At 53.6% G+C, this 103,783-nt stretch overlaps 29 protein-coding genes across 29 annotated transcripts; 15 read left to right on the top strand and 14 right to left on the bottom strand.

The window, feature by feature from the left end:
* Nucleotides 1-2,789: 2,789 nt before the first annotated feature.
* Nucleotides 2,790-5,399, top strand: PG997_003169 (uncharacterized protein; the record flags this gene model as incomplete). The annotated part of the gene is made up of 1 exon (XM_066807484.1): nt 2,790-5,399. One exon carries the CDS (start codon nt 2,790-2,792, stop codon nt 5,397-5,399), a length of 2,610 nt encoding a protein of 869 aa, XP_066671102.1.
* Nucleotides 5,400-7,030: 1,631 nt separating this feature from the next.
* Nucleotides 7,031-9,381, bottom strand: PG997_003168 (uncharacterized protein; the record flags this gene model as incomplete). Its single annotated transcript, XM_066807483.1, has 6 exons — nt 7,031-8,024; nt 8,098-8,119; nt 8,180-8,704; nt 8,763-8,784; nt 8,845-9,198; nt 9,280-9,381. 6 exons carry the CDS (start codon nt 9,379-9,381, stop codon nt 7,031-7,033), a joined length of 2,019 nt encoding a protein of 672 aa, XP_066671101.1.
* Nucleotides 9,382-12,654: 3,273 nt separating this feature from the next.
* Nucleotides 12,655-14,052, top strand: PG997_003167 (uncharacterized protein; the record flags this gene model as incomplete). Its single annotated transcript, XM_066807482.1, has 4 exons — nt 12,655-12,872; nt 12,952-13,100; nt 13,154-13,783; nt 13,841-14,052. The coding sequence occupies 4 exons, from the start codon at nt 12,655-12,657 to the stop codon at nt 14,050-14,052; spliced, it is 1,209 nt and encodes a 402-aa protein (XP_066671100.1).
* Nucleotides 14,053-14,867: 815 nt separating this feature from the next.
* On the top strand, nt 14,868-16,204 carry PG997_003166 (acetate kinase; the record flags this gene model as incomplete). Its single annotated transcript, XM_066807481.1, has 2 exons — nt 14,868-15,637; nt 15,718-16,204. 2 exons carry the CDS (start codon nt 14,868-14,870, stop codon nt 16,202-16,204), a joined length of 1,257 nt encoding a protein of 418 aa, XP_066671099.1.
* Nucleotides 16,205-18,947: 2,743 nt separating this feature from the next.
* PG997_003165 (uncharacterized protein) lies at nt 18,948-19,797 on the bottom strand (the record flags this gene model as incomplete). Its single annotated transcript, XM_066807480.1, has 2 exons — nt 18,948-19,429; nt 19,482-19,797. The coding sequence occupies 2 exons, from the start codon at nt 19,795-19,797 to the stop codon at nt 18,948-18,950; spliced, it is 798 nt and encodes a 265-aa protein (XP_066671098.1).
* Nucleotides 19,798-28,528: 8,731 nt separating this feature from the next.
* Nucleotides 28,529-30,550, bottom strand: PG997_003164 (pre-mRNA splicing factor; the record flags this gene model as incomplete). The annotated part of the gene is made up of 1 exon (XM_066807479.1): nt 28,529-30,550. The coding sequence occupies one exon, from the start codon at nt 30,548-30,550 to the stop codon at nt 28,529-28,531; it is 2,022 nt and encodes a 673-aa protein (XP_066671097.1).
* A 385-nt stretch (nt 30,551-30,935) lies between these two features.
* Nucleotides 30,936-33,242, top strand: PG997_003163 (uncharacterized protein; the record flags this gene model as incomplete). Its single annotated transcript, XM_066807478.1, has 2 exons — nt 30,936-30,977; nt 31,179-33,242. 2 exons carry the CDS (start codon nt 30,936-30,938, stop codon nt 33,240-33,242), a joined length of 2,106 nt encoding a protein of 701 aa, XP_066671096.1.
* An 897-nt stretch (nt 33,243-34,139) lies between these two features.
* PG997_003162 (uncharacterized protein) lies at nt 34,140-34,616 on the bottom strand (the record flags this gene model as incomplete). The annotated part of the gene is made up of 3 exons (XM_066807477.1): nt 34,140-34,348; nt 34,384-34,451; nt 34,579-34,616. 3 exons carry the CDS (start codon nt 34,614-34,616, stop codon nt 34,140-34,142), a joined length of 315 nt encoding a protein of 104 aa, XP_066671095.1.
* Nucleotides 34,617-35,781: 1,165 nt separating this feature from the next.
* PG997_003161 (Acyl-CoA N-acyltransferase) lies at nt 35,782-37,878 on the bottom strand (the record flags this gene model as incomplete). The annotated part of the gene is made up of 3 exons (XM_066807476.1): nt 35,782-36,698; nt 36,749-36,869; nt 36,949-37,878. The coding sequence occupies 3 exons, from the start codon at nt 37,876-37,878 to the stop codon at nt 35,782-35,784; spliced, it is 1,968 nt and encodes a 655-aa protein (XP_066671094.1).
* A 1,644-nt stretch (nt 37,879-39,522) lies between these two features.
* PG997_003160 (ARF/SAR protein) lies at nt 39,523-40,308 on the top strand (the record flags this gene model as incomplete). Its single annotated transcript, XM_066807475.1, has 5 exons — nt 39,523-39,581; nt 39,632-39,742; nt 39,798-39,814; nt 39,874-40,019; nt 40,096-40,308. 5 exons carry the CDS (start codon nt 39,523-39,525, stop codon nt 40,306-40,308), a joined length of 546 nt encoding a protein of 181 aa, XP_066671093.1.
* Nucleotides 40,309-41,663: 1,355 nt separating this feature from the next.
* PG997_003159 (gelsolin) lies at nt 41,664-46,763 on the top strand (the record flags this gene model as incomplete). Its single annotated transcript, XM_066807474.1, has 7 exons — nt 41,664-41,802; nt 42,069-42,709; nt 42,765-43,553; nt 43,595-44,397; nt 44,510-45,140; nt 45,284-46,246; nt 46,395-46,763. The coding sequence occupies 7 exons, from the start codon at nt 41,664-41,666 to the stop codon at nt 46,761-46,763; spliced, it is 4,335 nt and encodes a 1,444-aa protein (XP_066671092.1).
* Nucleotides 46,764-48,883: 2,120 nt separating this feature from the next.
* PG997_003158 (repetitive proline-rich cell wall protein) lies at nt 48,884-50,084 on the bottom strand (the record flags this gene model as incomplete). Its single annotated transcript, XM_066807473.1, has 3 exons — nt 48,884-49,593; nt 49,652-49,741; nt 49,811-50,084. 3 exons carry the CDS (start codon nt 50,082-50,084, stop codon nt 48,884-48,886), a joined length of 1,074 nt encoding a protein of 357 aa, XP_066671091.1.
* Nucleotides 50,085-52,549: 2,465 nt separating this feature from the next.
* On the bottom strand, nt 52,550-55,871 carry PG997_003157 (decorin binding protein domain-containing protein; the record flags this gene model as incomplete). The annotated part of the gene is made up of 5 exons (XM_066807472.1): nt 52,550-52,688; nt 52,736-54,182; nt 54,245-54,453; nt 54,644-55,572; nt 55,653-55,871. The coding sequence occupies 5 exons, from the start codon at nt 55,869-55,871 to the stop codon at nt 52,550-52,552; spliced, it is 2,943 nt and encodes a 980-aa protein (XP_066671090.1).
* Nucleotides 55,872-57,778: 1,907 nt separating this feature from the next.
* Nucleotides 57,779-59,094, top strand: PG997_003156 (uncharacterized protein; the record flags this gene model as incomplete). The annotated part of the gene is made up of 4 exons (XM_066807471.1): nt 57,779-57,934; nt 57,990-58,088; nt 58,154-58,347; nt 58,389-59,094. 4 exons carry the CDS (start codon nt 57,779-57,781, stop codon nt 59,092-59,094), a joined length of 1,155 nt encoding a protein of 384 aa, XP_066671089.1.
* A 362-nt stretch (nt 59,095-59,456) lies between these two features.
* PG997_003155 (uncharacterized protein) lies at nt 59,457-60,726 on the bottom strand (the record flags this gene model as incomplete). The annotated part of the gene is made up of 3 exons (XM_066807470.1): nt 59,457-59,987; nt 60,098-60,310; nt 60,367-60,726. 3 exons carry the CDS (start codon nt 60,724-60,726, stop codon nt 59,457-59,459), a joined length of 1,104 nt encoding a protein of 367 aa, XP_066671088.1.
* A 473-nt stretch (nt 60,727-61,199) lies between these two features.
* On the bottom strand, nt 61,200-62,514 carry PG997_003154 (mandelate racemase/muconate lactonizing protein-like protein; the record flags this gene model as incomplete). The annotated part of the gene is made up of 4 exons (XM_066807469.1): nt 61,200-61,947; nt 62,003-62,114; nt 62,172-62,281; nt 62,339-62,514. 4 exons carry the CDS (start codon nt 62,512-62,514, stop codon nt 61,200-61,202), a joined length of 1,146 nt encoding a protein of 381 aa, XP_066671087.1.
* Nucleotides 62,515-64,275: 1,761 nt separating this feature from the next.
* On the top strand, nt 64,276-66,473 carry PG997_003153 (acetolactate synthase I/II/III large subunit; the record flags this gene model as incomplete). The annotated part of the gene is made up of 3 exons (XM_066807468.1): nt 64,276-64,436; nt 64,502-64,671; nt 64,726-66,473. The coding sequence occupies 3 exons, from the start codon at nt 64,276-64,278 to the stop codon at nt 66,471-66,473; spliced, it is 2,079 nt and encodes a 692-aa protein (XP_066671086.1).
* Nucleotides 66,474-68,173: 1,700 nt separating this feature from the next.
* Nucleotides 68,174-68,521, top strand: PG997_003152 (uncharacterized protein; the record flags this gene model as incomplete). The annotated part of the gene is made up of 1 exon (XM_066807467.1): nt 68,174-68,521. One exon carries the CDS (start codon nt 68,174-68,176, stop codon nt 68,519-68,521), a length of 348 nt encoding a protein of 115 aa, XP_066671085.1.
* A 1,261-nt stretch (nt 68,522-69,782) lies between these two features.
* PG997_003151 (uncharacterized protein) lies at nt 69,783-72,098 on the top strand (the record flags this gene model as incomplete). The annotated part of the gene is made up of 7 exons (XM_066807466.1): nt 69,783-69,854; nt 70,080-70,231; nt 70,430-70,486; nt 70,543-70,663; nt 70,719-71,197; nt 71,262-71,769; nt 71,835-72,098. The coding sequence occupies 7 exons, from the start codon at nt 69,783-69,785 to the stop codon at nt 72,096-72,098; spliced, it is 1,653 nt and encodes a 550-aa protein (XP_066671084.1).
* A 1,213-nt stretch (nt 72,099-73,311) lies between these two features.
* On the top strand, nt 73,312-74,542 carry PG997_003150 (ATP-dependent (S)-NAD(P)H-hydrate dehydratase; the record flags this gene model as incomplete). Its single annotated transcript, XM_066807465.1, has 4 exons — nt 73,312-73,408; nt 73,466-73,563; nt 73,625-74,344; nt 74,420-74,542. 4 exons carry the CDS (start codon nt 73,312-73,314, stop codon nt 74,540-74,542), a joined length of 1,038 nt encoding a protein of 345 aa, XP_066671083.1.
* A 5,430-nt stretch (nt 74,543-79,972) lies between these two features.
* On the top strand, nt 79,973-81,380 carry PG997_003149 (uncharacterized protein; the record flags this gene model as incomplete). The annotated part of the gene is made up of 2 exons (XM_066807464.1): nt 79,973-81,017; nt 81,106-81,380. Coding segments are annotated over 2 exons (1,320 nt in total), but the record flags the coding sequence as incomplete, so codon positions are not given.
* Nucleotides 81,381-81,405: 25 nt separating this feature from the next.
* Nucleotides 81,406-81,933, top strand: PG997_003148 (uncharacterized protein; the record flags this gene model as incomplete). Its single annotated transcript, XM_066807463.1, has 1 exon — nt 81,406-81,933. One exon carries the CDS (start codon nt 81,406-81,408, stop codon nt 81,931-81,933), a length of 528 nt encoding a protein of 175 aa, XP_066671081.1.
* Nucleotides 81,934-82,357: 424 nt separating this feature from the next.
* PG997_003147 (uncharacterized protein) lies at nt 82,358-83,290 on the bottom strand (the record flags this gene model as incomplete). Its single annotated transcript, XM_066807462.1, has 1 exon — nt 82,358-83,290. One exon carries the CDS (start codon nt 83,288-83,290, stop codon nt 82,358-82,360), a length of 933 nt encoding a protein of 310 aa, XP_066671080.1.
* A 1,113-nt stretch (nt 83,291-84,403) lies between these two features.
* Nucleotides 84,404-87,920, top strand: PG997_003146 (glycerophosphocholine phosphodiesterase Gde1; the record flags this gene model as incomplete). The annotated part of the gene is made up of 7 exons (XM_066807461.1): nt 84,404-84,668; nt 84,744-85,009; nt 85,120-86,284; nt 86,334-86,816; nt 86,869-87,037; nt 87,075-87,780; nt 87,843-87,920. 7 exons carry the CDS (start codon nt 84,404-84,406, stop codon nt 87,918-87,920), a joined length of 3,132 nt encoding a protein of 1,043 aa, XP_066671079.1.
* Nucleotides 87,921-88,928: 1,008 nt separating this feature from the next.
* On the top strand, nt 88,929-89,951 carry PG997_003145 (nucleophile aminohydrolase; the record flags this gene model as incomplete). Its single annotated transcript, XM_066807460.1, has 3 exons — nt 88,929-88,931; nt 89,013-89,237; nt 89,304-89,951. The coding sequence occupies 3 exons, from the start codon at nt 88,929-88,931 to the stop codon at nt 89,949-89,951; spliced, it is 876 nt and encodes a 291-aa protein (XP_066671078.1).
* A 431-nt stretch (nt 89,952-90,382) lies between these two features.
* On the bottom strand, nt 90,383-91,016 carry PG997_003144 (uncharacterized protein; the record flags this gene model as incomplete). The annotated part of the gene is made up of 2 exons (XM_066807459.1): nt 90,383-90,703; nt 90,798-91,016. 2 exons carry the CDS (start codon nt 91,014-91,016, stop codon nt 90,383-90,385), a joined length of 540 nt encoding a protein of 179 aa, XP_066671077.1.
* Nucleotides 91,017-91,059: 43 nt separating this feature from the next.
* Nucleotides 91,060-92,034, bottom strand: PG997_003143 (uncharacterized protein; the record flags this gene model as incomplete). The annotated part of the gene is made up of 2 exons (XM_066807458.1): nt 91,060-91,565; nt 91,632-92,034. 2 exons carry the CDS (start codon nt 92,032-92,034, stop codon nt 91,060-91,062), a joined length of 909 nt encoding a protein of 302 aa, XP_066671076.1.
* Nucleotides 92,035-92,121: 87 nt separating this feature from the next.
* PG997_003142 (uncharacterized protein) lies at nt 92,122-92,697 on the bottom strand (the record flags this gene model as incomplete). The annotated part of the gene is made up of 1 exon (XM_066807457.1): nt 92,122-92,697. The coding sequence occupies one exon, from the start codon at nt 92,695-92,697 to the stop codon at nt 92,122-92,124; it is 576 nt and encodes a 191-aa protein (XP_066671075.1).
* An 853-nt stretch (nt 92,698-93,550) lies between these two features.
* Nucleotides 93,551-96,692, bottom strand: PG997_003141 (DNA polymerase V-like protein; the record flags this gene model as incomplete). The annotated part of the gene is given in 7 exon segments (XM_066807456.1): nt 93,551-93,725; nt 93,740-93,843; nt 93,860-93,976; nt 94,009-95,143; nt 95,196-95,287; nt 95,320-95,594; nt 95,645-96,692. The coding sequence occupies 7 exon segments, from the start codon at nt 96,690-96,692 to the stop codon at nt 93,551-93,553; spliced, it is 2,946 nt and encodes a 981-aa protein (XP_066671074.1).
* Nucleotides 96,693-103,783: the final 7,091 nt, after the last annotated feature.

The raw sequence follows: 103,783 nt of genomic DNA, 5'->3' as shown, positions 1-103,783 counted from the left end.
CAGGGACGAATAGCACTGCCTAGGTAGGTATCTTAGGTAGCGTCTGAAATTTTCCGTAGAGATGGGTGATGGATAGTGTTAGTTAGTAGGTAACAAACATGCCGGTTCCAAGTTGCACATGTCACAGCTAAACCCGGTACTTCTTGAATGCATCGGATGTAGTCGCACAAGGCAAAGTGGTCCCAGGACGAAAGCTTGCAACGCCAAGGTTTGATGCCGTAGCACAGAAATCAGAATTGGAAGTAGGTAGGTAGGTAGCAGAGAACAAAACGAATGAGAGGGTAGGTGAGTATGCCTCAGGAGCCGATATCGATAGCAACCCATCCCATCCCATCCCCATTCCATTCTTTTGCAGGTCTGGTACAAGTAGCACGTATGCCATCGTATTGAGCCGTCGGGACGGAACGACGTGCTGGCCCAAGTGTATGACTAACCCATTTTTCCCTTCCTTTTTCAGGACAAGCACAAGTACCCAATGAGCGCACTGGAGAGATTTAGGCTTTCAGAAGATGGAATATGCTGCCCATTCGAGAAGAGAAGAAATTATTCTGCGTCCAATCTGAGCAGGATGATTACCTGCATGTAGATATCGACGGAAGAAGCAGCATTAGTAGCAGTAGAAGAAGGCATTGGCTCATTTCAACGTGAGGGCTTTGCACCGAGACTCCCACAAACCCTGTTTGGCCTAACCGCACAGCAGGTGGTGACATTCATCACTAATACGGGCGGCGGGAGCAATAAGAGCCACCCCGGACTGTGTAAGTCAAATCTATGTATGTACATGTAGAGATGTACATGGACCTCACCTAGCCCTACATCGAACCCGACCAGACATCATCTCCGGCTTCACTGGAGCGCGTTCAATGCACGTACTCTTTTCGACATACACACATTACGTGTTCCTCCTCACTCCAGGCAGTTAGGCAGACACAACACGACACGACACGACACGACACGATCCGAACAAGACCGCACGCAAGCCGACACTGCGTGAGGTGATTTGGCAACGCGGTTGCACTCGCTCCAGATTTTTAGGTACGTCCAACGAGCCTTGCTGCCGGCTAGGTCATAGGTCAACAAAAGATTCGACTTTTTTTTCTTTCCCCTCGTTTGGCAAGCAACATTGCCTAGGCGACTTTTAAACAACCCAGCCCAACCCACTCATTGCCAATCCACTCACTACCAGGTTACCATCTTGGGGCGGCTTGTTGGACCTTCCGAATTGTGAACGAATGCGCTCAAGTGACCATCCCCCCTCGGTTGTTACCTGCCACTGACTGCACTACTGCTGCTTCTGCTTCTACTACGTACTTACATACACAAGCGGAATTCTGTTACCCTCTAGTGCCCATCTTAGTAGGTGAGAAGCCAGAGCCAGAGAGGGTCCGCCAGGGAAACAGAGCAATCCAAGCAGCAACAGAAAAAAAAAATATTTTTTTCCGGAGCTTGCACACACAACAAAATTCCCTTCACTCCAAACACACAACCCTTCTCTTCCCCAATCGTCTTACCTGTGAGCCCATTCTTCTTCTGGCCAGTAAGGTACTTCGCATTGCTGGACGTAGCTGAGACATTCTCAGCATAGACGAAGGAGAAACCGCAGAGGCGTCAGCGCAATCCGAGTCTTTTTGTGTATGTCTCCCCCTCCCCGTCCTCCTCCCACCCCTCCTTCATATCTACCTACCTACCTACCTATCTGCCTGCCCGCCTACCTTGCCTACCTGACCTATCTACCTGCCTGCCCGCCTGCCCGCGAATTGTCCCTTGGAGTGATTCTACAAGCCACCACCACCGCGGCTTGCGCTTGATTTCGTTGACGCCGATTCTGGACGGTCCGACCCGTGTTGCTTTGCTGCGCCAGGCATTGAAATAACAGGAAACGCTGACAAGTCACCATTTACCAGGCGATTGCTACCCTCTCCAATCTTGTGTCTGTTCTACCTTATTCCGCCCGAGGCCACGTCGTCGTCTTGAGTCTTACAACACACACTCAGTCGCGTGCACCCATCCTCTAAGTGGTTTTTCCTCTACCCGGGGGATCCAGCGTGGAATTTGGCATTTGCTCACCTCCCGGTCTACGCATTGCGCCTGTCAGCGCGACCTTAGTTTCTTACATTTTGGGTTTCCCAAAAGACTGGAAATTATTCGGTTTCTAGAAAACTCGCTACAAGGTTTTCCGCAGCCCAGCAGCCCAGGCACAAATCTTTCTCCGAAGCCCCAAGTGGTCCGAACCCTTCTTACGAAAGGAAAGAACACAGCAGCACCTTCCGTTTCCAAATTGCGACCTCGAGCCAACGGAGTTTTCTGCAGTCTCCCCATCTTCCTGCATTGGGTCTATTTTCCCCCGTGCTTGCACCCCGCACCCCATACTACAAACCAACGTTGGAAGATCATCTTCTCCCCTGCTTCGCCTTCGCTACGATTGGCTTCCCCCACGACCTCTCGAGATTCGTTTAGCCTGGGATCGCAGCAGCGAAACGTCTTCCGACGCCGACACGTTCCGATAGCACGTCTCGACCAGCTTACAAGCCAACATCCTCGCGGACCTTGCGTGACAAGTACATCTCGGATTGCAGGAAGCTCACAAGGCAGGCCGATCTTCTCACCCGGCAACTCTCATCGGTCATCCGGGTTCTGCGGACATTCGCCGCCAGCAGTGCATCCTCGGATCACCGCCATATAGGTATAGTCCTGGTGTGAAACCAGACGTGGGAGGCGAGGTCTCTTCCGTACCAGCCATACGGCATCCTCACCAGCTTAGGGATTCGAGACCAGTTACAGACGACATCATGTCTGCTGCGCAATTCTCCTACGCCCAGGCCGCTCGAGGCCAGCTCTCCACCCCATTAGCAGCACAAATGGCCGAGTCCAATAATGGGTTGGCGGCCGAGTCTGTGACAAGCAGCGCACAGTCTACAACGCCATCCACAGCTTTATCGACAGTCTCGAACGACGTCGACAGCGCTGCTGATCCTACACAGAGCCAGTCCGGCCAGTCTGATTTGGTCAACCAAGTCGCCCAGGAGTCGGATGCCCAGAACAGCAAGGAGGAGGATGCTACCTCTGTTGCTGCGTCGGTACAGCAAGCATCCACACAACCTCTGAACGAGAAGAAGCAAAGCCTGGACAACGTATCCCAAAGCAATGACCGCAAGCCTCGCGGAACGACATCATCCGCCCGCGGCACTGATGTGGCCGACGTAAAGAAGTCAGGAAAAAGGAACAACAAGAAGTCACGAGGCAATGAGAAGGACTCTGAGCCCGAACAGGTCGCAGAGAAAGAGAAGGAAGTCGAAGAATCCAAGGTTGAACTTGCCGACGCGCCACTGCCAGTCGTGAATCCTTGGACACGGCGTGCGGAGGTGCAGGCTAGCAAGGTGAAGACGTCACCTTCGCCCTCTGTTGCACCACAGTCTTCCAACGGCTTAAACAAGCCCTCACAACTCGCTGGTTCCACACCGAGTGCCGGTGATTTGCGGTCGACACGGCCTGCTCCCAGTAATGGCGTTGAAGGCAATGGCCAACAAACGCGCATGACCAACGGAGCCAAGGCTCAGAAGAAGGCATCTGAATCTGCCCGCGATGGCAACAGGCCAGTCCCACGAGGAAACAGAGCCGGCGACAAGAACGGAAAGGACGTTGCGGATCCGCTACCGGCAGTTTCTGATCCATCGTCGTGGCCGACCCCTGAAACAGCCGCTACTGACGTTAAGCCACAAGAGAAGGACGAGGTAAAAGACGATAACAAGTCTGATACCGGAGCCAACCAGAAGACGAAATGGGTGCAGATACCGTTTGTTCCCACCGTGAACTTCGCGACTCAGATCAACCGAGGTACTGGTCGCGGCGGATCCCGTGGTGGATCTCGTGGTGGTCGGGAAGCTGGGGCAAGGGCAAGCAATGCTGCCTCAACTGCCGAGCGTAACAACTCGGGAGCCAAAAGCGCCGGCGACAAGTCTGCGGATGCTGGTTCCAACGGGACATCGAAGCGTGCCTCGGTGGATGGGACCATGGCTTCGCGAGATGTTCGCAAGTCCCTTGGTACATCAGGCGACGCTATCAAGGCCCCGGCTGGAGTTTCTCAGATAAACGGAAAGGCAGAGCCATTCAAGCCCTCTCAGGGAGCTCAGAGCTCCTCAGCATCCGACCAACATCAGGGAACCGAGGCATCAAAGGGTACAGCCAACAAATTTGAGCAAGGACCCCGCATGTCTGAGGGCCAGAAGGACCCTTCTCACCAGGGTAGCAAGAATTTCCAGAACAGCCGCGGAGAAGGTGGTCGTCGCGGTGGAGCTCGTGGCAGAGGGGGGCACTCGAATGCTAACAGCCAAAGCCATCACGGTTATCCCCCCAACGGCCAACACTTTGCTGGTCCCAACATGACTGGTCCTAACATGGCTGGCCGCCAGAATCCTTACTCTGCGAACATGGCCCAGATGGGCTACGGGGCCCCTTACCCTGGAATGAACCCCGCTGCTGGGCACCGCGGACCAAACCGATCACAGTCGGCGACGTCGAACTCCTACAATCAGCGGGGCCCGGCAAACGGCTCCAGAAGCTACAGACCCCCTCCGATCAACAACGCTGCATATGAGCCCATGATGGCACCCAACGGAATGATGCCCATGGCCGCCCCGTACTATCCGTCGGAGCCTGGTTCGCTCCTGGATATAGTCGTGACCCAGCTCGAGTACTACTTCTCCGTTGAAAACTTGTGCAAGGACATTTGGATGAGGAGCCGCATGGACTCACAAGGCTACGTCAAGTTGGACCTCATTCGGGAGTTCAAACGCATCAAGCAATCGACTCAAGACATGAACATGCTCCGTTATGCCTGTGAACAGGCCCCGAGTATCGAATATGTCGTTGGCGATGACCAGCAAGAGCGCATTCGCCGAAGTGTCAAATGGGCGGATTGGGTTCTCCCTGTTAAAGATCGCGATGCTTCTGTAGGTTCCGATCCGGGTCCCCAGACTGTGTATGCACCCAATCGTTACTACAACTCATTTGCACCCCATATGATGCCTACCCACTACCCAATGGAGCACCATCCCGTCTTTCCACCCAGCTATGCGGAGCATCCGTACCCGCCGTACATGAACGGGTTCTCTTATGGTCCTCCAAGGAACCCTGAAGTCGGCGATGCCCCCAATGGCCAAGCTGCTACTGGCGGGTCCCGTTTGTCTGCAAACGTCCCCGAGTTCTCGCCCTCTACGCCCATGGCCCCAGCAGATGCACAATTCCCTGACCAGGGTCAGCCATCTCTCAAGCAGTCGAAACAGACGGGTGAAGTTGCTACCACGAACGGAGAAGTTGCACCGTCGACGAATGGTGCTTCTGAGAACGGAGTTTCCCATACCAACGGCGCTGGAGATTCCGCTGCAGTTGAGAGCCAATGATTTGTCTTCTCAAAGTTCCCCTTTGGCAAGCTTGATCTAATCAAGATCTAATGCCTTGCTTGGTCTGTCGTCACTGCATGCGACTCCAGCGGATAGGGGGAATCTTGCATTCCATCTCGCGCGCACGATTGTGAAACATGTACTGGTATTTATGGGTGCCACATAGGCGCAACAATGACAAGTTTTGATCAAGATCAAAATATTGACAGAATTCAGCTCTTCAGCAATCTTGGTTGGATTGCCCCCGAGCTGTTATTCAGATAAAAATCTGCACCAGGCAGCTTTCTCGGCTGTCTTCCACGAACACACCACAAATCATAACCCTATTGCCCATTCACGTCTCTGCTACAGCCTCAGCCCTGGCGAGATGTACATCCTCTCCCATTACCATTCGCCGACTATACAGTTTGGAACACCGGCCATGGCTGGTAAACTGGAATCATTCCACAGCTTTGGCATGACGGTCAGATTTCCGATGACGCTCAGATGATGACGAGGAAAGCTTGTCTACGCTGACGACAATGCGGAGTGAATCTGGGTTTACTCGTGTTAATCATCTGTTATTGGTCCCTCGTTGACAGTCCTTTGTCAACCAGGACTGGTCTAGTCTCACGAGCCGATGCTCGGTCAAATGCGGACATGAGGATCTTGGGAAACCCAGCAAAGCACATGAACATTACTACATACGAGTCCCAAAGACCTTGGATTCGGTTTTCATTTCGATTTGTCTATTTGGTTTTGCCGTCGCATAGCTCGTCTCAAGTTCGATTTTCCACATACCATACCCATCGATCGATACTTCGAGGCATTAGTGGATTGTCGACAGCCTCGGATATCGAGGGGCTGGAAACCCTTACCAGGTTCTGCAAGCTCACTCATCAGTCGTCCACCTAGATGGTTCAATCGATTGCGTACCCCTGCAATGTTCTTTATCCAGCAGTGCGTGTTTGCCACTGGGATTCTTCTGCCGGCCGAGGACAAGCATGGACACAAACCAGAGCCCCTCGACAGCAAGAGCACAGTCCGTCAGAGTCCCCTATTTCCTTTATTGATACGGACATGCTACAGGCGTAAAATGACGAAATCGCATACGGGTTCATGGAAACGGAATTGCACTAGATTTGATTTTTTTTCTGCAACAAAGGAGGATAAAAAAAGCCGTTGCTGCATCGAGCGTTCTGTACGAATAGTAGAATCACCAACTGATAATTGGCACCCCTCACTCGAATTCATGTTACGGTGACTAGTGATCATTTTCGACGAAAACTATGTCGGCGACTTGGCTGGATATAGGTCACTATCGATACTGCGATACTTGTCGCCCGCCTGTCTCCCAGTGCCTCGGTCATCGTCAGTGACGCGAATGATCTATAAATAATTAGACTACGGCAACACGTGCAACAATCCCGCTGTCACTGATGGTGCAAAACAGCAAGTCCCGAATTTGGGTTGAATGAACTAGGCGTCGAGCTAGGAATAGAGACTACATGTTCTAAATTTGTATGTCGGCGGTATAGTTTTCATTGTATACAATATAACCAACACACTCTGGGTTACAATATATAAATAACAAACCCACTAGATTATACGATTAATATAAGTCTATATACAAGATGGTCTTTGTATTCGAATCAGGATCTTAGCGAAGATATGCCCACAGATGTTGTCCGTGTTCTGTAGGGGCCCAGGCCGTTCGACACGGGCGGGGGCGAGCTGAGCTGCATGCTGGGCGGGTTCATGGCCTGCAGGCGGGGCTCGACGTTGGGGTCCCCGAGTCGCGAGCGGCTCTCCTTGCGCCGCCTGCGAAGCTCGTGGAGCTTGTCCTTGACCGTGATGACCTCGCCCTCGAGGCGGGCCTGCTCGCGCCCGCCGCCCAGCTCCTCGAGCGTCTTGGTCTCCCGCACCTTGTTGCCGTCGTAGTCGTGCACGAGCCGCTGGACGTCGGGCAGGTAGGCCCACGAGTAGATGGCGCCCAGCGCGAGGACGGAGCCGAAGAGGATGAAGATGAGGCCCTGGCGGTTGGGGTCCTTGTAGCCTTGGTTGATGCCGTACACAATCAGGATGGCGACCACGGAGCCGAGCTTCCCCGCGGCGGCGGAGATGCCGTGGCACGTACAGCGGTAGCAGGTCGGGAATATCTCGGCGGGGATGATGAAGGTGAGCGTGTTTGCGCCAAAGTTGAAGGCGAAGTGGCAGACCGATATCATGGTCACCGTCGCGGGATAGTACTCTGTATGGGCCACCCCGTAGTAGACGCCGCCCGTGATGATGAAGAGGATCGCGAGGACGAGGAACGACACCGTCAACCAGTTCTTGCGGGAGAGGCGGTTCGCGAAGAAGATGAAACAGGTGCTGCCCGCGATGGAGCTCAGCGAGACCGTCAAGAGGTATTGTTTGGCTTGCTCGAGAAGCACGTCGTAAAGGGTGTTGCAAGGCTGGGTGTGATCCGTCTGCCATACTGGCATGCCCAGTTCTATCCAGGTGGGCACCGTGGAGTTGCCCCCTGGAATGCTCGAGTTCCAGCAAGAGAGTGAAGAGTTGATGGCCAAGGGGTGCGAAGAAGCCCATAGATCTGAGATTGTGCCTCTGCTATCCAAGGAAAATCCATAAAACCCAACATCCAATCTGAAGTATGGCGGTTAGTATATTAGGTATCGAGACAAGAACGCATACGAGCAGGAAACGGTAAAGCTCTTACATGAACCAGGTTATCGAAGTTCCTGTATTGAAAATTAGTAATAGTCTGAAGACCTAAGGCTGGGGGTAGGGGGTATGCTTACCTAGGAGATAGTGCCAGTTTCCATCCCGGATAAAATAGTTGTAAAGGTCCTGTCGAGAGAACTGCAGAGGCATGGGTTGGGGCGAATTTGTCTGTGTCGCTTGTGGCGAATGTAAAGCGATGCCGTTGCGTGCATCGTTCTGAGAAAGGTAGACCCGACGCGTGTCCCTCAGAGCGAGCCCTGGCTTGTTCTTGACCTCGAGCTGGTATATTCCACTGTCGTATAGGAAAAAACGGAACACGACGGCCAGGACTGCGGGCACGGCGCCGGTGCCGATAACGATCCGCCACAATCCATCCACAATCTTCTTACACTCCATCTCGTTGGCGGTGTTGAGCCCGCACTGCATATCTCGCATGTGGTACTGGTGCTCACGGCCTAGCAAAACCCACAAGCCGACTAGCTGAGCCAGGGCCTGGCCTACTGGTTGCATCAGGAACACAGATCCAAGCATGGTCGCACGAGACTGTGTGCTAGCCCATTCCGAGGTAATTACACCACTGAGGGGGTATTCAGCACCGATGCCTAGCTTATTATCAGTTTCAAATCCGCGGCTAGAGAAGGAAGGGGGAGGCCACCATACCAACTCCCATCACAAAGCGCCACTGTCAGTATGTGTTAGCACAAGCACGCCGAGAAGGGAGTACTCGTAGCAGGCTTCTTACAAAGATGAAGAGTCCGACAAAGGACATGTCACTGTAACCAAAGCTGCTGGTTGCTACGCCTATCGTGGATACGATGACAAGCACCAACTCGATGCCATAGAGTCGTGTCCGCCCATAGTAATCGGACAGGAAGCCCCAGGCTAGTTGGCCAACTATAGAGCCCAGAAGGGTGAAAAGGTTGATGAGAAGCCCCGGGTAGCGGTCATGGGGGAAGTAGACAAATGAGATGGAGGCGGATATCACGTTGGTAGCGAAAAGGTTATAGGAGTCTGTCAAGAACCCTGATGCGGCTACACCCCAGATTCTTAGATTCCAGTCATTGAGATCCAGTTCGTAGCGTAGTTGGCGGCGATCCTATAGTAGCGAGAGAGAGTCGCAGTCAGCACTTGTGCGGGTTTCTTCTTCTTTCATCGCGAGCAGACTTTTGTTGCGAACTGGTTGGAGACGTGCCTGAAGATCCCGGGGCGGGAGCGCGGTACTGTCGAAGCCTAGAAAGCCCCGGTTTTTGCGCACCTCGACGACGCCTTCGTCGCCCATGGTTTTTTCAGCGTAGGCGAAGCGCAGTGTAGCGCGCGCCAGGGGATATACTCTCGCCAATCCTAGGTTGGGTGTGACGGAGTACATGCAACGATTATAGTTGTCTCGGGCCAGAGCGGCCAACGACGTGTGTCCGGATTTGGAGGTTCGACTAGAGGGAGGGAGTAAGATTGGGTGTGGATCCGGCTGCTCGCTCGCAGTGTGGTGTAGCAGTCTGGAGATTTGGAGAGTATGCAGGTTCATGCCATGTCGTATCCCACACCGGCTGCTTAGAGACCCGTCTTCCGGGGGAGAGGAGGATTCTATGTCAATAGAATATGCAATGGACAGGAAGGACAGGACCCTAGACCTTTTTTTTTTTCGCCCTGCACTCTAGCAACTGCGGACCGGTCTCGACTCTTCGGTCTGCACGGCCGACATACAAGCCGGTTGGGGGGCTGTTCAGCTAGAGTAGGATTCGAGTGCGATGAATGGGCCAACGATAAGACGGGAACCCGGGTGCGTGGTATTCCCATGTCCCAAATAGCAGAATCTGATGGTCAGCCAGCCAGGATGATGTCGTCTTTTCCAAGACCAATATCGCCCAGCCTGCCTAGAACTCTGGGTATTTCAGGTAAGGGAAATCGTTCGTTGAGCAAGCAATACTCCCCAAAAGCCCTTTTGCGGCTCCTAGTCTACTTTGGGATAAGGTCGTGCCGTGGGCGCCTTCCCAGGGCTTCGTCCAAAGCTTTGGGATCATTACTTCACTTATAAATAGAATATCCATGGGATTGATGGCCTCTTTGCAGCCTGTAGAATTCCCGTCTATGTAGATGCCAGCTGAAACCGAGTTCCATATCCATCTCCTGGAATCTGCATCAGCCTACCCAGCAGGGAGCTTGATTTACTGCTCTCATGCAGCAGAACTTGGGCAACGATCGATCCTCCGATGGATGTGCTTGTGCTTATCACCCGGCTACATACCTCTACGGTCTATGTGACACCCATTGACCCCCCACCCCCAAGAATCATGTTGTAGCCCGCAGGCGTCATATCTTGGGACGAATCCAGGGTCTCATGCTTAAGCCGATTGCACATGTGCCTAACTAAAGTAGTCGAAGCGAGCGGCTGGAAGTCATATGGCGTCAAGAAAATTAATGGTTCCTCACAATGGTTCCTCACCCCGGTAAATCAATAGACCTGCAGCAGAAAGGCACCTTAGATCTATCTGGCGATTCGATGCTCTTCCCTTGCCAGTGGAGAGACTGTGGCCTTGATGGGATGCAGCCACTTTCTGCCCACCGTCTTGTGGCATTGGCGAGGCGTATGTGAGGCGAGGCAAGGCCTTGCAGTCAGAGAGGGTTATCTGGAGGTGAAGCTATCAATGTGTAGGTAAAGATGGTGCACTGGGCCCCTTCTGTCAGACTGGTTAATGTCTGGTGGTGTGGGCACCGAGCTTGGAGCTTGGAGCTTGGAGCTTGGAGTCGAGAGTGGGTTTAAGGCGATTGGGGGGGTTAGCTTGGGCGAGAGCGGAGCCCTGCCAAGCCACGGCGCAGATACAGTCTCGCAAACATGTGCTCAATGTGAGGCAGCTGATTGGCTGCAATCGATTCGAGATCAATCGAGGTGGCATGCGAGTTGCCCTACTTGTTGCATGTAACAACATAATGTCGGTTCCGACAAGCCGGTCCCAGCTTGCTGTTTGGGCGAATGCATCGATGCATGGAGTCGAATGCACCAACGCCGAAGCCCGAAGCGAAGGGGCCTGCCTGCCTGAAATGGGAGGACCAGACGAGAAGGAGAGGGAGGAGGCTGGAGAGCAACAATATTCTCCGGACCGGCCTCCGTTCAGAGTGGACCGATTTGGGACGTCCGTGCTAAGCCTAGACTGAGCTTTGAATCTGGAGGAGGACGGCAGTCTTTGGGCTAGCTAGTCAAGCGCACCGTGTGTTGGTTGCTCAACGGTCCCTCCCTAAACTTATCTCAACTGCTTTTACCTCCAGGAGCCCGAGGGGACTCTTGAGTGTTGACTCTTGAGGGCCCATTGGGCTTAGTAGTAGTACTGGCAGGCAAGCATATGAATAAAGCCCGAGGTGAGAGATCTCGCCCGGTGGATGTCTCCATCAAAGAAGTGGACAAGACCCAGCTGGGAGGGTGAGATATCTAGGCAGTGTAGAGTACCTCTCCAACACCTTCAAATATCGTTCAGCCGACCTACCTAACACGGCGGAGGACAGGCAAGCAACGGCCGGAGGACAAGACGCCATCTGCCGGAATTATCTACAAGACTAGGGGCCTGCGCAACTTATGCATCTCCAAGCCACCAACCGTCTTTGCCAATTGGTCGGCTAAGCTTCTGCACATGGAAGTATTGTATGGCTTTGGAGGGGCCAGAGCAAAACGAACCCCTCCTTACCACGCAACACCCCTACCACCCAGCTCAGTGGACCCATCGACCTGACTGAGCCTGAACCTGACTGACTGGCTGGTCCTGTCGTTCTGCTGTCCTCGTTCTCGTTTAGGTAGCAGCAGACTGCAAAGGCAGGACAGCTACCTGCCTACCTACATACCTACCTACCTACATACTTCATACCTACCTACCTATCTCCTACTCTCCGGACCTGAGGGAAAGGCCACACACGCCTCGGCTGCTTGCCGCTTGCCGTTTGCCGTTTGCCATTGGGTCGATTGCGATTGTAAGTTGCATGCCTCCAGTCACTAATCGGGGCCAGTAAAAGGCATTGTGGTAGCATTGGGGATAGCGTGTCCGCGCGTGTGCGGGATGAGAGGGAGAGAAAGAGGAGCGCGGGATCCATCTTTGGTGCCGCCGTAATTATTATGCCCGCCAGACATTTTCCCAAAAATTAAATCGTCAATAATCCCGTCCACAGCACCAACCGCGGGGGGACAGGAGGTACTCTTTGTCGCAAGCTGAATAATCATGGTTAGTCACGATCCTCATCAGAAGCACTCATTTCTTTTTGCGCTCTGTTTACTTCCGTCACAGCACGGCAGGCTGGCAGCACGTTGCAGTTGCACTGGCAGTTGCAGGCAAAGCCGTCTGTCGGCGGCGCGGTTGTTGTCTTTGGGCCTGGTTGCTATTACTACTGCCTACTACACTACTTATTGCTCCCTGCGATCGATCGTACCCTAAGCCGTCTCCCCCCACACGGAAGCAGTACCTAGCAGCAGGAGCAGCTCAGCAACGCCGTCGGTTTCCAGACACAGATTTTCTGCCTCTCTCGCTAAAGTGCTTTTATATATTCTCGGCGCGGGTCTGTCATGACCCACGCCATGGCCACATCTTTCTCATCGTCTTCTTCCAGATCCTATGCCTCGTCGTCGTCCTTCAGTGTCCCGCCCGCCTATACGCCAAACTCCAACCTAGCAAGCTCCGTCGGCTCCAACTGGACTCCCAACTCGGCAGTATCTGCCCTGACCGACGAGTTGTCTTCGCCGCCGGGTCAGTTGCGGCCTCTGGACCTGGGTCCGCCTGGGTACCAAGCAACTATGTAATATCTCATTACTCTCACTTTTCGTACGTTGCTCAGGGGTCTGCAATCCGGTACTAATATCTTGGCATCCACCTAGTGTCTTATTCGAGGGTTTGCCCGAGGAAAAGACAGTCTACCTGGGTCCCTGGGAAGTGGTCGGAAGTGAGCATCGCCGAGTCGTATGGCGAGGCAGTTATCAGCTAGAGCTGCTAGAACACTTTTGTATGGCAGCCCGAGCATACACGCGTCTCCCCCTCCCCTTTTCACGAGAAGCCTCTTCTAAATCATCCCAACTCTAGTGCCCTCCCCACACCCTGCCGACACCTTCCCGCACACTCTCCACTCGCGACACAGGCAGTTTTCAGACCCGTGCCTACTTGAACAATACGTCACATTTCGCGAAGTGCATCGAGTGCGATACACGGCCGAGGATGGGGTGGCGATCCTCGACCAGCCCATGGAAGTCAAATACGAATTCACCACAATCGAATCGGCGATACATTTCCAAGGCGATCTCAGGCGAAAGGACCTCATAGACTGTTTTGACATCGATGTGGTCTGGTCCGATACACAGGGCAGGACTGACACGTTTGGCAATGTCCGCGGCATTGGGACGGTGCAGCGGCTGAAGCTGTGGAGTGACCGACAGAACTCGGCCCATTCCATCTCGGTATTCGCGAATCGATCAGATCGAAAGTTCCGAGAGTATCCGGTGGATTTTTTCGAAGGAGAGGTCAGGGGCCGGGACGACCGGCGCCGTATTCTGCGTTTAAATGTACGCGGGCGCCGGGGCAGTACGACTGATTCGAGGCGGAACCCTCTGGCGGCCTTCCGGCGTCATTCCGATCATAACCATTCATCGTCTTCGGTCCCGCGCGGCGGGCCATTGGATATACGCTACCTTGGGATACAATTCTCCCGCCCCGAAGGTAAGTCTGGACAGAGCCAACGTTGGGGTTTCGAAGGTTCCTAACAGAGAAGCCCAGACTATAGACGGTTCCTTGACACGTGGATAGTGGCGCACAGCTCGGACAGTGAATTCCGAGGGATTGCATATCCCCAGGATGCATTTGAATTGCCTTCGCCCGAGATACCGCCTGATACCCCCTACGAATTACCGCCACCGCCTAGTAGGTTTCATCAGACAATGACCCTTCCAACAGTGCTTGAACCCGAAGATGATGACCCAACTCCATGAGATCTGGAACGGAAATGGTGATCTGACGACCCGGCGCAATCACCCGCAACATGGCTGTCGGATGCAAGTGGTTCGGTTTTCTGGCACGATGAAGCCGGTACCCGACATGCGTCGCAGAGCTATAGTAAGATTGGAAGTGATCGCTTCTTGATTCTCCTTCGGGTTGCGCCATGCCAAGTCGCTTGTGTCATAATAATCCCGGTAGCTACAGCTACGACAACAGCGAGCGCCATTTTCTGGCACTACGAAACGCGCGTTACCTCGTTGTCCACATAGAGAGAAGCAGGCGTATAAGGATGCGCTAATGAGGCGACCCGGGCAAAGGAAGAAATGATTTGCCCGGCGGCGCTTTGAGAAGTTGGGAAAACCTTCCACCCAACTGCCCACATGGCATGCATCATGGGTGCATGTGGGCTGGATGCCAGTGTGCTGATTGCTGTGCGACGAATGGCGGTTTGCGGCCAAGCCCGTCGGAACGGGCGTTAGGAACGGAAACGTCATGCAGCAACTGACAGCTCCCTTCCCACATTAGCATTAGCGGGGGAGCTGGGGTTGGGGTCGGGGGTGTTATTAACCCCATGGGCAGCTTTCGTCGTATTCCTGTCGGTCGGGTCAAGCAAGACACACGAGTCGAGTCCAACAGTCAGCCAGTCCGACTTACATTGATAGCTCTTTGCTGCAGCCAACCTGACAGTCCACCCCCTTTTTGGTAAATCTGTGGATGAAAGAAAGGGGGATAGGGGAAACAGCTACGAGGAAGAGAAAGAAAGCAATTGCGGCCAGTTACCCGTGTCTGTTGTCTAACCTCACCCACCATGAAGGTCATTCTGTCCATCAATGCGGGGTCAAGCTCCGTCAAGATCTCGGTCTACACAGCCAAACGAGGCCAGCCCCCTCCTCAGCTGGCGCACGCCGAAGCACAAATCAACGGGCTCACAGCACCGCCGGCTAAGCTCAGGTATACCAGAGGGGGTCAGACTGTGCTCAAGGACGAAACGGTAGACCACAAGGTCGCCAACCAGGATGACGCCTTCAAGCTTCTGCTGAAGACATTTATCGATGACCCGGAACTGCCACAGATTTCGAGTAAGGACGACATCGAGATTGCCTGTCACAGAGTAGTCCATGGAGGTGATTATACGACGTCCAGACTTATCAACTTACACACCTACATCCATCTCGAGGATTTGACCGACCTGGCCCCGCTGCACAACGTCAAGGCACTCCAGATCGTCAAATCCTGCCTGGCAGAACTTCCCGACGCTGCAAACGTAGCCTACTTCGACTCGCAGTTCCATGCAACCATACCCGAGCATATCCATACCTACCCTATCAACCCAGAGATTGCTCGAAACAACCAGCTGAGGAAGTATGGTTTCCATGGCATCAGCTACCAGTTCATCACGAATGCCGTCGCCCATTTCCTGGACAAGAACACCCGGGACCTGAACATAATAGCACTTCATCTGGGTAGTGGTGCGAGTGCCTGCGCCATCAAGGCCGGAGCAAGTTGGGACAACTCGATGGGCTTGACCCCATTGGCTGGACTTCCAGGCGCAACTCGCAGCGGCAGCGTCGACCCAAGGTAAGCCTCCTCGCCATGGAATAATATGATATGCCCTAGGCGGCTCGTGGTGCTTCGTGTCAGCTGACTCGTCATCCAAGTCTCGTGTTCCATTACGCGAGTGATGTGGGCAAGCTCTCGCCGTCGTCGACAAAAGAGCTGCACATTTCGCGAGCCGAAGAGATATTGAATCAAGAAAGCGGCTGGAAGGCTCTGACGGGCACGACCAACTTTGGCATCATCGCAAGCTCGGATGAGCCGCGATGCAAATTGGCCTTTGAGATGATGGTGGACCGCATCAGCGCCTATGTGGGCAGCTACTACGTCTCACTGGGTGGTGCAGTCGATGCCCTGGTCTTTGCGGGGGGCATCGGAGAGAAGAGCGACAAGCTGCGCCGCTGCGTGGTGGAGCAAGTCAACTGTCTCGGCTTCGAGATCGACGAGGAGCGCAACGCCAAACCCATCCTGGAAACGGTCCAGGACGTGGGCAAAGAGAGCGCGAAGCATCGGACACTGGTCTGTCTTACTGACGAGCAGTGGGAGATGGCGCGCGGGTGCGCCGAGAACCCCGACTTGTGGAGATCATAGAGTCACTGGTCATAATAGGCAAATGTATTGTTGTTTGGTGGGTGGGATATGGCATGCAGGAGCAGACGTATTTTGCAGTTATTGAGTAACAAGACGATGGAAGCACCTCTGGCCCAGCAAAGCACCGTGGACAGGGATCTGGGGAAGCAGAGATCGCTGAGAATCGGTAGATATCTGATCATGTGTGTATACGTGCACACGTCGGTTAACTGAGCCGAGGCTTCATTCTACCAACACCTGCATACGCCCTATATGCCAGGGGAGCAAACCCTCCGAAGGTACACGATACAATGCGATGCAATACTGTACATCACCCCTCATCTCGAAGCCACACAAGAAGCATGCATCATCCCACAAGCAAGCCACATGATGGGGTGCTTGATGATAACGGAAAACCATTCACGAGCCCGGTCACGGTGGTGTTGGTGGTGGAAGCAGACGTGCCCTCCACCTCCCCACCGATGACTATCGAAGCTTAAAGATGCCTAATGGGTTCTTTCGGGCGCTACGACGGCGGAGAGTGTTCGGTAGGGTGGCAGGTTCTTGGTGGAGCGGGAGGAGGGCGCGGACGGGGCCAGCTAAGACGTGCATAACAGCGGCAGGCGCCGGGCGTGTGACCAGACGGGGGGCACGACGCCAGCGCCGCAAAACGCGATGGGGATGGGGAGAGCGACAGCGCTTCAGCGACAGCGACAGCGGCAGGCAAGGAAACATCAACAGTACCTACCTAAGCAGATGGGCAGATATGGAGCCTAGAACCCAAATGTCGGCAGGTTGTGTGGGACGTCTAGGATTTTTCTGGCTGGAACTTCTTGGACTATGCGAAGCTAGTCCAAGTGGATATCTCCGCGGCCTCCCTCGGCTGACCAGGCCGAAAGAACGTTAGTGCCCATGGCTGTCAAATGCAAAATGACGTCGAAGTGCGTCGATTTCTCTCTCTTTGGACTTCTCTCCCAGTCTCCCTTCCCTCTTTCTTCGAACTTATCCCCAGGGGCTCAAGAAAGAGGGGCCCCCTACCTTCCCCCATCTGCTGGCTGCATATTTCCCCATCCGACTATCAGGGGTAGGTAATGAATGGTTCTTGGTTTTTGGCACCCTCCTCATTCCAAGGAAGTTAAGAGAACCACGCGATAGGGGACCTCTTTGCGTGTGGGGAAGGAGAAGGAGACGGAATCAAAGCAAGACGAGGGTTGGCTGGTCGCTTGGTCGGTCGCTTGGTTCTGTCACATCACCATGTGGGACAACAAATTTGGAACTAACGGACGACACCGACACCGACACCACCTTGATGATATGATTTACCGACTGTGTGGTATTGTCCGTCTCGTTCCGTCCGGCCTGTCTGTTTCCTCCTTCCGGGGAGCCCCTTGCCTCCCCCATTTTTGGTATCTCCCCGTCGTACCCAAAAAATACAGCGACAGCTTGGAAAGGAAACCTGGAAGCGTGCAAAGTTTAGTCGTAACCGTATGGAACGAACGAAACGTCGATCAGGGACGCACTCGCTTGCTGGCACCGACCTCCCTCTGCAGATCGACGATCTGCCTTCTCCCCTCGAGCCTCAGCCCCCCTCGTCCCCTTCTCGATAGAGATCTCGCTATCTGCCCTCCCCATCAGCCTCGCATCGTGAGAACTCTCTGCAGTTTTCCCCATAGCAGTAGATGTCGGGACACTGCATACCTGCTTTCCTTCTGCAGCAGCAGCATCAGCTTCTTCTTTTCCATCTACTAGTAGCCCGGGCCGAATTAAATCCAACCCACTGATGTTGCCTGGTGAAAACAGAAAAGAACAGACATTCGTACGAGTGGACTAACGTAAAATACGGACTGTTCGGGTTGGTGTTTTTCTATATACATCTCGACTCTATTCCCAGGTTTCCCTAAATAGCTTCTCCCATGAAGATAGAAGAAGTCTAGGCAATTCTTCCACTTGCTAGTGTGTGTCGATCATTCTGGCGCGAACCGGTGGAAACGCGGCGCTATCTGCTGTAGATCTGATGGACGCCCCGTTGACGTAGATGCACGTATGTAGATCAACAGCAACCAGCGACTCGTGGTGGTTGGACCAGACGAAGCTGTCATCTACGGTGGTCAAGGAGCTGGGGCAATGTAGCAATTATCAGATTGATGCCCCGAAAGTATCTTGGAACGTCTCATCAATCATCATCGTAGGATCATGGGTCGTCACAGTCACATAAAAGGTGGCATGAATGGTAGAAAATGTTGTAGTAGTTAAATCATCGCTTTGATTTTCGTGTGCCATCCGCCCCGAGAACCATCAGGGCGGACGAGTGGTATCTAGTAAACCAAAATAAAATAAAAAGGGCATATCCAATATGGACACCATGCTCGTGATACCATCGTCTGGGATAGTATCGTCGATATACAGAGATGCTTTTCCCAAGCTCCAACGTTCTCAGTGAGGCGTGCGGTGCCACTGCAAGAGCAAGTCCCATGCTGCTCGGCCCGCTCGAACCTCCCCAGATTGCTCATTGTCACGTTCCCATGATCTTTTATCGCAAATGCCATTCAAAAAAGCAAAAAACTCCAGTGCGCCGTCCGTATGCTTGGCCTCTGGGTATATATGGTTGAAAACGTAAAACGAAACCACAACGCCTTTACTAATGATCGCAGTAACCCAAAACCGTGAGTGCTCTCTTCTCCAAGGGAGATAGAGAGGCTGTCATTAGATCTGCCTCGAGGGCCAGTAGTAAGAAGGCTCTTCCCGAGCTTCTAGATCACCGCGTTCAAGCGCTGCCTTCTTGGCACGCTATGGCTGCTAGTGCGTCGAGGCCGCTGCTTGTCCTGGCGGCACCAGGGCGACCCATCAAAGGCAGGTTCAAGCCCCTCATGTCCCAAGAAGCGCTGGGCGATGGGAGTTGAGACATGTCGGTCACCATCCCGTACTGATCGACATCCCACATGTGAGCGTCGCCGCACACCGGCGACCGGCTGCTTTGTGAGGTCGTGGATCGAGAGGAGATGGAGCCGCGTTTGGATGAGGAGCTTAGGGAGCTTTTGGAGGCGGACTTGGCCGAGGTCGACGATCTCGACTTGTCCTTGAAGTGTGTCTCCAGATGCTGCTTCATGTTATCGGCGCGGGTGAACTTCTTGTGGCAGCCGGGGTAAGTGCAATGCACCGCCTTCTCGGCAGTGTGGATTTTGGAGTGCCGAGAAGCATGGCCGGAGGTAGTGAAGGTCTTTTTCGCAGCCATGGCTGTCGCGGTACCTGCACGGGTAGCGCTTTGCAGGTCGGTCTTGCACGGCCGAGCCAGCGGAACTGTCATCTTCCACATAGGAGTTGGACCGGCTGGTATCAAGGTAGGCTGGGCGCTTGGCGGGAGGCATCTCCGAGACGTAGTCATCATAGGGACCACGGGCTGAGAAGTCGTAGATGGCTGGCGTCATGGGAGAGACAGGGTCATAGCTGTTGTTGGAGTCATACGAATTGGATCGCAGAAGCTCTGGAGTAGGGGACAGTGGTGAAGCGTCTCTTGTGGACTGGTAGGAGCTGGCAGTGTGGTACAACGACGGGCGAGAGTAGGACTCGTCATTCAGAAGAGAGACCTTGCGGCCTGTTGCGTCTCTAGCCTGCATTGTGAAGTGGGTGCGACTCGGCGAGGGAGACGGGAGCAGAGAGTATTATAGATTAGGAGGAATGTGGTGGGTAATTAAAGGCTCCCACGTTATCCCTGCAGATAGATAGCTAGGTACGATGGCCTCAGATCGAGGAGCTGGTAACTAGGTCGCAAATCGCTTGGGCTGTCCTTGCAAAGAAACCAATCCCAGAAACAATTGATGGGACCGGCAATCCTATTGGCATTCAAGATGCACAGAGCGTTGTGGCGGAAGCAGAGCAACAGCGACGTCGACGTTTCCTGGCGCGGTGGACTGGTGTGGTTGATGAGGTGAAGAGGTTGGTGCGTGGGTGTGATACGACAAGGTCAGATCAGTGCACAATGCAATTGTATGGCTGATCAGATAATGAAGGTGGTCTTCAGGACGAACGGCACGGTGGAGGGGTGGTAAAGAGGATATATAATCTTGGAAGTAGGAGGGAAGAGGCAGGGCCGAGGAAGCTGGAGTCGGGTAAACAACGAGATGAACTTGTGAGGTGTAGGAAGAATGTGCGAATGGGTGTGCTTAAAAAGAAACATGGGAAACGCATGAATCCCATCAAGTTTTCGCTTACCTACCTGTTGGAGCCTTTTGGAGCCTTTGGGAGCCCTTGGCACTTGGAGGGGGAGTGTACCGTCCGTAGGTAGGTAGGTACCTTGTAATTGCGCTACCGACCGTACGCTACTGGGCCTGGGAGTCTGGGACTTCTACTTGCAGTAGGCACAGGCACTGGGCAGCAGCAGGTTGCAGGGCAGGGCGGGCAGCAGGTACCTACCTACCTTTTGCTTGAATGCCAACTTAAACCTGCAAGGCCTCAAGGGCTGCTCCGTCTTGTCTCGCGCCCTCTCCACATCCTTGTTCCTCCGTCGACTGTGTGGCCGATCCACCCTCATGGCATGGTCCCAGCCCAGGGACAGACGAAAGAAGTAGAAAAAAAAATGTGTGGACAAGGGTCTGTGTCTGTGGGAGCAGGGGTCGCGCTGTGGGAGGAGGGAGGTACAGTCCGGCCTGGAGGTACTCGAGGTACTGCAAGTACACAGCGGGGCATCGACCATGTACTGAGCCAAGTACCGCCCAAGTACCCGACCCAGCTGGCCTGGCTAGGCTGGCCCGGGATCCTCTTGGATGATGGCCCTCTTCTCGAAAGACAAGGTCAGGGACGAGGACCCTTCCAATCCTCAGCTGTGTCGTGTCGTGTCGTGTCGTGTTTTTTTTTAAGGTTGGCTTTCATCAGTCCATTGGCGCATTCCCACCGGCATGGTTTCGTTTCGAAAGGAGGACGACGAGCACGCACACACACGGAAGAGCTTCATGGATGTACCAGTAGCAGTAGGTAATTAGGGAGAAGGCGATCCGTCGTGTAAACCTGCTTGCGCTCGGCTTCTCGGGGTCGTCTTCGCTCTATGGCACCAGGCCATCCACTTGGTACATACATGCGGCGTCAAAGAGCCCGCAGCCGCAGCTCTGTTCCTCTCAACGCTTTCAGAGTCATGCGTATCACAAACATCGGAATAATAATTCGAAAATTACAGGGTCCGTATATTTCGGACCCCTCTCCGAACTGGAAGGGACCCTTCATGAGTCTCAGACCCTAATAATGATGTGCATATAATCATTATACATACCCAGCTGTAGCTCATCTACCATGATACAGATCTCATCGATGACACAAAACCAAATATGGATATTCAGGGTTGGGCATGTGCTCTGTTCTGCAGCCGTCCCTTCCCTTCTTCAGCCCAGCCCAATGCAACCGAGATAGGTAGGACAGGGCGCTCGATCGGTTGGTCCCCAGCCGATGCCTCCCTCCCATCTGCCAGCGCTACCTACATGGATGTAGACCTATGCGTAGAAGAAGGCCCTTCATCAATGTCGCTTGTCGCTTACGCTGGAACGATAGCGAAAGCAAAGGCCACATCGACTTGACAACCATGCTTCCCATTATGCTACCTGCTACCTGCTACGAGTCCGACTATCCCTACTCGTGCCACGCGCTGCTGTCAGCGGTCGCCTTGTTAGCAGTCGCAGCATCGAGAGTAGCGCATAGCGGCCGCGCATCATTTCCCGATTGCGTCATGGCTTGCAGGAACAAATGTTCCGACCCCTACATACTGATCGATGCCGGGTTACCAACTTACCACGAGTTCCATGTGGTGCCACATACTATCCGTGAACCCCCAAATACCTATCTTCAGATTCCTGTGTTTCCCAGGTGCGTGTGCGTGCTCATACCGGTCCAGGCTCCAGGCTCCAGGCTCCAGGCTTCAGGCTCCAGGCTCTCGTTCCCACCGGGGTCAAACGAGCAACAGCTGGCACGGAGATTACACTGGTATGCTATATTTGCCAGTCCAGAATGACGTAGGTGGCAGCCAGGGGACGCCCCATGTTCGGCTCTGAAGAAAATCACCAAGACCCAGATACCGGCAGGACATTTGTAGCACTTGGTCGCAATAGTCGTAACTCCAGCCCCGCTCAGAAAGGTACTATAGTAGGTAGGCTCCGTTATATTTTCCCTCCCGTTCTAAATTTGCAAGAGACAGTGCAGCCAATCATCTTACATGTCACCGTATCCTCCAAGACCTTTTTGTGACTGCTAGACTTGATGCCGGGTCCGACGAGGGTTTCAAGTCCTCTCTCGTCCGCGGCCCCCATCTCCCTCGAGCCTGATTTTATGCTTCTCGGCAGCCCTTTACAATACGAGAAAGCGCGTATCCCCGAGCTTCACCAGATCAACAGAGGCCCAATGCTCCAACCGACCAATCATGCCTGCGCACGTCGGGCAAGCCATGGACGGGAGCTCCAGGGCTCGGAGAAGGACTGGCCATCCTGGACAAATCAAAAGCTGCGCCGTTGCGGTGTACCATCCAGACGGTACAGTAAATAATGCTGGGACAAAGTCACGACGAGGCGCTGGCTTGGCTTTGTAGACAGATAGCCAGCCTAGCCCAATGCGTGCTGAGAGGAGAGCGAGAGAGATTGATCGGGGAGCAGGAGGTACATGGTCTGGACTTGGGCGCAAGAGTGCCTACCGGCTGCTAGTCCGTCCTGCAAGAGACTGGCCATGGCATTCTTGAAATTCGATCACACCATCTGGTGCACCCTTCATCGAGATAGGCCGACAATCGCTGCCCAGCGTGGCATGGTGGCCTACCCTGATTTGCGGCGCCTTGGGACGTATCGCGACAGCTCATTCGCCTGTGTCTGCTTTCGCGGTATTCTATATCTACGCATGCTGCGAAGATCCTGGAGTAGGTTGCCCAGATGAGCTCTAACCGGGATATCTGGTGAAGGGTACGTCTGCACTACTCCTTTCTTGGTTGACGACTTCCCATCCAGGCCTTGCCGTGGTGGGTGCGCGGGGGATGTTCTCCTTTGATATCCACGCTCTACTAGTGCTGCGTGCATGGCTTCCTCATCCCGGGCTTGTGCCTGAGCTACACGAGGTGCGGCGTCAATGGTGACGACGGACCCTTCGGTACTGCCACATAGTACAGTACGTGGGCCAGGTCGGAAGCGCGAGGTACTGGCACTACATAGCTACTCGGCTGGGGGATGATGTCATAGTCTTCATGTTGCCATCTTGGGCGGATCGTCTGCTGGGTGGGCGGTTGCAAGAAAGTGGCAGCTGGTGGGCTGCAACTGGCGTGCTACTGTACAAGTAGCTGTACTTAGGGGGTGGGTACGGCAAAGGCTCTGAAAAAGGGAAGTCGACGTGAGTGGGAGGAGCCAGAGGAGCCAAGCACCAAGGAGCGCGGTCGCGCGGGTGCTGCGGCGGTTTCGGTCAGCACCCTGCCCTGGGGATCGAGAAGCGCGCCCTACATCGACGTTTACAACGTCGACCGGGCCCCCGCGCAGGGTTCTACTGCAGACAACGGCTAGACATCCTTGGCGCTGTGGCACCTTTTCCCTGGCCTTGTGGCGCACTGAGCGGCGACAGCACCGGGATTGGTTGACTAGAAGGTAGGTACAGAAAGACAGCGAAGGTACGAGACAGAGCACGAGCCATATACATCGCTGCCGTCCTGCTTGTCGGCCTGTCGGCTTGTCTGACTGTCTCTTCTGCGTCTTCAACCTGGCCGACCTGACCCCCCACCTGCAAAAAAAAAAGAACAGCCCTTGATGACTGGCGGCCCCATCGACCAAGAAGAAACTCTCTGCACATTACGAGACCATTCCCCAGCTGCTGCAGGGTTTTTGTTCCTCCCTTGTGGGCGCCTGCGAGGACTAGTTGGTATGAAGAAGCTCGGAGCTCTCGACGCGACACAGCGGAAGATGATTGGCTCTATCCGATGGGGCCCGGATGCCAGTGCTGATTACACATCATCAAGACTACTGTATCCATCTGCTCAAAGGGTTCAAACACACGACAACTTCAGGGTCCTGCTCGTCTAGCTCTCTAGCAGTGTTCGTCTCGACTAGCCGTGCCCTACGGTATGTACATTCGCATTCGTACAAGCTCGCCCGAGAGTGTGGCAGGATCGAATCGCGATGTCGCTCCACGCTTACGGCCAGTTGTATTTAATGAAACCTATCACCGCTACTAACATTCCCCCCTCATCTGCCCTCTCCTCTCGGTTATGCGCCTGGGTCGCTTTGGGCCGACGATAACAAAGCCATGATCGGAGTAGGCGAAGGGTCTGTGGCGATCATCAGAGAATAAGGAGAGCTGGGCCAGTGCAGTCAGAAAATGCTCCGCCGTGAGTGAACAATAACAGGTTTTTGCTCATCTCATCCCGAACAACTAGCAAATTTCTGTTTGGTGCGCTGGTGAAGAATCGTCGATTCCTTTGCAATCGACGATGCGATCAGACCGATCATTCAGGGTTCACCCACTACTCTATTCCATTGGCGCTGGGTACTGGACAGGGGACCTCCGCCAAGCCGAGAGCCCCTAATCGTGACCCGTCATCCCTGCATTGACATCAGGTACCTCGACTGTTACTATAAAAGTACCTGGCCTAGAGCCCGAGAGGGTAGCTGCTGTTTCGACGCCCCTGCTCCACCCTCCTACGACTCGGGACCACTTCCCGGTGCATCTGTCTTATGAAAACTCACGAGGGAAGACGATGCTAGCCGTGACCGAGCCAAAGTGTAATTGATTGCCGTCCTCTCTCACCACCACGCAGCTGAGAGGCTGCTCGAGGCGGTCACGATAAGACTATCATCAACAACATCGGCTAGGGAGCCGACCGAGGAACAAGCACAAAAATTGACTTCCGACCTCAGGGCCCTTTCGGCCTAGCAAAGCCAATTGCTTTTCCATAATCAAACCCCGCCACTGCGATGGGATGTCATTTGCAAAGAAAAGCCTCCATTACGGCCTGGGCAATGGCAGCATGAACGGCGCACATTTCCGAACAACAATTGCAAGTACAAGGCCCGCCGACAGCACACATGTTTTATGAAGAGGATCGTATCGGCTGACGTCACCGGCGAGACTCTGGCCTCTGACGGTGGGATGTGCTGTGCTGTTTCCATTGATCGCGATCTGACGATGGATGGACCACGACTGACAACGCGGCCCGGATAGTCGGTTCAAACGGAGCAGCAGAACGGAACATGCGCTGTTTGAGCTGCGACGGTATTTCCACAGCAAATATCTCTGGGCGGAGCTGGTGCCGAACTACACCCAAAAAAATTGACACAAGGAGTACGCGGCCCTCGCCCATTACCCCACAAACTACACCTTTTCCCAGCAACTGTGGGAAAGCATCGAGATCTAAGCTCGGTACGTACGACCATGTACCTCACGTTGTTGCTGACTGCGCCTCTCCGTCACTAGCGACCAGTCAGTCAGTCACTCCTCACGTACTGAGTAGGTCACTCACTGTCCAGTGGCCATGCTCTATGCTCTGTGGGCAAGTCTGTGACCCGGCAGAAGGTAGACTTTTGACTTCCCAAGACCTGCACCAGTAATTGGCAATTGCGGATAACCTTTTTCGTTGTCGCTATCGTGACGTCTGGATCGATGAAAACCTCGCTCCTTTCTGCTTGTTACTCATGCGAACCCTCCCAGACGAACGCGAGAGCACCACAGTTTTGCATCCGCGCTTGGGTCCCTGTCGCCCCTTGAGCATGCAAATTCGACCAAATGCGATAACACTTTCTTGTCCTTTCCCCCTATTTGAAAACCCCGGCTACCTATGCTTTTGGGACAAGGAAAAACAAACCCCAGGATAACGACAGAATGACCCTGCTACTACCTATGACTACTCACCACTACAGTGGCGATCAAGGGTCACGATTGGGTATCCTCCTTCACCACGGATACAATCATGAGGCTCACCAGAACCGTTTTGTTTAGACAGCGGAACTACTCGTTGACACCCGCAGGCCGCACTCCGGAACCGCTCCGAGTAGAACTTTAGAAGCCCGTCCAAACCCAATTGTCCCCGGCGCAGACTTGACTAAATAGTCTGCCAACTCGGGTAGCAAACAAGGCAGATGCTGGCTAGGTTTGTATCACATTGCACCCGGCTACTCTTCCCTCCTTCTACATGCTAGAAGGCGCCAATCATTGCATGTTCGCGACGCGACATCGTTATTATCTCATGATCAATCAATCGAGGCAAGAATGGCCAACTCGAACCGAGGTATGAGGGGTCGGTTTCTTGTTTCTGGTTTCTAGTTTCTTGGGGGCCAATGGCCCCTCTTGAACCTCTTCTGGTCATCCCGACGGCAGAAAGGTTTTGAGCTTGCAACTCTCGGTTCAGGCAATCGCAAGTACTTGGTCGAGGCAAAGCAAAATATGTTTTCCTGAGCGCTCCATGTACTCCAAGTATGGCCCAAGTACCTGCTTTCGTTCCGAGGCTCTCCTCGATTACTGGGACTCTCCCGTGGCCATGAGGAATATGGTTTCTCCAGCTGCGGATGCGGAGGCCCCGCGCACGGAGAGTTCAAAGCAGCACCAGCCCCATGTCAGAGACGGCCTTTTCTTACGAAATCGTGTCGGGGATGGTGACAAAACCCTTGATGCGCCCGGTGCCTTCTCCATGGGACCATGGGCCGATAGTGAGGGGAATGGTTCGACACAATCGCCCGTCAACATGATGTGTGTGGGCGTTGGCCACTCACTGTGCCGCTTGTTGCCTGCCTGTCGCTCGGGTTGGCAGTGTTGCATGTGCATGCCCGCTAGCGCGCGATTTGTGTAGCATCCCCCGGCAGATGGGATTCTCAGCACTTCGCCATCTTCCCAGAGTGTCCCTTTCTGAGAGATCACCATCACGTTGGAGTGACACGAGACGCGCCAAACTGGATGGGCAACGACAATACCGTATGATTGTTGCACAAAAGCTCACCCGTTAACGTTCGTCGATCAGCAATTCATTCGCATGGATCGCCAGAGCTTCATCCTTGGCATAACTCGGCTCGTATGCTTGCTTGTAGAGAGATAGCCGAACTGCCACGGCACGTCGCATTTTCATGTGGCGTTATATCTCGGCCTATTCACGCATCTAGGCCCTGGTGATGGGTACATAGAGAATGCAATCTGCGGCTGATGCTCCGGGTCATCCGCGATATTCCCACGTAGTGAGTGATCTAAGGCAAGTCTAGCAGTCTACTCCAACCAGAAGACCCTGGAATTTTTTATCGGGGTCCTTCCAGTTGCGGGAGCCAATGAAAGATCGAAGCCCTGCAGGAATCCCGGGCTGTGTGTGGCATTGCTGTGGGTATCGTTGAGTTCGCGGGCCTGAGGTAAGGCAATTCATGTCGGGTCAGGGTCATCTTTCGTACACGAACGGGCAGAAAAAAGGAACGAAAAGACTACATATCGCTCCTCCGTGCGGTACTTGCCGATTACGCCATTTGAATCTCGTGTTTTACTCGCACGTTGTGAGGGACATTTCAGCAGACATTTGACGCAAAGCATGGTCGGGTAGGGTGTAGGGGATGTACCTGCATGCGCATCCCTCTGTCTTATTCTGACATGAGGGTTTGTCCTGGACGAGGACTTTGACTTGTATTGCCCCCAAGGACGCTGCAGAGAGAAAGCTTGGGTCAGCCTCTGAAATACGAAACCTTCAAGTGTTATGTAGAGAAGGCAGATAAGGCAAAACAAAATGAAGATCATCACTATTGAACAGAAACACTCACTTGTCCACGCACATTATATCTCATTCCTGCAGGTCCCCTACAGCTACCCACCCATCCACACATACACATACATACATGCACACACAACCATACCTTAATGGCCTGAGTAGATAGGCAACTCTATGTGAGCACCACAACATAATCGTTTGCCTTCAATGTAGCTCTCGCTCTCTAGTGGTAGTAGGACCCCCGATTGCGATTGGGACATCAGATTTAAAACCATGGCCCGAGAGGTGGCGGACGCAGAAGAAAAAAAACCCATCCAATCGCTTCAGATCTTATCTCTGGTAAAAATGACTCCTAAGTTTAGGGGAAGGACCCTTTCGACAACATGCAACGCGGAGGTGGAGGTGTTCCGCGCTGGGCGATCCTACTTTCGTCCTTCTCATCACTGTCAGTGCACTGTGTCTCTCTCAACAAAACTTCAGTTTGGTAGCAGGTACCATCGTCCGTCGAGACCTATCATCTTAAAAAGTTAATGTGGTAGATAGTGGAGGCCTATTGGGTCAAATATACTGATATTGTTGCCGGTCTGGGGATAGTTATGTCTGGTCATGTCCGCCCTCCTCCCCCTTCTCATTGCCACCATCGTACATACAGAATAATACTGTAGAAACTAATCCACCTTTTCTCCCACTCGCAACATTAGACCTATGGCATGTTTGGATCTGATATAAGCAGGAAGCTTGCTAGCGCCAACCTCAACCTGCAGGGTGGTGCGGTCAGGCCATGCAGGCGCGACCCAAGTTGCACACACGAGAAACCCTGAAAATGCGACCTTACTTTGAAGGTACCGGCGGGGGCGCCATAGATTTCGCAGACCCCGTGTCAACCTTTTGCTGGGAGGCTGGCCTGGAACCTTGAACGTCCCACTGCCGTTATTGTTGTTGTTGCCGGAGCCGCTGACCTGCGTAAAGGTACCGCCCTTAAAGTAACGATCCTCATCAGCCTGTCTCTTGCGCTTGAGCTCTGCTTGAACCTTGGGGTCCACGAGCTCGAGACCCTGAACGGGTGTGAAGGCAAGGGAGGACGCAGTCCCTGCAGAACCCCCTCCTCCAATGGTCGAGCCCACGCCTGATGTCCGAATGCCCTTGCCACGCAGATCGATAGTTGAGCCGCCCTGGCCGAAACCGCGCAGAGACGAGGCCGCACCACCAACGGGAGTCGCCTCTCCCCAGCCCTTGTGCTTCTGTGTGAGCTTGGCGCGCGTCCGATTATCAATCTGGATGCCGCGTATCCGTCCGTCGTTGGACGCACCAATCATGCCCATGCCAGCTGTAGATTCGCCCGTGCCATAGCCAACTTCCTTCTCTTCCTTGCCAAAGACCATCCGGTTTTGCGCTTTCCGCAGATCGGTCATGGCCGTGGCCTCCTTGGCCTTTCTTGCTCGTCGGCCACCTCGCTTCCGCGACGGCTTGTCGTCGGGAGCTGGCAGCGCTCGTTGACCCTTGTTCGGGGGCGGCGCAGTCAACTTGTCTAACCGAGACAATACTTGGTTGTGTAGTTCATCACCGTAGTCGCCATGAGGGTACGTATGGCCAGTATCGGCGCGAGCCGCCAGGACAAGCTTAGCCGTCACGGCCTTCATTGCCTTTGTCTTTAAATCGTTCGGTACACCCCGGATGATAGGCGACTGGTATACGAAACCCTGCTGTCGAACACCAATGTTCGTGGCAAAGGCAGAGTTTGATTGCTTCTTAGAGCCCCACGCGGCAATATTACAGGCTGGAGTCCTGGCCAGGTTCGTCAGCCCACCGGCTGTGTTGATTAGTTGGGCTGCCGTCAATGAAGACCCAAGCAGCCTCGTCAGGTTGGGAGCGAATACGTTCATCCGAGATTGGACATATTCGGTGAGTGTCTTCTTCGCCTTGTCCATGGAGACGACCATAAGACATGCGCGACTGATACGGTCGAGCTCTTCCTGGCTGACCTCCTGGCCCTTTGTCGTAGTAGCCTCCACGGTGACAATCATCAACGTCGGGCCGTCCAGGACGGACTTGAGTGACTCGCCCAAGACGTTGTTTGTCGACTCCTGCAAACGTTTGATGCTGTCCGAGTCCATGGGCCCATTGCCGAGGATCGCGACAGCCTTTGCGTAATCGACGGGGTTTTGGACGAGCGTCTCGAGTTCTTGGAAACGCGCCGAGTAGTGATCCCGGATGAACTTGTGAACCTTCATGATCTCCCCGTCGAGTTGCGTGGACAGCGTGTTCGACTCGGTCAGGACCTTGTACTCGGGGTTGTCCTCGATGTTGCCGATGTTGATGGCATGAGATTCGAGAGGTTGCGACTGGAAGCGCGCGATGTCCCTAAGAAGAGGTTCTAAACGGTCCATAACCGTCGAGACCTTGCGCACATCCTTGACATTGCCGAGCTGCATCTTTTCGACCTTGGCCTTGGCCTCGTCCTCATCTTCCAGGGGATCGATGCCGCCCATTTCTTCGTCTTGGTCGTCGGGAGCCTCCTCATCGCCATCCAGCACCATGTCGCCATCGTCGGCGTCGTCTTGGTTGTTGTCGTCATCGCCGCCCTTGACAGTTGGAGCGTCGCCTTCCAGGCCTAGATCATTCTGCTCGTCGCCATTCTCGGAGCCCGACTCCTCGAAGTCTTGGAGGAGCTCGTCTGCTAAGGTTGACATTGTGCACTGACGGATGAGATTTGCGTTGATCAAGCAGTGATGATCTCGGGCAACTCACTTTTGTGCCCTTTGTCTCTCGGGTTCCCGAGGTGGAATTTGGTCGACGGCAATCTGGAAGCGCGTGGGGTTGTAGCTGGCAGGCGCAAGTTCTTGGGAACTATTTGGCTTCGTCTGTTCGTATATGATGTTGCGTTTCGGTCCCGCAAGCGCGTCACTGGGCGGTGGGAAATGAAAAAGGAGTGGTGATTAGAAGTAAAACAACAGTTGCGATGCTGCGATAGTGAACAAAGTAACATTTGATTGATAGCGGCTGCTTGTCTCCATAGCAGTTTAGCAGTTCCGTTGCGAGCAGGCATTCAAGCGTCTGTCTCCACTATTGCGTCTTATGTCATCCAATCTGAGAGCGCTGATTGGCCAAGCCAGCTCTGTCAACAACCTTTATTTTTTGGATGGCAATAGCGCGAGACAAGCCAGACTTAGACTTACTGACAGCTTCCATACCCATCCACCTCCAACACCTATCTCGCTTTGCAGCAGCATCACCACCAGACCTCCGTGGCCCTGCTGGGACCGAGTTATCGCCCCAACTTGCGGCTAACCTCCGACTCGTCATCAACTACCACTACAGCTCTCGCGTTGCACCCAAGAGCTCGCCCAGCATGGAGTCTTCACGCGGCCCCCGAGGGTCAAGAACAAGGGCGCCGCGCCCATCCAGATCTCGGCCGAGCAATTGCTTCGCGAAGCTCAAGATCGCCAGGATACGCAGGTGAAGGCGCCCACCCAGCGCTTCGAGGATCTGGAGGAGCTGCACGAGTTCCAGGGCCGGAAGCGCAAGGAGTTCGAAGACTATGTCCGCCGCAACAGAATAAACATGAACAACTGGATGCGGTATGCGCAATGGGAACTCGAACAGAAGGAATACCGACGAGCCCGATCCATCTTCGAGCGAGCCCTCGATGTCGATTCCACCTCGGTCGTGCTATGGATTCGCTACATCGAGTCCGAGATGAAGAGCCGCAACATCAACCATGCCCGTAATCTGCTCGACCGCTCCGTTTCTATCCTGCCTCGGGTCGATAAGCTCTGGTATAAATATGTCTATATGGAGGAGATGCTTGGGAACATTCCCGGCACCCGGCAGGTTTTCGAGCGATGGATGGAATGGCGCCCGGATGAGGCTGCTTGGAGCGCCTATATCAAGTTGGAGAAGCGCTATGGCGAGTTTCAGCGAGCGCGCGACATTTTTACACGCTTCACCTTCATCCACCCGGAGCCGCGTAACTGGATCAAGTGGGCAAAGTTTGAAGAGGAGGTTGGAACAAGTGATCTGGTCAGGCAGGTATACAGCGATGCCATTGAGGCGCTGGGAGATGAGTTCATGGACGAGAAGATTTTCATCTCCTGGGCGCGGTTCGAGGCCAAGCTCAAGGAGTACGAGCGCGCGCGAGCCATCTACAAGCATGCCCTCGACCGCCTACCGCGGTCCAAATCCATGCTCCTACACAAGGCTTACACGACGTTCGAGAAGCAATACGGCGACCAAGAAGGCGTCGAAGATGTTGTTCTTTCGAAACGGCGAAGACACTACGAAGATCAGATCAACCAGAACTCCAAGAACTACGACATATGGTTCGATTATGCTCGCTTGGAGGAGGCAGGCGGGGATGCGAATCGGGTGAGAGATGTTTACGAGCGGGCGGTGGCCCAGATCCCCCCGACACAAGAGAAGCGCCATTGGCGGCGGTATATCTATTTATGGATTTTCTACGCGCTATGGGAGGAGATGGAAGCCAAGGATATTGGACGGGCGCGGCAGATCTACGATCTCTGCCTAGACCTCATACCGCATAAGAAGTTCACATTTGCCAAGATCTGGCTCATGAAGGCACACTTCGAAATTCGCCAAGGCGAACTCACGGTTGCACGTAAGACGCTCGGGCGGTCCATCGGCATGTGCCCAAAGGACAAGTTGTTTAAGGGCTATGTGGAGTTAGAGATGAAGCTCTACGAGTTTGTTCGGTGCCGTACACTATACGAGAAGCACATTGAGTGGAACCCTTCCAACTCTCAAGCTTGGATCAACTTTGCCAAGCTTGAGCAGAGTCTGGACGACTTGGAGCGGGCAAGAGCCATCTACGAACTTGCCACAAGCCAAGAGACACTCGACATGCCCGAGTTGGTGTGGAAGGCCTACATTGACTTTGAGGAGGGAGAGTGCGAGTTTGAACGGACGCGCGACCTGTACGAGAGGCTACTCGAGAAGACGGAGCACGTCAAGGTATGGATCAGTTACGCACACTTCGAACTCAACGTCCCCGACGCCAACGACAACGCGGCGAACGGCAACGCGGAGGCGGACGAGGAGGAGCCCAAGACCGAGGCCGCCAAGGCGCGGGCCCGCAGCGTGTTTGAGCGCGCCCACAAGAGCATGAAGGAGAAGGATCTCAAGGAGGAGCGGGTGTCGCTGCTCAACTCGTGGCTTGCGTTTGAGCGCGTGCACGGCGCAGACGAAGAGATCGAGAAGGTGCACAAGCAGATGCCGCGTCGGGTCAAGAAGATGCACCGACTCGAGGACGACACGTACGAGGAGCGCATTGACTACGTGTTCCCGGCCGACGACGAAGACAAGCAGGATCTGTCCAACATGTTGGCCATGGCGGCGGCCTGGAAGCAGGGTGGAGGTAATATGTAGTTATAGTAGGGGAAATGAGAACGTATCGTCGTGCCGCGGAGTTGCTTCGATTAGAGAGGCTCTGCGTGTATCTATTAAGAAGCCAAATTGTAGGGTGCCTTGGAAGTGCATATATGACTAGCTAGCCCCTTGCCGTACGTGGCTGACTTCTTCTCCCTTTGCCCATCAGTACAGTGCTTCAGCCCGGAAGTCGCAGTCAATCGCGAGACGTGCTCTACACTTCGGCTTGAAGATGAATATCGAGGATACATACACGCCTACATACATGTATCTATGTGCGACTGCAGTCCTGCGTAAGAGAACTATCAACCAACAGTGGTTACACAACGAGCAGCACCCAAGGTGGCAGTGTCGTTTAGCTGGGAGGCTGGAAGTACGGGACCCACCGGAGAAGACGGAAAAGTCTCCCACCCTCATTCAGGCGGGGTACATGGTACTGCATAAGCTGCGTCACTTCCATCCAAGAAGGAAACATCAGGCCTGGTGGCGAAATGGTATCGCGTCAGATTTCGGTCCACCGATCTCCTTCACTCTGAAGATTGCGGGTTCGAATCCCGTCTGGGTCGATTTTTTTGCGTCCTTGACAGACTCTATCTAGACGGCCATTCTGAGTGAGTGCTGATATGCGTTTGTTATTTTTTGGCTGTAAGTGTCTTCTTGGCCGTGTAGGTATGTATTATTTGTTGCCTTGGTGCGAATTGGCGGGGAGACGAGGGGGTAAGAGGAGGTTGCAAAGCTGTGCTGGTTTAGATTGAAACGAGACCATCTAGCCTGAGCTGTGCCAAACGGAACAAATAGCACGAGTAGCAATCATATGGGGGTTCTTGTTTAGATCGTTTGATCGTCATTTGGGCTGAATTGTGTTCTGCTAACTCCGAGTACTTGTTCTTGTTGGGGTCAGGTGCTTGTGCGGTCCGCAAGGTTTATGTAAATAGTCGTCTCGACCCAGTCTTTGGCCATATCCGAAGCCTTGATACTTCTGGTAACGTATGCCTTCTTTCCAGCGGTTCCCAAGAAGCTAAGGTATGCGTTGTAAACATCCTCAAAGAAGTTGCCCTCCATGGCCTGCCTGCTCGACCGTTTCGTTCTCGACCGCGGCCTCGGCTCTGGTCTTCGACAAGCGAACTTGGGAACTACCTACCGCTGGTGCTCCCTTCTGCGCTGCTCGATGCCTGCGATTTTACGCTCAGGCGCTGCTTTCCCACAAGGCTAAAGGGAAAAGAAACGAAAAACTTGAATTAGCGGTTAGAACGATATAATATGCTCAGGATGGCCTAAGGAAATAGGGGGAGGGAGTAGTAGGTTTGGCGCCGGTCCAGCAGCTTTACTTACTTACCTGTTCATCGGCGCGAGAATCCTGGCGTTGGTCTCCATGATATTTCGTTTCTGCGTTGCGGGGGCTCTCTGGCTATTCAGGATGGCTAATCTTGAGGCACGCACACACCAGGCGATGTACATGATGAGACGGAGATGATTCCCAATTATTTACATGCCAGCTTGCCAGCTTGCCAACTCGTACTTGAATTTGCGCCGACGTATTATTCGGGTTCTTGTTCAGTGTCGCTGCTATGGAACTTGTTTTTGCGTGAACACAAACCTGGTTGGCTCAGACGCAAGACTTGAACCTCACCTTGGCCGAGGACTGTACTGTTCTCCTTCTTGTGCATCGTTCTCCGTTCACGTTGGCAACACATCCGAGACTCGGCATCTTCAACCTTGCCGTTTACCAGTATCAAAACACCAGCTCGTGAGCCAGCTATCCCATCAGGCCTGGATAGATAGAATTACCGCACTGATGGCATCAAGGACACCGTTGGCGACCAGGCTTAGACTCTGCTCTGAAAATAAATGATTATGGCATGTACTGGAAAGTAGCAGCCGAGTCTCCCATGTATTGGCGAAATATTATAACCAGGCTCGGGATTGAACGGGATTTTCTACCCTGAACTCTCCCTACTCCAGTTCTTCTGTAGACAATTCACAGGCGCCTGTCGCAGCCCCTTCTGTTGGAATATAGATGTCATGAGTCAAACCGAACCAATCATGATAACTCACTCACAAATCGCTGTTACAGGAGTTTCCACACGCACCGGAGGATTGAATACAGACGTATTGGCTGCTTAGAACCCTCAATATGGGGTGAGACAAGAAACTACTCACCTCAAGGGGGCACGTATGCTGCAAAGTAGCCATAATGAGATTCTATATTCTCTATGTTCATCAACCTTTAGTAAATTTACATCAGTGTATTTGAAAACAGCTACTGGGCCACCTGTGGTGCAATATCACCGTGCAGAACCAATGGCTACTTTTATAGAGGCTTTCTTGTCGTGTCTATGCGTGATTCATTCCTTTCCTGTACCAAGCGAGCGAGTCTCCCTTGCATGGGAAACTAGCAGTCTAACTCTAAAGCATCTCATCTTTACAGGACATTATACATTACATACATTCGGGTTCCATCTCTTCTGCCATGTTGGCAGATAATCTGCGGAATAAGGCGAACGCGTTGTCTTCCATACCAAGGCTCAATGCGTTTCCATCAGACCAAAATCTCTGCAGGGCAGCAGCGGTGCTCGAATACCAATCGATCGAGAAGAGGTGAGGTAGGAAGACGGTCAGCTCGACCAAACATTGGCGAGTGTGAAATGAGATTCATGCCGAGATCCATCTCGAGCCAGTTCCAGATGGCCTGGTACTCCTCACCCATCGTGGTCTTCTCTTTGGTTCCATGATTCTGTACGTAGACCTCCATCAGGATCGAGCGCCACTGGCGTTGCTCAGAATGAGAGTTGTACCGGCATTCGTGATAGGTCGAATTATCCTGGGGGTTCTCCCACTGGTACGAGTTCTCTTTGGGGCCGTACTGAGGTGAAACGGCTCGTAAGACTGCATCTAGCAGAGCTGTGCCGATCCGCGCACGTCGGTGTTGAGGGTCAACCATGACGTAGACTCTACCCGAGCACTTCGCGTTCGTAGTAACTGAGCCCATAATGCCACGGCTCGCCACTTCAAGAAATGCGAACCCGATCACTCTGTGACCAGCTTTACCGATGGGCATACGAGGGTCGCGATAGCCGCTAAGGGCTACAACAAAGGGCAGATTTTGCTCTTGGCAATTACCCAGGATACGTTCCCATGATGGCGGCTGTACGACATCTTGGTCCAATGCCCGCCAGCCGGTTTCCACTTCTTGCTTGTAGAGTCCGGCGACAGCCGCCATATCTCCGAGCTCTGCAGGGCGGATGTGGCATTGGGCTCTGCATTCAAATGGGTTGGCGCGCGTCATGGCCGGCTCTGTCTCCTCGGTGATTTCTGCAGGCGCAAGGCGTGCCTTTTCAATACGCTCTCGCTGTACGCGCATGAACTCGGCCTGTTCTTTTTTCTTCCGCTCTTGAACAATGAGGGTCTCAGAAGTAGAGTGAAGTCGCTTCTTTAGCATAACCGTCTCGTTGTGATCTGGGCAATGTCAGAGTACTGTTCATTGTCGGTCCTCAGGGTCAACTTACTTATCATCGTACGAGGGTACTCAACCGGGGCAAGGAGGCCACCAGTCTCGCAATCTACGTCGCACTCCTCATAGACTTTCGGGCGATTTTGGAAGACAGCAGCTTCCGCCGCATCAGGTGTCTTTTTTTACCCATGTTACGATCCACTCGGTCAAGCGAGTTGCAGGTGCCCAGTTGTATGCGCTCGTAGCGCCACTGACCTCACTGTCGCGCGCAATCGACTCGCTGTCGAAGGACTTCTTCTTCTTTGGGCGGCGCGTCATGCCCCAATCCTGTTCTGTCCAGGTCTGGATTGGTGTTACGCCACGAGGATCGCGGTCGGGGTCAGCCTCTGGAGGGTCGGTTCCAAAAATAGCAAGTGATGCTTCCAGCCTTGAGTTAAGGGTAGATACCTCGTCCTTTTGCTCTGTAGATTCAGGGGATTTGAGGACGGCCAATGTCCCAGCAGCGTCTTGGTCTGTACGGCCGGAAACGTGTACAAGGGCAGACGTCATGGGTAATTCGTTCCGTGGTTCGTTTTTAACCACATGTTGAGTGCTTCTTGCCGGTGCTACATGAAGTTGCTGCTGGGGCTCAGGTGCTTTCTGTTTGCCCTGGGCTGGTTTTGGACGGAGATGCGGGGGCACGTAAACATCGCCCTTAGGATTCTCCGGTATGGTGGTAGGGGCTTCATTAGTAAGACTTTGGTCGTTTGCCTTGACAAACTCCTTCACGGGGCCTCGCCAGATTCCCGATCCTTTCACCATGGTGGCTGGGGCCCAGCGACTCTTAGCAAGCTGGCCTCCAATTGCTCTGCGTGCAACGGGAGTCTCCTTTGCATGTTGACCATTGCCCGAGGTATCAGTATAACCAGGGCCACGAGTCTCGTTACCTCTGGCTGCAGTGGTGAAGTACTGATCTTGTCCGGCTTGAGCATTGTTTGATCCCTCGCCACCAGCAAGAGACAGAGCAGTCTCTTTCATTGCACAGAGGTCACCCGGAGCTGGGGTGAATCCTCTATAGCGAGGTACTGAGCTGTTCTCCATGTCCTGCTCAGGGTTCGCATGGGTTGAATCTTCAAGCAGCTCATCCCCGTCTTGATGGACTGTCCAGTGATCAACCCAGACGGCCCGTCGGTCTCGTGAAGCCATGATCTACTGATGATGATGTTAATGCAATGCAAAAACTGGCAGATTAGAGAAGAAATAAATTGGGAAATGACAGGAAACGGATGAGGGGCGAGGATAGATTAGTCGCTTGGCTTGACGTCGGCAAAATGTAAAGCGAGTATTGGTATTCAATGTAAACGGGAAAGTTCAACAAATGCTGCCTACCAAGACCGGAAACTGGAATCGGCAAATGGCCTGCCAAACTGGAGTGAGAATATTCACCTACCTCGTTGCTTCAAGAATGCTTGTTGGCTAGACTTGAAAACTTGTCGAGGATCCGTGTTTGCTTAATGCCCGGGCGATTGGAGGCTCGGGGCTGCCTGTTTCCGGTCAGTAATCTTCTAGAACTCAAAGTCGACCTTTCCTGTCAAAGGAATGAGAAAGTAGGATATTTGCCATCAAATGAGTGCTAGAATAAAGAGAACAAATGCTGCAATGCTTACCGGGGTAGGTGTGCTGGTTGCACTCTGGTGCTGCAGGGAGTTGGGAAAATGGATCAGACCGGTCAGGAAAATAGAAAGAAAGCCCCAACACGCAGACGTGAGACTGGCCTGAAAGTAGGTAGGTAGGTAGGCTTCCGTGGCCAGAAAAGAGTAAGTAGGTCAGTTTGATGGGAGTGGGAATCGGATTGGCCAAAAAACCAAGAGCACTCGCATGGGGAGCTACAGTGGCAGCTCTCGAGGAAGGCAAGGTAACTCCTGCGGAAGTGAAACTACCGTGAGAGGAAGATGGATGCACTGGACAGGCTTCAACCGATTTTGCCTGGGATCCAAGGTATGTTGTGTTGTGTGTTCAGGGAAAGGAATGGCAGCCCAATAATTCGGCATCGAAAAAACATGAAAAAGGGACGACGACGGGCAGTGGACTGCATTTATGTACCTTCCTGTAATAAATTTCAAGAAACTCGTAGATGTGCAGCTTCCTTCTCTTGGACTGGACCGGGTTACTGTCGATAGCGTTCGTTTATTTGGAAGCTGTAAGTTCAATTATCGGATTGGTTGCCAACACCTTTATGATGCTTCCCCTGGAGGTTTCGAGGAGCGCATCCTGAAATATAACCTCATCATTTGGGCTCTGTGCTACCTTTGCTGCCTACCTACATGTACATGTAGATATATATTCCATTGCCATGAGACGCTAGCGTAATGTGAAAACTTGTCCAACTTGAGAATATATGATTGCAGCTTGCAAACACACGGTAGTGTCACTGTCTAATAATGCCTTTGGTATCTGTTGGAAGAACCAACAAAACGATGCAGGTCATACAGAACTGCCTGGCAGTCGGGTTTTTCTGGCATCATTGCGAAAACAAACAATTGTTAGCATATTAACTAAAAATTATAGTCGTATATTATATATAATCAAATACCACAATATTTCTAGGAGTTCTGTGGTGTTCTTAAGCGTGTAGTCAATGTTATCACGTGCATCGTTATCAGAGAAGGCTCACCATTTGCTAGTAAATACATGTGTTGATGGAGCAAAGAAGCGGAGGTTTTGCAGGCAGTAGCCCGCTTTCAGTCTGTCTCCCAACCAAAATCGCAGACATAATGAGCACCAACGACATATCTTGACAGCTTCAAGCCTCATCACAGTTTCTAAACATTACTCCAAACCACCGGCAACATGCTGTCAATTCTCCGAAAGGCCCGGCTTAAGGATAAGGAAATGAGAATCCTGATGCTGTACTGTGACCCAGTTACACGGCCTCCGACCAAAGGGCTAACGGAAGCAGGGGCCTGGACAACGCCGGAAAGACGACAATCGTGAAGAGGATCATGAACGAGGATGTCAACACCGTTAGCCCGACATTGGGCTTCATTATCAAGACCATTGAGTATGAAGGGTATGCAATACGGGGTCCGGGTCATTAGGTAACCAAGATGCTGACGCAAATGCAGGTACAAACTCAACATCTGTAAGTCAAGAGGACCCTTACTGTGTGCGCAGCCCAGGGTCTTGCTTACACCGGTGAAGGGGATGTCGGCGGTCAGAAGACGCTGCGGTCATACTGGAGAAACTATTTCGAGAAAACGGACGCTTTGATATGGGTCGTGGATGCTACGGACCGGCTTCGCATCCAGGACTGCCGAGAAGAGCTCCATGGTCTACTCCAAGAAGAGGTAAGCTCACCCCTTGCACCCCATTTACTCCTTTTCTGGAAAGGAGCAGGCATGCATTGGACTGACAAGGCTGCAGCGGCTCTCCGGAGCAAGCCTTTTAATCTTTGTCAACAAGACCGATGTTCAGGGGTGCATGGACGACAATGAGATCCTCGAGGGGCTGCAATTGAGGGCCATTCGGACGCACCAGTGGCAGATTCTGCGGTGCAGCGCCATGACGGGGGTCAATCTGAACGAGGGTTTGGCCTGGGTCGTGAAGGACGCCAAGGCGAGGCTGTTTCTATATTGAAGGAAGCGATCACGACATACAGTCACAGTGCTTTGCCTCTCCGTCATTCGTGCCGCCACCGACCTTTGCGACAACGGCAACAAGATGACAGACACGTCAAGTAATGAAGCCTGACTCCGCACCGACCCGAAAAATGGGCCATAATGCCTGCCGAGTGCCACTAATATCCCCGATCATCTACATGGTAGCGAATTCGCCTACGGTGTGCAAGTGGATGGGAAACGGAAAGGCTCCTTCGTTGGGCGTTAAGGGTGACAGAGTATTGATTGAACTTACGTCGTCGGCCGAAAGACAATAGTACGGCACCAGCTGTCACCTACCACACCAAGGCGAAATACGGAAGCATGGCAGATAAAGGTAGCGATTCAAGAGGTGCAAAGTAGACTGGGTGGCCCAAGCGATTAGATCTCATCGAGCACACACCATTTGGAAATCAAAACAAACGGCCAAAACAAAGCAACCGACAGGGATGCCAGGCTTTTCTCCTAGTAACGAACGCTTCCTGAATGTTCGTCCAGGTAGCTAGTAGTAGAGCCTCGCTCTACTTATTGACAAATATAAGTGCTCACGCTATAAAACGAATGATAATGACAAAGTGGCATTGGCCCGAACGAAACTTGGAAGTTGCCAATGTGGAAAGGGCCCAACAGGGGTGAATGGGGGGCACCATGCCTAACTCTTTATGCCGCATGCCGTCAACTTGAGCCTTCGAGGGGCGTATCAACTGCATGTACATGTAGCCAGCCAGTAGGTTGGGTTCCCAAATACATCCAATACAACCAAAACACAGCCAGCAGCTGTACATTGCCGAAGAAACATTGGCCCGACGACACTGGTCAACCGGATGGGCTGAGATCCATTTGCGGTTGCATACGAAGATAGAGAGGGGGAAAGGGAACCCACTCTCCACAAATCCCGGCCTGATTCGATATAAGCATCAATGGCGGTACAAAGACAGTGCAAGTGCAACCCACTCAAACCTTAGCGAAAACAACACCAAACAACACAACACGACACCATATATAACAACAATTGCCGTTGACTCACGCTCCCAAAAGAGAGTTGGACGAGGCAGCACCATAGCAGGAAGCCTCAAGCCTCTCTTTTGCCAAATTAGCTCTGCGCCGGGCAGCCCGCCAAAGCGCGACCCATCTGCTTGTTACCGCTGCTAGTCACAATCTTGTAGCAACCATTTCCTTGTCTGCTATTCCCTCCCAGGTGGGCAGACTGTGGCCCCCCCACGAACTAACCGCTTAAGTTGTTTTGGTCAAAGTCCATAGCAAGTTGTTTTGCCGAGCTCGAGTTCCATCAGATGCCCGTGACGACCTTGCTGCTGTTCTTGTTTTCTTAGAGCCATGTCGGAAGACGTATCGAAGTTTCTATCCCAAGTTCGCGAGCTGGGAGACAGGCATGCCGAGGAGGACGAAGCCCGCTCCCGTGAATTGGAAGAAAAGATACTGCAAGATCGCAAGGAAAGGCAAGCACGCCGTGCAGGTATGTCATCTTCCCGCTCCTACGTACGATACCGTATGAATCAGAAGAGCCTCCTTTGCCTTTGCCCGGTCACTGTTGCTGGAGCTCCCCAGTGCCTAATTTCCGCTTCGGCTCCCGATTGAGACATTATCTCCAACGCGAGTGGTGCTTTCTTCGGGGGGCAATCGGAGCTCGATCCCGCCCAGAGTGTCGTCGAGTGCCCACGTTTCAAAGGTCCTGAGTCTGTTGGTGCTAACAAGTCCTTTGTTTTCTCCCTCTCTCTCTAGAACGTGCCAGATCCATCTCACCTCAAAAATCGTCGCCTGTCAACACCCCGCCGCCGTCGGTACAGCGCACCACGACACAGGGTTCTGAACGCCTCAATCTCGAGTCTTCCCCGATCCTAGAGCCACCTGGGAGCCCTCAAACGCCAAGGGATCTGCCTCCGTTAGACTCGATGTTTGCGCGGGGTTCCTTTTCTACGTCTCCCTCCAAGGAGAACGAGTCCCCGTTCGACGGTGACAACAAGCAGCCAGCGGGCAACGGGTCCCCAACACGGAACTCTACTGTAAGAGGCTTGAGTTGGCAACAACGTCGGCCCCAGTCACAACACTCAAACAGGCCTCAAAGCCGGCCTCTCTCCGTGGTTGCAGCCGAGAATGCAGCCAGATCGGGTACTAGCCTAAACGATGCGCTACAAGATCCGGAGGCCATGTCCCGAGATCAGATAGCCCAGTCATTGTCATCTAAGGATCCCGCGTGGTTTCGCCAGACAGCCGACCGTGGTGATAACTCGGAGGCATATCGAAAAACCCAGGTGGAAGACGACGAGCGAACGGATATGACTTCGCCACGCACCCAGCTGCCTGGCATGTCTCGGGGCATATCCAATGAAGGCATCTCAGATGAAAGGAGCCCCCCGCCCAGAGTCACTCGACTTGCGTCGTGGCAGCGACTCACCACTTCCGCTGTCAGCCCCGCAGAAACTGGCTCCACCCGAAAGTGAAGAAGTGGCAGAAACTGGAGCAAACCAGGAGGGCGAAGCGCTTATGTCTTCCCAGTTGGGACGAAGCTCGCCCACGCGATCGGACAAGCCAGCCTCACCAACCAAGGGAATGGGCGGGTTCGTGCAGAGCGCAATGATGAAGCGCAACGATAGCATAAGTAAGAGATGGAGCGTGCAGTCACCGACAGGACTGCAGCGTGCTGATTCAGTCCTCTCGAACCGAACTGGGACCGACCTGCCCACCCCCAGGGCACGACCGAAGAGCATGTATATGCGGGAGACATCGACGGAGTCGTCCCCGCGGCCTACTTCCCGCTCGACCTCGCGGCCTACTTCAAGCCACGGTCGAGACACTTCCAGCTATGGCAGAGACGAGACTGCGGATGATGAACCTATCTCGTCAAAGGTTACGAATTCGCTGAAGCTCAACACTAAACCCTCGCCTGAGCCTTCCGAATCAAACACAGAGAGGCCGGACACACCGTCCAAAACAATGGACCCAAGGAGATGGAGTCCTACGAAATCTAGCTGGCTCGAGTCTGCCTTGAACAAACCAGACTCGCCCAAGCCAAAACTGACATCTACGCCGTCCAATCAACCAGCATGGATGGCGGAGATTGCGAAGGCGAAGGCCCAGAAAGCAACAAACCCGCAATCAGACGTTGCGAAGACACCTACTGTATCCCACAAACATGAAGTCAGTATTGGCGGACTTACGAGGCACTTTGCCCCAGGCACGGCATCCAAGCCTCCGACCCCCATTGTTGTCAGTCATCGTACTGGTGGAGCAACGCCTATGCTCGTAAGTCAACGAACTGGGGGAACGGCGGTACTCGCCACACCCCGAGCGACTCCACCACAACGGCTGAGGTGGGAAACACCGAGGCCGAACCTTCCGGTGCGCGCGATCCTAAAAGTCCGCCGCTACCGGCCACCAAGCCACGGTCCGGTACAATGCCTACGAGGGACTTCAGGGGAAGTCTCAAGTCAAGACAAACACCAGGTGGTTCTTTTGATGCTTCTGGAAATCCCGAATTCAAAAACGTATTCGGACATTTGCGCAAGGCAACCACACAAAACTATGTGGCCCCGGATGAACTCAAAGACAACATTGCGCGTGGGAAAGCTGCATTGAATGTGACAGGCGGTCCCAAGAAGACGGAACGCGTGGATGAGTTTAAGGAGGCGATACTGGCAAAGAGGAAGGAGTTTCAGGAAGTGCAGTCTACGGGACGAGGAATATCCCGCCACACCAGCAACGCCAGTGAGAACCCCATACCAGAAGGTTTGGCAAAGAGCTTGGAGCTTGCACGTGCCAAGTCTGTCAAGTCGTCCGCTCCCGGAACTTCTACTCCTGCGGAAAAGCCCAATCCAATCCCAGAACTCCTAGCCAGAAGGATGAGCCGAATTGGCCATGACAGGTCCGGCTCAGTGTCAGACTCCCTGGCTCAGAAGCCGAGCCAAGCAGGTCTTGAGACAAATCAAGAGTCCCCAAAGCCAGAACCCTCGACCCGAACGGTGGACGACACACCTGCTGCGCCTACGCTTCAAAAGGAAACCAGTGCCCCCGGCCGACTCCCAGGCAAGATCGGAGGAGGCTTGGCCAATCGGTTCAATCCAGCATTGGCAGGCCTACTCGCCCGTGGACCTCCTCCCATGGCATCTGGGAACTCGAATAATGGGGGGCACAGCTTCACAGGGCAGCACTCCCTCAATCGATAGTGGCGAGGGCAGTTCAGGGCCGAAACTTACGCATATGACGAAGGGTCGTGCTCGCGGGCCAAAGAGAAATGCACCGACAAAGGTTCCAGCACCCATCGTTGCCCCGCAGATGGCGCCAGAAGCAACAGAGCCCCAAACGCCCTCTTCGCCTGCACTCGGAAGCACCTCGCCCAAAGAGTCCGGAAAGCCAATGTCGCCCGTCGCTGATCCCAAGCCTGACGTCCAGTCGCCCGTAGATAAGCCAGCCATTTCACCCGGCTACATGCCTCGACGCAAATCGATCAAGATTCAAGAGCAACTTGCTCTGTTTGGAGGCCATAGAAGTCCTTCTCCGACCAAGCGACCTGATGAAAGCGAGAGCTCGTCTCAGCCTGCTTCCCCGCGAAAACTGAATGCTAAGCGCATGTCTCGTTTCCTCGACGAGTCAAACCAAGATGGAAACAAGTCACCTCAGCGGGAAGCTCTCAAATCGCCACAGAGCGAAGACACCCCCAAGCCGTTGTTCAGCAAACCTTCGAGCCCAGAGATCAAGTCCCCACCGCTGGCAAGCCCCAGTAGACCACTTCCCGAGCCCATACTATCCCCGAGAAGAGGACAAGAAGCTGGCCCGGAACCCAAGTCCCCACCGCTGGTGAGCCCCAGTAGACCACTCCCCGACCCCATACTGTCCCCCAGAAGAGGACAAGCAGACGGCCCGGAAAAGATTTCAGAGCCTGAGCCGCCGCGTAGACCCATGTTTGGTGCCCGGCCTTTGCCAAGCTTCCCCCAGCACAGGATACAAGAGCTGCCAAACCCGCACCCGAGCCCCTTGATCTCGATCTCGAGTCTCGAGGTTCATCAAGACCACTCCCCAACCCTCAAGTAACATCACCGGTCTCGGCATCTCCAGCGAGGTCGCCTACAAAACTAGCCATGGAGAGCTCGAGTGCTCTGACCGGTTTCTTTGGGACGCAACGACCAAAGCGAGACTACCGTGCCGACGCTGCGGAACTGCTCATGAACAGACCTAGCACATCGGCGCCGCAGATTAGAACGCTGGATACACAACTGTTCCAGCTTTCGCCTGACGGCAAGAAGGTGCCTGTGCGAGCCGGTCACGAAAGGCATTTGTTCGAGGGTGAGATGTATCTTTGTTCACACACCTTCAACAACGAAAGCGGAAAGAAGATATGCGAAGCATACTTCTGGGCGGGCTGCGAGGTTCCTGGCCCTGTTATGGAAGACGCCTCGATCTTCGTTTCGCAAGAAGCGAGAAGCCTGGGTGGCCATCTTATCAAGTTCAGGCAAGGCAAGGAGACCCCCGAATTTTTAGCTGCTCTAGGGGGTATCGTGATCACACAACGGGGTTCGAGCATAAAGTACGACTCGCTTGCTCCTCGTATACTCTGTGGTAGACGATACATGGGCCAAATCGTCTTTGACGAGGTTGACTTCTTGCCGGTGTCTTTATGCTCCGGGTTCCCCTACCTTATCACCACCTCCGGTCGTTGCTACTTGTGGAAGGGCAAGGGCAGTGGTGTGGATGAGCTCAGCTGCGCGCGTCTTGTAGGCATGGATTATGCTCTTATGGGGGAGCTGGAAGAGGTCGAAGACGGCCGCGAGCCTGACAACTTCTGGGCCTTGTTCGAGGCAGGCACCGCCGCCAAGGCCGGATCCGCAGACCATTGGCGTCTCAAGCCGAACTACGAGAAGTACTGCAGTAGACTCTTCATGAGCGAGGAAGCTTCCAAGCAACAGGTAAGTTACACCACTTAGCATACGGGCCGCATTCGTGCAACCATGGGCTGCCTGTTTGCACGTGATTCCGTTCGCTTTGCCTTGTCGCCACGCGGCTGCTTATGCGCAGGACGAAGATCTTTAGCATTTACTAACGTCGTGCTCCCAGATTGTCGAAGTCTGCCCCTTCTCGCAGTCCGACCTGCAGCCTACGGGCATCTACGTACTGGATGCGTTCTTCGAGCTTTACATCATCGTGGGCAAGCGTGCACAGTCGCAGTACGCGTCGTTCCACAACGCCCTTGATTTTGCGCAGGAGTACGCCATCCTCGCCGCTGGAATGGAGGACCGTCCGTTTGTGCCCATCTCCACAGTGGTTCTTGAAGGCATTCCACGCGACATGAAGAGCGTCTTCCGCAAATGGCAGGATACCGATAGCCCAACACTCATGCCCCCTCCGACACGACCTGGATTGAAGAGAGGCCGCAGTCTGAGGGTGATGCCCCTGAACCAAGCCCTCCAAGCCATGAGCGAGTAGGAGTCGCACGGGCAAAGCGGGTCTGGTCGCCGCAGGCTTTGGTAGAGCGGCTTTGCGGCTTCAGCAGTGGGCGTTGATCCGATGGGCTTAGGACGGCCCAATAGGCGATGCGGTAGGTATTTCTTAACAGCTTGGCTTGGTAGATTTGGAGGACAGGAGTCTTTTTGTGGTATACCCCAGGGTCATGAGTGAAGAGACAAGATTCGACTTGAGCTTTCACGCAACATGTACGATTGCATGTGGAGTTCATTTTTTGGAGGTTATTTGTTTGCCGTCCACACATAGACCAGGCGTGATACGGAAAGGGGTCGGATAGACGTGCAACATCACGAGAACCATACTGCATATATCGGAGTCACGGGGGACGCACTTTTTCCATCATGTCCCGCAAGGAACGGACTGTTTCCATGTATTTATCAACGTATACGCGTAGTGAGTGAGTGAACACTTAGCTTGTGTATGAACGTGGACACCGAAGAGAGAAATCAAAGATGCATATACCTACCTACATACATTGCTTTCCTTGACTTGTTGTCCTGGCCACGTGCCTAGGTAAGTTCCGGCAGGTAACCGCACTCGAGATCAAGTGGCATGAATACGCGGCCGGGCAAGCCAGTAAGTATGCAAAGCGAGAAAAGGAAAAGTGCAATCGGGATACTGGATGGAGAGTTACTGGATCGCGAAGGCTAGGCGCATTGTACGGGCGGGGCGGATCCTTACAGGCACTTTATCTTGGGATCCCGTGAGAAGGGGTCAGTTGCCTCGCCTCAGCCGTGATACTCGGGCATGCCCCTCTGCAGACCTCATTATTGCTTGACTCGGGGGATTCTGAGCGCAGGTGTTCGTCCGGCGTTACACATGCAAGATGCACAGAGGACACAGTCACCGATTCTTGCATTGCAGTAACATACACTATACGCATACACCACACAGGTGTGATGTCCAGCTTTCCCTTTTGCTACGACGTACATACATGCGGTAGGCGGTTTTGGGATACGTCTTTCCAATGCCGTTCATTGCCGGAGCTTGGTTTTGCACTAGCTTTGAGTTGTAGATGAGTTCAGATTGTGAGCTGGACCAGCGGCAGCAAACACGCCTTGCGTACCTATGGAATGGGGGCCAGATCGACATGCTCCCTGGCGGGGAGGCGGGGAGACGGGGAGACGTGGTGTGCAGGAAAAGCCTTGTTTCGCCGGAAGAGAGGGACGAGGGACTGGAATCGGCCTGGCAACCTGAGGAGGCGAACTTTGCAAACGCGACTGTGCATATGCAAAGCTGACCGCAGTGAGTAACAGTGATAGGCAGACAAGCATACCTGGGTGGCTGGACTCCTTTCATCTAACGGGCCTCGGTGATAGGCTCGCCCAGATTGTCGACTTGCATGATGGCCTGAGATTTGAATCATACCATGCATGCAGTCCGTCAGCCAGGAGATTTCCTGCTTGTTAGGAGAGGGGGGAAGGAGTAGGTAAGACCTGACGACGAAATGCTTGTTATGGGGGCAGTTCTGTGTTACCTAGCTGACTAGGTTACGAGCTGCGTTACGTCAGACGGGAGGGATATGAGGGACTGAGATAACGCCCACTCGACTTGATTCATCTATGCGGTCAAAACAAGAACCAATAGCAAGAAACGACGGCGTAAGAAAATGCGAACAGGGACTGGCCAGATATTCTCCAGAAGTGTAAAAGTTGGTATTGGTTTTGCAGTAACCCCTTCCCCTTTTCAGGCTCAAGGCGCTAAATCTATATACAAGAATTGATGTAAGGATCTAAGGACTATGACTATAGCATTAGTTTTTGAAAATGATACCACCCAGCTCCTTCATTATAGTCTCCAACCAAGGTGAAGAGATTGAACTGTTGTTTCTCGGTTGCCGCCCAACCTCCCAAAATGCTTTGACCCGCCATCGAATGCCGACGATGTGAGCGAAATGCAATATGTGAAAAATAGGTATCTAAAAGGAGCGTGTCTGTCCATGTCCGTAGCGCCTCATGTATATCGCAGCCGTTATTCATGGTCATAGACTCATTAGAAATCTCCCACCAAAATTGAAACCTCGATCCCCAGAGAATGCTGCAAAGTTGCAATTGTATTCTTCGAATTCTGCTCCAGAGCATCTAGAGCATGGCGAAGAAGCCAGCCACACCGACGAGCACAGCACCGGCGGCGTGAGTGGCATGAGGAGCCAGAGCAGCCGGGACGGTGGTGGGCGCGCTCTCGCTGGTGGAGGCGGGCGGCGGCGGCGGCGGGGACGCGGTGTAGACGGACGTGGTGCCGACCGACTTGGTGACGGGGGCGCTGACGGTGGTGGGGTAGGGCTTGAGGGAGGTGACGATGGTGGTGTCGCTGTGGGTGATGTAGACGGTCGGGTAGACGGTCTCGACGCGCGGGGTCGACACCTCGGTCACCTTGGTCACGTCGACCTCCTTGGTGGCCGTCACGGGGATGGTCTCGGTCACGACGTACTCCTTGGTCGACGTGACGGTCTCGGTGCCCGTCTCGGTCACGTAGATGGTGTGGCCCGACGAGACGGTCGTGTAGGTCGTCTCGGGGCAGATCTCGGTGACGAAGACCTCGGTCGTCTTGTGCGCCGTCACCGTGTACGACTCGTAGGCCGTCGCCGTGACGGGCACGACCGTCTGGATGGTCGACGTCGAGGTCCAGACCACGACCTGGGTCTCGCCCTCGATGGTCTTGGTCTCGGTCACGGGGCAGAGCGACGTCAGGGTCGTGTAGACCTCGGTCGCGGCTGTCTTGGTCACGGCGGGACCGGTGACAGTTGCGTAGATGATTGTCTCCACGTTTGTGACGGCGACGCTAGTCGTGGCTAAGTCGTCTGTTAGTATCAATCTGGAGGAGAACATGACAAGTCAATGGCTACTTACTATAAACGGTAGTGTAAGTGTGACCGGGGGCCGTGACGGTCTCCGTAACAGGGCATGTTGTCGTGTAAGTGACTTCCACCGCAGTTGTTGCTACGATGTCGAAGTTAGCCAACCACCAAGTAGATGTAACCTGTAAAGGCTATATGCAGATAAACTTACTACCAACGGTGGTATCGGGCAGTGTCTTTGTAACAGCAGCTCCTCCACAGTCTCCGCCAGCGCATGAGGTGACGGTGATGGTTGATGTTGTGTGCGTGGTAACCTCGTAGGTAGAGCCAGACTGGGTGTAGGTCTCCGTGATAGGACAGACCGTCGTGGTCTCGTACTCGGTTGAGGTTACGTAGCTGGGAGGGCCTTGCGGGTAGCCACCTCCGTGCTCCTTTCCTGCCAGTACACTGGCGGTTAGGGCCAACAAAGTGATAACAGCCTTCATCTTGACTTATGTTAAACTTGGGATGAACTGTATGTAAAACAAAGTAGTAGCGAAAGTTGATCGGAACTGTTTCTTGTGGGTAGATAGACCCTCAAGCTGTGGGAGGAAACGACGGTTTAAGTAACCTTAACGAACGAGTCACTCAACAACGACCAAAGGCCGTGATAATCAGTTGGCTGGGAGATATATCTATCGACTTGAGTGATCGAGTTTTGATGGTGGTCACGGAAAAAGAAAGCAAAAAGGGGATGGCAGGGACCTTATATCTCCATCCCCAGACGCATCATGCAGTGAACACCGACGGGAAGTCGTACAAGACAAGGCTTGATGACATCTCGTCATCGCCCGGCCTTCTTCCTGTGTGCTTTTTCCCTTGACAACCCGGCTGACCGGCATGGCCAGCTTTGAGCTCATCGAGCATTAGCCGATATCCCGCGAACGGAGGGGGTATAGGTCAGTACAATACGAGAACCGGAGTGACTACAAGGGTGGACCACGACCACAACCACGAGACGAGTGCAGGGAGAGCAATATTATGACTATCACCGACCAGGGTGCCCGTCCTCATCAGGAAGTCTGTCTGTCTGTCTTGTGAGTGAGGAGAAGCAATGTCGTCCTGGGATGGGTCTGCGAGCACTCTTCTTGGGCGGCCTGGCGTTTGTGGGCTCTGGCCAGTTGGTGGCATGTTTACCAAACAACGTGTCGGGAAACTGGAAGTGGTTGGGGAGAGCTGCTGGCGTCTATACTGTATACCATGTATACCCTTGGCTACTGCCTTGGCCTATCGGTTATGCAGGCCAAGACCAGCTGAGGTGCTGGTCACCAAAAAGCGACAACCGCAGACCAGGGATCCTCTCCCCAGCTCACACCATCGAATCATGACGTTGTCTACCTGTACAGGGCTGATGGATCTCGAAGCGGTTGAAAATAGTGCGACTGGGCTTGGTCGCAATGGAGAAAACTAACACGGCCGTACTACGATGCTTCGGGCTGTAATGGGACCTGACTTGTCTATTTCCGTCCATGGCGGAACCAAAGGGTGTACAGAACAGGACTCTCTGCTGGCAGGTGCGTGAGAGGCCGTTGTTGCAGCGACAGCAGCAGCCCAGCAGCAGCAGCCATTGAACGTATGTCGTTGCCTACAGCCTTGATGCCGTTCAAGCCGCAATTGATGTTTTGTGGTCTGATATCATACCAACCCCCCGGTCGGGACTCGAGAGGATCCAGGATCTCGATTTCCGAGATGCGCAAAGTCGTGCCCGGGAAAGACACAGAAAGAGCAAAAGGCGGCCGGGGAAGAAAACTGTGTATGTGTAAAAGAAACAAGGCCCCATGCACACCCTCCAACTCGTGTCCGGGCAACTAGGCCGGGGGAGGATCTGCATGACGTGCGGGGCAGAGAAAGAAGAAAGGCAGACTGGTAGACATGCGATGCTTCAATGGCTTGCGGATGGTGGGTGTGGAACAAGTTGGGTGGAATTGGGTGAGTTGCATACCAACTGCTGCTACGCCTTACCAGCCAGGCCTTCCCTACATGTACCTTGGGTCGCACATGAAGGCGCCCTTTCAGACCACCCTAGACCACCACCGACCACCACCCCAAGACCTGCATGCAAGGATGTGATATATCAGCTAAAACCTGCTTTGTGGCTTCCAATGCAGGTGACAACTGCCCACCGTCTTTTTCGCTTGGGGTCAGCCAGCTAGTCAGGTACTGCCCGCATCAGAGACAGACAGAGAGAGAGAGAGAGAGAGAGAGAGAGAAAAGTAGTTGGGCTTACTTACTTGCTTGCTTACATCCAGAAGAGAAGGCTTCAATAGGCAGACAGACCCAAGAAATCAACATCGGTGGGTCGCATCCAAACAGGAACATGTGGCATGCGAGGTGTAGGAAGCTCGTAAAATTCATCTATCCCTTGAGGTGTTAATGTATCTGCAAATGGTGGGAAGTCGGGTGGTTGGCTGCATGGGGTTCTCATCGACACTTACACTGCAGCTGAATCATCCTGTACCATAGGTCAGCTCAGCTCTATCCCTGTGCAGTTTCAAAAACAGGGCTGGTAGCTGGTCCAGATGCGAGCGTCGGATAGACGTCCAAGTCCATGGCCTCGTAGGGCCTGCCTGCACTTCATCGACCTCCTAGTAGTAAGTTTCTGCGCATGGTTACAATGGTAGTATATGTGAAGTTTGTATTTGGTATTTGACATTGATACTCATGTCTGAAGCTGCATTTAACACTTGCTTATCAACTATGCCGCCAACGCCTTGCCGAACGAACTATCCTCTCCTGTAAGCAATTGCAACTGTGTGGTATCCTGAGCCATGCCAAGGTCGGATGCTTTTCATCCACCAACGCTGAATGATGATGAAAGAGGGTGGTACTGCGAACCCCCTTAATGATGATGCTGCTGCGAGTGCCTCTGAACGTCGCACCACGTCTTTGCACAATTATGTACGAAAAGACACTACAGTCTTTCGTCTTCGCTGAACGTCATTTCGTAATCCCAGTCGTCCCCGGTCTCGCGCGCACGCTCTCGCGCCTCGAAGGCTGCCTTCCAGCTCCGTATCTTCTCTCGGTACTCGGGGGTTCGACCCATTTCTTGACTAGGCCTTTCTTCCTCAGTCTCCTCCAGTGCCGTTTCCTTTCCCACGCGTCCATGTACATGGTATCTCTCTTCGTAAAGTCGTCACCCGAAATCCAATCAGTTACTTCCGCCGCCAAATCGCCAACTTCTTCGCCGACACGCCAGGCTAGTTCACGGCCCTTTCCGCCAGTCGTCCACTCGTCCAACATGAACGGCATGGAATAGGGAAAGTATGGCTCGTGTGGTGACCAGTCGCAGGGATAGCTTGGCAGACACTCGTAGTCTGACACATACAAGTAGCAGAAAGCAGACTCCAGCGTATACCAAGTAAGTAATACGAAGCTCAATAAGCCGAAAGGTGTGAAGGCGAAGCGAGGTTTTCTGCGATAGAGACGAGGGATCGAGAAGTGCATCGCACTATCGCCATGTTGCGTTAGAACACTTGGGAACTTCCAGCTGCCGGGCTTTCCCAGGTCGGCAGCCAGGTCTGGTGGTATCTGATGCTCGGATTGTGCCACCTTGCCTTCGAGACGCTCAATGCCCTGTTTCGCAGAACGGATGCTGAGAAGACCGGTCTTGAGCGATTTACTCATGCGGTCTATCCTTTGTCTTTCCAGCTCCTCTTCTCGCTCTGCCGAGTGGGCGGCACCTGAAGCTTCATCCACGGCTTGGATGGTTTCACTAACAACCCTCTCGAGTGCATTGTGATCCAAGTTGGACCCGGCTAGTAGCCGGTCGAACTCTGCATCATCCAGGGTTGAATCATCGATTTGATTGTGGCGAAGAATAGCTCGGAGGTCTTCTGACGGTGTAGGGATTTTGGCGGTATTGATTAAAGGTCGGCGCCGCCGAGAGGCTGAGCGCGAGCCCCCGCGTTGTGAGGAGGGTTTCGAGCTGGTTCTCCCGGTTCTGCCCGATCCATCGCTCTCCTCCTGCTTGATCTCGGATTCCTGCTTGATCTCGGATTCCTGCTTGATCTCGGGCTCCTTAGACTCCGATTCACTCTTGCTGAACGTTCGGGATCGGGAGCCAAAGAGCAGCCTGGAAGCCAGAGAGCCTCTAGCTTCTGGGACCTTCTCAGGTACACCGCCATCTTCGTTCTTAACCCTGACGGTCGCTGGTGTGTCAACGTATGCCCCAGTGACCCGCGGAGTTGGTTGGCTCAAAGGATCAATGGCGCGGTCCTGACGGGGCGTTTCCTCATCATCTGTTGTATCTGACATTGCAGGTGAAGGAGCACGAACGGAACCTTTTTCCGAGTAATTGTCCTGCGGAGCGAAGAGGTTCATTTCGGCTTGAATGCGGTCAACCGGGTCAGGCTCCGACGTCGTCTTAAGACGTCGTTTCTCTGGCTGGGAGTCGCTAGATAGACTCTTACGCAGTCCAGCGAAACCAACAGAAAGTCGTTCCCTAAAGCCCTTAGCTTCAGGATTCCTCGTACGTCTGTCATCGCGCAAGAAGCGCGGCCTGGTAGTCTCCTTCTCTGCAGCAGGCTCTTGCTTGATAATCGGTTCTTGCCAGAGTAACTCCTGTGTGTTTTTCGTGTTGGCGGGAGGTGGGGGGAAGGACTTGCACTTGTTGCGCGAGCAAGTTGACGCAGCAGATCGTAGGAATCGTTTCTAGACAGTCCCTCAGATATCCCAGTCTTTCCTATAGCACCGTTGTCGGAGGCTCTGCTGGGGTATCTCTCGTTCAGGTTCCTTGACATTGGGAAGGGACCATCCCTGATCGCTTCTCCACCAACACCATTTGTTCTGGCAGTGTCCAAACCACTAAATGACGCTCTATGGGGATGGTCTTGATATGTATTTTTCGCCAGTTCTGGTGATTGAGACTCCGACCGAGCTTCTGAGTTTTTAATGCGAATTTCGTCTAGCCTACTTGTTGCGACGGCTCTTCTGGATCTGGCTTCCATCTCCCTTGCTCTGATCTCATCCAACCGCCGATTGGTTTTCCTGGGAAAGCTTTCGTCACTCTCCGGGGAACTCGATTCCGGCGGCCTCAATCTCCCGCTGTCGGATTTGCTCCAGCCTGGCATCACTGCGGCGGCCACTGGGACTATCCGAGGCTTGAGAGCTTGCACTGGGGGAAGCACGATTCGTTTCGCGGTCGTCGGTCTTTGCAGCCTTAATGCGCGGACTATCGGAGATCTGCAAATCGCCAGCAGTGAAATCGGCGTCGAGCTGCCAGTTATAGCTTTTCTCGGGGGAAAAGTTCGGTCGGTTTTTGCTAGGAGAGTTGTAGCTTCTCCGGGGAGAAAAGTGCGGTCGGTTTCTGCTAGGAGACCGGTCCATATCGACCCGACTGGGCTCGATAGAAGGCAGAGGCGAGAACCTGTGATAGTCCTCCTCGCTAAGGAGGCTTTCCGATGACTGTTTTCTCGAATGGGCTTCCAGACTTGCGCCGTATGGCCCTTCAGCATCTTGCAAGCCGCCTTCGCTAGACTTGGCAGCAAGGGCATTCGCAGTTTCCGTCACCTTGGGCCCGATACTATTCCTCCTCGTGAAAAGCCCTCTTAGGGGGCCACTGCCGTTTGCGAGCTGGTGATTGCGATCGAACTTCTTCAACTGCTGGCCAAGATCTCGTCCAGCATTGCGAATGGACCCTAGCTCTTGTGAATCTTTGCTGCTTACTCGTTGAGGCCGAGGGGCCGGACTGGGCGACCCCAGCCTGACCCCATCTGCCTCAGCCTTCGCCATATCGAATGCATTCTTAAGATCGAATGTCTCGTCACCCTGGTTATTATTATTATTATCGTCGTCGGTTGCCTTCGCGAGGTTCCAGGCTTGCGCCAGCCCCAACGGCCGGCGTTCGCGCGGGGTCGAGCCACTCGGCATTGGTGATTTCTGCTGGCCCGAAGAGCGGCGGCGCAATAATGATTGCGATACGATGGATGCTGTGGACTTCGGTCGTGGGATTTGAGGCGAGTCCGTGCCGCCGGGGCCCCTGCTACGTGAGCGTATAATCAAGTTGGATCGCGTACGCGTGCGCAGTGGTGTAGGAGTTCCGTGGTTCGCCGAAGAGCACGTGTGGTGCGCGTGCGCCTCCCCGCCTGTTTGCTGCTGTTGTCTCGGGACTCGGATTGCAGCAATGCCTTTTCTCGCTCGTGGGCGCGACTTGCGAGGGTTGGGCCGATGCTGCGACTGGTGGCGGATCCCGCTAGAACCTCTGCTGAGGCTTTGCGACACTGCTCGACGTTCATTACGTCCTCGTTGATTGGTGGTGAGCGACTGACGGCAGGCGCTGCTGCGTGCCGTTTGCGGATTGGGTGGTCAAAAGGGAAGCTGCATGCCGTGTGCGACAGGGCGAGGCAAGTACATCTGCATGGTCCTGTAATCCGTACGGGCGTTGAAATTGCGATTCACTGCCAGATTGTCGCTGCATAAAACAATACATACAATACAAAATACAAATCGACTATTAAACAATATGAACACGTTATGATTGGAATATATGTAAAGGCGGAGGCCCAGTCGCGCTTAGCCGTTGAAAAGGGCGGTGGTAACCCTCAGTCGGCTCAGTTTGGTAGAGATGGGTCGCCTATTGTTGATACGGGGGGGACTTTTTAGTGGAGTTTTGCAGCACGAAACCGCGTCACGGTCGGGTTCGTTTTTTTCCAATCTGCCAATCCAGCCTAAGCACGAACAAGCAAGATGCACAGGCACAAGGCACAAACGGGTCCCTCCGTCAATTGAATGACTTGCTTCGATTGATGGCAGTAAAGATGGAATCCAGCGGGCTGCAACGATCAATTAGACCCAACGGTTAGTCTGGGAAGATACATACTACACCGTACTATCCATACTAAGCAGATTCCATCATGATCATAGGGTTCGTCATGATCGAGCAATTGACTTTGATCGTGCCACCGTGCCATCTGTGGTGCCTGGGATGCATAGTTCCCAGTAGTCATGGAAACAGGAAAAGAAAGAAGAGAAGAAGAAAATAACAAGTCTCTGTTGTGAGCAGACAGTGAGGTAGTCGTCCGCTATATCTGAGGAGAAACCGTCGAATTTGTTGGAAGACCAATACGACTCTACCTGATAATGGATGTGATTATGTCAATCTACCTAGAAACTGCGTGGACGGCGTTCTGGTGAAGTCGGGCTTTAGGAACGGTATGTAACGGTATGTTGGAAAGGGCTTTCACATGTGTCGGTCGCATGATTTGACAATTACGGGCAGAGCCTCGATCCTCGTCCGGGATGTAACGAGATCGCTGGACCATTATGGGGCAAACCGCCATGCAACTGCCAGACTACCTGGTTCTGATCAGAAGCGTCGATGAGCCTCCTCGGCACATTGGACAACGGCCGGACTTGGCCGCTGTCATCTGAGAGTTGAGCTGAGGATGCGACATTGTGACATTGTGGCATTCCCGCCCTGGCAGTGATAGTCAGGCCTTGCTATTGCAGCACTTCCTTACCTACCCCTCGGGCTACTCTACTAGATTCTAGAGCGAGATAGAGCTGGCCAGAACCGGTAGGCGGTCACGTATCTCCCTGGAGCTTATCTGATATTTGCGTCATGCAAAGACCGCGATTGGCCCATCGATTTCGTGCTCAGTGAACGAACACGGCCACTACTGGAAGGACCAGGTGCCGGGGGTGGGAACCAAGTGTGCTAACGTGGTAGCTGAATCCATGTTTCTCTTGGGGAAGGGCAGAGAGGGACAGAAGGGAGGAGAATGAATGGCAAGTGCCATCCTCTCTCTCCCAGGTGCCTAGGCAGTAAAAAGCCCTCCTCGGCCGAGGAGTTGATTGGCAAGGGTTCGCATCCACATTCACCAAGACCAGGACCAGACTGGAGAAAGAACTTCATCGCTCTGCACGTAGCTGTACGACCGTACTGGAGCACCTGCCTGGACATCTGAGCACCTGAGCCCCCGGCCTTGTTTTTATAAAGGAGAGGCTGTCCTGCTTCCAGCTCGAAACCAGCCCGAAATCTGTATTGATGCGTATCTTGATTCGCTATCCGGCCCCTGTAGCAACTGCTCGCTCATCCCACCTTTTCCGCACCGTATCTGCCCACCTTCGGACACTTCACGGCTCTTCCCCACCATACCAAAGCCGCCTTATATCTCCCTCTCGGCGCTCCTTTTCCGTCAAAATGTCCCCTGGCTTCCTCTCAACCCAGGCCCAGGCCCATGAGAAGCGGCACAAGGTGACCGTCATTGGGTCTGGCAACTGGGGTTCGACCATCTCCAAGATCGTTGCTGAGAACACCAAGGAGCACCCCGAGATCTTCGGAGCCCGAAGTGCACATGTGGGTGTACGAGGAGGATGTCGTGATTCCCAAGGATTCCCCTTACTACGACGAGTCTGTCGGCGATGAGCCCCAGAAGCTCACACACATTATCAACAAGTACCATGAGAACGTCAAGTACCTCCCCGGCATCAAGCTCCCCAGCAACCTCATTGCCAACCCTCAGTGGTAGATGCCGTCAAGGACTCTTCCATTCTGATCTTTAACCTTCCCCATCAGTTCATCGACCGCGTGTCGGCCCAAATCAAGGGCAAGATTGTGCCATTCGCCCGAGGAATCTCTTGCATCAAGGGTGTACACGTCACAGATGAGGGCATCTCGCTGTTCTCCGAATGGATCGGCGATGGCCTCGGTATCTACTGTGGCGCCCTGAGCGGTGCCAACATCGCTTCCGAAATCGCCGCCGAGAAGTGGTGCGGCACGACTATCGCCTACGACCCCCGCCCATGGACAGCTCGCGTAACCCGTCCCCCCGCGCCACGACACCGATTCGTGGCTCGGCGAAAACCTCGGACCCCAACCTGAGCATCACTCCCCTCACGCCGCTCGCCGACATGCAGCACAAGGACGCCCGAGGACGCACCAGCAAGACCAAGCTCGTGCCTGTGCCTTCCGAATACCCCCCTCTCGATCACGAGACTTTCCAGACCCTGTTCGAGCGCCCCTACTTCCTAGTCAGCATGGTGTCTGACGTGGCCGGTGTCTCGCTGGGCGGTGCCCTCAAGAACATTGTCGCGCTGGGCGCCGGCTTCGTTGTAGGCCTGGGGCTTGGAGACAACGCGAAGTCGGAGATCGTGCGACGAGGTCTACTCGAGATGATCAAGTTTGGCAAGGAGTTTTTCAAAGAGACGGTACAACCGGAGACCTTCACCATCGAGAGTGCGGGCGTGGCCGATCTGATCACCAGTTGCAGCAGTGGACGAAACTTCCGCTGCGCAAGCCATGCCGTAGAGCAGGGTGTCAGCGTGGCTGAGATTGAGGCGAAGGAGCTGAACGGCCAGAAGCTACAAGGTACTACCACGGCGATGGAAGTTCACAGCTTCCTGAAGGTTCACAACATGGAGAAGGACTACCCCCTCTTCACTGCAGTCAACGATATTATCGAGGGCAAGAACACCTACCAGGATCTGTTGCAGTTGATCAACAAGGGCAGGAACTAATCAGGTATTACGAAAATGGAATGGACTGGGACTATATATACAGGACAGGAGTTTTAAAGGGTGGTTAGGATGGGACGATGTGATCTCCCATGGATCGAAAGGCGAGCATTGATACCCTCAGCAAACACTGGTCGCGGTAACTGCACTTATAGGCTGGAAAGGCTTAGAAACTTTACATTAACAAGTTCAAATTCATCTTGATGAACTTCGAGTGTAATCAACAACTGTAATACAGGGTGCTCTGTAATCCCAAGGAAAACAATGACTGTTCGATTTGCACATGCTTCAGAAGCCAACTTAGAATCCACATGCCTACTGACTACGAATACATACCTTCATACTGAAATCTGATCCTTGCCAGCTTACCAGTCGCTTAACAGCCGGTTCTTCTCATTAAGCGTGTCATCTTCCATTTGCAGCCAACGGTACTTCCTATTCCTCGCGGCGACCCTCTCGCCATCGTCGCCGTCATCCTCATCCTCCATCGTCCGCTCGCCATCGCCAAACAAATTGACAAATACAGCATCATAGCTCATCCACATCAGGTTCAGCAGGACGGCCATGACGACGGCCAGCCAGCGCGGCATGTTGCCGTCCTTGTCCGAGACCATGCGGCTGAAGGTCATGACCGCGAGAAGCAGGGGCAGCCACAGCAGCGAGAAGAGCCACTTGCCGATCTCCTGGCGCCGTCGCGTGATCGTGTACGCCTGCAGCCGGTGCAGGTAGGCCTGGTAGTCGTCGGGCAGGGCGTGCTCTGCCGCGCCGTCGGTGATGAGCTTCAGGTAGCGCGCGCTGGCTTGGGCGTAGTCGGGCTCGGGGCGGCGGACGGGGGTCACGAACTTGTACCACCACTTCTTTTCAGGCTTTTTGGGGCCGTCGCCGTCGTCGTTGTTCTCGTGGTGGCCGTCATCGTTGTCGGGTGGCGCATCGGGCAGTCGCGGTTGGTAGAGGGTGTGCGCGAGGAAGGGCGCGGCAGCTCGGGGATCGGCGGCTTCTCCGGCACGGTGATGGGGGCCGGCAGCGCGACCACGGGCGTCTGCACGTCGAGGTAGCCCGCGCCGCCGCCCTCGGTCCGGATGATGGTCGCGTAGTCCTCGGGCGTCACCTCGTACACGACGCCGATGAGGCCCTTGGACCAGGTCGGCGCGCGCGGCGGCAGCGAGGGGAACAGCCCCGCGGCCTTTTCGACGTCGTCGTCACGAGGGGGAGGAGGGAACTGCGGCGGTCGCTGGGGGGCTTGGGAGGGTCGGGGAGGTGCTTGCGCGGCGCGACGTTCGCGAAGCACGGCTCGCGGTACGGGATGCCGGGCAGGTCGAAGGTGAGGTCGAAGGCCGGGGCCGAGACGTTGACTTTGGAGAGCGGCCGGATGCCGCGGACGCCGAGGAAGGTCTCGGCGGATAGGTTCGAGCCGTAGGCGAGGTAGAGGTAGGTGCGGGCGCTTTTGGGCGATGATGGGTCGTGATCGTCGGTGTCCGGGGAGGCTTGCGCAAGTCGCTCCGGAGAAGTTCTGGGGATGCTAGAGATGGGCGGATAAGCTGGGGCCGCGTCCTTGCGAGTAGACAGCGATCGCAGGTCTTGGATGCAGCGGACGGCTTTGCAGGCCTGCTGGGCTCCAGCAGACTTGCAGTCCATTTTCGGAGACGATGGCATTTAGGATAAGGCAGATCTTGAATGACCGATTTGCGGTCTTGTTGAAATGGGAATCAAAAGACGAGCGGAAATGGATGATTACATCAATGATGGATCTGGGCGATTAGATAGCAGCGACCCGATCGAAGAAGCTTTGATTAATCAGCGGCCGGTTGCTTCGGCCTTTAATGTGCACAGGCAACCAACAAATCACTAATGAATTGGAATCTCACCGACATTTTTCACTAAGCATTCATACAAGATTACATAGCATACATAAAAATACACCGATGTGTTATTCCGATTATCCATCATTATCCAAGGTAGTTCATAGGGATTTGTGGTGCGCTACTTTGAGTGACAGTCTTGATGTCTCCATTATGCTACCCACGACAAATTGCAGTACAGCTAGACATTCTTCAAGATACCTACTTAGGAGAGACCAGATATTCCGCGACCTGACACACGGTTTTGCATCACCACTCTCTTAGTTCCTTGCCAGGGCCCGAGAATGTCGGGCTAACCCACGCCTTGGCTTCTTTGGACAAGCTATGGACTTGATCCTCGTCAACTTCTATACCTAGCCCCGGTCCTATCGGCAACTTGATATACCCCTTATCAACGTCCCAGATCTCGGGATTCTTGGTATAGCTTTTCAGGTCCTGCCCTCCGACGTTGTAGTGAATCCCTAAACTCATCTCCTGGATCGCAAAGTTTGCGGATACCGCATCGACCTGGACGCAAGCCGCAAGTGCGATGGGTCCCAGGGGGCAATGGGGTGCCAAGGCCACATCGTAGGTCTCGCACATCGATGCGATCCGACGCATCTCCGATATGCCCCCTACATGGGACACATCAGGCTGGAGGATATCCACACAGCCAACCTCCATAAAGGGTCTAACGTCCCATCTGCTATGCAGCCGCTCGCCAAGGGCAATTGGCACACTGCTCAAAGCTGCAAGGTCCTTGATGCCTCCGATATTCTCGGACAACAACGGCTCTTCCACGAAAAGAGGCTCATGGGGAGCAAGCTTGGTCACCAGCTGCTTTGCCATGGGCTTGTGCACCCGGCCATGGAAATCGACACCGGCATCGAGCCCCAGGGCCTTGACGGCTTTCACTCTCGCCACGCACTCGTCCAGCTTTCTGGGTGAGTCGAGCCAGCCCAGGTCTTCTGTTCCGTTCATCTTGACAGCATCAAAGCCTTGTGCAATGCGCGCTTTGCTGCAGATCGAGTTAGCTGGTCTGTCGCTAAGACGGGCTCTGAGATACAACCCACGCTTGTTCCTCAACGTCACTAGGCCTGTCACCCCCTATCCATCCGTAGACTCTCAACGTGTCACGGACCTTGCCCCCAAGCAGTTGATAGATAGGCACATTCAACTTTCTCGCTAGAAACTCATCAGCGGACCAGTCCAGAATTTGACACAGCGTACGAGTCTACCAACCCTTCAAGTCCCATAGCGCGATATCAATTCCAGACAGAGCGCTCATCAGAACCGGGCCACCTCTGTAGAACCCTCCCCTGTACGAGAGCTGCCAGATATGCTCAATGTCACTATCGTCTCGTTAATGCATCGAGTCAAATATATCCACCACTAGTTTCATCGCTTACTCTGCTTCAAGTCCAATGTAGCGAGTGGCCCAAGACTCAAGACAACCTTCCACTGCCTGTGTGTGACCTTCGAGCGAGGCCTCGCCCCACCCGGCCACGCCAGCATCGTCCGTGATCTTCACAAACAGCCATCGAGGCGGCACGCGGAAGTATTCGATCTTCGCAATCTTACCCATGTTTCGAATTTGTTTGTTTAGTTGACATTTTCATCGATGGGACTCTGGGAGTCGAACACATTTCACCTCGTATATAAGACGATGCCATGCGGGGCTTTTTGCGCTGGTGGTTCGATGGGGAACTTCGGTTCGGGGAACGACAAACCGCGGGGTCGAGTGCGTGGAGAGGGTGGATCTCAAGATGCCTTTTCCGGATTGGGATCTGACAGATTGACGTGATTGGCCAGGCACACCCGACGTGCAGCAATACGGTTGCAAAGAGTTCCAACTCGTGTGGCATTCCGGCACTCATCAACTCGCATTATCACTTGTAGCCGATTGTTGTGGCATCGTATCCCCAACTGGTATTTGTGTACAAGGCCTTGGCCAGTGGTGGCAGATATAATGACGAGCAATTGAGGATTGAAGGGGCCGAAAACCTCAGTCATAGTAACCCTGTCGCTGCAACTTGGGCAGGTGACTGGGCAGAAATCAAGGACAGGGAGCACCAAAGTGATAGCATGGAGTGCTGTCAACTCCATGCGCAGACCTGGAGTCCTATCGGGTCACTTATTGAGTAAAAATGGGGGTACAAAAAGAGGATCTCGGCGGCACGTTGCGTTGCTCTTATTCATACGGTTTGAAGTAGTATCGATCGGCGAAGGGCTCGCGCGACTCTACGCGAACACCATTGATGGATATGAGTGTATGAATACTGTCCTCTGCAGATGGAACATGCTGCATTTGTATGAGTTCGACTTGATGACTCGGCAGGCCAAGCAGGGAATAGCATAGGACCGGGAATATCCAGTGTGCGTTCTGGTCAGAGCAGCCCCATCCATCTCATTCCGCGATGGTTAAGAGAAAGAGAAGGTGGCGCAAAGCCAGCTAGAAGGCAGAAAAACGATAGCGCAAAGTTAGAGGCGATCAAAGTTTTAGGGCGACATCTAGATTTCAGGCATGGCCCTGCAGATTTTGATTCAGTTTAACAGACAGGACCCCCAGAGTCTGCCTCTCTGCCAATCGCCGGGCAGAAGGCCTGAGGCGATATTTGGCTGCATTGAAAATTGAAAAGATTCCAGCCATCCATGGATCCCATCACGGCTACCAACCTAGGTACATAGTCAATGTCGTCAGCGACGCAGAGAATCATGTAGTCCAGATGCGCGCTCAATTGGACTTGCTGCTCATGAAGTGAAGTTCGGGGATGCTACAAGTTGAGCAAATGCCAGTCAGCTTGACCAATGGCCGGGAGTTTACTCCTTGCCTCGAAGGTTTACCAGTAGTAGATGTTCGTATTTGAATCAATCAATCAATTGAGTTTTGGGATGCAATTCATCTACGGCTGGAGCAAGTCACAGTCGAAAAGCCGATATCGCCACAGCAGGCTGGAGCTCGTGCATGCATCAACGTGCACAATCCCCTGGAGGAGCCTTACCCCACACCGGCCCTGACGAATCAGCAGCGGGCAATTCTTTTTCAACCTCCGTTGCCGCGGGTTTGGTATTTTGCAGTCTCCCGCACTCGCACACCCTCTTTCACTACGGCCGCCGTAGTCCTGGTAGTCGTGGTTCGGTTTGTTCGACTCATACCTTGGCCTGGGTCCCCTAGTCCTTACTTTTTCCCATCCGCCACAGCTATTTATTTCTCTTCCGTCACCCCGGGTTCAAGAGACTCACGACTGGAAAGCTAAAGTTGTGTTGCATCTCGCAAAATTTTTGCCCTTTTTCTCTTCTTGCTGCTGGTTCAATTGCGTCTACTACGCACAGCCCAACCACCACCATGATGCGAACTAGGCAAGCCTCCAGGGCCGTCAGGCCCTTGGCCCAGGTTTCGCGCACTCAGTGCCAACAGCGCCTCTTCACCTCGTCGGCGGCCGTGTCGGCCGTCAATTCCAAGAAGGGACCGACTGGCGTGAGGACGCAAACCACTGCTGCTGCGGTGTATGTTGCCCAACCATGTCGCTATCGTGTGGAAACTTATACTGACGTCAAATTACATAATGCAGTCCCCGTGAGGTACCCGCACCCGCTTTCAACACTGCCGAGACGAAAGACAGCAACCATGTGCAACCCCTCGTGAACCCTCGGGTTCCCGAGATGGACGAGTCGTTCATTGGCAAGAGTGGTGGAGAAATCTTCCACGAGATGATGCTCCGACAGGGCGTCAAGCATGTCTGTATGTGAACCATGCACGCCTCGACCCCATACAAACAAATCTAACAAGTTATAGTCGGATACCCTGGCGGCGCCATTCTTCCTGTGTTCGATGCCATCTACAACTCCAAACACTTCGACTTCATCCTCCCGAAACATGAACAAGGTGCTGGGCATATGGCTGAAGGGTATGCCCGCGCCTCGGGCAAGCCTGGTGTCGTTCTGGTAACCTCGGGACCCGGCGCCACGAATGTTATTACCCCCATGCAAGACGCCCTCTCTGACGGCACGCCCCTGGTTGTTTTCTGCGGTCAGGTTGTGACCACCGCTATCGGCAGCGATGCGTTCCAGGAGGCCGACGTTATTGGTATCTCGCGTGCCTGCACCAAGTGGAACGTGATGGTGAAAAACGTGGCTGAGCTCCCCAGGCGCATTAACGAGGCCTTCGAGATTGCCACCAGCGGACGTCCCGGACCCGTTTTGGTCGATTTGCCCAAGGATGTCACTGCCAGCATCCTCAGGAAGGCCATTCCTACCGAGACCGCCCTCCCCGCTCTTCCCAGCGCGGCATCGCGGGCTGCTATGGACATGACCCAAAAGCAATTGGCCGTATCTCTGCGCCGCGTTGCTGAACTCGTGAACAAGGCCAAGAAGCCTGTTATCTACGCTGGTCAGGGCATGATTGCGGGCAATGGCCCAGCGCTTCTGAAGGAGTTCTCTGAGAAGTCGTCTATTCCTGTAACGACGACCCTTCACGGTCTTGGTTCCTTCGACGAGCTCGACGAGAAGTCCCTCTACATGCTTGGTATGCACGGATCCGCCTTCGCCAACATGGCTATGCAGGAGGCCGATCTCATCATTGCATTGGGCGCCCGGTTTGACGACCGCGTGACGCTCAACATTGGCAAGTTCGCCCCTGCGGCTAAGGCTGCTGCTGCTGAAGGCCGTGGCGGAATCGTGCACTTCGACATTCTCCCCAAGAACATCAACAAGGTTGTGCAAGCCACAGAAGCCGTCGAGGGTGATGTTGCCGAGAACTTGGCGCAGCTGATGCCGCATCTGGAGATGAGAAGCATGACCGACCGCCAGGGCTGGTTCGACCAGATCAGGGGCTGGAAGGCAAAGTGGCCGATGAACTCTTTCAACCGTACCGAGCGCGCCGGCATGATCAAGCCCCAGGCCTTGATCGAAAAGCTCAGCGATTTGACGAACGATCGCAAAGACGAGGTCGTCATTGCTACCGGTGTTGGCCAACATCAGATGTGGACTGCTCAGCACTTCAGGTGGCGTCACCCGCGAACCATGATTAGCTCCGGCGGTTTGGGCACTATGGGATTCGGCCTACCGGCTGCCATTGGCGCCAAGGTCGCTCGTCCTGACGCTCTTGTCATCGACATTGATGGAGATGCGTCCTTCAACATGACTCTCACCGAGCTCTCAACGGCTGCCCAGTTCAACATTGGCGTGAAGGTTATTGTTCTCAACAACGAGGAGCAGGGTATGGTCACACAGTGGCAGAACCTCTTCTACGAAGACCGATACGCGCATACCCACCAGCAGAATCCTGACTTCATGAAGTTGGCAGATGCTATGGGCGTGCAACATCGTCGCCTCATCAAGCCCGAGGAGGTAGAAGATGCTCTGAAGTGGCTCATCAACTCGGACGGCCCGGCCCTCTTGGAGGTGATGACTGACAAGAAGGTGCCCGTCTTGCCCATGGTCCCTGCTGGCTGTGGATTACACGAGTTCCTTGTGTGGGATCCGGAGGCCGATAAGAAGCGCAGAGAAGTGATGAAGAACCGAACGAAGGGCTTACATAGCTAAGTCGGTTCCGTGTTGTACTTCTAGGCGGGTTTATTCTCTTTTACGTTGTTTTCATGTGGCATAACGTCATAGCGTTCTGGGTTTTAAAAAGTGCTTTTGGCGAATTATCGGGGAGTCCATCTGGCAGTTAACTGTATATATCCTGAGCGAGAGGTCTGCCAAAATTCATGATCTGGCGGGGCTCCTACGAGCATACCGAGATAATCATATTATTGACAAGGAAAATAATGGTCTATTGGTGATATTGAATGTGTATGTGTTTGTCCGTGGACCCAACGTCAAGTCTAAAGAGCTAATTCATCGCAAATATACGCGGTCCTGGAGGGACAGTCGTCTCCATCCAGTACTAGCGGTTTGCTTTCATGTTCCTGCAAGGAAAAGTGTCTCTATCCTGTGCCAGAGGTTGCTTCCGTATTCCATTCCGTCTTGTGAGAGGCCCAATATAACCATGTTGCCTGACCATTTATCGGTCACCTATTACGATACGTCTTTCCACACGTTCCACGCTTGCTCTCCATACCCTTCCATAGGTTAGCACACTCCAGACTCAGACCTCGTCACCCTCAACGCTCTTCTTGACGTCCCCATCCTCGTCCTCATCTTTAGATAGGCCACGGCTCTATCTGCCTGCAGTACTGCGTATTGTTGGTTGCTTGCCTTGATAGTCGTGCTGAGAAGTAGAAGACTTTCGGAGCTTCGCTGAGGTGGTCTTCTTCCAAAAAGCCTTTGTCCGGAAGATGGTCAATTCTTCTTCTTCATTGCCGGAGTATCAGCATTGGCTTCGTCTATAACTTCCCCGGCGGGACGTCCCTGCTTCCGCTTGGTTCCTTGTGAACCCCTGCCACCCGCGAATGCCTTGTTTTTCTTGGTGGTCTTCGACAGGGCTTTAACGTTGGAATAGTTGCCGGAACTACCAGGAGGATGGCATATATTTGTGGCACTGATATCGGGCTCCTCGAAGAAAAATATGTGTATTATTCCCCTGTTTTTTACGAGTTCGTTCCGTATTCGTTACGCGTTTTCTTCTAATATTCGATATATTAAATCTAATTTACTGGCGTTTTTATTTGATATTTACGAAATTCAATCAGTTTCGTTCGAAGAGCGCGAAGTTTAGTCGTGAAGGGATCCAATGCTGGCATAGTTTGGATGCCCAGGTTTTTGAGCAAGTTCTGCCTTTAGTACCTGGCGGGCCTTGGACTTTCTGTTATCGAGAATATTAATTATACAACCATTCCTGAAGAAATTTATTACTGTGAGCTATCTCCTTTGGCAGTAGAGCCACCCTTATTCTACAAAGTACGCAGTGCATTTTGCGTCTACCAAACTCGATATGATACAGCCCGAACTATGTTCATAATGGGATACCCCCAGCAGGTGATACGGCCTCGCCGCTCTCCGCCTTGCACTGTCTTGTCCTTGTCATCATCGGAAGACGACACGATGCGCTCGAGATCACCTGCGAGTCTCCAAAGGCTCCGGAGACTCAAGGGGAAAGCTGTCGCACATTACCTGCCGAGGCCATGCAAGAACGACGGCTACGACGATCAAAACAACAGCAACGATAACGCCAAGCCGCGAGGCAAACGCAAACGACAAGAGATCTATCAGTTGCCCGCGCTGCCGGCCAAATGTGGCACGTGTGACCACTGCGGCACCCCGGCAGGTCCTTCAGAGCCTCGGATGGCCCCCTGGCCAAGATGACCTCCCTCTCCGAGATATCCTCCTCGTCCGACATGACATCCCTTTCCGACATGACATCTGTTTACACAAAGACCCCCCTTTCCGAGCGTTCGGTCTGGTGTCTGGAGGAGGTCGACCCCGACGAGCTGGAGAACGCCGTGTGGGTCCTGTACGAAGAGCTGAAGCTGAAGGATATCGTCGCTCTGGCCACGGTCAAGCTCAAGTATGAGAAACGGCGGCAGCGGATCCCGAAGTGGCTGGGCCCGCTCTCGCGGGCGATGCTCGACCCCTCGAGAAGCGCGAATATGAGATCATGGAGAGCGAGCTCGAGCGCCAGCGCGGCCGCGAGATACTGGAGTTCGTGAGAAGGACGTATAAGAGGTATTATGAGATGAGGCGGCACTCTGATCCGCAAGGGACTACAGCACAGAATCCCCAGGGCCACCGGCGACCGGGAGATGTGGCATTTCGCAATTCAATATGATGATGACAGAGGCATTTCGTACGGAGACAAGGGAGGAAGGGCTATTTTCTTGGAAGTGGTTGAATATGCGGTGCTGCTATGCAGACAGTTATAGAGTCAAAGTCGTTCCATATACTTACTTAATCGACATAATATATAATACTGCACAACCATTCCGTGATTCTCCCTGTTATAGAGTAGGTAGTAACCAATTCGATCGAACGTGAGATGTGAAATAATAGCATGTGTACGCATGATTACTTGACTTGATGCAGAAACTGGTTACTCAACATGACTACACATTCCATGAGGTTATTCCGTTTGGTTAATTGAGACACCGGGTTTAACCAGAATATGAGTCAAGGATTATTGATATGTTACTCCGGTCATCCAAAAAGTGGCTGTCATTTGATTGACTTGAGACAACATGGAGGTTAGCGACTGGGTTCCGCATCAGAGCCGGACGAACGGCTTTGTGGTAATCGTTGACATCCTCCACCTACATCCAGTGTATGGGAACCCCATTCGAAATACCAACTACCAATTGGTTCTCCAATGAACAAAACTCATGTGCTTCGATGCCGTGGTTTAAAATTTCTCAATTGATAAATAAGGATTGAATTATTCGAAGTTTGTAGGTACCCTGGTGGTCAATATACCTTGTAGAACAGAAAGCGACACAGACAACCCAAATTGGGTGAGGAGCTCCCCAACAACTCCACTCCACCACTGCTCGTGCTCAATTGAAGTCATAGCCAAGTGCTGTAGCTGCCAGCTGCCCGGCACTTGCCATCTGCTTGGCATGATACTTTTTTTCTCGATCTCCAATCTTCGGGTCGGGTCAAGTCGGGCCCGCCTTATTCTTTTTCCCGCCGTCTCCAGCAGAGCAAGTGCAAGCAGAAGTGGGCTGGTACGTGCACTGCTCAGCTCGACTAGCAGGAATTGGGAACAGTCTGTCCCAGGCCAGGACCCGCGGCCACTGTGTGTCCGGGCCATGCAAAGAGAGCTTTTTCTTCTCTTTCCTCCGATCTGTATTCAGAACCTCCAAAACCCTTCAAACCCCGTCCTCCCATAATCTCCCCTCCCACCCCCATCAATTGCAAAGAGGTTGCAATTGATTCTCCTTCTTTTCTCTAGAGGATCTAAGGTCACCTCTTTTCACAATGTTTCGCAACGCCCTCCGACGGTCCACGCGCGCCGTGAGCGCTGTCTCTACCTCTGGTAGAGCTGTTGCGGTAAGTGTGGCTCCCACTCCCCATCGACCTCCGGCCTCAATGCCATCAATTCCTGCCTGCACTTGCCATCAATGCATCTCAACGGCCCTCGAACAGCTCAATTGAGCTTTTTGGAAGCTTTTAAGCATGGATTGGGAGCTCCGACGAGCACCGGCCACCCGCTGCATCATTGACCTCATGTCTGGTCGGGCCTTCGGCTAACAGCTTTTTCTTCCACCACCGCAGGTGCAAAATCGCGCAGCATTCAGAATCCAGAGCCGCTCCTACGCTGAGGCCAAGGCTACACCCACCGAGGTTTCCTCCATCCTCGAGCAGCGCATCCGTGGCGTCTCCGAGGAGACCAACCTGGCCGAGACTGGCCGTGTCCTGTCTGTTGGGTATGTTCTTCCTCGAAGCGAAAGTGGAGACTAGCCGAGTCGGGATTTTCATGGCGACAACGAGCCCCGACAACACACAAGAGCCAACAATTGCATCATCGCCCCATCGACCTCACCGACCGCCATGATTATCACCGTCTCGAGCTACGTTTTATTGGCACAATTGGGGCTGTTATACTGACTTTTGGTGCTCTACAGTGATGGTATCGCCCGTGTGCACGGTATGGCCAACGTCCAGGCCGAGGAGCTGGTCGAGTATGTCTCCTCAATACAACCCCGGATTGGACGGACCCGACTAACAATGCGCCTAGGTTCGCTTCCGGTGTCAAGGGAATGTGCATGAACTTGGAGGCTGGCCAGGTCGGTGTTGTGCTTTTCGGTTCTGACCGTCTCGTCAAGGAGGGTGAGACCGTCAAGCGTACCGGCGAGATTGTGAGAGGCACCAATTCTTTTTTATGGCACACAACAAGCGACTAACAGTTTCTAGGTCGATGTCCCCGTCGGTCCCGAGCTGCTCGGCCGTGTCGTCGATGCTCTGGGTAACCCCATTGACGGCAAGGGTCCTCTTAACAACAAGGAGAGACGCCGTGCCCAGCTCAAGGCCCCTGGTATCCTGCCCCGTCAGTCCGTCAACCAGCCCGTCCAGACTGGTCTCAAGTCTGTCGACGCCATGGTTCCCATCGGCCGTGGTCAGCGTGAGTTGATCATTGGTGATCGTCAGACCGGCAAGACCGCTGTCGCCCTCGACGCCATGCTTAACCAGAAGCGTTGGAACAACACCAACGACGAGACCAAGAAGCTTTACTGCATCTACGTCGCCGTCGGTCAGAAGCGATCCACCGTTGCCCAGCTCGTCAAGACCCTGGAGGAGAACGACGCCATGAAGTACTCCGTCGTCGTCGCCGCCACTGCCTCCGAGGCCGCCCCCCTGCAGTACATTGCTCCTTTCACCGGTTCCTCCATCGGGTAAGTGACTGTCCATTATACATCATCATGCCTGTCTTGATCTTTTAAACTGACTTCCTTTAAGGGAATGGTTTCGTGACAATGGAAAGCACTCCCTGATCATCTTCGACGATCTGTCGAAGCAGGCTGTTGCTTACCGTCAAATGTCTCTGCTGCTTCGCCGACCTCCCGGACGTGAGGCTTACCCCGGTGATGTCTTCTACCTGCACTCGCGTCTTCTGGAGCGTGCTGCCAAGATGAACAGCAAGCTCGGTGGAGGTTCCATGACTGCCCTGCCCATCATTGAGACCCAGGGTGGTGATGTGTCCGCCTACATTCCTACCAACGTCATTTCCATTACCGACGGTCAGATCTTCTTGGAGGCCGAGCTCTTCTACAAGGGTATCCGACCCGCCATCAACGTCGGTCTGTCCGTGTCTCGTGTCGGTTCCGCTGCCCAGCTTAAGGCCATGAAGCAAGTTGCTGGTTCCCTGAAGCTCTTCTTGGCCCAGTACCGTGAGGTCGCTGCCTTCGCCCAGTTCGGTTCCGATTTGGATGCCTCCACCAAGCAGACCCTGTCTCGTGGTGAGCGTGTAAGTACCAAGAGCTCCCCCGAAATCGTGTCAGATACACCAGCTAATCCATTCGCTATCTACAGTTGACCGAGCTCCTCAAGCAGAAGCAGTACTCCCCCATGGCCGTCAACGAGATGGTTCCCCTCATCTTCGCCGGTGTCAACGGTTTCCTCGACAACGTCCCCGTCGCCAAGGTTACCCAGTGGGAGGCTGACTTCCTGGCCCACCTCCGTACCAACGAGTCTGAGCTGCTGGCCACCATCGACAAGGAGGGTGCTCTCAGCAAGGAGCTCGAGGCTAAGCTGCGTGACGTCGTCCAGACCTTCACCAAGAGCTTCACGTCGTAAGAAAAGGGTGCATGTACCTTAGATAATCGATGGCTGGAGTGAAGGGAGAGGATCTGTCTATACCTGCGGAAATGCTGCATTAGTTGGCGGGACCTGTTTCTCATTAGAGGCGAGATGTATGTCAGTCGGGTGCTGCAAAAGTGCGGAACTGGTTGAGACACGGAGATTATACCCTCCAGCTCAGCCTTTGTAAAATAGAGCCACAAACTCAAGAGCACTCGATTCCTTTTGTTCATTAATATGTTCTAAAATACCCGTATCGTTTTGTCTGAGATCTCTAGTGAACCAGTACGTACACCCTTGGATGCTATATACATGTAGGTATGCCATTTTCGGACGCCTCGCGCCCCTTTAAATAAAACGGACGCCCACCACCTCCGGAGCACTGGAAACTATTCCGCCATAATTTTCGTCAATCAGGCGGGTAAAAAATACGCTTACCGCAAAACGGAGTATTATTTCTTATTATATTAAGATATAAACAAAAAGGGGCTTAAAATAATACAAAATTCATAATGTATTCTTCTTCCAAGAATTTTTTTAGAATATAGAGGGAAGGCGACGGCGTAGACGAGGGAAAAAGTGCTGGCGATAACGAGGGTGCTGCTGGTGACGGGTGTTGGCGTACACGGCCGTACCCCTCTGTACAATTTACTGGCAGTACGGCGGCGCGAAGCGCCGGAGTGTTGCTTGTATAAGCCCATTTGCTGAAAGCGCATTTTGGCCACCCGCCTGCTCGTCTCTATGCCCCTGGTAAATTATAGCCATACAGCTTGAGACTGAATGACGGGTAATACAGGTTTTGGAGCTGGACTGTGTGCATAATGCTGTGAGCGCGAGTTGCGTGTAGCTCTGTTCTGATAAAACCGATGATGCGGCTCCGATGGATCTCTGGATCTCGTGATGTCATATTTAAACCCATTGCCGGACCTTACGTTCCTCCTACCTTCACGCAGAGCAACCACACAACTCCACTGACCATTGTCCGACTTGAACTAAATTGTCGTGTATAGCTCCCTCAGTTTTCCAAACCCAGAGCTGGTTTCCTACTTTATACACATCACTTGCAGCAGCCGACCAATTACTACGGCTCCAGGAATCTCCGCACGTCGCCGCACCCGACAAATTAAATCTACACTGGGCTCATTAACATCGAGAAATATATAGTATCACATCCAGACCAAGTACATCGAAGGATCCTAGCCGTACAGACATGAGTTCTGATTCCCCCGAGATGTCGACCGCTACAAAGGAGATTTTAGGCAAGGTGCGCCAAATGGTGCCACCCATGCTGGAGAAGTTTCACAAAGGTACGCAGCCATCATTGGGGAGATGAGATATGCACCAGACTAACGGAAATTTTGCAGGGCAGCTGGGCCGCATCGCCGTCATTGGAGGTAGCGAGGATTACACAGGAGCTCCGTACTTCTCTGCGATGGCCAGTGCAAGACTGGGATGTGACATGGTATGTCTGCGTACCTATGTATGTTCATCTAGAGAACTGTCTTCCTGACCAAATCCCATAGTCCCACGTGATCTGCACACCGGGTGCCGGTGCCGTCATCAAGACGTACTCCCCGAACCTCATGGTGCACCCTCTGATGCGCCAGTCGCCCTCGCCGTCCTCCAACGACTGCCCGGCCCCCGAGGACACGGACCCGGAGAAGGTGTCGAGCAAGATCATCGACATGCTCGGCCGCCTGCACGTGCTCGTCATCGGGCCCGGGCTCGGCCGCGACCCGCTGATGCAGGAGACGTGCGCCAAGGTGCTGGCTGCGGCCCGCAAGCAGAAGATGCCCGTCGTCCTCGACGCCGATGCCCTCGCCGTTGTCACCAGCCGGCCCGAGCTCTTCGTCGGCTGGGAGGAGGTCGTGCTGACGCCCAACGCTGTCGAGTTCGGCCGCCTCTGGAAGGGCCTCAAGCCCGACGGCGATAACGGCGAGGCCAGCGACAGCGACAAGAGCCCCACGGCCAAGGTTGAGGCCCTCTCGCGCGCACTCGGCGGCGTCACTATCGTTCAGAAGGGCGGCCAGGATATGATCAGCAACGGCAAGCACACCATGGTGGTCGATCTCCAAGGTGGGCTCAAGCGCAGCGGTGGCCAGGGTGATACGCTCACCGGTAGCATTGCCACTTTCCTCGGCTGGCGACAGGCGTACTTGGATGGCATTTGGGATCACGGCAACAAGCTGGAGTCGAAGGAGTTGCTCGGTCTGGCGGCATTTGGAGGTTGTGCTATTACGAGGGTACGTCCCCCTTTCCATTTTGCTCTTTCCCCAAGGCTACAGTGAGATGAGAATGGATTGCTAACAAGTTAATAGCTCTGCTCGCGCAATGCGTTCCAGAAGAAGGGCCGCAGCCTGCAAGCCAGCGATTTGACGGATGAGGTCCATCCGTCGTTCTTGGAACTCTTCGGCGAGGATGAGCCGGACGCGAAGTTGTAGAGGTACCTAGGTAGTTGGAAAACCATGCTTCGTGAATGGAAGGAGCAGGTGGTTATCCAGTAGCACGTGGAGAGGGCCGAGACACCTCGACCGTTGCATGTCTGGATCGCCATGGACGACTCAGTCGGTGCGATACGAGAGAACACGGGAAAGCCAGAGACGAGAATTGATGTCTTTCTCTCTGTGCGAACCGGCGTGGTGTCTCGCAATCTTACATGGAGGTCTGGGAAGGTTAAAATGTTAAGGCAAAGTCAGCACAGCCAGACTTGATGGGGTATAGAGAGAATGCTGGACAATATAGCGAGGCTGCCAGCCAGGTCTAGAATGAATACAAATGAACAAATGAAACAGGGCCGACTGGCCACATCTAGAGGAGCCCTCACAGCCCAGTATGTGGGGTTCTCACGTATATTGACTGTCGTTGTCGTACATGGCTGGGACACCGGGAAAAACTGCCCATTCTACATAACCACTCATCCTCATGAGCTCCAAGTTTCAGCGAGTGCGTTTTAGATATCGAATTCAGTTTCGAAAGAATTGGGGTGGACCAAATTTGATATCTATTATATTAGAAAGGAACACCGAACATTAGACATCTAGTACGGCTACAGCTGGGATACAGAAAAGGGTAACGCTCACCCCCTCCCCTTTTGTGCCATTGCACCACCACTGTCACCGTGAGCTTGGGATTGGAGCGATTGACATATCACAGTATATGTGGGCATTCCGTCCGATCAGCGCTGGGGTCACATCAAAGAGCTACAGCAGCTTGCTTGGCCAGGGGTAAGTGGTACAACAGTAACATCAGCAGAACCTGCTTTTCGATTTCCCAGATCGGCCACTGGCACTGCAAGTGTAACTTTAGGCCGATTTTGAAAGTGAAAAGGAAAAGGGCATAAATATGCCATAGATGCGTTGCATACGCGACCTTGTGCGTGGCCAAGATGCGGTGTGTTTTGTCAGTGTGTGGTATAACACTGGTAGACGTCGTAATGGAAGGGGGCCACCTAGTACTTTTTACTGGCCCATGCCGAGTACGGTTACACAAGGGGGAGGACTGGATGGGACTTTTATGCATGATCAAACTTGGGACCATATAATCCACCCTTTTCCTGCAGTGCTCGCAGCGGTTGTCATGGTGTTGCCGACGGAAACTTAACCTTCGGAGATTGGGTTTGATTTTGTACACTGTTCGTTGTGCATTTGTACGAAGGGGAGGCCTGGTGGTTACGTCAATAATGCATGGGGGACATAAGAATAGCAAACGCCATTGCTATCGTGTCATATGCCCCTCGAACTTGGCCAGAAAAGAAGCAAGGGCACTGTTCATGCTGACTGTATCGCCGTAATTATGTCGTTCCTTATGACTACTACAGCGATCTCATGCAAGAAAGAATTAGGCCACCCTTTCATTCGGGAATCCCAAAGACAAGTCGTGGTCTCATCGAGACTTTGTCCCTTGCAGTCTGTCTATTCCTAGCAACCAGCGACCAGGGTCTTCTTGCGTGAGAGGCCGCTGTGCCTAGCCTGACAACCTCGCAGACGTATGTATGCCCAGGGGTGACGCATTGGAGGGATGTAGGAGGGGGGTCTGGTCTTCGGGGCGGCCCTCTTGTTCGCTTCTACTCAGAGAATCATTGGCTCTTCCCCCAGGTACGATACCGCACGCTAAGACAGATTGCCGGATCGGTGACACCAACAGACCCAACAATACAAGATCCCCTCCCGGCCAGCCGCAAACCATTAGATTATCATGGGCAGACAGATACGACCTGACACCCAGCACAGCTGAAATTGCCCTCAATCGACCCGACCAGTCAACTCTTACCAAGATGTCATGCCTATATGCGTCCTGGGGGCCGTGAACGGCTGGTCCGAGTTCTTTGTTCAATCAGAATTGACCCGCGCACTATGGGCGAGGCGCTGGTTTCCAGCAGTGATATGTCAGTTGCTGTGGCCAGATCTTACTTGAGTCAATCTTGTTACATTTAGAAGATCTGGGCATCGCAAGGTCTCCAGCCTTGAAGCTGGACGGACCACATTGGGGATGAGACACTCCAGATCGCTCCACGGGGTCTGAGACAGCCACTTTGTCTTTGCTACACTCGCGTTGGTAAGGGCTGATCAGGAAGGCCCACCTGTACTTTTCTTTACTGTGGTCATTAATGGAAACCGTCAGACCGTCGTTGTTTACCAGGAAGCCCACCAAGCTTGCGCCTTCAGGTATCACTTGGGTGTTGGGGGCTGGTCTGCAGGTGTTTGCTTCGTTGCTGTACCTGCGGACTTCATCCGAGCGCTAGTAGAGTATGCCCCAAGATGTATGCATGCCAACTTGGCTCTCAATAACAAGCTACCAGTGGGATGGCTGAGGAGATTGAAGGACTAGCAGGAGACGCCCTATCCTATGCGACTGGTCGCATACAGACTTGTCGCGCAGGGAGAGCAGCGCGTCTTACTGCCGTGGATTGGTCCAGAAACACTGAGCCTAGACTATTGTCTCCCGTGTTTGAGCGTTAAAAAGCCCCCGATGGTTCCTTAGTTGCTCATGCAGTCTCAGAGGTTGTCGCGCAGAACGAACGTCTTAATACTGCAGCTAAGGTTCGCTGAGCCGTGCCGGCCATGCTTCCAACGTACGTGGAGGGGGCATGCATGTATAAGCGGCAGCTGCAATGCCCCTGCTGGAGGAAGGACGAGTCGAAAGCCGATTTGCTGGTTGCACAAGCAGCCCTTGCCAGAGCAAGGATGCGTCACTGGGTAAGACGGTAGGAAGAAGGAGAGGTAACCTCTCATGGCAAAGATGGCGATAATGTGGGGAGGGCGGCTTTGGGTGCTGCCTTGGCAAGGGGGCTGAAATAGAGCCATTGATGCATTTGGTCCAAGACATTTTCCTCCCGCTGTGTTTGGTCAGAGATCCGGAGACTGACGGGGGTTGTACGGATCTATCCCGAACAGTCGACGCATGCAATAGATGGTCCAAAGCGATGCTAATAGTCCTTTGTCGAAATTGCCAAGGCACGGCATCTGCGATTAACACTTCTGACCTTCCTGGACCACATCCATCATCCACTAAATCGGGTGACTGGACATCAGAGAGAAAGAGAGGGCGAGAGCGAGAGAGCTAGAGAACGCGAGGACGGCACCGTTTTCGGCGGGCGTAATGACCAGCAGCCTTTTACGCCTCCAAGCAGTTGCTTTTTAGAATACGTTTCCTGCTCTGCCTGGCGTAGGCGGTTATGGCTGATTCAATTAAAAGCCCCTCCTACAGCAACGGCGAGGCGTTCCTAGTCCTGTAATCTTAGCAGCTCTTGTTGGTACCAGAGGGAAGTGTGGGCAGGTTGTAACCATTGCGGTCTATCAGTGTTAGGATAGGCGTCTGTCGAAATCAGCAGGCAGGTAGAGTAGAAAGCCTAGGCAGATATCGCGAAGCCCGTCAAGCAAAAATTTTACTGCTTGCTGATCGCGGATCCGAGCGTGCATGGAGCGGCTCCTCCAGAATCCGGGTCACAGCAGGCTAGCAGGAGTGGGAAAAATAGAAACCAGGCCTCCCGACAAAAGAAACAACAGCAGCAAAAAGCATCCGCACAGCAGAGCGTGCGCGTTAGTCCGCAGGTAGTAGGTCAGGTAGTGGCACTCCGTTCCGGAGACAGCGCACCAGTTGATCGGATATGGGCCCCCTTGGTGCTTGAAAGCTGACGATCTTTCCCCATTTGGCCGCCATTTCCAATATTCCCACCAGAGCCAGTTCGTGCTCGGACTGTCTGCAACGGGCAGTAGTACATGGCCAGCGGTGGATGCTGATGAGGTGATGAGGCCTGAAGCCGGCAGAAATCGGGCGCCACCGATAATTGCCAGCCAACAGAGATGGGCAAGTGAATGTAGAGCGTTCGATGCATTCCAGAATGGGATGGTGACAAAGGAAAAGGCCCGAGGATGGGGATTGCTTGGCCGTGCCCAACGACAACGATTCTCGTCATTTGGACTCATTGCGCCCCTCTTACACGTGCACTGGGAAGTGTCCAATCAATCAGATGCCACCTAGCAAGACGCGAAAGGATACTCATTGATGTAGGTAACGTATGGGCCGTTGATAGATGATGCATGCAGGTCGTTGCATGGCCTCAGCCAGCTAGACTGGCGATGATCGAGCAAAGTATACCTGATGTACCTACATTAGCTGGAGCTTGAGAATGGATCTTGGTAACCTGCACCCATCAATGAGCATTGCCCAGATTTATTGTTTATTGAATGCTCTCCTCTCGCACTGAATGTTGGGAGGAAGGAAGCCACATCCCCGGCCCCCCCGCGACGTACATTCCTAACTTGACAGGTCGGGCCCCAATCAGCCAATAGCATGACATGATTGTGTGTTCCCACTTGCACACCACATTTCCCACTTCGCACTTCCCACCCAGTCTGTGCCCGTTGGTCTCATGGATCAAATGCTACATGTATGGAGGGCCAAGGTATGTCCCCATTACGCCTGCATTCACTTGTCCGGTTCTTCTTGACAATTGCCGTTGGTCTTCGTTATCTTCCCCCATCGGTGGAATTTGTTATCGAGGAGGCATGGTTCAAGCCCCGTCTCTTCTTCCCCTGACGGCTCATGCCTGCTGACTGCACTTTTCATTGTCTGTCCGCCTCCCCCCAGCCCATGTTCTTCCAGTCAGCTGCATCGCCCTCAGTCAGCTGCATGCCCACTCGTCCTACTACGGACTGCTAGGAAAAAGCACCTTCAAAGAAACCCTTCCACATTCGCAGGTGCAGCCACAAGGGCTTAACGGCCTCTACGCTACTCTGGAAAAACTAATTACTTCTCTGCGGACATCACTGCATCCCTGGGCCTACGACACCACTGGTTTGAGACATCAGGAAAAAGACAGCCGTTCTTTCTCTTCTACCCCAAACCCATCTATACTTAAGTAATTTCCCCGATCCCCAATCACCGCCCAAGGCTCCGGACCTCTCGTTCGACATCCTACTACAAGAGGTTTGCCTTCCCTGGGTCCTGCTGTGCCATCGAGTACCGAAGTCCGTCTCGGTTGTGCCATCTTTGGGCCCCTGCGAATCTGTTTCACAGCATATGTCTACGACCTGTGGTACATCAATGCCGCCCTTGGCCGAGTCCTGTGATACTTGAATCATTGCTGCCGTGGACTACTTTCTATGACACAAGCCGTTATTCCTACACCTTGTCGCTAGTCGTTACATATCAACCACCCCCTCATACATCTATTGGTTACTTGGAGTTTTTATTCTTAGCAATATCTTCCCCGCGTTACAGTTGGTAGACCTGCTTCACATACTCGAGAAAAAAGCCACCAGCTACCGGGGACACACATATATGAGGTATGCTGAACTCGAAAACTGCTGCTGCTCCTTCGCCGTGTCGCTAATGCTGGATTAGATAATTATACTACGATACGTTTAGACCACTCTATAGCCATAGAGAAGATGGCTAGCGGGTTGGAAAGGTTGGAGAAACTCTTCAACGTCTCCAGAAAGAGGGACAAGACCATCTCCGGAAACTCGCCTTTACTGGACAACTTCGTATTTCCTTCACCGCCATACATGAAGCCCAAGTCTATGCGTATGACGCCAAGGGCAGAGGAGTTCGTCAGAGAGAAGCCGTCGGACTATGGGGGTCAGGATGATAGGAGTAGCAGGTTGAGCCAACCGGAGACTGGCGATCATCTTGAGAGACGGTCATCGTCTAATTATACCAGAGCAAGGAATACAGGGACATCGCGGAGCTCGAATTGCAGTGGAAACTCGTCATTATCCTTTGAGTACCAACGCGAGCCTGATGCTGCCCAGCAGCTGTCCAAATTCAAGTTTCCAGAAGACTCCTTGTTCCGACATCCTCCGACTACCCACTCAAGCTCGGCATCAGATGCCTCCTCACGCTCCGCACATGTTGCAGAAAGCGCCCCCAAAACACCGGAAGCCGAACCTTTGGAATCTGGCTCATTGGACTGGTCCCCAAGGCACATTTCCATGCTATTAAGCCCGCTCGATCCACCGCCACGTGGAGATCGCCTTGCTCCGACTGCTCAAGATGACACTGCGGAATCGATGATTTTGAAGCCTTCGCCAATCTTGAGAACTAGTGGAACAGCAGGCTCAAGATCTGCTTCTGGCAAGGTACCGGGAAGCTCAAGCCGCCGTTCCCGACAGGGTGCCAGATTACCGGAGAGAAAGCTCTCCTTATTCCCCAAACTCGAGCCCAGTTCCCGAGTGTCCCAGCCACTCACATACTCGCCTCCAGTGTCGGATAGCGAAGACTCGCTCCAAAGGACTTCGAGATCCTTCAGCGCTGCCGACACGTCAATTGGTAGCGTACCAACAACGATACCCGAACAAAGTACGACATCAGTTCATCAAGACAATGATGGCACTGATAAGTTTCAACGCGACTCTCCACGAAACACGATGGCTGCCATACAAGCAGAGTCAGCCATCACAAGGGGTGAAACAGGTAACATTGCCGTTCTACCTCGATCTCGGTTGAAAAGGACGAAGAGTGCCATCACACTTTCCCCTCATGGCCTCAAACATTGCAAAAGAACACATTTTGCATGAACCTACTCTCGATGATATATACGCACTTAGCGATGAAGATATCGCAGAAGCACGGCCTAGCACTCCTTCATCGAACCCCCAGAAGCCTCCGCCATTACCTCCCAAAGATATACCGAGCCGGATTGCTAAGAAGCGTGGAACAGCTGGCCTGAAACCTCATAAGCCACCAGCCATCGCCATCAAGCCCACTCATGGAGAGCTCACACCCCCTGAGACGCCGACAGAGTCTCTGTTTATTACCCCCCTCACTGCCCAATAACACAGCCGGTGCTTTTGGGGCAATCATGGCGGCCGGGATTGCAAAGAAGTACAGCTTCGATGTGGTATACCTAGTCAGCCTATGGCCGCAGGAGCCAAAGGATCCCTTATATTCGACAGTACAGGGCTCTATTGCAAAGCACCAAGCTCAAGTCTGCTCTACTGGCACCAAGCAACATGAAGCGCCTTCCAATGGCCGTTTTCTGGCAGCATTCGGGTTGAGTGACCTAGAGGAGCCTTTCAAGATATACACCAAAGTACATCTCAAGATCCTCCAATTCACGGAATGGCTTGAGTACGAGAAGAGCGAGGCAGCGTCTGAGACGCTTGACCGGGGCTGGATGCATTCATTCCTCTGTCAACGAGCACCAGCGAAACATGAGACAGCGGAGTGTCCCATGAATAGCGGTCTGGTGTTCGCCGCCTATCGAAAGCAGAAAAACCCTCTTTCGGTACCGGCAAAGGGCACATGGGAGAGGAAACAATTTCTGGAAGATCTCCATGCAGATGCCAATATCCTGGTTGACACCTTATCAGAGAGGGCGCTGGGTTGATGCTTAACCGATTTGTATGAAATATTGTCGGTATGAATTTGCACTGGCGGAGCTTCACATCATAGGTGAACAATCACTTAGCTAAATGGGACGATTAACGGTTCAACGGATGGGACGAAGTTACGTATCTAATGAATAAAGAAGTAAATGGATTTAAAAACCAAGAGATCTCGTTACATGACTATGTCGGTGTGACTCCATCTTAAGCACGTATCTTGCTTACCGGCCCTCATACCCATCCGGCCAGATCTGAGTTGACCTCATTCATCTCAAGGTCTTCATGTGGAAAGAACGTCCCAAGGTCTATATCTGGAGACTGGGATGGACGCCTCCCCATGCTCACCCGTCTTCCTGACTTGAGCTGCTCCATATGACGGCTAGTAATCTTGTACTCGAAGGCGGTGCCTTCGACCTTTTCGGATCATCAAAAACTAGCACATCCTCGGCGATGTACTTGGAAACCATTTGGGGCGCCTGGCCACGCCTTATCAACCGTCTTTTCGAGTGGTAGCATGAGCACCTCTTCAGGGGTGAGGCACTTCCTGAACATCCAGTCATCAAAGGAGTGGTAGGCATGCCAGAGTGGTTCGGGGACCCCGGCGGGTCGTTTTAGCGGCTGCGTCTGATTGTCAATGTCCTCCTCTCCTTCCTCCTCTTCCTGTTCGGTGTGGGTGTGTTGCTTCTCCTCATGACTTACTGCGCAAATGTACGCGTTCAAGGATGAGTACGAGTTCCAGACCTGCGAGGGCACGCCCTTGGGACTCTCTGAGGGACTCCGGCGCAGGCCCCGGACTGGGAGCCAGCGCAGGCTTCGCTGGAGACCTTCCTCCTTCTCCTCTCGGAGGATCGGGTCGTCCTCCATGTACTTCTTCTTTTTCCGTTTCTTCTTGGACTTGGTCTTGTCTTCGTGGTTGTTGCCCTCTTCGAATTTGACATTCAGTCTCCTGATAGCCTGGGCTGTCGTGAGCATCTTCCTTGGACGCCCAGGAGCAGCCCCCTTCTTGGACGCCTTCTGCACCCCGGCCCGAGACTTTGGCAGATTGATGACGGCGCTACCCGGTGACTTCTTATGCTTCTTGTCCCGTTTATCGCCGGCCTCCTTCGCTTCCTTTGGTTCTTCCCAGGTGACACCCATCGTTTCGAAAGCTTGGGCTTCGGTAGGCAGCTGCTTCCCGGGGGGTCCTGTTCTCTTTCTGGGGGCTTTCTTGACTCCAGATCTCGACTTTCTAATATTGGGTACCGATGCTGCTACTACTGGCTCAACAGGAGGAACAGTGGATAGTGTTTCATCCTTGGCTGCACGCCGCGGCTGTCGACGGGTCGCAGCTGCTCCTTCGGGCTTGCGCTGCTTTGCCATGACGGGAGCTCACAGCAGAAGCGGGCCTGGGGATAGAGTATTGGGTGTTTTTGGAAAGACAGAGAACGAGAATCAAGACAGGTTATTATTTCTTGTTCATTTATCATAATCATGATTAGGGAAACTACGTCTTATCTAGCATTCACTTGCGAGATTTACACCGAGCGGAGATGCTGCTTGCTTCGCTTTGTTTGGGTTGGGATACCAAAAGGGATCTGTTTGGGAAGCATTACAAAGAGCCCAGCGTGAAGGAAGCCAACCAAACTTATTGCACAAAGAGGGAGGAGCTTTTCTTGTGACCTATCTCAAAGATAGGTAAAGACGAGGGTGCCAGGGCACTTAGGCCATCGCGAGACAACGGAATGGTCTGCGCCCAGCCTCATGGTCAGAGTTAAAGATGGTTGTCGTGAGTGGTCACAGAGTTCTTATAATCACTTTATACCTGAAGGTATATACATCTACATGCTCGTGAGACGAGTAATTGAGATTACGTTTGGGAGACTATATGCTGATGAGGTTAAATGGGGATTGCGGGCATGAGTATACCTACTTTACCTAAGGTTAACCTACATCTACAATACATATATGCATGCGCCTATCAGTGGGGTCACATCCTGTAACCTTGATGCTGGTTAGTGGGTGACTATTCTGGCTAGAGGCCCCTACTCTATCTCATTGTACAACGGACATACTTCTGTATAGCAATCTGTACATATCTAGATCGACTGCAACGTTGATAAGCTCCCGCATTTGCTTTGCCAACTATTGGGCGTACCAAAACTGACATACCGCCAATCCACGTCATTCACACCTCAAACCGAGTCTTGCATGGCAAGTGTGAGACAGTTGAGAGAAACAAGGAAACACAATGGGCAGATTCTGTTTGCTCCAGCGTGGTCGCCATTGGCAAGACCCAGACTCCCGTATCCATGTACCACCCGCGGGAAATGAGAGGATATTGAATGCTATTCTTGCCAGGAAAGAGCGCGGACAGGGCCGATAAGGGTTCTTAGCAAGGCAAATCCAGCCAAGACACCAAGATCTTGACCAACCCATCACATCTTGGTGTCGACCTTGCCCACATTCCAAAGTATTCAATTGGATCCTTATCGAATGTGGCAGGCATCCATCCATCCACGCGTGCAATCTTCTCGACGGGTACTTATCAGCAAGAGCCAGGCCACACCCTTACAGACTCGCTTTCACCCTTGGCTGACCTCTGCTCCTCCTCGCCGACACGTCGCACCTGGCAGCAATATGAAATTTGGTTGCGACTTCTACACTGCACAGATCCCGCAATGGACGAATGCCTACCTCGATTATGATGGCCTCAAACAGACTTTGAAGCAGAAAGATAACGACGACCAGAGATACGATTGTGAGTTGTCACTGGTACAGTTGCTAGCAATGGCTTGTTTGCATCGAGGTTGACCTATGTTCTCCGCCCCAACAGTATTGGATTGTTCCTTGAGAGAGCAGACAGCCCGTCTAAACCAATTCGTCGATAAGCAGTCAAGCCTGGTCAGCCTTTGGTTCCAGAGTATCGAGGCTCGATTCTCTCTTCCCTCCGCCACGTCGGCGCCGCCTGACTGGACAGAGGTCGTCCTTCCTGAGCTAAGAGACCTCGAGTTTAACCTTTTGGAGGCCTTGTCCTTTGTTGAGCAACTAGAGGTCTTCTCCAGAGTCAACCGAGATGCAATCGCAGGTATCCTCCACAAGGTAGAGGTCACCGAGAATTGGACATTGCAAGGCCATGACAATGGCCTGCTCTACTTGCGAGCCTGGTCGGCTGAGACCCCCGGATGAGGGCGCTGCTGCAAACTGTTCAGCGGGCAATAGGCCTGCGACCGAAAGACGACAATATCGCATCACATTCGCTGATCCTGGACGTGGTGGACCCTGCTGCACTCGGCTGCTCCCCAGACGAAGTCATCAATGAAATCGGGACAGACAACTCATCGGCTCTCATGGTAGTCCTGGCATCGCCTGTTTCATACCTCGAGAACCAAGCAATGCTCTATTCTGTCACTCAGGTAGCCATTGTGCACCAGTCCATTGATTGCATCGAATCTCTTCTGGATGAGATTACGGCAACTCTTGATGGGGAGCTTTGTGTTCACCAAGACCCCCTGCAGCAGCTCATTACGCAGTTCTGCCGCAGTAGCGGTCTTACTACCAACGAGCTATCTGCCAGCACTGCGAAACATGATCTTCTTGACAAGGTAATCAGGCACTTGTCCCCCTTTCAGCATCAACTTTTATGGGTGAAAGACTGGAGACAACGGTTGCCCATCCACTATGCCGCCCACTACGGCCTGGTTGAGGTATCTTCCCAGATGATCAAGTTAATGGGCCCCTCGGCGATGCTGGAGGCTGATGCGTTTGGCGACACACCACTCGGCCTAGCCGTCACTTCGGGTCATACAGATGTCGTCAATGTGTTTGTCGATCTGGACACACACCGAGCAGATGGAGAGGCATCTGTCTTCACTGACGAAATAGTAGGTTCTTTGATGAATATTGCAACTCGATCGGCGTCAAGCGACATCGCCCGTAAACTAATTAAACTAGAGAAGGGAATGAACTCCCGGGACCAGTCTGGCTATACGCCTCTGCACCATGCAGCGCGACTGGGCTTTGTCGAAACTGTAAAAGCTCTTTTGGCCTCAACAGTCGAGCTTGATCTATCTATAACGGATGACTTCTATAGTTGGACTCCGCTTACAGTTGCTTGCGTTTGCGGCCATGTTGAGGTTATGAGGCTCCTTCTACTTGCAGGAGCAAGCACGCTGCACACAGATCGGCGTGGCTGGTCAGCATTGGACCATGCTTCCTATCGTGGACACATGGCAATTGCTGCTGTGCTTCAGGACTCTCTACCAACAAACACCGAAAATTTGGTGGCGCCCAAGGCATCGAAAGTACTTCCGCTATCGGAACCAACAACATCTGTTAGTCCACGGCCAACATATGTTACACCTCTCTCCAACGATGGTTCTGCGTCATCGTCAGTCTTTTGTCAACCTGGGCTCCTTCGATGTAGCTGTCAGGAGCAACTCTGTTGATTTGGAGGGGCATTTATATAAGAAGATGAAGGCGTTAACAACTCCAACCCGCACGTATCTCGAGGTGTCAGCGATCGATCATCCGGACATCTCACACAGGGTTTCGATGCCCTTTTTAGGAGACAAAGGGGACACCACGTGGCAGTTTCTGACAGAAGATGCGGACCGGATGAAACTCAGCTTCAAGCTTTTTGAGGTTGACGAGGAGTCTAAGGGCAAGCCCAATCTCATAGCTTCAGCGGTCGCATTGCTCGACTCCATCAAGGGGTGGTTCCGACCGGAACGTCAGAGCCTGAGGCGCGATTCCGCAGTGGCTCTTATCACTCCTGCCGGTGAATTTGCCGGTTCTGTATCATTCACCTTCTTGGTTTGTAAGCCTTATGTACCCAAGGAGGGTACATCGGTGAACCAGCCTCAGAAGATGCGCTCGCTCACCCCTGCCCAGGTGATTGGTCATCGAGGTGAGTAATACCTAAAATCCAGGACGACTATCACACTAACTCTACTTAACAGGCCTCGGATTGAATGAGAACGAGCTCAGAAGGCTGCAGATCGGAGAACATACGCTGCTCTCGCTTGAAAGTGCGCTGGATAATGGTGCCGATTTCATCGAGTTCGACGTCCAGGTGACGCGAGATCGAGTGCCGGTCATATACCATGATTGGGCAGTGAGCGAAACGGGGTTGGATACCCCTGTCCACTCGATGACATATGCGCAGTGGATGGCCATCAGCGACTCGCAGACGAATCCGCATCATGACGCTCCCCGAGGCCGTCTGCCGTGGGACGAGAGGTCCCGGCCGAGTCTGCCTCCCCACCAGACAAAGTCGATCGATTTGCGGACGACAGAACCCGGTTTCGAACGCGATGCTCCAGCGCATGAAGCACACGGTGGACTACTCCATCCGCAACATGAAGGGCAACACTCGCGGCGACTTCATCCACGACCGGTTCGTCACCCTGAGGCAGCTGTTCGAGAAGTTCCCCGAGCACGTCAGCTTCGACATCGAGCTGAAATACCCCATGCTGTCGGAGGTGGCCGACTGGGGCCTCGAGCCGTACGCCACCGAGATGAACCAGTACCTCGACGACATTCTTGATGTTGTGTTCGAGCTCAACGGCGGCAAGGACCGGTCTATATTCTTCACTTGCTTCAACCCGGAAATTTGCATCCTGCTGTCCACCAAGCAGAAGACGTACCCGGTCGTCTTCCTCAATGACTCCATGGTCAGCGGCGATGCGGGCGATCGGCGCGCCACCAGCCTCCAGCAGGCGGTGCGGTTCGCCCGGCAGTGGGGGCTCCAGGGCATAGTCATGGCAGCGGAGCCGCTTGTTGCCGCCCCTAGGCTCATTCGGCACGTCAAGGATCTCGGGCTGTTTTGCGGCTCGTATGGGGCGTTGAACGATAGTCCCGAGTTGGCCAAGGTATGTACATGCACCTGGATGGATGAGTCGATGGATTACATATACTGATATTTGAGTGATAGAAACAAGCTGCTGAGGGTTTGGACGCCTTGGTGGTCAACAATGTTCGGCTGATATCCAACACGCTTCGGGGCTCCTGAATTCTATGGTGGCAGGAGTTGCTATCTATAAGACATCGTTCCGGATCATAGTCAACAGTCTTGACCCCGAATCTCTCGAGGTAACCTTAACGGGAACAGGGGCCGGTCTCCTTTTGACACAGGGTATTTGGGGCGCTGGACGATGCGGATTTCGACTATGAAAGTCGAAGCAGCAATTCATAGCATCGCTTGATATTTCGTCATAGATAGAGACTGGCTTCTTCACTGAGTCTCAGGTACCCTTGTGGTCTTCCTAAAATGCGATTCAATTATAAAAGATGCGGATGATCAGATACCAGCCGGTGGTTCATAGTTGTGATGCCAGATATGTACAGATTGTTAAATACAGCAATAACAAAATGCCTTCTTCGTCTTCATGTTCGATACCTACGGACATTATTTCTGTAGCCAGGAAGAAGCAAGGTAGATAGCTGTTTGATGTATGAGGAGGTACCCCATCGGTTCAAGTTGGAACTCTTACTGGTAGCAAGTACCAACAGCACTCGTGACAAGGAGGCTCCAACTATCAACGCATAAACGTACTGATACCTACATGATATCGCAAATCGGGATATAGCGTCTTTATCCAGCTTTTTGAATTATTGGCGAGTGTCATCCATTGGCTGATACGTATCACCGTGATGCTATGGATTGATGTGGTTGAGGAAAGTGGAGGTTTTGAGTGAGTGACCCCGCCACAAGATGGCGTTAACTCCACCGATCAAGCCACATGTAGCGTCCGTGCACCGCAGCACGTACTGTAGTGGGCGGGCTGAGGTACATAGCTGGTAATGGGGTACCGCTACTACAGCAGCATAGCATGGACGACGCAGCTACAGGTTGCCTGATGATTGTGTGAAGCTCTCTGCCTCGTCCCCATCTACAGCCTCGACTCTCTCTCAACTCCAAGAACACCACCACCAAGCCCGACATTCCTCCTGCTCCAATTCTCCCCTACACCATCACCCACTACCACCGTAGCTTTCCTTCTCACAGAAATCTGTCAATATGGTAAGTTTCCCGCAGCCCGTCATCGGGTTGCAAGCTGCTTGGTTTGTCGTGGCCCATGAGCTAACCAACCTATCCCTGCAGACGTCGATAGGCACTGGCTACGATTTGGCCAACTCCATCTTCTCCCCCGATGGCCGCAACTTCCAGGTCGAGTACGCAGTCAAGGCAGTAGAGAACGGTGGCACCTCCATCGGCATTCGTGCGAAAAATGGTGTCGTCTTGGCAGTCGAGAAGGTCATCACATCCAAGCTGTTGAAGCCCAGCGCCAACAAGAGAATCGCAACTATCGACAAGCACTTGGGAGCCGTATGTTTTACACCCCGCCCCCGAATAACGTCAATAATCAACCAAATAGCTAACACATCCCCCCAGGTTTACTCCGGCATGATCCCCGATGGCCGCCACTTCGTAGACCGATCCCGCGACGAGGCCCGATCCTGGCGCGATACCTTCAAGACCCCCATCTCCACTTCAGATCTGGCCTCCCGCATGGGTGGCTACCTCCAAGCCTACACCCTCTACCAATCAGTGCGACCGTTCGGCATCACTGCCATCGTCGGTGGTTTTGATTCAGAGCTCGAGGCCCCCGTAGACGGTGAGGTCGGCAGCGGCCCTTCCATTGGTGCCGGCGGCAAGGTGGAGGGCAAGCACGGCGGTCCCGGCTTGTACATGATTGAGCCGAGCGGCATGTACTGGGGCTACTACGGCGCGGCCACCGGCAAGGGCCGCCAGGCCGCCAAGGCCGAGCTCGAGAAGCTGAACCTGGCCGAGGGCGAGCTGGACCTCAAGCAGGCCGTCAAGGAGGCCGCGCGCATCATCTACGTCGCGCAGCAGGACAACAAGGACAAGGAGTTCGAGCTCGAAATGACCTGGATCAGCGGCGCCAACGGCCCCACCAAGGGCCGGCACGAGGAGGTGCCCAAGGAGCTCATGGAGGAGGCCGAGCGGTTAGCGAAGAAGGCCCTCGAGGGCGACGACGAGGATGACGAGAAGAAGGATGACGACAAGATGGAGCTATGATGATCATGATATCCTGCATCTTGAAAGAAGAAGAAATGAGGTTTACGCATGTACAATACGGCGGCGAGAAAGCACGCCGGAGGCATTGGGATAACGGCATAGACTAATTCTATCGAAGAATCTCAAGCATCGCGGTCAAACGATCATGCTCGCAAGGCTGGATGGGTCCTCAACATATGAATGCTTCAGCGGTTTAGCCCCTCAGGCGACCGCGTATCGGAATTGAGCAGGCGTGGACCAATTTTACATCTATTGTTCGGTCTTTCTCATCCATGAAACTTTTGCTACGTGGTTGTCGTGCTAATATTGAATCTCATGGTCTGTCAGTGGACATACCAGGCAGGAGCAACTTGTCGGAGGCACCCAAACGCCTTTAGCCTACAGAATACATCCGTCATATCAGCCTGGCTCTCCGAAGTACTTCACTCCCTTTAAGCTGACCGACAGAGCCTCCCGTTCTGCGAGTTCGGGTACCCGTCCACGGCCTCGACCGCCCAGGCCTCGCTGCCCACCGTCGTGGGCGCCCAGAACAGCTGCCAAGGATCCCAAGCTCTTTTCACCTCGAGCAGGCGCGCGTAGTTCGACCCGAAGAAGGCCTGCTGCCACTCCGGCTCGCCCGGGTCCGCCTCGTTGATGTAGGCTCCCGCGCCCGGCGAGACGTCCCGCAGCAGGCCCGTGTACCGCTGCATCCGGGCGTCGCGGGCGCGGGCTTGCGGGCCGGTGAGGTTGTCGGGTTGGACGTCCATGAGCATCTGGGGCCAGGGAGCAAGCAAGTGGTTAGCGATGAAGGTAACTATCATAATAGGGGTTGGTTAAGAAGGAAGGTACTGTTCCTGCTACACTTACAGCGTGCATCAGGTTCTCCCGCCACGCGGGATTCACAGCATTGTCCGCACCGGGCCAGCCGGCTACTTCCCGCGTCGGCGACGTCAGGGTTGCGTGGAAGTAGAAGTTCTCGTCGTACCCGGCTTCGGTTGCGGTGCGGATCGCTGCCATGGTCGCGGTCCAGCGGGCGTCGTCTTCCCAGTTGGCCCGCGGCAGTAGGCGGGACCGGTACCTAACCATGGTTTCTCTGTTGTTAGTACTGCCTCCCCGCAACGTGTTATTCTCAGAGGTGTGTGCGTGAGCGAGGCCACAGCTGGCACGAGCTCTCCCGCAGACAATCTGACTTACCGCGTGTTGACGGGCTGGTCCCCGTACCGCCGCGGCGGGAGGCCCCGTAGATGCTCGAGTTCCTCGTCGTCGGGTCCGCGTCCGCGGCGGTCAGGACGCCAGCTTGGCGCAGCGAGGTGTACAGGGGCTGCATGATCCGGCCCACCTCGTCTCGACTGCGGTTGAGGAAGGTGCTCGTCGTCGTGAAGCGGAAGCCGCCGTCTGCTTGCGGGTAGATGTAGCTGAAGCCCTGCCCGCCGTCGCCTTCGATGATCCTGCCGCAGAAGCGATAGTATAACCCCACGCCTGTCCAGAACGCGTCGGCGTTGCGGACTACGATGGCGCCGTTGGTGGGGATCGAGGGGCTGGAGGCGGAGGACAGAGTCAGGCTTAGGGAGGTGGTTGTCAAGGTAATGGGTGGGTGGGCTTTGTAGACGGCGGAGATGATGATGCCGTATGTTGCTTCAAGAGAGGAAAGAGGGTTAATGAAGACATTCTTAGAGCATGGGCTCAGTCAGGAGCTCTCACCTCCACCACCTCCCCGCAAAGCGAAGAACAGATCCGGATTGGTAAACGGGTCCGCCGTGACGTATCGCCCATCCGCCGTCACGACGTCGAGGGAGAGTACCTGGTCCGCGCCCAGCCCGAGGGTCGAGGACACGACCGAGTGACCGCCGCCGCCGACCCAGCCGCCCACGCCGCCGACGGTGTTGCCGCCGGGGCCACGATGGTGATGCCGCCGTGCGCCGCCGTGAAGTTGGAGACTTCCCACGCCTCGATGCCGGTGCCGAACCGCGCCGCCGTGCCCGTGTAGTTGCCGAGCGAGAACGAGGGGAGGTGCTGCGTCGCTTTCATGTGGTGGAGCCAGATGCTCAGCGAGCCGGCGCCGACGGAGCGGCCGCCGAAGTCGTGGCCTGTGTTTCTGATTCATCGAGTCAGTTGGCTCTACAAACCCTATCGCAGTAACGCATTACTAGGGCTTTGTGGTTGACCTTACTTGATAACCAACCGGACCCCCTTATTCCTGGCAAAGTTGATAGCGATCTGCACGTGCTTCGCCGTCGTGGCGTTCACCACATACTCCGGGAAGCCACCCCGTGTACAGTTCTTTCCCTGCGTCTGCGTTTCTTTGGTGGCCAGGCAAGTGCTCCCTGCGTCCACTGCGCCAGCTCCGTGAGCGGATCGTCGAGCCAGAAGCGGGTGGACCGGGCGTCCCGGAGCAGGAACTGGCACTGCGCCGCGTCGTAGGCGGGGTGTTCTGGGTAACAGACTGCACCCGCGGGCGTGGGCCGGAGCAGGGCACCGTCGAGGAGTTGTTGAGGCGCGTCCACTCTTCTGTCGGGGACCAGAGGTCGTCGCCTGGAAAGACGCGGCATCGCTGCTGCTTCTGCCGAGATACGGTTACTGATGCTTCTGCTCTGTCGCCAAAGGCGATGGCGGAGAAGTCGCCTATGTCTTGCTCGGTGAGCTGGATCGAGTCGGCCAGGAACCCGTTCAACGAATCGCTATTGTACTTCGCGATATGAGACGCGGCCGAAGCAACCAGGCCAAATGCCCAGAAGAGCAGAACAGCGACAGTCTTGATGGAAGGCATTTTTACTCGTTTCTATTTGATGCCCATGGGCTCGATGGCATTACCCATCTAAGCCACCTGAGCCCGACGCCCATATATATAATAGACATTTTACCCTAAAGAGACGCACATCTTTCATCCCACTTCGTCTTCCCCTGAGTAGCAGCAGCATCATCTCACCATCCACGGACTGCGGTGATACTTCAGAAATCCCCTTATCCAGCTGCAGACCACGTCTAACCCAAATGAGTCAGCCATAGCGGGAGTCGTCGAGGGACAAATGGCGGAAGACGGGAGGCCACCACCTCGACCACAATAAGTGCCCCTTTAGGCAGGTGGGCTGAATAATTCCTTGAACAAGCCTTGGTTCCACGACAGCTCTGGCTGCCCCCGGGTGCAGTAGCTGACCCCAGGCTGAGACGTTTCATTCGCCAATGCTACCACACGGTCACGAGGCGTCCGCCCTCATGCGGTTTAAATCACATACAGCTGCAAACTTCGTGTGGGTGACTACGCCGGGCAAGGTAGGTAGGGCATTATTTGCGATTCTTCAGGAGGCCAGGTCCGTCAGCAATGCTTATCTAAGCATTGATCAGCATGTGGAAATCTCGAGACTGTTTCCTCATCAGATGTATGGTTGAGTGCGTGTTGCCGAATAGCGCTGCCGTTCTGAATCATGTCACCCTCCAAGGCATGGCGCGTTTTGCTGCTCCGGATGAGCGCCGAGTCCAACCAGGTCTGCTGCCTCTCTCGTCTAAGTGATGAAAATGGAAACCACAAGTGCTCGTACACGTTCAAATTCTTTTGCTGCATAATTCATCTAACCTCTTAAATGGGGGTATCTCGGTTAGGTACTATCGATATCTATACATGCTCATGCCTTCGCGTTGCTAGCGTGGCCTTGACACCAATTGATCCAATCTGTGAAGAAGGACGGCTGTATCCGTTTCCTCCCAAGAGTCCAGTCAATCTGGGTCTGGGTGTAGACAGCCGCAGCACGCTGGATGTTCTCCTTGTCGGCAGTGAACAGGCTGGACACGACCAACAAACTTGTAGTCGATACCGCCCGGGCAAAGGCGTGTGCTGTCCAGCGAGGCCTCTTCGTGGATCTTTTGCAACAGTGCTATCTGCTTGTCGGAGTCGATCGTAGAAGCTTCCGTATCCCCTCTCCCTTCTTGAAAACCCGGGCAAAGTTGGACAGGATATCAGTCGCCTTCTTCCCGAGCTCCTTGGTCTGCGTCGTACGGATGAGTCCGAGAAGTGGCAGAACTAGGCCGAACGCTAAGGGGTTATGCGCCTCCTTTTGAGATAGATGTCCAAGAAATCGAGAACTCGATGCTTGAAATGAATCATCATCGCTCGAGCATCCTTCTTCTCTTTGCTCTTGTTGGTCTTCTGGGCCCGTTGTTTGAAGACCTCGACCAGCTTCTCATCTAGCGCCATCATTTCCGAGTCTGTCATGTCGGAGTCATCATCGGAACTTTCAGCATCGTTGTCCTGGTCGAGACGGTGGCTTCCCAGGACCTTTGCAAGAGCAACATCGAGATCGGCAATGTCCTTCGCTTTAGCTTCATCTTGCGCCTCATCCTCGTCCTCATCCTCGTCGGCGTCAGCTTCCTCGCCGTTCAAGGTGACGAACTCGACATCAGATCCAAGCTCGGAAATCTCGTCTTCGTCATCATCGTCATCTTCATCTTCACTTCCGCTCTCACCCGATTGATCCGCATCAGGCATGTCCTCATCCTCGGCGTCGAAAAGAGCCTGCTGTCCCTTCATGTTCTCTTCCGCTGCAAGGTGCTCGGTCAAGCCTTCAAGAGCATCCGCAGAAAGTTGCGGTGTGAATGCCTCGAAAACCTGCTGTGTGATCTGTCGCATCAACGGAGACTGCCTGGAAACCATTGAGAGAAGGATCTCCACCAGCAGAGATGAAGCCGCATCATCAGTCTCCTTCAGCTTTTCCGAGCACTGCTTCAAGTCCTCCAAGGTAGTGAGAGCATCAGCATCGCCGTCATATAGCTGCAGAATGGTGATAGCATAGAGCATTGCGAGACTAAGAGAGGGACTGCTCTCCGAACCCTCCTTTTGGCTCTGCTTGGTCAGCTTCCGCAGAGACTTCAGTGCAGCCTTGCGCTCAGCTTCCAGCTCCGCGCTCATTTTGACTGCTGTTGGCTCTACAGTGACCACTGCGTCGCACAAGAAACGATAATCCGAATGGCGCTTTGTCAATTTTGCGAGAGCAGATGACAGTCGGTTGCGGAAGACTTGTCGAGTCTTGTCAGAAAGTTCAGGAGAGAAGTTGGCTGAGCTAGAGTATGAGTTCTTCACCAACTCTTCAAGTGTAGTCTTCAGCACCACATCTTGGTCTCGTTGTAACTCGCCCGATTCGTCTTCCGATGACTGTCTTCGAACACACATGAAGAAGACGTACCCAGCATACACCTGGCGAGATTTCTCTGCCTCGTCTTGCCTGTATGCTTGTCAGTTAATATACTCAATTGAGGTTAACGAGGTAAACTTACTCTTTGACGACAACAACAGGTTCTCTCAGAAATTTGAGAATAGCCTCAACATTGTCAGATGTGACGTGCTGAAGAATCTTCTCCACGGTGCTCTGGTGTGTTTGTTGGTCAAAGTCGTAAGCACCATTCTTGCCGAGGAACTCTTCCAAAATAGGTAGTAGGAGGTCGGTTCTGTCTCCACGATGCCCTCAACAATCTTCAGCGATTTAGTAGCTGCTCGGTGGAGGTAACGATCCTCTTTAGCTGCTTGATTTATCAGGCATCTCATCAAATTCTTCGAGAAAAGGGCCTTGATCGAGTCATTGGACTTTTGAGCAGCGAAAGCCTGTAGGAACTTCTGGAAGATCATAAGGCCGCGGAACTTCTGTCCCTCGGTAGCGTTTTTGGAAAATAAGCCATCTGTGGCTGTTAGAAGAGGGTTCCAGCCATGGACAGGAAGAAAGGCTCACCATCAATCACTGTGCTCCAAAAGAGCTTCAAGTCGCCAGCATCGTTTGATTTGCTCTTCTTAACACGCTCGATGAAGTATGATAGAATCAGGTCCCACACGAAATGTAATTGTGCATTCCAACTGCCTGACTTGGCCTTGAGCACCACAGCTTCTTTGTTGCCATCGTCTTGCTTCACGTTGTCCTTGAGCACATTGGCGAGTTCAGGCAGACTTTTGGTGGCCAAGGGATGGCTCCATGGCTTTGAGGGCATCTTCATGTCAGGATAGCACGTTAGGGCCCCAAGCCAGAGGCCAACACCCTCAGCTGTTTTCCCCAAGCCAATCTTGATGAGCTGCTCGATTGTTTCTTTGGCCTTGGCCTCGCCCATTTGCGGCAGTGTCTCGACAATGAGCCAGACACACTGTGAGCGCAACCATACTTTCTTGTTGGCCAGATCGAGCAGAAGACCCATGACCTTGGACCACCTGGAATCATCACTGCCAAATAGCACCTTCGACTCGATGAAGCTCTGTAAGCCAAACAGTTGCCCATAGTATAGATCCCTCTCCTCTTGTCCCGGCAAAGCCCCGTTGGGTTTGGTCTTCTCCAGAAGGATGTCCAATACAATAGCGAATGGCAAGCCAGGAAACTTGGTCTTGCTCAGAGCCTTGGGGCCGAAAAGCTGGCTGAGTATTTCTGTCAGTACAAGACTGAATCCCACTCTTGACGCATTGCGGGAGCTGGCGAGGCCTCGGAATAAGCGCTTCTCGAGATGTCGTCTCAGGGCGGGCTCTTCACTCGCAAGGAGACCGGTAATGGCAGCATCTGCAGCTGCAATGCGCTCAGCGCTGTCGAGGCTACCGAGAAGATCATAGACATGGGCCTCGCGCGTTCGCTGGTCGTTGGTGGTTATTTCGGCAGAGAATGGGGATTTGTCGAGATTCAGGTCGACGGCTCCATCGGCGGGAGGTTGTTGCGAGGCCTGGTGGCCATCTTTTGACTTCTTGCGGTTCGGTTGAACGTCGTTGGAGCTGTTCTTAGCACATCTCTTCCGTTTGCTTCCCATATTGACTGGTGTTCAGGGTCCAATGGGCAAATTTGATGTGACGATGCGATGCTGCATCTGCATTAATTTTCATGGGCATGGCCTATCATCACTATCGCAATGCTATGGATAAGCGCGCCTGCGATCAACTTTTTTTAATTCTGCCGTCTCTTACCACTCGCTGGGAGCTCCCCCCGGGCGCCCCACCCTGCCACCTGCCCCTCCATTGCCCATTGCCCAGTGCTCATCGCCTAGCTGTTGCTAGCTACCCCTAATAACTAGCCCTGTGGCGTAATAGCGAGGGTTACGGAATGGAGATCATGTTTCCAAGATGACCGGAGTAACAAGCAATGTATGTACTGTATGGACCTCGAACCCAGTTCGTGGCCCGACTGATGTATGTGGCCCGCACTATTGATCTCATCATTACATACGAAATGACCACGGCGGTTTCCGTGTGGATGTATGTACTATCAGTTGCCTAGGAGAATCGAGGTTTTTTTTTCTGGTCGTTCTCAATTTTTCTTTTCCACATGGAGTAGATGGGGCTCTGGATCCCAAGGGATGCTGCTAGGGAGTCAAATTTGTCACGAATCTCCTCTTCGGACCCCTTGGGAATAGGCAAAACAGAGCTCCAGTCGAAGGAAAAAATCCAGAAGCAAGCATAAGCCGTGTTCGAGCTCAAGGTAGTTGCTTTGTCACGACTCGCCAGGGTCCAGGCAAAGGGCGGGAATAAAAAGTTCTCAAGAAAGGAATGCCGGGCTGCCGGGAGCAGTAGGGTCTATGAATGTAGCAAGCAGTTATTAGTGGGCAAAAGCAAAGCGCTTTGACTGTTGGAACCACAGGCTCCAGCAACCTTTCTTTGGTTGTTTGGTCAGCCTCGAGTCAAGCAAGGGCAAAACAGAGACGATCAATGAGACTGCTACGACGTTGGACGTCAATGCTAAAACACATTAGCGATAGCGAGCACTTCATCGTGACTTCGCACCGTACCTACAGCTGCCTTTCAACAAGACTCGACCCGTTGCTTTTCCAGACAGCCGGAGTCAGGAACAAGGGACTGGCCTTCGCCTACTTCCGTGAAGCTACGGAAGGTATGTAGTAGCAGTAATACTACCCAAGCCGAGGTTGCGTGACACTTGATCAGCGTGCCAACCGACGGACGGGGTGACTGGCCAAAAGGACACAGCCGTCCTCATAACCGCCAGAACTGACGGAAGGATCGTAGACCCTGCCCGGCGCTGCCGCAGACGGTATAGCGAGGCTTGCCCGCCTTTAGTTTAGCCTCGTCTCGTGACTTCGCGACCAGGGCTGACGACGGGCTCCAAGCGGATGTTTACTCATACGCGTACGGACCTAAGAATTGTTTACTTGACGCCTTACCCTCATTTGCAGCATAAAGCCTGTTGGGCTGGACAGTAGACTGGGGGTATCGCAACCCTTCCCCATACGCGCCCCACTGTTCCTTGCTGAACATCAAACACCAATGCAAGACCATCACGAGGATGCCCAAGGGGCCCGTTTCGCAGGACCATCGTGCATCTCGATGGGACCATACCCTTTATGCCGTGAAGCAGACGCCTGCCACTGCGGCTTTTACACCAAGCCCAATGGACAGACTAGGTGGCGGGATATCGAAGCCCATTGGGATTGAGCTACTTGCCGGATAAGGAGATCAAGCTGACTATCTCTGTCTACCTGAAGAGCTGAAGGCTGCTGAGACCCGCGGCGCGAGGGGTAGTCGGTCAAATGCCGGCTCCCATTGGTCGCCGGCCTGTCTCCCCAAACCTTCGCCAGCTTGCTTTTCATGCAGTCTGCGTAAGGATCGGAACTGTAATCCTATCAGCCTAAGCCGTTGCGGTCGAACCGCAGATGGCGGTCAGCAGATTGCCTGGTGGTGCATAGCGGGTTGGGACAGACTTGGTCTGCATGTCATCCGGTCTGCGTCTGGTTGCTATCGTCGTCCATGCCAACATGTAAACAATCAACAAACGAAACACAATAATAATAGGCTGGATCTCGATACCCTCTAGTTGCGGTGACGCGCCGGTCCTATGGAACGCCATTCCCTGATTTTGTACGGCGTAAAAATGGCCGCCTTGATATGGTACAGCTGAGAGTGATCACGAGACTCCAGAATGGGATATCGGTTACTATGGGATTTTGAAATGAAAAATGACGATTGTTTTGTGCGCCAACACGAGGCTCGCGCCGAAGATCAGTAGGCCGGACCGGAAAACTTGGCCTGAACACAGGAAAATGACGTCGGCCACCGATCCATGAGATCGGAATGAAGGACGGGTGATCGAAGCTTTCGCCCTGGCTTCCTTGGACCATTGACGCTGCCACCGCGAGACGCTACTTGCATGGGAGCGATATCCATTTTAGAACAATTCCCGAACAAAAATTGTTGCTTGTCAATTGAATAGCGTCCGGCTTGGTCCTTGGGCCTTTTCTGGCGGTTTTATTTTCCCGTCCGGCCAGAGGTGGTGTGAAGGGCCAAATCTCCCAATCAGGCTGAGGGGGCCTGTGATTCGTCTTCGTCTACACCCTCATCTCTAGGTAAATCATTAATTGTGATTCCCTACCCGGCCATCTCATAAGCGCCCATTTTATGCCTACATTGCCAGGATCGGGGGCCCCAAGGCGATTTTCTCCGACGCGGCTCGGGCTACAATCAAAATTGAGCAATGGAGCTTTGCGCTTGTGTCTTCCAATCACACAGAGACACGCCGAATATTTGATAATAGTTGATTTCCGCTCAGGGCAGTGGGAGATCTCGGCCTATCTTGTCATCCCATCGGCCAGCACACCGGCTTCGGTATTCCCTTGTGTTCCATGCCGTACGGCTTGTAGCCCTGAAGATAACATAAATATGATAACAAAACATACTCGACATAACATAACATGGCAGCAGCATAACACAACAGACCCTGAATCGGTCGCCGTGTGTTGGCAATCGGCTCCGCTCGCTTTCTGCTCGGGAGGCTGTGCGGTGATTGGGTCGGATGCGCACTATGTATGTGTAAACAACGGTAACCATGTCTGTCTGCCATGACCGACTGCCATGTCTGCCATGGGCATTGTCAAACGTCGGCCAAGAACGTAAGCTGCAGGAGCTGTGACTGGAACCAAGTTAGGTACAGGCCACTAGGATCCGGAATGGGCAGTTCTCTGCAGGCTACTGCATGCCTACTGCATGCTCTTCCAGTGCTTCCGTCTTCGGGTCACCTCGGTCGCTTGTCATCTGGTGCCATTCGGATGGAGCGCCCTTCGTCCTTCCTTACGAGGAGGCACTTGAAGCTTACGAGCTACCGGGCTACTTTCTGACGCTGCTGCAGGGCTTCTGCAACCCAAAAGCCAAATCACCGCCGCCAGCCAGCGTCCTCCTGCACACTTCTTCGCACTGCACGGCATGGCCAGGCGGGGCTCTCCCTGCCACGATGCCCCATTCCGCCATAAAGCTGCCGGGGTGATGCTTATTCACACAGCAACCAAGGAGGAACCGTTTCCAAAAAGAAGCAGTGATTCGGCGAACCAGACCAGGCCGCACCCGCTCAATCTCCAGAAGTCTGGTACCGTCACTGTTTAACAGAAACACCTGTTTCTTTTCGTGTCAATGCTTTCCGCGCTTCGCTGCTTTCGACGAGGAAGCGAGTTTCAGGCCTGCAGAAAGGCTCTGCCACGGTGCGATTGATTCCCGCAGGGCTGGCCAAGCCATCATTCGACTCCTGCTTAGTGCACAGTATCATACAAGACAAAAAGTATATACATCGGGGATATATGTAACTCAACCGTTCGGCAGTTTGGATCATCAATCGAACTGTAGGTACGGTGCGGCAACTGGGGGAGCCTTTCCGCCCCGCAAGTACTCAGACTTGTGAGCCCCAGCCCGTTCCAGGCCTGCGACAACGGGACTGCGTAATTTGCAATATTGAAGGGTCCGGAACCCGTTGGACCCCTGAAGCATCCGGATGGGGGAGGTTATCGTCGCTCGTTGTGGAATTTGACGTGTGGATGGGACTGGATGTCTCACGATATGATGAGAGCTGTTGGGTTGGCATCACGGCATTCCAGGCCTAGCGATATGATGTTGGCTCGAGGTAAGCCGTCATTCACAAGGGCAGCCGGGGCTCTCGCGTTCGAGAACACCGCCTCCGGAAGTTTTTGAGCCATTGACAGCTGAATGCTTGCGTTGGCGCAGAACAAACTTCTGGAATGAGTGCGCGAGTTCCATCCAGTTGGGTCAAGGGCCTAGCTCCTGTCGCCGTCGTCTGGCTTCTGATGCCAAGTGAAGCACGCCGTGGTATTCGTCTGCCAGACCGACTTTTGCCTCTCGTTAGCATACTCAGAATTAATCTATCTCGAAACAAACTGCTCGAATCGCTTGGGCTCCTAGGCATCTAAGCCCTTCCTCTCAGCCGCCAAACAAAATCCCAGACTAGAAATACATTCTTCATGTAAGCCGGATGTAAGCCCAGGTGACCAGGCCCTCAGACGAACGAGCGAGCTGCACGATCCTGCTGGGGTATTTCCCAAAGCGGAAATAGCCCACAAAGCGGCGCTTGGCGATCGTCCTGCTTCTTCTGGCCGTGACCTTCTACCACTAGCAGGTATCCGAGTATCTGTCTGTACGTATTGTATGCATCTGCAAGGGCGAGCGTCTATGCAAAAGCCTGTTGCCCGCCTACCGAAACAAACCGTGGAGGAATTCTGGGTTGACACAAATAGTTCGCGAGCCAATTTTGGCAGTCCGGGTCTAAAGGGATAGATTAGAAATAGAAGCCGGCGTCGAGCCTGACTTGGGTCGGCGATGCCCATTAATCTTCGTAAAGTACATGCAGGCCTGGCCCTGCCCTGGAGCTGAGGTTATCTCTAGTGCGAGCTCACCCAGCAACGCTTCCATGAGCCCGCTATCGCATCATAATTTTGCATACTGCATACAATGCTTGCAGTTCTTGGGAAGGGCAATGACGGAGTGAATACGCTTGCTGTTGACTCGAGTGCAAGGCAGATGCACTCACTAAAAGTCCGCGGCGGCGAAAGAAAGAAAGTATGTCCCCAAGACGGCTTTTTTCCTTGATTTTCACCGGTCCGGCCTGGTACATAGAAGTCATGGAATCGGGATCAGACGAGATGTAATTGCGTGATCTAGCAACAAGAATTCTGGGTACTCGTACCGTAGATCTGGGCAGCCGGTCAATGAGGTATGCTGGTATGTATACCGCCGAGCTTCGCACTGCCAGACTGTACGTATGTGCTCCATCGCCAGATTGGGCGGGCAGGTCACGGATTAGGAAGCGAGCTGGCAGCATGAAACCTGCCTGCTGGGCGGGCAAGGTTTCAAGGGGAAGACTGACAGGACGAAATGGCGCCGCTATTCGTCAGCGTCAGCCGAGTTGGTGTGCGTCCTTGAAATTTCCAGGCTGTGACCTCGAATCCAGGGCTACAGTGCATCGGTCCGGGGGTCACAATGGGGGGGGCGCAATGGCACGCATTGCTGCATTGAGCGCTTGCAGCTGTTAGCGGTAACAGCTGGAAAGGGCCAATTCAGGTTTTTGGCAGTGGTTTGTGACTACCAGAATGATGTAACCAGCTCCTGCTGCTCTCTGCTCTGTCTCCCAGCTCGCCAGAGCATGGCGATGGGCGACGTAGGCGACGTAGGCGAGCCCCAGACAGTGGGCAATTGGCAATTGGGATAGCGTAGCATTCTACCAGCTACAGTAGGGAGGAAACGCCTTGGTTCCACAGGGTTGCAAGACCAGCGCCTAGCGGGTTTTGTTAGCCCGATGGATGGGCCATACTTAGAAGGAAGTTGCTATTAGCAGCAGCAGCAGCGTGCGTCAGGCACAGAACAGCTAGACAGGTACCGTCCGTCACCCATGCCAGTCAGCCAGTGCCAGCGCCAGCGCCCCATGCATGCCATGCCCATGCCCAGCTGGCTGTTGCTGCTGCTTGCGATTCCACCGACCACCTCCTCCCCATCCCACCCACCAGCGCCAGCGATAGGCCCCCGGCCCCTGTAGGTGACAGCGGTTGAAAACGCAACTAGCGTTTGCTTCTGTCTGCTCAGTAACTAGGTACGTTGTAGCACTCCAGTGCACGCCTAATTGCCCCTGACAACGCTGTCCCAGGCGTTTTTCCTGTGCTGGAGAGCAGCTGTCTCTGCTCTCCACCTTCTGTCCCAGGCCGTCCAACAAAAGGCACGGTTGCCCACGGTCACCTTTGTAAGTTTCCCTTTCCTCACTCATCCGGCCTTGAAGTCGACAAGCTTCGCCCTACCCCCGTGCCGCCTTTCCCCTCCGACAAAGCACACCAGTTACGATCACTCGGGGTAGAGCGTGTTCAGCTTAATCGAAATACCCAAGAGAAAGAGAGCGAGAGAGCCTACCCTCCATCGTGGTCGTGGTTTCCCTGACTCGAATCCTGATTGGACGTGTGTATTGGTCCCGCAGTTCGCCATATCGACTTCCGTGGTTGTGTGAACGAACGTGCTACGCGTGAGCCAATCCGCTAAAATCTGGACTTGCCAGTGCTGCCCATTATCACATAGTGCCTCTACCCTCTTCTTCGTGCGTTCCTGTGCAGGAAAGGCGGTGGTTCGCATTTATCTAGTCCCTCGGAACTGGCTCTTTCTACATACCTACATCTCTACCACTTACAATCCAACCCGACTGCTGCTGTTTCGGCTTTCAACCGAAGCCCCGTGGAAAGTCTTACTTATACCGACACAGTACCGACAGCCTCTAATTCGACACGGCCCCGTTGCCTGGCAGCTGTTTGTACCAACGCCCAGCAATCCCACCAACCAGCATCACAGAGGACTTGAGAGCAACGACGAGTTGAACCTCCCCGTTCGCCCTTTAAGTTCCTGCCAACCGCCCGAACATAGAACAGTTCCATCATACACAACCTACTCCATCCGTCACGCTGGCCAATGCCATTGTGTCAGCTTGTTGCGCTTCGAATCCACGACCCTCCGTCCCCCCACCGAACCTCGAAGTCATCCCAACTCGCCCTCCCCTCACTTGCGGACCTGTTAGCTCAGTTTCTGCGCCCTGGAACTCCAGTTACAGCTACAAGCAACAGGGGAAATATAGATCGATATTTGG

The sequence above is a fragment of the Apiospora hydei genome (assembly GCF_038363865.1).
Source record: "Apiospora hydei strain CBS 114990 chromosome Unknown utg000004l_segment0_segment0, whole genome shotgun sequence".
NCBI classification, from domain to species: domain Eukaryota; kingdom Fungi; phylum Ascomycota; class Sordariomycetes; order Amphisphaeriales; family Apiosporaceae; genus Apiospora; species Apiospora hydei.
This window is presented reverse-complemented; position numbering and strand designations above follow the sequence as displayed.